The sequence below is a fragment of the Cyprinus carpio genome, chromosome B14, assembly GCF_018340385.1.
Source record: "Cyprinus carpio isolate SPL01 chromosome B14, ASM1834038v1, whole genome shotgun sequence".
NCBI classification, from domain to species: Eukaryota; Metazoa; Chordata; class Actinopteri; order Cypriniformes; family Cyprinidae; genus Cyprinus; species Cyprinus carpio.
Window position 1 is genome coordinate 17,805,601 of NC_056610.1, and position 144,179 is coordinate 17,949,779.

Consider the following 144,179-nt stretch of genomic DNA (forward strand, 5'->3'; position numbering starts at 1 on the left):
AATGCAATCCTGAAGCACTGATTAGACCAATTATATTTATTACATGTTCCACTGTGACTCTACAGCCCCATCAACTGGTCAAAGAAAAGACTAGCGAGATACAACAACAGTTCACATCTTATCCAGCTCATATTATATCCCAAGTAAAATGGTCTGGCCATTAAAAAGCAGGCTATAATTATAATAATAATAATATATATATATATTTCATCTTTGAGCAATAGCACACAAACATAATAGACCATATGATTCCCCCAGAGATACTGATCAACAATAAAACATTTTCAGACCTCAACAATAAAGATATGTATAATAGGCTTCTCAGACTAGTATTCCAGATCTTTCTAACTGATGCTTTAACATCACTGATGTTTAATCTTTATTCCCTCTTGAAATTTTGAAAAAACCTCATCCATGTCAACCAGCTAGATAACATCTGTTTAGTGACATGTGAACATCTGCAGATTTTGATAAAAACAACTTTAAAACTGGTTAGCAAATGGTTAGAATGCAAGTCCAGTTCTATCTCATTGTACTGATAACATATTTCAGATCGCAATAAAGAACTGAAAATAACAGGATTATAACTGATACTGTAAATGGATTATTTACTTTAAAGGTTGTACTTGTTATTATAATATTATAATCAACATAAATATGCCATATACCAAAAAATAAAGTTACCTGTTGCCTTAAATAATCTTCTACATAGTTGAACAAGCATTATTAGGACTCTCTCTCTCCTTAGGCTATTAAATCGAATAAGGACATCAAACATTCTTTTCTTCTCTATACCTGAAAATAAGTGTCTATCAGAAACATGCTTTAGGGAAAAGTTTAATGCAGCTGTTCTGCTGACATTCACAACGTTCTGAGCTGGAAAGACTGAGACAATAATGAGAAAAAAAGTTATGTTAGAGGACAATTTACAGGGAATGGACTTTTCCACTGGAGGAAGCGTATTTATGGATTAGTGATTTTACAATGGTTTGAAGTTAAAAATCTCTTAAAAATTCATTTGTTTATACAACATTTAGAACAATTTAGGAATATGATTCAACTGTTGTGTCTTCAGACAGAAAGACCTTTTCGAAAAAAAAAAGAAGAAAAAAAAAGAAAAAAATTGTTTATCCTGAGATGTTTATCCAGTGTGAGATTTATTTTCTCAGAGAAGACAGCGTATTTTGTATGGATGTTAAAATTCAATCATCCCATGTCCAGCCTCTGTGCTAGGCCCTGGAAGTCTTTCTTTTTTCTTGCTTATGCAGCAGAGATGGATGCATGCTGGTAAACTCAGACCTATAATTCTGGGAGCTCAAGTTTTGCCGGAGGCATTCATTCCACATTAATAGTAGTTGCTGGAAGTTGGGCAGGAATGAACAAAGATATACACCTGAAAAATGAAGCTGCTCCAGGGTTGGCTTCCTGTTTAAAGCAGAAATCACAGTCCCTGACTCAACAGCTGACATGGACAAGACAGGGTGGCTATATATGTGCCATCACTGGTGCAATACCTTCAATGACTGACCTTTAGGTCCTCTAAGAGACTTGAACTGCCTCAGAAGGTTAGACGCTCTTCACTGGATGAATATAAAGCTGCTGCAGGCAGACTTCAACTCTGTGCTCATACTGGACACCTGTGGGAAAATACAAGAGCATGGTTTCTCATAAATAAATGGTTTTGTTTGTCTTCCAGATTAATATAAGATCTTATCTTACAGTTTCTGATGTTAAAAGCTTTCCTTCTCCAACTTAATGTTTTCCATTGTATTTATATATATTGTATTTATATATATGTATATATATATATATATCCCAGTGTTGAATACTGGTTCAGAATCATAGCATGATGTGAAAATAAATAAACACAACTTATCTTACAGTTTCTGATGTTATCCACATCTCCCAGTGTTGAATACTGGTTCAGAATCATAGCATGATGTGAATAGGAATAAATACAAATTTGATATCTCGCATTTTCTAGAGAAACATAGTTTTAAATTATATACACACTTATATATATATATATATATATATATATATATATATATATATATATATATATATACACACTAATATTCCATTTCTTTCTGGTATATTTATATGAAAAATACTATATTTTGACAGACCAAAGACTTTTAATGTGATTTCCATGTAATACCCAAGTAACATAATCTAATTTCAGCTGTACTGTATGTCTCTTTTGAAATGTACAAGATTTGCTTAATTAAGTGCTGACAGCCATGGTAAATGTTGCATAAAGACACTGAGACACTGTATATATTGATGTCAAAATGGCTTTAAATGCACGCTTTTCCCCTGTAAAGCATATTTAATTTCATATTATGCCACATGTTTGTTGTTAAACATCCTAGAATTTGTCATGTTGACACCTATTTTGCCATTTCATGTTCAAGGCATTGCTTCGAATGTTTCTGGCTTGAAAAATAATTCTGACTCTTTAAAATATTACAAAATATTCTGAATGTCATGCATACAGTATATCTTTCTCAAAGCAATCTGAATGTACTTTTTACAATGGACAGTGATTTTTAAGTGACATTTGGTGAACTTAGCCTTCAAAATCCCACCTTTAATCATATATTTAATTGCTATCTGGTTTGATTGCAATTTTCCCCATTCATCAGGTGACCGCTGTGTTAGTTAGTGCCACTTCACCTGGAGTTTTACTCAGCATGAGTTTTGACCGACTCCCATCTTTAAATCACTGTAAAACGAACTTCATGAAATTCAAAATTGTTTTCAAAGTCTGGCATGTTAACAAACACATAATGCCATCTGTTTGACTTTTTGTTTAAAAACATACGGAAGCATGTCTTTGTAGCAACTTGTATATAATAACCTGATTCCAATGCAAGTTATCCCGTGCACTTGCAATCTTATTGCATTTTGGTAAGATTTCAGAGCTATCTTTGCCTTCATTAGAAAATATGTTTGTAATATTTTTGTTTTTTACTCAAATACCTCTCATTAGACCATAAGATAAGAAAAACAGAATTTAATTGATCCCTAAGAGGAAATCAGAATTATTTCACCCTTTAAGACCAAAAAGAACAATGTTATTGTTAACGAAAGTTAAGAAAAACTGTTTCTGTTCATTGGAATAAGGTGATAAAACATAAATAAAAATAAATTAAAGCATAATAGAAAACAAACAAACAATAAAAATGACAAAAGCAAACAAAATCAATAAAAAATAAAACAAAAACTATTAAAAGAAATACTATAATAGTATATATAAATAATAAAGTTGATTTCACACATATATCTTTAGGAGGTATTGTACAAATTTAATGGGTGTGTCATTCTTCATGGCAAAGTGCTCAAATCAGTGTGTTTCTGGATGCATTCTAAAAATGCTTTCTGCATGTTGTTAAGTCCTTTCAGAAGGGACATTCCCATTGCAAACATAAATCTTCTTTTAAATTTGTGTGTCCAAACTCCAAGCATATTAGATTTTAACCATGTTTATAATGTTGTAGGATGTTTGTATATTTCCTCTATTATAAGACAGGTCTTTTTTACTTGTTTGTTTGGTATGCTGGTAAACCCACAGTCATTACATTATTACCATAAAGAAATTGCTGTATTACACTCCTAGAGATTCTGCGTATGTCACTTAAATTAGTAGTATTAGATCTGGCCCTGCTCTCTGTGTATTTAATAACTCTTTCTATTGGCCTTTCAGAGCTGTCCTCCTCTAAGCTCCAGCACAGCCCTCTGCTGCATACAGACTCTTTTATAAGACATTATTGTATGAGGGCAAATCCATGAATAAAATATCCTATAAAACTGTATACTCTTTCTATGAATAATGTAACAGCAAATTCAATATCTTTGCATTCTTTCTCTGGTTAGAGCAACACTTTGTCAAAACCTGCACTGTACTATTGCTGTCATGTTTAGCATAAGAGGGTAGGCCACATAATTGTTCCCCTTTTCATCCTATTTTTGGCAGAGTTTCTGTGGTATATACTACGCTTTATTTTACCAGGTGACTAAATCCCATGTGATGAACAATGTAGGACTCACTATGTAGGAAGAGCTTTTAAAAAGCCAATGGTCTTAAGCTACTGTACATTACAGGTTGGTTTCTAGCTAGTTGGTAGCTGGTAAAGCAACAGTGCTCAACTGCCCACCCACTTTTTCACTTCTTCTTTTTTTTTGACTCTATAATGTAATTTACAGTGCTCTTTTGAAATGATTTGCTGATTCGATTCCTTTGCAGAATCATAAGTAATGTCATTTTTTCCAATAAATAAATAAATAATTCCCCTATGGAGAAAATTAATGTAAATTTTACTCCCCGAATCTGACTATTGCGCTCTACTAGAGGGAAGGATTTCTCCAAAAAATAAATAAATAAATAAAATAATTATAAGAAACAGTCATGAACTAAAAGTCACAAAACTGTAAAAAAAAATAAAAATAATAATATATATATATATATATAATATAAATATATAAATATATATAAATATATATATATAATAAAATAAAGAGTGATGTTTTTGAGTAACTAATTCCTTAAAACACACTTTTCACTCTCATACTAGTTTGTTTAGTGTAAATACATGCATTTCAGGAGATTTATGTCATTTGTTTTCCATATTTTTATCATATTGAATGCTAGGCTAATTTCATTCCTAGCATTTTTATGTGTCCTAAACACAAATAGTGTAATAATTTTTAGTTAAATTTGACAGAATTGCGATGTGATTTAAGAAAAAAAAAAATGGAAATCTGTTACCAAGTGTTTACCTTGATTTTGAATCTTTATTCTTCAGGCGTCAAGTCTCTTCATCTCAAACATGTTTTTCAGTAGCACTGATGTCTCTTTGGTAAGAAATAAACCATTTAAAATGTTTTAGTTTTAACCTCTAGGACATCAAAATGAAAACTCATATGGAATTCAACCCCATTTGTTTTCTGAAAATATTATTTGCTTAACTATTTGTGACTACGCGGTCTCTTTAAATATTCATTAACATCACGTGACAAAACACGGACATTAGTAGGCGCCTAACACAGCACGTGACCAGGATGTTCCGATAATATACTCTGAAGGAAATGTAGGATATATCCATTGAGTATTGAATATGATTCAAAGAGTATTTGTCATCATTTGTTTGCTTCCTCTAAATCAAGCTGCACTGCCCTTGGTGATCAACACTTGGCATTTTAAGGATGCATCTGACGCAGGTGATAGACTAACCATGATTCTACCGTGTATGAGCTCTTAGGAATGACTAGACTTGAAACTTGTGTGGTTTCTCTCTGCAGCCTGGAGCACGCTCCAGAAGGGGGGCTCGGTTCTTGACGCGGTGGAGCGGGGCTGCGCGCGATGTGAGCTCGAGCAGTGTGATGGCAGCGTGGGGTTCGGCGGGAGCCCGGATGAGCGCGGAGAGACGACCCTGGACGCGATGATCATGAATGGGTGGGCATGTATCAGTGTACTTAACCAGTAATAATCCCCAATAATATTAATCACTATACATTAGGTCAAACGTCCAGTTGTACTACTTTAATATATTGCATTACAAAAAAAGAATGTAATTCGGCATAGATTAACACAATTTTAATAAAAAGAAATAATTAAATAACACAAAAAAAAAACACAAATAATAAACAAAAAATTTACAAACAAGAAATACACAAACACTTTAGATTAGGGAACATATATTTAGTGTTAAATAAGAGATATATATATATATATATATATATATATATATATATATATATATATATATATATATATTAATAATAAATAACAAATTGACAAACAAGAAAGACAGTAACACTTTAGATTAGGGAACATATATTTACTGTTAAATAAGAGTCTTCCCTCATAAACTTCTAATTTGCTTCGTATTGATTGTAAGGTTGTTAAAAATAAAACATAATTCAAAATATTAACAAAAACTACAATTATATCTCAGTGATACTAAAATAAGTCTTAAACCCAGTATGTTATTGAAAAATAAAGCTTAATAAATAAGCCTTCCATTGATGTATGGTTTATTAGGATCAAACAATATTTGGCCGAGAATACAACTATTTGAAAATCTGGAATCTGAAGGTGCAACAAAATCAAAATACTGAGAAAATTGCCTTTGAAGTTATCCAAATGATTTCTTATCAATGCATATTACTAATCAAAAATTAAGTTTTGATATATTTATGGTAGGAAATTTACAAAATATCTTCATGGAACATGATCTTTACTTAATATCCTAATGATTTTCGGCATTAAAGGAAAATGTATCATTTTGACCCAAAAAAAGTTTTTTTTTGGCTATTGCTAAAAATATACCTCAGCGACTTAAGACTGGTTTTGTGGTCAGGGGTCACATATATTCCATAGTTAGTTTAATCATAGTTACAGTTTTGTCTTTTCATCAAATTATTTTGGTTGCAAAAAATAATTGATGATGGTACCACAAAAAGCATCCTAGAAAGTTTTAATGTAGACAAAAGCATTTTGCAAATATTATTTGGAATATTAACTAAAAGTGGTTTAGTGTTTACAAATAGTAGATTCTTGTTTACAGTAGAAACAAGGTTCGTACGGGTACTTGAAATCCTTGAAAACATCCATGCATCATCTTATATTGTAAAAGACCTCTCTGTTCCATCCAATATGCTATATGTGACCCTGGACCACAAAACCAGTCATGAGGGTACATTTTTTGAAATTGAGATTTATACATAATCTAAAAGCTTAACAAATAAGCTTCCAATTGATGTATGGTTTGTTAGGATAGGACATTATTTGGCAACTACAACTATTTTAAAATCTGGTATCTGAGGGTGCCAAAAAATAAATAAAAATTGAGAAAATCACTTTTAAAGTTGTCCAAATTATGTTCTTAGCAATGTATATTACTAATCAAAAATTTTATATATTTACAGTAGGAAATTTACAAAATATCTTCATGGAACATGATCTTTACTTAAAGGGTTAGTTCACCCATAAATGAAAATTAGGCTGCGTTATACTCATCCCCGAGGCATCCTTGGTGTATATGACTTTCATGTTTCAGACGAATCCAGTCGGAGTTATATTAAAAATTGTTACAAGCTCTATCATTTCAGTCAGCGGGTGTTGCATTGCTTCAGTCCAAAAGAAGTTAAATGAAAATCGCCCATCCATAAAAAAAAAAGTGTCTCACATGGCTCCGGGGGGTGAACAAAGTCCTCCTGTAGTGAATCGATGCATAACCATATTCAAAACGTAATAATCACTTTAATCTAGCCTAATTTTCATTTTTTGTTAACTAACCCTTTAATATCCTAATGATTTTTTGCATAGAAGAAAAATCTATAATTTTGACCCATACAATGTATTGATGACTATTGCTACAAATATAGCCATGCTACTTATGACTGGTTTTGTGGTCCAGGGTCACAAATAACAGCTTTTACTTTGTTTGCTGTTTGTCCCGTGTTTAGAGACACAATGGAAGTAGGGGCAGTGGCAGACCTACGCAGGGTCAAAAATGCTGTGGGTGTTGCCCGAGCAGTGATGGAACACACAGAGCACACCTTTATAGTGGGCGAATCAGGTAGGAACCGTACACTCAATAACCACTTCATATCCAACCAACCAATCATGTGGCTGCAATGGTCAAGAGGTTCAGTTGTTGTTTACAGTACATCAGATAGGGGAAGAAATGTGATCACAGATGGAGTGATATGAGTTTTAAAAAGGCCTCTTCAACTATTTATTTCTCAAAATTATGAACAGACACTGAAGGCCTGGACAGATTTTATATCAGCTTGAAGTATACAGCACTTTACATTTTGTTATTCCATTTATAATGTTGTGCTGTTCTATTAATTCCATCTGCTCTCCAAATTAAAAGGAATTATAGAGTACTAAAACAGATTTCTTTCTCTGTGCGTGGCTGCTTAACATCCACATTACAATAAAAAAAAGGCTGAGTCAGCCTCCTGCTGCTCCATTTTTTTGCTCTTTCCTGTATCTAATGTTTATTTCAAATCAGCTCTACTAAGAGATTCCTTTTGTTCAAATGTCCCTTGCTATATAAAGTTTAGTAGTACTGAAAAAAAAACCTTTTCTGTCTTCATGCAGCCACAATCTTTGCTGAAAACATGGGCTTCATGTCTGAGGACTTGTCAACTAACAAATCAATAGCTATTTTCTCCCAGTGGTTGCAGCAGAATTGTCAACCCAACTATAGAAAGGTGAGTCCCCTAAAACCAGGAACCTCGGTGTAATCATCACTCCAGGGTTTACCTTTAAAGTTTCTAAGCACCTTTGGCAACTTCAAAGATGGGTTTAGAAGATGATCCGTGGCAGATAAATCGTTTCAATATACTTCAAATGTACCAAACACCACTGAAAGATTTTTTAAAGATATAAATAAAGTTTCAGTCTGTATTATGGTTAGAATCAGAATTCTTGGTGCATTACGAATCGTATAAAGTGCACAATGAGAAGCAGAGAGTCGTGTTTACCTCAATTCATGCAGACTTTGCTGAGAAGTTTTGGAAGGATATCAGTGTAATCACTGACAAGAAAATATGCACCGTGAAATACAATGAATAATGCATAGTGAGATTTATGAAGAATACAGTGGTTGATACCAACATTCTGCTATTGGCACAATCAAAGCCCTATGGAAATATCCGAAACATTCCTCTGAATACATTATTTATTTTTTTGTTTTTTGTTCCCATACTCCGATTTAAACTGTAAACATTGTTGGCCAAGTTAATCAAAACTTAAAAAAATCAGAATCTCTCCCCAGAAAACGTTAAGATGGATAAAGCAAATCAGAGAGCAACATAAAAAATAGATAGCCTTGCTATGTAATTCTAATTCGAAAGCTTTAAAGTTGTAAAAAAAAACAACAACAACTTTGTTCTGTGTCCCAGATCAAAGCGTAAATGAAAGCATAAGTTACGTGTTTATTTTGCATTTTTATTTTACAGAATGTTTTTCCAGACCCTTCCAAATCATGTGGGCCGTACAAGCCCAAAGCCAAGCTGTGGAAACCAAAGAATCCAAAGAGAAATTTTGACCCCAGTTCTCATGACACAATTGGTAACTGTTGTTATTTATTGTAAGGCATTAAATATTTTTAAAATAATAATAATCTGGCCAGACAAAATGATCAGTCTTTAGTCTGTTAGTGCAAATTCATTTTTCTGAATGCAGACCTGGACTTGTCCACAGAGTACCAAACTCATTAGTTTTAATTTGCGTCACAAAAATGAAGTATGATAAATGGGGCGAATGCCTTGAGGACATAATTGAAAACCATTGCTTGATTCAATTCATTGATGCATTTGATCTAAGTGTTACATTCTTACCATAAATTCTCATTAGGAATGATTGCGATTGGTAAGAATGGACAGGTGGCGGCTGCAACGTCCACTAATGGAGCAACACATAAGATACCAGGGTGAGCATGAATGCCTGTCAGTTTAGTATGTCTCAGAATGCATGAGTGTTTAAAACTGAAGAAAAACAGAACCTCAAGAACCTTGTTCACTGAGACTTAGCTTTACTGACAGAAATGCGTTTCCAGTCCCGTCAATAAAGATTTTATGAAGTATATGCATGCTGATCTGTAGCCGTGTAGGTGATTCACCAGTGGCTGGAGCCGGGGCTTATGCCGATAGCACAGCGGGGGGAGCGGCCGCCACAGGGGATGGAGACATCATGATGCGTTTCCTTCCTAGGTAATCACCAGTCTTAAGAGATTGCTTTATATGAACTGCCTTGATAAATTAAATGTGTGATCCTACTGAACCTTCTAATTGAAGGCTTTTATTGATTTTTTTTATATATATGTATATCAAAGTTTTCTAGCTGTTGATTTAATGAGAAATGGAGACCAACCCACTGTTGCCTGCAAGACGGCCATCTCCAGAATCAAGAAGTACTACCCCGATTTCTTTGGAGCAATTATTTGTGCCAATACTACTGGTGGATATGGTGAGAGAATGCTAATATCTAATGTTTGTTTCTTAAAACATTTTGCGTACTCATTCTGAATATGAATAATAATAATAATGGAATTTATTGTCAAAACTCTTTTGTCCAAAGGTGCTGCTTGTAACAAGCGTCCTGGGTTTAGCCAGTTCCCCTTTATGGTGGTTAACCCACAGACAAACCAATCTCAGTTGCAGAAGGTGGACTGCTTTTGAATTACAAGCATTTTGTTTTAGGATTACATATTTTTAAAAGTTTATTAATGGATTATTGATTTGTATATGCCTTGTGATCAGTGTTCACTTAACACTACTTTACAAAAAATAAACTTTTAATATATTTGTAAAAAATCATTTTGAAAGACATTGAGGTCTGAGATGTTTATAACTTGTTTCCACTGAAACCAATGGAAAAGATGGAAATTGGAAATGCTTTATTTCAAAATATACATTTACTTTAATCATAAAGAAGCATACGCATACGTTTTCATCATCTCAACATTAAAAAGGAAGCAATGCTTCAAAAGCATTTAAAGGTTGTCATGTCCAATTCATGGATTCAGCAGCCAGGCAGAATTGAGATGCCAGGGCCGTTCTCAGCCCACTGGAAGAAATTACATTGCTTGCCCATTTTAACTGGGCATGTGTAGAAGTTGCGGCCATTATTCGGCCCCAGTTTCAGCACAGTCTTCATAAGAGTCCGTTTGCCATGATGACACATGGGAAAATGCAGGTCTGCCCACTGTGGCAAAAATCAGAGATGATATGAATACAAACCACCAATTCTGGTTTGAGTTCAAACTTTCAATTTATTTCTAATTGATCTAAACATTGAAATTGTTTTAATTTTACATAGCTTTCAAATTCAAGTTCATGCTTTCTTACCTCAAAGAATTTACACTGAGTCTCTCGTGGAAGGGAGCAGGTGTAGAACTGCCTGCCTTTGTTTTCTCCTTCCTTAGTGACCACCCTCAAGGTGCATGGTCGGTGATGACTTTTGCAGCAGGGGGTTGTGGGTAGGGAAACCAAAAAACTACTTTCAACCCACTCTCAATTATGGTAAGATATGATTCTGTTATTCTAAATCAGCTTTATTTATTTTACATTTTGCCATCAGCTTCATTCAAAATGGTCATTCAACCAAAAATCTACTTTCAATTTACTTTCAATAACATTTTTGCTGATCACAAAAAACAAAAAAAAGATTTTAAAGAATGTTTTTGTTCATACAAAAAAGCAGTGAAACTGACTTTCATTATATGCATAAAAAATTAAAATGAAAGTTAGGTTTGGTATGACCGTGCTATAAATCATACTTGCATGTATTCTTTGTTTATAGAATATATTAATGAATAGAAATATCAGTATTTCACTTATACATCTTGTCACAGGCGAAACTGCACTCGCTCACCTTGAGGATCCCATGTGTGGCATGCTTACTCCAGACAGTCCATTCGTGGTTTTCATTCTCTTGTTAGGCTGACTGTGGTCTGCCTGAGATTGTCTCTTATGAGGCCCATTGCCTTTGAATTGCATCCCACTCACGCCATTACTGGGACTCTTCCACTGCCAGTTGCTGTGCGTGCTCAGACCCCTCATTGTCTCTAGTGTGTGTGCCTGGTTAATGGCGGGACTTGAAGGAGAGTCAGGTTTTGCGCTGAGGCTGGTTAGGACTAGAGTGGTGGTCCCAAATGCAGTCTTACGATTCATCTTTATTTCCTGCAGGGGTTTGCTAAAACTGTTGCAGGGGTAGCGGATCAGGTCTTGACTGAAAGGTGAATGTTCCAGCTTTGTGGGCTCTTTAGGCACTGAGAAAAGATAGTGTGAGTTAGATATGAACTACACTCAAAAATGTTCATTTCTGCACTAATACATGTCCGAAACTTACCTTCCGGTCTAGGGCTCATGCAAGCATCACAATACTTGTTAATTGGTCGATTGATTAAAGTGCAAAGGGAACACGCCCACTCTTCCTCCTCTTGTTTTGCAACATGATCGTTGCTGCTCCTTCCTCCTTGATAAGCCCATCCAATCAGACTATTCCGAGTTGGGAGTTTACTGTGAAATTGAAAAGTCAGTAACTAGACTGGATTTGTGTGTATATGAATTAGTAGCTACGAGAGGCTGTGCAGCTCACCTGATGTTCACTTCACTTGGATCACCTGTTTGACAGCGCTGACAGTAGTATGTCATCCTACCGTTGTCTCCCAGTCGACAGACAGTGACAGTTCCACTGCACTGGCCACAGTTTGGACGTTTATACACCTTGTAATGCTTGTAAAGTGGGGATCCATTCTTTCTACACTGTTTTGAAAAGTATAAATTGAATGCAGATCTGACAGAAAAAGCAAAATTGCAAATTACGGTCTAGAAAAATGCAGAGTATAAAATACCTTATAAAATAGGAGTGTGAAATCTCGTGTCATCTTCACAAGATGGTGAACTTGTTCACTTGTCAACTGCCTGACCTTTAAAAGCGCAGAAGAGTTAATTGAAAAAATAACACTCTAAAAATATTTTAAACAAGGTGTAAAACATCCATTCCGCTGTACCATGTGACAGAGATATTGACTTTTTTGTGTTGGTACTGCACAAAGCAAATTGTACCTTGACAGCCGGGTTAAGGCCACTGTCGAAGAGCGCTTCATTTTTAATTATGTTTCCTACACCAGGTAAGACGGCCTGATCCAACAGAACATCACAGAGCATTCTCTCACTCTCTCTCTTTACAGCTTCCACCGCCTGAGAGAAACTAAACTTGGGTGAACAGATATCGAGAGCCTCCATGGCTTTTACTCTCTGCACACAGTCCTCTGAGAGTCTAGGGGAAGCAAACAGAATTATTATTCCCTGAGGAATCAGAATCTTTGAAGGCTCAGTGTAAAAATGAAAAGAGTCAGGCTGTCTGGATCACGCTAACTTATGATAGTCTGGAATTTAATCCGGCATAGCGAATGCTTCTGAGACAGGGAAGTTGCCTACTTAAGACCTGCACTTGATGAGCTGACCTCTCAGATGTACATTAGGATAAAGTGCTAGACTCGGAAGGACTTTCGATGAAGATGTTATCTAATCCGGGATTAAATTTAATACTTATCCTAGAATGGAATGGAAATTTTATATAACTATAATCCAAACTATTAGAAGAAGTGTTACCTGATTTCTACAGTTGTGTCAAAGAAACAGACAGCATCATTGGTAAGCTGAATAACCAACACTGAGGGTTTTCCTTTCAAATCCTTCCCCAGGGGGTTTATCCTCAAGGAACCATTCATGCCAAAGTGCAATCTAAATCAAAACACATTTAAAGTATAGTTAAAACAATTTACAACTCTTTATACCAATGCATTTCTATGACCTTTTCAGTAATTTGTGATTACTGGAAAAGGATTTTCAGCGATATCTGTGCTGGATGTTCATTTGTATGTCAAGTACTAATCATTTATAGATTTAAACACCACTTTGAAAAGATATTAGCTAGTAACATTTGCCACTTTATCAAAAACAAAAACAAATCACCCATTAAATATTTTAAAGCACAACATATTGGAATATATGGAATATTTCAGCTATATATAAATACAGTGCCCTCCATAAGAATTGCTGAAATATTCCATATATTCCAATATATATATATATTATATATATATATATATATATATATATAGATATATATATATATATATATATATATATATATAAATACAGTGCCCTCCATAAGAATAAAAACAAAAAAGACAAAATTGCTCTGTTTGCTGTGGAGTCAAGAAATCTGTAAATATGATTAAAAGATGAAAATGAGACAAAACTACAGAATGTCACATTTAATTATTAGCTGTTTCAACACACGTTTTACCAAATAAAAAGGACAGCACTTTTAGAGTTCATCCCCCTATCTGATGTGAGCGTAAGTATTGGGACAGCTGCCTCACAGGTCTTTCTAAGTGATCAGCTGTGTCCTGTTGCATTAATTCTTCAGATATTAAAAGCAGGGAATGTGACGTATCTTTTATATTCATTGCTTCTGCATTCTGAGTCTTGCATTCGATGACGACACACACAAACCAGGATGAAGATGAGGGAGCTAACTGAGAAAAGAAAGCAATTTGTATGCTAAATGAAAAGAGGAATCAGTTAAAAACAAAGGGCATGATGGAGAAATCAAGAGTTTGGAAACCACCGGCGACATTGCAAACCAAGCACGACCTGATCGGCTGAGAAAAATAGCAGTAGTTGATGACAGACAAATCATAAAAGCTGTGAAAAAGAACCCGAAAATATGTGTGTAAAATCACCAACAACCTCCAGAAAGCTGAGGTGATGCTCTGACAATCTACTGTCCGCAGGAGACTTTGACACAGAATTACAGCACCAAAATTAGAAAGGTAAGAGTAGAGTTTGCAAAAGCCAGTAGAGTTTTGGAACAGAGTTTTATGAACAAATGAGACAAAGATAAACCTTTATCTAAGTGATGAGAAAGCAAAAGGGGGGAGAAAAAGGGAACTTCAAATGATGCCAAGCATATAACCTCATCTGTAAAGCATGGTGGAGGTGGTGTCATGGCATGGGCATGCATAGCTGTCTCTGGAACAGGCCCTCTCAATTTAATGTATGATGGCAGTAGCAGAATGAATTTGGAAGGGTACAAAACCATCTTGGCTACCAGTCCAGTATTCAAAAAAATGCCACCAAACTCATCAGAAAGTGCTTCATATTGCATCAGGACAATTACCCAAAGCACCCTGCCAGTTCAGTCAAGGAGTTTATCAGGGTAAAGAAATGGAAAGTCTTAGACTGGCCAAATCAATCTCCAGATTTAAATCCGATTGAACATGAATTTCACCAGCTGAAGAGGAGACTAAAGGCAGAAACTCCCCAAAACAAGCAACAGTTGGAACTGGCTGCAATAAAGGTTGGGGAAAGCATTTCAAAGGATGAGCCCAAGAGTCTGGTGATGTCTATGGATCATAGACTCACTGCTCTGATTGCACGCAAGGGATCTGCAACTAAATATTAGCTTTTAATCTTACATCTGTCTTAAGTTCAACTGTCCCAGTACTTAGGCTCACATCAAATAGTGGGATGAACTCTAAAAGTGCTGTCCTTTTTATTTGGTAAAACGTGTGTTGAAACAGCTAATAATTAAATGTGACATTCTGTAGTTTTGTCTCATATTCATCTTTTAATCATATTTGCATATGTCTTGACTCCACAGCAAACAGAGCAATTTTGTCTTCAATGTTTTAATACTTATGGAGGGCAGCGTATATACACACCACTGTTTAAAAGTTTGGGATCAGTAAGATTTATAAGGTTTTTTAATGGAGTCTCTTGTGCTCATCAAAGCTCTATTTATTTGATCAAAAATATTGGAAAAAAAAAATATTATATTGTGAGATATTATTTCAATTTCTAATATTGGTTTCTGTTTTAATACACTTTAAAACATAATTTATTTATGCGATCAAAGCTGAATTTTCAGCATCATTACTCCAGTCTTCAGTGTCACATGATCCTTCAGAAATCATTCTAATATGCTGATTTACTATCAGTGCTGAAAACAGTTGTGCTGGTTCGTGGTTTTTTTTTTTGGAAACTGATTTTTTTTCTGGATTCTTTTATGAATAAAAATGTAAAAAGAACATAATTTATTTAAAATAAAATTAAAAAGAGTCTTTACTTTCACTTTTTATCCATTTAACACATCCTTGCTGAATAAAAGAATTCATTACTTAAAAAAAAAAATTACTGACTCCAAACTTTTGAACGGAAGTGTAAATTGTAACACAAGCTTTCCATTTTGTATAAATGCTGTTTTTTTTTTATTATTTTATTTTATATTCATAAAAGAATCGTGAAGTAAAGTATCACAGGTTTCCAAAAACATGAAGCAGCACAACTGTTTCCAGCATTGATGATAATTCAGCATTTTAGAATGATAACTAAAATACAATGAGACACTGAAGACTAAAGAAACTAAAATTAAAACTCAGCATCACATAAAAAAAATAAATTATAATGTTATATTATATAAAAAAAAAAAAATTATAAATTTGAAATAAAACAGCTAATAATTAAATGTGACATATATATATATTCTGAAATTCACATTTGTACAGCCTTGATGAGCACAAGAAACGTCAGTAAAAAAAAATAAAAAAAATATATTACTGATCCCAAACTTTTAAATGGTTGTAGGCTATATCTATCTATCTATCTATATAATTAAATGTGAAAAATATAAAAATAACATTAAAAAAACATTAAAAAATTTACAAATATTAAACATATATATATATATTCTGAAATTCACATTTGTAAATGTGTAAATATTTTACAAATCTTAATGACATCAATTTAGCATTAAATTTACTTATTTTCTATATTCTCAGTTGCCCTTTAAGATGTCCAAAAATGCATTCATTACAGTCAGCATCGTAATGCAACCATAAATCAGAACATAATTTCATGAATTTGGTGCTTTTCAAATCTAAACAGGGCTCTGGGAAGCAAGCCAGAAAATTTCAATCTGCCTTCATGAGGAAAGAAACTTATATTTGGTCCACAACTTCTAACAAATCGCTCCATAAAATGATCATTTAAAATAGAATGCAAAAATTGCATGTATCAATCTACCCTTATTTAATTATTTTGTAACATTTTTTTTTTCAACAAACCTCAGAGCTCTGAGGCCAAAATACATGAAGAGCTCTTTCCCCAGTGTCTCCACCCCTGTAAACTCACATCCCATAAAGCACTGGAAAGAGCTGCTGGTACTGTCCTCTGACTGAAAAAGAAATAAAACAAGTAAACATTCGTATGTATGTCATTAACGGAGGACTGCTATATCATCAGGTGAGCTGTCATGGACTTACTGATTTGTTGGTTTCATTTCTTCGTATGTCTAAAACTTTTTGTCCTTTTTGAACTCTCGCACGAATCTTTTCTCCATTTAAAGTGCATCCCGGACCCTCGACCATTGCGCCTTGTATTTAACAGTCCGTATATGAGCAAACTACGAACACATCAAGAAGATCGCTAATGTTGTAGGCTACGTTACGCAAATATGGAGCAGAAAGACCCGCCAGATTATTCAAATATGCGCATGCGCCGTCGACGCGTCGGAAGTCGTCACGGTGTAGAAACAAAGTTGCTAAACTTTGATTTGAAAAACTTTGTCTTTTTTTAAATTGTGATTATATTATAATTTAAGTACATTCATGTGCATATATTTGTAGGGCAATATTATGCAAACGATTCCATTGAATAACCTAAATAGCCTGTTTTCCCTGAATAAACTGGTTGACTCAAAAAGATTTCTTATATTCTGGGTAATGTTTATAAAATTACACGGGCTAGTACACAGGCTATATATCTTTCGAACCTTTCTCATATCTTCAATGAATTTACTCAGTCAAGTGTAGATAGAGGTATTACTTTACTTCTTGAGTTGCTGTACATCATTTCAGTCAGTACAACTTTTTGTAGGCTATTCATTTGGGAAAAAAAATAAACATGAAAAGGGTTCAGTATTTTGAATTCAACTGCTTATTTGTGTTCAGGTGAAAACCCCCTTTACTGGCCCCATTGAGAAGGTCCATCAGAGGTAAAAAGTACTCCAGAACTGTGGCCATGCAAATGCCGTTATCCTGTTACCCAACATCATATTGTAGCATAAATTAACTAAATCACATCTATATATATATATATATATATATATCTATATATATATATATATATATATATATATATATATATATCTATTATATATATATATATTCACTGTATGTAGGGATTTATGTTCATTTTAATATACACTACTACCATTTAAAAGTTATTTTGAACAGAAAATAATTATTTTGTTCGGCAGGGATGCATTAAATTGTTCAGACATGACTAAAATATTTTTTTTTTCAAACAAACGCTGTTCTAAGTTTAAAAAATAAATAAATTAAAATATGAATATATAAATAAGAAAAGACTGGAGAAATGGCTGCTGAAAATTCAGCATTGCCATCACACTAATAAATTACATTTTAAAATATATTAAAATAGAAAACAGTTATTTTAAAGTACTATTTAACAAGCTTAGCCAACTGGTTTTACTGTATTTTTGATCAAATAAATGCAGACTTGGTAAACATAAGACAAGTCTTTAAAAGACATACACAAGTACTGTCAGCTGTGTTATAATTATTTACACTAGTCATACTGTATGGGCTACTTGTATAGGCTTTAGTGCAGACTGACAGATGAAGTCACTACCATTGTTTGTCTTTATCATTCCATGGAAATGAAATACAGCATACAGGTGTAAAACAATACAGAATTATAAAACAAACAAATTATATCAAATTCTTATTTGAGCTGCAGTAAGGACCCAAGTGCATGGGGGTGCTGTTTGGGTGGTGTACAGCAGTGCACTCTGCTTATCCTGCCACAAAACATTCTTAACACAGCCATGACAGAGACTACTGAGGAGTACAGGCCATTCGCAGCACAGCTGCCCAATGTTTACCTCACCATCCTGGCCCTCTTCTGCTTCAAACTTTTCATTAGAATTACCCTTAATCTACTCACGCACTTCTACATCATCAAAGGCAACCACAAGGAGGCTGCCCGGATTTCAGCTGAGTTCTATGATAATGGTCAAGGGCATGGTAAGTAGAGCGCGCACTTGGGTGGCAGGAGTGTGGATTTAATTTCCTATTTCCAGCGTTTGCTCTTTATGATGGCCCGTTTGCATGGATATATATGGAACATGGGGGATATTACTATTGCACAATGGTTTCCTGCAGTGTAGCTTTATTTATTTATGATGGCTGTCAGTGCATGTGATGAGGACCACAACAGGGAGTTCAGTTTTACATTATGGTATTTTAGATATGCTTTTCAAACACTAAACAGTTCAGGAAGTGTCATATCTGCATTCCAAACCACATTTTTAACATTCATATTTGAGCTTCAGTACCATACTGTATGATCACATGACCTCAGATCACAAACATGCAACATCAAGCACATGGAAGCCCAGGAATGGCTGCCAGGCTGCTGTTTACAGTGTTGTATAAATAGAATTGAGGCCATGCACCCCCCCTCCCATTTGACTATACAAGAAACACAGTTATCTTCAGTCTATCAAGCGCTTGTGCAGCCAGACACATGTCTGCTGGATTCTGAGCAGTGCAGCCGGGCCGTATAAACAGCAGTGAGGGCTTTTGGTGTAAACAAGTTGTCTCGCAGAGCATCTCAGAAAACTGCTTCTCCAAGTTTAAGATCAGGGAGAGAGGAACAGAGATGGGCGATAGTCACAGGGGATTGCCATAGTCTGGCATTTACTAAGCAACTTAAGTAGGGCAGCATAGATAAAAACAGCAGACAGCTTCAGTGACTCTTTTAAATCATTTTTTGAAGAGAATGATATAAGGAGGAAACATTTTCCTGAAGGGACACAAGCTCTGTCAAAGTGGAAGTCTTGCTGAGCTGGTTAACCAGCCAAGGTTGGTGCTTTGATATGTTTCGTGTGTACGTGGACTGACTTACAATATCCTGAGTGCAAAAGTGAGCTGTGTTCTTGAATTAATTGTTCTTGAATGTGAAGCTAAGAAGGAAAATCGAAAGATACAGATTTGCGAGGCGGTTCAAACTGTATCAACAGAGAGCTGGTTTATGTTTTGGACTTGAAGGATAATATTATACTATATTTGAGTGAGTGATGAAGGGAGGGGACGATGATGACGTGTGGAATGCATCAGCAGTTATTCTGGAAATTTTTGTTTACATAATATATGTATGTGTACTGTGTTTATTTATTATGTATATAATAGTATTTTGAAAATATTTATATGTATAATATAAATGTTTATATTTGTATTATATTTTATTACATTTATATATTTATATTATTATATTTTATATGATATATAAATATATTTAACATACAAACATAGCATATATTTCTTAAATATATACATGCATGTGTTTGTATTTATATATACATAATAAATATACACAGCACACACTCTTATGTAAACAAAAACTTTTATTTTGGATGCAACAAATCATATATATACATAAAATAACAAAATAAGATATAATTATAATAATAAAAAAAAAATACCATATTTCTAGAGAACTGACATAAACATATAACATTATTATTAAAACAATTCAATAAACATATAAAACATTATATCTTTTCTAATAAATTAGAAAATGCAAAATAGAAAGATTTCCACTACACTAAGATTTTGGGGCCTCAATGTGTATATCTGTATACATGTATGTATATGTATATATATATAAGATATTATTCATATTTTAAAATTCCAAAATTTCCTGTTTGGCAAATCAAATCAGTGTTTTTATTCTTCTCCAGGGTCTTGGGCCGACCGCTCTGCTCTTCATGATGCTGCCAGCCAAGGACGACTGCTGGCTCTCAGGACCCTCATTGCACAGGTAGTTTCTCATTTAAATGACCTTTAGTTGAACTGTAATATAAGAAATACGTAATTGTATTAATATGTGTAGTATTTATTTCTTGTAGTCACACGCACTCTACCGGATAAGTAATGTGATACACATTTGGTGTAGAGGTGAACACTGTAATCCATCATGCACGCTAGTGAAAGGCATTGCTGCCACCATCTGGAATAAAAGAATCCTACACATTCTAATGCAATATTAATTTCTCTTAAACTGTCCTCAGGGCCACAGCGTGAATGTGCTGACAATAGACCACGTTAGCCCTCTTCATGAGGCGTGCATAGGGAGCCATGTTGCCTGTGCCAGAGCCCTGATAGATGCTGGAGCCAACGTTAGTCTCTGCAGGGCTGATTGGTAACACTGTCATTTCACAGGTCTTGATAAGCAGGCTAGGCTTGTGTTACTGAATTTAGCATTTTGTAACACAGTGGAAGATTTTTGCTTTATTACACTGAAATATGATGATGATTATGATGATTATATATATTAAATTATGAATTATAGAAATATCTTATTTTTATATATATATATATATTATTATTATTATTATCTTTTCTTTTGTCATTGTTGTATTATATTGTATGCATTAAATCATATTATATTTGTTTTTATCTATCAATAATTATTTAAATGATCAAATATTATTAATTATTAATTCTACACTGAAAAAAAATGGTGTAGATTAGAAACAATGTTCACCCAGAAATTGCTTGTAAATTTCACAATTGATTACAAAGAAATGGCAAGTAACACATTAAATATGTGAACTTTGTGATTTTCTTTTGTAAAACATTTTTGTAAAACTCCAATTATCTTTGTTTTATTTACAACTTTAAAAATGGTATATTTACTTTTTATATTTATATAATCAATATATTATTTATTTTGTCATTATTATAGTGCATAATACGGTATTATATTAGTCTATTGTTTAATTTTATCTATTCAGTTATTAATTCTAGAAAAAATTATATTTTTCTTTTTTAATATAATCACTATATCATTAAATTATACTATATTATAATATAATATAATATAATATTATAATATACATTATATTATATTATATTATATTTTTATTATTGTTTTTTTATATATATTATTATAATATACATTATATTATATTATATTATATTTTTATTATTGTTTTTATATTATTGTTTTTTTTTTTTTTTTTTTTTTGTCTATTCGAATACATGAGTTCAGCAAATCCTTTTGATTTAGTAAACACCAACATGCCATAAAACGGGATAAAACATTTTGTAAACATTTGTGTTCAGCTGTTGAATTTTTCATAGAATTTCATGACACATTCTCTTCTTTTGCCTTGTATTCTATGTCTGTGTGTTCAGGTTAATGTGACAACTGTAGATGGAGTGACTCCATTGTTTAATTCCTGCTCAGCCGGCAGTTTAGAATGTCTAGAGCTGCTTTTGCAGAGTGACGCCAGACCAGAGGCCCTGGCTATATGCCAGCCTTCACCCATCCATGAGGCAGTCATCAGGGGTGGGTATAAGACTGGCATTAGAGTACCATAGTCCTGCACAATTGCGAATTAGCCGACTTGCTAATACACTCTTAAGTTTTTAATATGACATGGCTTTATGGTCTCATTCAAAGGCCACAGCAAGTGTGTGGAGGCTCTGATTGCATGGGGTGTGGATGTGGACTATGAAATCCCTCACATGAGCACTCCTCTCTACAGTGCTTGTCGAAGTCAGGAGTTCCTATGTGCCCGCAAGCTGCTTGATGGAGGTAAACAAGTCAAAATTCACACTACTAACTAACTGTGCAAGTGTAGACAAACAAACAGCAGTTGTATGACAATCAGTTGGACACAACCAGCCTGTAATTACAGTGAGTTTCACAAGTAGGCCTACATAAAAAGTAGATTAGTTTTGAGATGGACAATGCTGAAAGTAATAGTAAGATGGAGTTCATTAAGTGTTGATTCAGTAACTGCTCTGACGGATTCAGTGAGTTCATTCAGTGTCAGATTGATTTATACCAGTTAACGTGAGTGAAAACGGTTCATAAAAGAGTCGACTCAAATTACTTTTTTTTTTTTTCTCATCACATTTTTTTCATATCTCATCACAGAATGCAAATTCACAACTCTGGTTCAATCAATCAAACCAAACTCACCTTTCAGCAAATCCAGTGCAATTCATAGTGCTTTACAGGCATTAATAAGCAACTTACAAAAAATACAAGTGATGAAAATAACACTAAAATAGTTTATAATGTTAGACTGGAATAAAAAAAATGAAATAGGCTATTGATAAAACAAAATGCAATATTCAGAAAATAACCTATCCTGGATTTTCACCATCACAGGTGCAAATGTGCAGAGAGGCACAAATTTGGAGAGTCCTCTTCATGCAGCAGCCCAGAAAGACTGTATAAGCATAGTGAAGCTCCTTCTGGAATTTGGGGCAGATGTAAATGCACGCAGCCTGGAGTATAAGCGGCCCGTGGAGGCTGCTCCTCCAGGGAGCGTTACAGAGGGATTCCTGTTGATTTATGAAGGTGAGTTACATATGCAGCAGCCTGATAGGCTCAAAAGTCTCTAATGTTTTGACTTTTAAATGTTTTACTGCATCGGCTTTTATCAGTATTGTTTCATTTACAGCGACACCCCGTTCTCTGTGTCAACTGTGCCGTCAACAAATCAGGGAGAGTTTGGGACGTTCCCGATTGCACCTTCTACCACACTTGCCCCTCCCTAAAGCCATGAAGAACTTTCTACAATATAGATAATGTCCTTATGTTTGCTTAGTTTTACTGTTTTGACTTATAGCCTAAATAATAAAAGCTGTTTTACTTTTTTCCATTTAATAATAATTGTTTCCTGTGTCTGTTGCCTGATTTAACAAGAATATGCCTGTGATGGTATATAAATAAACTTGTGACTGGTACCCAATTTTGTTTATCTTACAGTAATAAATAAAATATAGGCCTACCCTTACGAAAATTAACCATTGTAATAATGGTTTTACTACAAATTAAACCAAAAAAACTATGGTTACTAAAGTTAAACCATGGTAACCACAAATTAACCATGGTTTTGCTAAAGTAACCATAGTTTAACCATGGTATTTGTAGTAAAACTGCGGTTATACAAATGGTAATCAAATTAAATCAATATGCCAAAAAACATGGTTTCTAAACGTTTACTACAATAAAACCATGGTTAATTTTAGCACTTTAAAGGGAAAATAAACACAAAAAAATAAAAAAAGAAATTTACAGTCGTGGCCAAAAGTTTTGAGAATTACATAAATATTGGAAATTGGAAAAGGTTGCTTCTTAAGTTTTTATAATAGCAATTTGCATATACTCCAGAATGTTATGAAGAGTGATCAGATGAATTGCATAGTCCTTCTTTACCATGAAAAATTAGCTTAATCCCAAAAAAAACCTTTCCACTGCATTTCATTGCTGTCATTAAAGGACCTGATGAGATCATTTCAGTAATCATCTTGTTAACTCAGGTGAGAATGTTGACGAGCACAAGGCTGGAGATCATTATGTCAGGCTGATTGGGTTAGAATGGCAGACTTGACATGTTAAAAGGAGGGTGATGCTTCAAATCATTGTTCTTCCATTGTTAACCATGGTGACCTGCAAAGAAACGCATGCAGCCATCATTGCGTTGCATAAAAATGGCTTCACAGGCAAGGATATTGTGGCTACTAAGATTGCACCTAAATCAACAATTTATAGGTTCATCAAGAACTTCAAGGAAAGAGGTTCAATTCTTGTAAAGAAGGCTTCAGGGCATCCAAGAAAGTCCAGCAAGCGCCAGGATCGTCTCCTAAAGAGGATTCAGCTGTGGGATCGGAGTGCCACCAGTGCAGAGCTTGCTCAGGAATGGCAGCAGGCAGGTGTGAGCGCATCTGCACGCACAGTGAGGCGAAGACTTTTGGAAGATGGCCTGGTGTCAAGAAGGGCAGCAAAGAAGCCACTTCTCTCCAAAAAAAAACATCAGGAACAGATTGATCTTCTGCAGAAAGTATAGTGAATGGACTGCTGAGGACTGGGGCAAAGTCATATTCTCCGATGAAGCCCCTTTCGATTGTTTGGGGGGCATCTGGAAAAAGGCTTGTCCGGAGAAGAAAAGGTCAGCGCTACCATCAGTCCTGTGTCATGCCAACAGTAAAAGCATCCTGACACCATTCATGTGTGGGGTTGCTTCTCATCCAAGGGAGTGGGCTCACTCACAATTCTGCCCAAAAAACACAGCCATGAATAAAGAATGGTACCAAAACACCCTCCAACAGCAACTTCTTCCAACAATCCAACAACAGTTTGGTGAAGAACAATGCATTTTCCAGCACGATGGAGCACCGTGACATAAGGCAAAAGTGATTACTAAGTGGCTCGGGGACCAGAATGTTGAAATTTTGGGTCCATGGCCTGGAAACTCCCCAGATCTTAATCCCATTGAGAACTTGTTGTCAATCCTCAAGAGGTGGGTGGACAAACAAAAACCCACTAATTCTAACAAACTCCAAGAAGTTATTATGAAAGAATGGGTTGCTATCAGTCAGGATTTGGCCCAGAAGTTGATTGAGAGCATGCCCAGTCGAATTGCAGAGGTCCTGAAAAAGATGGGCCAACACTGCAAATACTGACTCTTTGCATAAATGTCATGTGATTGTCGATAAAAGCCTTTGAAACGTATGAAGTGCTTGTAATTATATTTCAGTACATCACAGAAACAACTGAAAGAAAGATCTAAAAGCAGTTTAGCAGCAAACTTTTTGAAAACTAATATCCAAAATAAATAAACAAATACAAACATTTCATGTACCTTTAAAGGGATAGTTCTCCCAAATAAATAAATAAATACATTTTTGTCATGATTTACATCAAGTTGAATGTTGGTAAACAGTTATCATCAGTTGACGGTAGCCTTTGACTTCCATAGTAGCAAAAAAAAGAGTTAACAGTAGCTCAAATGTTCTACAAATGAAACATATCAGCTGTCTCTCATTTTAAGGCTGCATACATTATTTAAGAAAAGTAACAATTATAGTATTTTAAACCTCACAAACGGTCAATTTTATTATGGTTACTTTTCTTAATACGACATCCTTAATGACGTATGCAGCCTTCAAACGACCTCCGGAGGACGCAGCCTCTGCCAGCAGGCGGCAGCAACTCCAGCGCGCGTCGTCAAGCTTGTTTCCATTCTACTTACCTATAGTAAGAAATGGCCTATTCACAGTCCCCTAAGAAGGCTGGTCTACCACGAGAGGTTTTTCGATTTTCTACCTATAGTAAGAAATGGCCTATTCACAGTCCCCTAAGAAGGCTGGTCTATCACGAGGCCTATTCACAGTCCCCTAAGAAGGCGGTCTACCACGAGAGGTTTTGAAATGGCTGCAAAGTCTTGATTTATCGTTTTTCCCAAAAAACGTCCGCAGGTGAGTAGAGAAGATAACATAAATCTCCAAAACTTCAGCCATTTAGGGGATCTCAATATATTTGTACTTGTATAAAAGCTTACAAGTGCTATATAGCTAGTTAGTTTGGGTTTCTAATCAAGTACAATAAATATTAATTTACAATTCCCCAATGAGAACTCTATTTCGCTATTTAGTCAACATCCGTCGATTTTGTTCATTTTTAATACAATTTTAATATCTGGTTTCATGAAAAATATAACAAATGTGCTTCAAAAACATTTTTCAAAAATAAACAACATTCAAAGGCCTTTGAATTACTACTAAATATGAAATGTGCTTACATGCCTTGCTTTCTTTTGACCAAAGAGACCTTTCCAATGGATACCTAGTGGCAGAAATATTTTCCTGGTACTTCCCAAGGGATTTTCATATGCACTCCTATGATAATGGAGCTTCACTGGCTGCCAAACAATCCAACTGGTCCCAGATTGAGAGAGTGAGTTTGATACCAGAAATGATAAAAGTGAAATGAAATAACTGATCATTTATTTTCATGATATGTTTATTGTGCTTTGGTCTATTTTTCTTAAACCATGCCAGTTTAATAAAGATCTAGCTGTTTAATAAATATCTTTTCTGTAAGACACCTTTGGTTATTTAAAAGTTTTTTGAGAAGCAAAAGATCAGTCTGTTGAAAGAGGTCATAGATGGCACAATCCACTGTAAACCTGGAGCTGCGGAGCTTCTCGTGCAAGAGATTTACACCATCCTGACCAACAGAAGGTGAGCTTTCATATTTACTTTCTTTATGCATTTTTCATTCCCATCAGATAATGGAAATCTAATATTAGCCAAATAACCATTTAGGCATTGTTTTCAAATACTCACATTTAGTTTTTCTCCATTCTGGTATATAAAGCCTACTTTTAATTTTTAATTTTCAAAAGACACAATTATGTTTATATGAAAGGGAGGACACGTTTTGCAGGATATGTAGGCCTACTTCCGCTTCATCTGCATGTGCATGCTTTACATGCTTTCATGTGTATAATACAAATATACAAATTGGCTTGCAGCCATGATTTTGTAATGAGCCACATATGCTTCAAAGGTTAAGGACTAATTAATCTCACACCATGTCTACATTTGGCTCGTTTTATGCTTTCTGTAGGATCCAGACCATCCAGAGGGTGGAGCAAGGCTTCACAGATAAGGCTTATCAAGACCAGTTGCCTATGGTGGCTCGAGCCACAGCCTCAGTGGCCATAAAAAGCAACTTGAGTCTCAGTGAGGTTATAGCTGAACCAAACATCATCTCCAACCAGCACAAGGTCCTTGCAATCATACACAGACAAATAGAACAGAGAAGAGAGGAGAGAACACAAGACCCAAGTGAGTAACACACCATGAATCTTTCTATTTGCCCTGAGATTTGTATGTCTTGGGGAAGGATGCTTTACTCTAGAGTATATTTCTTTGACTTCTTGATAGAACGATTCAATGTTAAGCCCACTCTTGGAGAACAGGCTGTCAGATTGCCTCCGTTGTTAGCCTACCAGAGCGAGCCAAACCTGCAGATGAACACCAGTCAAGCAGCTTATTAAGTTCTTGGCTCTACCTTGCCAACAAGCAGATGAGACATATGTAAGCCAACAGTCTAAATATTATCTAAGTTTTAACAAACCGTGTTGTTGTTGTTTTTTTTTTTTCACAGAGCAGTATCACAAAAGCTACTCAAAAATTGCACCTGGCAAGGCTATAAACTACTAAAAAAATTTCTAAGATAAACCCTTAGTGCTACCTACACTGCAATATATTTAAAACTGTTTTGCTTACCTGTTTAAATAAAAGGAACCTACTCAAAAGAATAATACATTAATAAATTACTTGTTCTGATTCAAAACAGCTGAGACAAAAAGGCAAGAGTATTAATGTTACCAAAAAAAATGAATAAAATGATTATGATTAAAATATATTAATGTTACCACTCTACTTGAATAAAATGATTATGATTAAAATAGCTTTTCTGTTGAAAAAAAAAAAAGATATAAAACCTTGCTATCAAGAAATGTCATTAATCTACAAATAATTGATTATCGGTACAGTAGCAACAATATTGCCCGACATGGTTGTTATTGTTAGCTAAAACTATTAAAAATTGATTTTGTTAATTGAAATTAACTGAAAATAAAGCTGAAAGTGAAATGAAATATAAATACTAGATTTAAAAAACTTAGAGATGTTTTTTGAAAATTAGAAATGTTGCCTTAACTAATTGAAATAACTTAAGTTGAAATACTAAAATAACTTAAACTTACTAAAAAAAAAACTAAATCTAAATTGAAACATTAAAAAATGACAGGCACATAACAAAATTACTTCTAAAATTAATCTAAAATAAAAATAAATATAAAAGAACTCATAAAAATGTTAATAAATACTATAATAGCATATAAATAATACTAAAATATACTGCTGCCCAACATGAATCACAAGTGTTGTACAGTGTTGGGCAAGTTACTCTGAAAATCTAATCTGATTACTGATTACTCCTTTTAAAAGTAATCACGTTACTGTTCTGATGACTTTATTTTAAAAGTAATTAGTAATTAGTTACATTACTAGTTACGCTACTTTTTTCTCCATGACAATCCGAGCATACACGCTCCCGATAAATATTTGTTATTAAAGCATAATCATTCACAGAACACTGTTATTTTTAACTAAAGCAAGCATAGGCTGCTGCGTGCATGGTTTGGCAGAATGCCAGCAACGAGCGCTGCATTTAGAATCTCTAAAAGACATCTCAGTTCATCGCAATCTCACAAATCTCTGTTATAACACAATGAATATATGCATAATGAATCTTTCATAATGTCTACAATTCGTGTGTTATAATGAGAGGATTCATTAGATACTGCCCAACACTGCAAGTGTATTATCATTGTTTAACTATATTGTATTTAGGGAATGCTTGTCTTCTTTATGTGCAGGTTCTGTGGCATCTGGCATCAGAAGCAAATGCACTGCGGATATTGGAGGCAAATTATGAGACTGTTTAAGGTAGATGTCTAACAAAGGTCTTCCAAGCACATTTCAAAATGTGGCCCTAGAAATTTAAGCAGAAGATTGATTCACACAATAAATAAAAAAACAGTCTAACAAGCATACATATCAGTGTGCAGTCTGCTTTTGTTGTCCATTTTTGAATAGAACACAGACTAAAAAAAATGTGTGGTGATATTTGAAGTAAAGTTACTAAAAATACTTTTTCTCCTCCTTATGATTTGTTGTTTCTATGACTTTTTATGGGACACTCTTTTTTTTGTATAAAAAGAGCAGACTGGACATTTTCCTAAAAATCTCCTTTTGAGTCCGGTGGACAAAAAATAAATCATGTAGGTTTAGAACATCATCTGAGCTTAAATTCAACATTTATCAAGCCTTTTTTCAGCCTGTTGTTGCATCTCTGTTATCTCTGTATTGAGATAGCTCGGTTTTAGTTGAAAGGCACCGGATGTTCTCTTCTCTGCTCCACCCGAGACCCACTGCAAATTAGATATTCATTTAGCAAACTCACTGTGAGACAGGCAGGATTTAGGCAAGTTGCCCGGGTCCTTTTTTACCCCCTCTGCCTCTTTTACTCTGTTTCTCTCCCCCTTGTACACACACAAACACACAGTGACACACACAGTCCCTTTCAGTTTCACACACAGACAAGCACTCTCACACGCTCAGCACCACTGTCAAACATAAAGAGTGTATCTGCTGTGTTACCATGCATCTTTCAGACTCAATTCATAGCATAAGGTTGCCATGGATATCTAAAGCAAGCTGGTGTGTGGAGATTCTAAAAAATCCACATGGTGATAGAGATTCTGAGAAGAAGTCCACGTATTTAAATTAAACCCAAGTGTTGTTGAGAGATTTTCAAGTCCGTCCTCTATTGTTTCTATTCATAATGATAAGTTTCATTTCAAAAAGTGTAAAATTTAATATGTCATGGAAATGATCTGCCTCATTTATAAAAATATATATATATATATATATTATATATAACGGATTTTTATATAAAAAATGTTTTGAGGTACAAAATGATATATTTCACCTGTAATGCAGTCATTTAAACATTGCATAGTCAGCTGAGATGTTACTGAATATCAGAAGTTGAACTGCACGTATTGTTGATTTTGATCAATATTTCTTAGAATTTTTTATGATACTTTGAATCTAAAAGAGGACAAGTTCAAAATCGAGACATTGACCTAGACTATTTTTTAAAGGTCAATTAAATTAGTGATAGCCATGACATTTACAGGTGCATAGAACAACATTATATAATGTCTCTGCAAAATAAATGTTTTTTTTTTTTTTTTGAGTTTCTGAGACTCTGGTCTCTCTATTGTGTAACTCACTTCTTTAAGTAAATTCACTCGACACTCTTAGTCTGAACTTAGAACTCTTAAAGGGATTTTATTCACCCAGATACCTGAAATTCATGTCTTTGATACTGACTCACCCTCATATGTTTATATTCCAAACCCGTGAGACCTACGTTCATCTTCGAACTGAACACAGTATAAGTATTTAATTACAATTGTAGTAATGTTTTGATTAATCTGTTGGGTTCAATCCATCATGAATGAATGTATGTAAAATGTACTAACTGGATTTACACGTTTCATATTTGAAGGTTGTTATTATTATCAAGAACTTCTTTCAAGTTATGATTTGTGGTTTCTGTCCTCTAGAATTCTTTTTGAAAATTTCATATTATTACACCTTTTGGTCTGAATTGGATTATCAAAAACTATCACAAGCATACTGCTTTTCATCAGTGTGCCTAGAAAATAACTTTTCAGACCACGGGTCTGTTATGACGCTCCCTGTTCACAACACTCCTCCCTATTACATGCTCATGCTGTTTTCTGTAAAAAACAAAAATTAAAAAAAAAACAAATAATAGGCTTTGTGCGGAATAAAATGCCATGAGGTACAAAATCATTAAAATGAAAAACTAATTTAATCTTTAAGAATAGCCCAGATGTTAAAAAAAACAGTTCACCCCAAAATGTAATTTTTTTTCATTAAAAGAGCCATCATTTACAGGTGCATCTCAGTAAATTAGAATGTCATGGAAAAGTTCAAAAAAAGCCAATTTACAGGTAATCTCAGTTACTCAGAACAGTCATGGAAAAGTTCATTTAACTTCTGTGAAAGAGAGAACTGAATTGTGAACACAGAGCCGAGCCAAGTAAATTCAACGAAACATTGACTCTTTGAAACAAGTCTTTGGTTCTTTTAATTGTGATGATTTTGGCTCACATTTAACAAAAAAACACCAATTCAATTCATCTCAACAAATTAGAATACTTCATAAGACCAATGAAAACATTTTTAGTGATTTGTTGGCCTTCTGGAAAGAATGTTCATTTACTGTACATGTACTCAATACTTGGTAGGGGCTCCTTTTGCTTTAATTACTGCCTCGATTCTGCGTGGCGTGGAGGTGATCAGTTTGTGGCACTGCTGAGGTGGTATGGAAGCCCAGGTTTCTTTGACAGTGGCCTTCAGCTCATCTGCATTTTTTGGTCACTTGTTTCTCATTTTTCTCTTGACAATACCCCATAGATTCCCTATGGGGTTCAGGACAGGTCTGGTGAGTTTGCTGGCCAGTCAAACACACAACACCATGGTCATTTAACCAACTTTTGGTGCTTTTGGCATGTGCGCCGGTGCCAAATCCTGCTGGAAAATGAAATCAGCATCTTCTTCAAGCAGCTTGGGTTATGAGCTTCTCCACCCTTCCACCAAAATGTTTGTAAATGGGTGCAGTAACTTTTGGTTTTCAAAAGACTGTGGAAACTTAATACTGGACTTCAAGCAGCTTGGGTTATGAGCTTCTCCACCCTTCCTCCAGACTCTAGGACCTTGGTTTCCAAATGAAATACAAAACTTGCTCTCATCTGAAAAGAGGACTTTGGACCACTGGGAAACAGTCCAGTTCTTCTTCTCCTTAGCCCAGGTAAGATGCCTCTGACGTTGTCTGTGGTCAAAGAGTGGCTTAGCAAGAGGAATACGACAACTGTAGCCAAATTCCTTGACACGTCTGTGTATGGTGGCTCTTGATGCCTTGACCCCAGCCTCAGTCCATTCCTTGTGAAGTTCACTCAAATTCTTGAATTGATTTTGCTTGACAATCCTCATAAGGCTGCGGTAATCTCTCGATTGGTTGGGCATCTTTTTCTTCCACACTTTTTCCTTCCACTCAACTTTCTGTTAACATGCTTGGATACAGCACTCTGTGAACAGCCAGCTTCTTTGGCAATGAATATTTGTGGCTTACCCGCCTTGTGAAGGGTGTCAATATCGTCTTCTAGACAACTTTCAGATCAGCAGTCTTGCCCATGATTGTGTAGCCTAGTGAACCAAACTAAGAGACCATTTTGAAGGCTCAGGAAAACTTTGCAGGTGTTTTGAGTTGATTAACTGATTGGCATGTCACCATATTCTAATTTAATTAGATAGTTAATTTTAAATTTTATCCAAAATCATAACAAAAAAAATAACAAAAAAAACAACAAAATCCTTACACTAATTCAAACTGTGTGCATTTTATAAACACGAGTTGAATTACCGAAATAAAAGAAATTTTCCATGACATTCTAATTTATTGAGATGCACCTGTACTCACCCTTATGACTTTCTTTTGTGGAACACAAAAGATATTTGAAAAAATTATTTTGTATGAACTATTAGTGTATGAAAATAATCCCAAAAAGCATTTTTTGATCACTAGGTGACCAACATTTGTATATGCATTACATCCATCTACTGTATATACAAAGTATATTAGTTTAGATTTGTTCATTAAAGCAGTCAGCGGTCAACTATATTGTTTTAATAAACCAATTTTTTTTTCCATGGCAGCATACCAGTGCTACTTTCATATCTCATATCACTCTGCACTCTCTTGTCATTGGTGCTTTCATGTGACTCAATGTGGTGACATTTTGTTGTAAAAATGGCCATGTTGGACTTCTGTATTAATTTTATAGTGAGCCTTTGAAGAATGGCAAGAAGCTCTATAAAAACAGCACTCCAAACATCAAATAACCTTATAATGAGAAAATGAAAACAGCACTCTGAACAGCAAGGAACTGGAGATAAAAAAGAGGGGGGGTATTGCAGTTATTGAATAAGCTTGTGTTCTTAAGATTGTGGGTTACATTTTAACATCATAGAGAGAGCAGTCAATCCAATTTTGAAATCAAATATTTGCAAATGACAGAAACACCAGCATCTAATGCCTTGGAAATCTGTTTGTTAACCCCCTTCATAAACATAAAATATTCAGATGTTAACCCCCTTTGTAATCATTAATATTTTCATAAGTAACTGTAATTTAATTACACATTTTTCCTCAGTAACTGTAATGGAATACAGTTACATTTACTTTGTAATTAAATTACGTAAACACTTTTCACAAATACAACCAAACAATTACTACAAAAAAAAAAACAACACAGTTACACACAAACACCCAAACACTGTTGATCAATTTAATGAAAGTATTACTTCAAAAACAACAACAAAATATTTAGAATAAAATCTTACTGACCCCAAACTTTTGAACAGTAGTGTTATTAGATTTCGGATTGTTAACATTGTTGCTTGCAGTGTTTTTTTCTACATTTTAATGGACTATATTTCTTTGCAATGGGTTTAGGCATATCTACTGTTTACACTTAGTATTAAGATGTGTTTTTGGTCGATCGTCTTAGAGATGTATTACAGATGAACAAACTCTAAAAAATACATCTTGCATATGTAAATGCAGACATCAAACAGACATCTCTGAGATGTACATGTGCGATTAGGGTGAGTGCCTTACTGTCAGGTGCTGGTGCCACCTTCTGTAGAACTTAATGACACTGGTGCTGGTGTCCTCAAATGTTAGTCTGGAGCCCTACAATGGTTCTCAAAGTCAGCAAAGTCATAACAATGTTAGAAGAATAAATATTTTCACTGCAAAATAATAAGAAATGCAGAGAAAAGCCGCAGTCATTTTAGGCCACAAAAATCAGAAAAAAGTTCTGCGAAATCCTGGATGGACTGGATAATGTAATAATCTTAAATCTATTTATCTAAATCTATATCCATGAATTGTTTTATTAGTTACTGTTCAAAATTCAGATATTCTGTCATTATCATATAATAAACCCCTTCTGGTGTAACATAAGGCCGTAACAGAATGGATAACCCTGTCAAGATTTATTTTGTGCTAGCTTGCATATAAAACATGGTGTTTAATGCTTTGTGCACAATGTGTGCTCAGTGCATACATGTATGTGTGCATGCGCTGCCTCCTGGACAGGCGACATCTAAAGTGTGTTTCCATGGTAACAAGTCAGCTAGAGCTACAATCGAGCGGGCGATGGTATCGCTCACTGCAAGCATTTCAGAATACATGCACACTGGAACACATTTTGTGCGATGCTTTCCATTGCCAACTAACTGCATGTAGACGGCTAGATGCCCTTGTAGAGGCCGCTAAGCCATCTGTTGTGTGTTTTTTCATCTGGGCCTGCAGCGCAAAACAGGGAGGAAGCATGTATTCGAGAGTTAGAGGAGGGGTGTTTGGATTCATGTATTTAATCCAGACAGAAACATGACTAGCCAGAAGGGGGATTGGGTGTTAAAGTATCGCTCATTAACTTTGGATTTCCACTCCAAAACCCACCTCATACTCATTGCCTATGCATCACACATTAACACATGCACATACGAACAGCACACACACTTGGCGGCAAGAGCCAATGTCTCTCTCCCACCACCTTCCCAGAAGAGCAGCATCATCAGGGACCAGGGTGTGGCTGTGTTTGTGCCTGCATAGACTCCATGACATGTGGCAATCACACTGGAGGTCATTTTCCTTCTGTAAATGCCTGATAAATTCATACAGATTCATTTCATTTGCTATAATTAAATTATATGATTAAATAATGTACTGTAAATTGTTTAATAATTTATACACTCGAATGTTATAACTGAATGATAGCAAAGTTATAAATAAATATTATTTAGATAATATTGTTTACTGTGAATTTTAATAAATTTAATATGCATTTACATGTAATTATTATTAAGTATACATACAAATATATTTAATTTACTATCATTCAATTATATTAATTATTGTTATTAAGTAATAATTTATATATAATCTAATATTATATAATTATATAATCAGAGTGTTATTACTATATTATTTAGAAATTATGTAAATATTTCTTTTTGTATATTTAAATTTGATCTGCTATTTTCATGTAATTAAAAATCATTAGATATTATTAGATCATTTTACAGACAGACAGACAGACAGACAGATAGATAGATAGATAGATAGATAGATAGATAGATAGATAGATAGAGATGTCCACAAAATTGCTAAAAATCAGATTTATTTCACACAAAATGTACTCAAATTATTTATTTACAAGTTTTGTTCTGTGACTGTCAATTATTGACAATATAAGATTATTGCATTTTTCAGTCCGTGTCAGTTATGAATGATTGGTAATTTAATAATTTAATATTATATAATTTAATGTTATCAAATGTGTATATTGTTATTACCATATTATTCAGAAATTTTGTAAATATTTCATTTTGTATATTTAAATAAATTTGATCTGCTATGTAAGTAAAAATCATTAAGATATTATTAGACAATTTTACAGATATATGTATTCCAATTTGTATTTACAAGTTGTGTTCAGTGACTGTCAATTATTGACAAAACAAGATTTATGCATTTTTCAGCCAGTGTTAATTACTTTATTTTAAGGTGTCTTGTCACAGTGTTTAAGTACTGAGTAATATTAGTTTACAACATTTACTTACTGTAAGGCTAGGTTTAGGGTTAGTTTCATGTAATTTTACTTCTAACGTGTATCAAGGAGACTGCAAAATAAAGTGTTTTCGTCTGTTCCTTAAACAGTTTTTTTCCAACCCTGTTCTTGGAGGAACACCAACAGTACAGATTTTTGGATGTCTCCTTATCTGATTCATCCGCTTGAGGTCTTGGAGTCCACCATCGAGCTCTCGAGTTGAATCAGGTGGGTTTGAGTTTGAAAACGTGTACTGTTGTTGTGCCTCCAGAAGCAGGGTTGGGAAACACTGTCTTAAACACCCTGTGTGATAACAGAATACAGAATGTCTTGTATCCTATTATATTTAGTGTCAAATGTTAGTCTGCAATTTGGTGTTTTATGTCTGCAGTGATGCTATTCCTGAAATAGAGCCCTACTCAGGGCAGGAATTTTAAACATGGCATGGCAGTATATCAACACATCAGACAAATTGTTATTGTCAGAGGACATGCAGTCATTTGGGGGGTAGAGTTAGGAGCTGTTCATACAGAATGTGCCCTGTGTGAGTGGCCCCTAACACACTTTCAGTAGCAACTAGAAGCTATTCTTGGATTCTAAATAAGAAAGCAGATGAGCCTTCACAATAATTTTAGAACTTAAAACTGCTAGTAGAAAGTAAATCTGTCAGCATTTTGGCCAGGACATGTTGATGTATCTTTCAAATGTCAGCAATTTTTGAAGTAATGGGGCCAGTAAAAACTCAAGTATCTGTTAAACTACATTGCAACACAAATAGTAATTTCTAGATTTCTGGTAAATATCCTTAATGATTCCCTGGCATTGCTCTATTAGAATTTATATATTAGATTTTCTGTTTAGTCCTCCGATTTGAAAATTGATTAAATGGGCATTCCTTCTTTAAGACTTCAGTGTAAATACCCACCGCTATTAAATGTTTAACACATTTGCATGAAAGTATTACTGTACAAGTTAAAAAAAAAAAAAAAAACCCTGCATCGAATTGTGACTGGTTTACCAAAGAATAAAATGTCTTATTATGTAATAAAAAGTAGAAAAAGAGTCATTCTGGCAGCTTGTTTTCAATAAAAGGTGTTTTTGGACTACAGTTTTGAGCTCTGAAACTTACAATATTTAAACTTACATAATTTGGTTTCTCAATTGATGACCCCTTTAAAGTTGTTTAAATACATTGTTAATAATTCATACACTGATGGTGGAGATGAGCTATATAAGCGGGCAATTAGTTGATATGGATACTCATTGTAGACAAACATACTTATAGCATTTTTTTTAATAATCATAGACCTTGTAGCAATGCTTGTAATACAACTCATGATGTAAAATATCAACCACTGTAAGTCTGACAAAGTCTTGGTTACCTTGTATTGTCAAAGACCCTTTCAAGTTAAGTCTGTTCACTCGAGCAGCCATATTTGCATTGCCTACAGGCAGCTATTTTTGACATCCAAGACCAAGTCCCATCTGCTTGAATTAGGATATACTAAAATGCCAAAAATGGGTTGCCACATTCACATTTAAATAACATATTTAATGTGTGTGGGAAGTCGCTACCTATTTACTTTATTGTTGTGATATATTTCTAACTGAAATGGTATATTAAACAGAGGGCAGGTTTTATTTTAGAGTTCCTCCTCTCCATTTCTTGCTCACAGCAAACTAATGGTTTGAATGGATTGGTGGAGGATGTTCTGCCCAAACCACCAAACTGATGTCATCACAGGAGTAATGCCATTCCAGAGTGAAAGCAAATGTTCAAATTTTGATTAAAGATTACCAAGATAAGCATTTTTTTCTGTGGATTAACTTGCATGGATTATTTATCTGCCTCAAGACTAGCAATGTGCTCTAAAAAGTCACTATTGTCAAATCTGAATTCATGCAGCCTTTAAAAAAAGCAAGAAAATCTGACCTGTACTGTCACACAAATGTATTTTTTAATGCTCAAATAGCATAAAATCGTGCATGTCTCAGGACACTGGCTGTTTCTATAACCTGAGCTTAAAGCAACTGTAGTGACACGATGACATTACCAACTGGTGATTGTTTTTTTCATTTAAAAGTTTGGATTTATCCTGCCATTGTGCCTTGCACTTTTTCTCATTTATAGCAATATAAGTGCACCATCCTGGTTTATATAAAGGCTCTGGTATTACAGTCTGTCATTGATTTCTCATTGTACAATTTGGCAAGCAGCAATTGTAAATGACAGAAATCATATAGTAAGCATCAGCCCTAAACGCAAGCTTTTTTTTTGAAGATTCAAATAAGTGATGTAGTCAAGTTAGCTAAAATCATACAATAAAAATGTATATGTTTCTCTAAAAATAGATAAAGCATTAAATAGTCATTTCTAATTTCGTTCCCACTTACCCACATATTAAGTGGCCTTAACTACTATGTACTTGCATCAAAAAATAAGTACAATGTACAATGTATACACAATAAGTGCATTGTACCAAATTATTAATAACTTATTGTGTTCATGTTGTACTGCAAAACACTTTTGCTGCTATTGAGGTGAAATTAATTACAGATGTAATTACATGCAGGTATTCTTAAAATCAAAGCACAATGTAAAAACATTTATGTACACAATAAGTGCATTGTACCAAATTATTCAATTACACAAACACACACAAAGACACACACATCAATCACACAAACAAAAAAAAAAAACTAAATTCAGAGGCCAATATTCAGAGCAAAACTGAACCCAATAATCATTATCATTGGAAATTTTAGCACTTCTGTACTAAATTGCAGGTTGTAACAAAACAATCTGATTAAGTGAGTAAAGCTCACTTAAAACAAACTGCCTTTTATGTTTTTGTCACTCCCATATCACACACACACACACACACACACACACACACATAAAGAATCACATGAGTGCACCATATGATGTTATATACATCACATGCATTCATATTTCATCCATGTTGTACACAGAAGCAGCAAAGCTGAAAAACCTACTCAGGATGTCATCATTATATTTCAGCCCCTTAGATTTATTTTTACAAGTATAGTATGTGTGTTTCTGAAAACTTTGGCAACAATTCTGTAGTAGAGATACCTGTCACATTATGCAATGAAACTTTACTTTGCTTTGTAAATGTCAAAAAGTGCATAGAATTCATATGAAGTCTATGTGTCGCTGATGACCCTAGAATGAGTGTTGAATGTACTGTGACAAGTGATAGCTCCACTAATCGCAAAACTACTTGCCTTCCTATGACACTTGGCCAAAATTATGAGAAATTTGAGTTTGTACACATGAGACATTCAAAAAAGCTACAGTACATTTATGTATGCATGGTTAGATAAATGACTTTCATATCGTTAATAAGCTTGCTAATATTGCAAGGGTTTTGTCTCCATCTTCAGAGTGAAGCTCTGGCCTTTGTTAATATTATTTCAACTTTCACTCCCTGTTCTTTTATATCTCAGATATGCTTCATATACTTCCTCTTCTACACATACACATTCTGCTGATGCTATTTCGAGTAAGGAACTGAAACTAGACAGCTAGACATTTTCACATCTTACTTTAAACCTTATAATCAGGTAACATATAACTCATGAATACAGTACTTTGATTGGATGTCCAGGCTGATAATGTTTGTATAAATATGACCTATCTTCCTAAATAAAGTTAAGAATGTTATGGAAGTGCACCAACTTTATATTTACTGTACCATTTATATAGGGTAATTATCAGATAACACACAAAGAAATTATTTCTTGTTAATGCAGCAGATCTGTAAACAGCATTAACCATCCTTTTAGAGGAGGGGTGTGAAGAGGAGGCTTTTACTGGCTTGGTGCTTGACTCCCCTAAAAACCCACCTCTCTCGGTTCACCAAGTGTGCTGCTCCATGTTTTGGGTGGTTGTGGATTTGTTGTTTTTGTATCCTGCACTTGAGCTTGTGTTACCTTGTATAAACACATATATAGAAATATATAGAGATCTGAATGTCTTAACACTCACTGGTTTGCACAAGCCTGCGCTGAGATGCCACACTCAACCTCCTCACACAAGAGAAGTCAACTGAAAAAAATAAGTGTTGACAGCAGCTCTCCTCTGTGAGAAACAGGGTAGTAGCAGGAGCGGGAAAGGGAGGAGGGAGTGAGAGAGAGAGGGAGAGAGAGAGAGACTTGTGCATTGAGAGCCAGCCTCAGCCTCTATTGTGGTAAGCAGGCAAGGAAAGGCGTTTAAGCAGCGGACTTTAAACCCACAGGCGCAACACTGGTCACCGCTGTAGAGACCCCCGAAATCAGAGGACAAGGCAACATGGAGGAGGACATGGATGAGGGACAGACCCAGAAGGGTAATGAAATGCTTTTTTCTCAATTGTTTTCCAATCCATCTTTCCGAGTGTGTTGTTTACCTTTGTGCCTAATCCCTTACTGCATTTCATTGTCTCTGATCTTGTGGATTATAAAACGAGGTTATGAACACTATCAGAATATAGGTTATTATTTTTTTCCATGCAGGAAGAAGTGTATTCTGACATAATTTCAATTCAAATTTTTTATGAATTCACCTTTGATGTATTTCATGCAAACACTGTGATGCAATTATGCATGATTTTTTTTAGTTTTTGAAATATATGAAAATAACACGGCATGACAGATATGATGCTTACATTCTTAAAAATTTTTTTTTTTTGATTTTTGATAGGTCAATGATTGTAGAGGGGTGTGTGCAGGGGATGAATCCCGTGTGAGCGTGTGTGTGTGTGAACAATCTGATGGGTCTGTCTTTGTTTGCCGCGCATTTCTGTCAGTCTGTCTGAGTTTGGCTGAGACAGACGCGAGAACCATCTTCTGCATGCAGTGGAGATTTAAATAATCGTCCTAATTCAGCCATTGTTTCCCCCTCTTTCATTTTTTGGCTTGGTCTTTCATTTGTGTGCAGGAGCATTTGTTTGCTTTGTGTGAGAAGAAGCTTGCTATTTATAATACCACCATTTGCAGGGGCTGAGGTTTCGAACTCAGGATGGAAATCACTATGTTTTTTTTCTTTGGTGGTCTATAGAGAAATATTTGCAAAAGACTGCATGGCGAGGAGCTGAAAGAAAGAGAATAAAAATAATCGAAATACCAGCCTTCGGAGCTCTCTCTTCCTCCTCCTCTCACTCCATCTATGATAGCTCTCTATATTTCAGTGATTTTCCCCTCCTCCCTTCTAAAGCAGTGTGATGATAGCAGCCATGTCAGGTCTGCTGTGCTTAGACTGTCAGTGGGCTTGTGTGATATTTAACACAATAAATAGGAAAGAATCACTGATTTATGCTCAACCTGCTGGGGTGCTTTGGTGTTTTATTATTGTATTTATTGTTTATTTGATTTGTTGAACCAATAGATCCCATGATTGGATGCATCTAACAATTTGATCAGAAATTCACAAATGCATAAAATCTGTAAACATTAATTAAATTTTTATATATATATATATCTATTTTTTTTAAGTTGTTTTGCATAAAGCTAGATGTTTTGTTTGTTTTGTTTATATAGGAAATGCTTATTGTCCGTAAAGTACACTTGATGAACTTCTTGATAAAAAATGCAAGTCTAGTATAAGATGTATGTCTCATTTGACTTGTTTTTTCTTGAATATTTTCATATGTACATATGTGAGTGAGATTTCCAAATTGATCTGTTGGAATTTGGGAATCCCAAAAAGCGAGACTTAATAAAAACTTTGACTGATGAACATTTATTAGTTTATAAATTCATAAATATTTTAATGTTATTATTGTTGTTGTCGTTGTTGTTAAGAAAAAACAACATTTTTCATCTACATTTATGCATTTGGCAAACCTTTTTGTTCAAAGCAACTCTGCATTTAAGGTTCACTTTTTTTTTAATAATTTTTTATTTTTTATTTTTTTCAAATCCATTACCTTGGCATTGCATTATGCAATTCTGTTTGAGCTACAGGAATACTTTACAATTTATTCAAAACAAAACAAAAGATATAATGCCAAATTCCCTAATTCAGTGCCATTTGACCTAACACATAATACTTACTAATTCTACAATAACTGCAACACATATTTCTTAACTCCAGAAAAGAAAACCATCAATCTCATAATCAGCTGTAGTATTCTCAGACGTGCATTGACCGGTGTGCTGACCCTACCGCTGCACAATAGATGGAGTGGGGAACTAAGCGGCCTCATGGGAGAATGGACATTTCATTACCTCTCATGATTATTGGATTAGAGGACATTAGGCCGTTAACACACACAGATACCATCCCAGTCCTCATCTTTTATTTATGGCTTTTTTTCCTGCAAATTTCTGTCATCGCCACTGTTGACAGAGTTCAGTCTGTTAGACGGGCTCTTATCAGTCCCTATTGACTGTGTAATATCTTCTGCTGATAAGATTCTGATAAGAGACACTCATAAAGTCAGTTTGCAGCATTGTGTGCTGTTATAGAATGATATTGTGTGAGGGAATTTATATGTGTGTAACAATCTAAATATTGATACACGATTTAGCACAGATTGTTGCCCATTACCTCACATGTGTTTTGCCTGACAGTTCAATGCGCCAGTGTCTTCTGCAAATGTCTATGTTCTGACATCAGAAACTGACAGAAACCAGGCATTATTACATTGTTAAAGATTTATTGCATAGTGAGATGTATTGAGTTGATTTTTGATAGTATACCTATACTTTGTTGTATAGTGCATGTAAACACACTCACTTATAAGGGATTTTTATGCACACCATTGCATGTTGTTATGCCTCTTGTACTATTTTTAGCAGCCCAGCATGTAACAAACCCGTTTCATTATTAATATCAAATGTGATTGGCTGATGCATTACGCTAGGATTAATATAATTTGTTTGTATATTCCGTTCAGTCTTGATTCTTTCTCTGAGGTGTGGTGGATCTGTAAAGCAACACATTGTTTTAAACTGCGATGTTGAAATGGAAATCAAAGCATGATTGAATTCTATACCTCAGTGGGATGCAAGTTATCTGGCAATCCCATTTCCTTCCTGTTTTTCATATGCACAACCTTGTGAGATCTAGAGGCAACCCTCTAATCTGGACTCCTATTGTTCCCACACTTCAGTCAAACCTCTCAGGCCCACTGAAATTTCACTATATTGACCTCAAAACTGAATCATGGCTATTTAAAGAAAGTGAATTCTGTGCACTATTGTTCTCCCTATTGTTTTCAACAGGCCAAATGACCATGAGAACAGAGAATGGAACATGAAGCATATTTACAGTGTAGAAAAGTACAACATTTTCTTCACAATTGGTGTATTTATAATCCAGATACAAAGAACAACATACTACCCTCTTAAAAATAAACGCTCAAAAGGGTGTTTTTGCAGTGATACCCTAGAAGAACCATTTTTAGTTAACCAAAGAACCTTTCAGTGCACCATTTTGAAGAACATTTGTGACCCTGGACCACAAAACCAGTCTTAAGTAGCACATTTGTAGAAATAGCCAACAATACATTGTATGGATCAAAATTATAGATTTTTCTTTGTTGCCAAAAATCATTAGGATATTAAGTAAAGATCATGAACATATTTTGTAAATTTCCTACTATAAATATATAAAAATTTAATTTTTGATTAGTAATATGCATGGCTAAGGACTTAATTTGGACAACTTTAAATGCGATTTTCTCAATATTTAGATTTTTCAGATTCCAGATTTTCAAATAGTTGAAAGCTTATTTATTCCACTTTCAATACAAATTAACCGTATCACTGGTTTTGTGGTCCAGGGTCACATTTTAAAAATCTAAAAAACCTTCATCTGCATTTGAAAGGGTGCATGGATGTTCAAGGTGCTTCATGGCACCATAAAGAACTTTTAATTTTAAGAGTGCATGGAGACTAAATGGGTTCCTTTCTGCTGAGAGGAGGTATGGAGGAAATTGTGAGAATCTTCTAGCGGCCACGGCAGCAGCAGCAGGGTTGGATGAAGTCGTGTGGTCTTGGCCGTTGCTGCTGCGTTGGGTGCTGGACTGTGTTTCCCCGCTGTAATACTTGTAAATGTGTCTCCCATTCAGGCCGTTTGCCTCTGAATGTGTTGACACGGCACTGTAAGTGGGTCATGGTGCATGCACAGGCCCGGCCCATTCTTAGGGCCCGCACCTCCATCCCCATGGCAACCCTGCTGGTTGATTAAACATGCGCAGATTCGCGGCGTAGACGTGCGGTGATGTAAACCCGCATGCTTTCAGGGAGGGGCCGGCGATCGAGACACAGCGCCCCTCATGTAGCCACTTGATGTGACTGAGTTCAGTTGAATTTGAATTCTTTTTATCTGGATAGAAAAAACGGCATTTGGGATAATGAAATGCAAATCACTTTAAATTGATGAATTATACAAATCCTATTAAAACAAAGGCCGAAGAGGGCCCGATTGAGCTGGTTATGAATGAAGAGCGTAAAAGTATTTTCATAAAAATAATTTCACTATGTTAACCAACACTTGCATCTGTTTTCCTCTCCATCTGCCTGTCTCTCTGATTCCCACTGTTGCAATCTCTTATCCCTTTACTCTCCCTTTCTCTCTCCCTTCTGTGGTGCGGATTAGCGTTAGCGACTACAGCCTTTTGTTGCACGATCTTTGAGAGGTCTGTGAGAAGGTTTCTGGATATCAGGGTGACCACTGGTTCGCAGTGACCCCACAGTCCCAGGGATTAATTGGAGTTTGGGGGTGGGGTGAGGCGGGAGTGGCACTGGGGCTGTCAGACTGACAGATGGGTGTTGGGGCTGGGTGGGGTGATTGAGGGACATGGGGGAGGTGTGGGAGCAACAGGGTGGGAGCAGCGATTGCTTTATTATTAGAGGACCCTCTGGGATAGTGCTTTTGTTTATGTTGTTAGGGTTAGGCCTGTCTTTTGTGTAGTTTAACATCTGAAAACAATATCCAAAGCCAGTGTTATTTTAGTAATTTTATATATTGTTATAGTTAATATATTATTATTATTATTATTATTATTATTATTATTATAGTTAGTTAATATATTATTAATAATCAAAATTGTGTTTTATTTTTATTTTTATTTCATTTTAATTTTAGTGCAAGTTTGAATCTTTGTGTTATGTGAAATTTTTTTTAAACGTTTAATTTAAGTTTTAATACACACACACACACACACACACACACACACACACACTTATCTGTCTGTCTATCTATCTATCTATCTATCTATCTATCTATCTATCTATCTATCTATCTATCTATCTATCTATCTATCTATAAATAACGTTTAAAAATTGTGTGTGTGTAATAAAATAAAATTTTGGTTAATGATTTTTATAAGTTTTATATCAAGTTTTTGTAACCAATAACAACTTTGCCAAATGCATTAATTTCAATAATTTTGTTTAGTTTAATTATTTAATAGATTAATTTATGAAATGTCAGACTGGCTCCTCAAACTTTTAATCTTAAACTGTGTATGTAATGGTTAAATTAAGCATATCAGTGAAACTGAAGATTTTATCCAATAATAAAGGATGCTAATAAAAAAAATATGAATGTAATATATTAATTTGGGTGCATACTCTTATTCAGAATAATATTTATTGGAAAATACTTGCAAAGTCTTAGCTAGTATTGTTATAAAAAACAAAAGGAGTTCATGTTTTCTCAAAAAATGTGCTGTGTCTTTTGAGCCAGTATTGGCAGGAGAACATTAGCCATTAATGTTCAAGAATGTTTGGACTGATTTGAATGGTTTAGTTTAGTATCTTGAATTGAAATTTGGTTTCTTTCATAACAGAGAGTTGCATTGGTATGGTAAACCATTTCTGGCTTTGGCTGCACTATATAAGAGCATGAGATTGCAATATTTTGTCTGCATGTGATCTGTTGTGAATCTTGCCAGCAAGGCTATCCTGTGAGAATTTGTATTGTAAATAAGATTCAGTGCTCTGTATTAACAAAGTGTGCGAGTTGCATTCATTTCTAATGCCATTTCATGGTCTAACACCCTTGAGTGATGAATTTAAGGCTACATTATAAAGTAATGCAATTTGTTGTGGATTCAGAACATGTGATTACTCTCAGGCAACCAGGAGTCAAGCAGTGGTTACCACGGTGCAGAGAATCTCATAACAGGATCAAAGGGGCTAGCAGTATTGTGTAAATACAAATACTATTATTAATTATAAGAAAACACATCTAAGTAATACTTGAAATGAAAGAATTTTTTTTATATTTAATATGACATTAAATGTTTAAAATGCAATTTTTTTCTTAGACAACTAAAATGCAAAATGCAAAATTTTATATCTAGATATAATATATATATATATATATATATATATATATAATATATATATATATATATATAATATATATATATATAATATGAAAGTGACGTGACATACAGCCAAGTATGGTGACCCATACTCAGAATTCGTGCTTTACATTTAACTCATCCAAAGTGCGCACACACACAGCAGTGAACACACACCCGGAGCAGTGGGCAGCCATTTATGCTGCGGCGCCCGGGTAGCTGTTGGGGGTTCGATGCCTTGCACCTCAGTCGTGGTATTGCGGGCCCGAGACTCAAACCCAAAAGTGACTTCCGTCTTGTTTCTCCAGCAGGACAAGGCATCACAATATAATAGTATATATGTATGCTGAACATTGCAAACCTATAGATCTATCAAGTACTACAAAGAATCAGATCCTGTCTATATTCTCACTCCTTGCAATCCAAAGCCATTGCTATGGCAACGGGTTGATCCCTTGCCAAAGCCACTGTAAAGCCAGGTCTGAGGTTCATTACAGCATCATTACCATAGCAGTGTTTGACAGTATTCAATAATTCACATTCAAAGGCCTGAAATGGGAGCAATAGCCCCATCAAACCATGCTCGTAACTCTTCGCAGTGTAAATCATGCAAGTTCTTGCACTCGTTTTATAAAAACTGGCAAACAAACACTGAGTAGGAACATATGTGAGCTGAAATCAAAGATTATTCTTCCTGTGGAAGTACAAATGCCAAAATTCCCACACTACAGAAAATGCAGTTTGGAACGATTATGTAGAATGCTACTGTGAAAAACAAAACAATTAATTAACTGTAGAAATGCTGTTATGTAAAAAAAAAAAAAAAAAAAGACATGCATGTAAAAATGCATGCAAATTTACTGTAAAATATAGTAATTATAGTGCATTTTTTATGAGTATAAAATAGAAACAATTAAAAAATAAATTAATCATATATATATACATATACACACATAGATTTAATATTACTTTTTGGTTAAAAATGTTAATTATTAAATAATGTAATTCTATATTCAGAATCAGATATATCAAATATATGTTATATTATTGTTTAATATGACTATTTATAAAATAAGGCTAACATTTTTATTTTTATTTATCTCATAATGTTGAAATATTTTCACTGTATTTTTACAGTCAATTCAAAGATGACATATCATGAAAATCTGTCTTTTTCCAAGTGCTATAATCGGGTCCCTATGCATCTACCAACCCCCCCCCCCCCCAAAAAAAACATGAAAAAGAACAGCCCACTTATTTTTTGGTAAACCTTTTCCTGCAAGCTTGTGAAAAAAATTAGTTGCTCAGATTTCACTCCCCCCGTGAGGTAGAAAGGGGATCTTATTATAACATTATGACCCCTAAAACGGAACCTAAAACTTAACCTAACATTTCCACCCACATCGCGTTGTCACTTGTGTTTTCATAAGTGACAACGATGTACCAGTTCTAACGCCTTGGCCAAAGTTCGAGAAAAGCATGAAATCTCTTCTGCCTTTGGCTTGTGTGTATAAACTTGTGTATTTGACAGTTTAAGTGCAATACGACATGAAAGAGAACGTAGTTTACTCACATGCCGTGTGACAGCCGCACATGCTTTGGAAGTTTAAACTAATATGGTTTAAAACTCATGATTTCAGCGCGATAGACATGATAATCAAAACCAAACAGATTTTTTTTGGTATCTGAGTATCTGAGGTACGAGCTGTAAAGGCACAGCCCTATTCTGGAAAACGGGGCGAGGAGCAGCAGCTAAAATAAGCATTTTCAAAATTTTATAATAAATAATCTGTGGGGTGTTTTGAGCTGAAACTTCACAGACACATTCTGGGGACACCTGAGACTTATATTACATATTGTTAAAAGGGGCATAATAGGTCTCCTTTAAGGAAACTACAGCCTTCAGTTTTTTTTTTAATCATAAAACATTTTTAACAGATAAGTGAGTACAAAGTTGCTATTAAAATGGATCATGCACTTAAAAAGACATAATGAAATGCAATAAACTTAACTGCAAGTTTGTTTTCAAACATAATCCACTTGTCTCATCTTTTGCAGAGATGTGAAATCTAAACATAAAGTAACTTTTGGAATGAAACATGAAAGCAATCATTTGGAAAACCTTAATTGGAATGACTAAGTGTCAAAGTCCATCCTCGCATCCTACAATCCATTTTGTTATTCATGAATCATACTGTTATGATTCACTCTGATATATGATGCCAAGGGGAGAATTTAAAATAGTCTACCACAGGGACAATTTTGCACATCATTGGAGAGTAACAAACACACACACACACACACACACAAAAGAGAGAGCGAGAGAGAGGGAGAATCAACTGGACCTCACTGGACCCTCAGACTGAATGGACTGAGGATTTACTTCCAAGCGTCTGGGTACTTGTTAGTCTTGTCAGGCAGCTAGATGCTAAGAAGAGCACAGAAGACTACTTACACTAGCTTTGCTTTCTGTGCAAGAATACTGCTCTGTTAAATGACAGAAAACTGTGGAAATTAAACTTAATGAATGCAAAAAAATACCTAAACCACAAAACCAAATATGATCAATAGATCAAACACAGACACATCTTGATTAAAAAGCATCTTGTTTTCCCCAGCCAAAGCTTTCAGATGAATAACATGAGCTCTTTTTTCTTCCCCCTCTCAGGATGTATGGAGTGTTGTCTGAAATGTCTAGGAGGAATCCCTTATCCATCCCTGATTGCCACCATCCTGCTGTATGCTGGAGTGGCGCTCTTCTGTGGATGTGGACATGAAGCTCTTTCTGGAACGGTCACCATCCTCCAGAACTACTTTGAGGTTATCAGGGGACCTGGAGATGGTCTGGATGTGTTTACAATGTAAGTGTCTGCTGCATATTGAAACTCCCATTTCTCACTGTAGATTTTCATATATATATAAATATTAAATACAGTACCAATTATATACATGTTATATACTGTACAATATATACATTTTGTATATAGTGTTTTTTTATAATTTGCATGCAGCAAAAATATCTAAATATTTTTAAAACAAGACAGATTTATTAGCGACGAAAAATTGCACAAAAATAAATAATAAAATAAACAAAAAATAAATAAAATTGCAAGTAACTGGCAGTGTTCTCATGTTTTAAGCATATGGGAGAATGAGAAAACAGACACTTTTTACAATAAATAGAAGTGCCCCCCCCCCAGTAGTTACTATATACATCAGGTTGTTATGTATGCATGTAAATTAATACAATCTAATTATTATGGTTTTATAACAATGACCCTTTTTAAGAGTTAGTCCTACAATTCATAAAGTAGGAGTAAAATGAGCATGTGAATGGGTTAAATGCTAATATAAACACATCATTTTGAGCTTTTTCACTCCATCAGTACAATAGAAATATAAAAATAGTAGCATAGTAGTCCCGTTTTTACCTGATTCAACTGTTATTCGTTTTATTCGTGTTTCGTTTTTAATTACCTAGTGGCTCGTTGTAACCACAGAATTGTTGGTACCTTTGGTAAATATGATCACAGAAGGCTGTGAAAATAAATCTCCATTATTAATCCTTTTGATCTTTTATTTATTTTTTTTAAATCACAGAAATCTAACCTTTCATTGGATAATTTAAAATGGGGGGGGGGGGGGGGGGGGTTATCATTATGAAATAAAGGTTTTTTTTTTTTGTTTTTTTTTTTTCAAATACATGTTGGATACAATTACTGGCACCCCTGGAAATTCTTATGAGTAAAATATATCTGAAATATATTCCCATTCATGTTAATAATTTTGAGCACACCAGGGTGATTGAGAACATGAAATTATCCAGCCATGCCCTTCTGTTTTACAGAAATATAAATAGGAGGGAAAACAAAGGCCAAATTCCCTTAATCATCCATCACAATGAGAAAAACCAAAGAATACATTTCTGCAGCAAAAGATTATTGAGCTTCACAAATTAGTGAAGTGGCTTTAAGAAAAGAGCTAGAACAGTGAAAATTCCCATTTCCTCCATCAGGGCAAAAATTAAGGGACTGGCTTCTATGGTCAGATGTAACTACAAAATTAGTTTTTTAGCAGCAAACACTCAAGATGGGATCGGTGAACACAGAGATGAAAATACCCCGTGTCTACAATGAAATATACTGCTGTATTTTTGATTATGTGGGCCTATATTTCTGCTGGAGGTCCTGAACATCTTGTTTAGATACATGGCATCATTGATTCTATCAAATACTAACAGATAAAAAAAGTGGCTGACTCTGTTAGAAATCTTATAATGGGCCATGTTTGGATCTTCCAAACAGACAATAATCCAAAAACAAACCTTAAAAAAACAACACAAAAAATGGGTCAATGGGCACAAAACCAAGCTTCTGCTATGGTCATTCCAGCCCTCTGACCTGAACCCTATAGAAAATGAGTGTGGTGAACTGAAGAGAAGAAGAACCGTCATGGAGCTGGGTATCTAAAGGATCTGGAGTGATTCTGGATGAAGGAAGGTCTCTGATCTCTTGTCAGGTGTTCTCTAACCTCATCAGGCATTATAGGAGAAAACTCCTATACTATTTTGGCAAATGGAGTTTTCAAAAAGTATTGAATTAAAGGGTACTGTTAATTGTGTCCAATGTGTATAAGAGAAAAACATTCATTTCATAATGATACCCCCCCCCCCATTTTAAATTCTTATTCTCCAATGAAAGGTTAGATTTTTGTGATTTTTCTTAAATAATATATCAAGAAGGATTAACAATGCAGATTTACTTCCACAGCCTTCTTCGATCATATTTACCAAGGGTGCCAACAATTCTGACCACATGTGTGTGTGTGTATATATATATATATATATATATATATATATATATATATATATATATATATATATATATATATATATATATATACTTTTTTTTTCTTTTTTAAGGATTTTTAAATATTTTACTGGAAAACTTCAGAAGATTGTTTTTGCAGTGTATTTAAATAATTAAAGAATGTGTATATATATATATATATATATATATATATATATATATATATATATAATATATATATATATAAATATACAGACTCATATAATTACTGGCTTGATTTCCTCCGTTCCCACAGCATTGACATTATCAAGTATGTGATCTATGGCATTGCTTCTGCATTCTTCGTGTATGGCATTCTTCTGATGGTCGAAGGCTTCTTTACAAGTGGGGCCATCAAGGACCTGTATGGAGACTTCAAGATCACCACCTGTGGACGCTGCGTCAGTGCATGGGTGAGAAATCACCGGGGAAGCTTCATGCATTGTAATTTAGAAAAGGGCAACGGCAAAGCCACTAAGAGTAACTGCCGCACATAAATATGGCATCCGTTTTATAGGCTATAAAAGATTACAGTACATATTGAACTCTGCAAGTTATTCTCCTCTCATTTGTGCAAAATGAAAAATGAAATACATTGTGGTTGCAATTATTGTAATGAATTTATAATGCTTATAATTTTGCCTTTTATTTATTTAATTCTATATAGTTTTATTCTCAATGAATTTCTAATTTAGTGCTTGATTTGACATTTGGATATTAATCTTAAACTGTCTTTCTCTTTAGTTCATCATGCTGACGTACATCTTCATGTTGGCTTGGCTGGGTGTGACAGCATTCACCTCTTTGCCAGTCTTCATGTATTTCAACATCTGGACCATTTGCCAAAACACGACCGTTCTGGAGGGAGCAAGTTTATGTCTTGACCCGCGCCAGTTTGGTATGTTTTACAATCTGTGGGTTTTAGTCCCAGATGTTTAGGTGTGGTTAACTGTGCAAAGAAATACGTTTCAATGATAATTTGTTTTTGTTGCTGTAATTTTGTTTTTTCTTGCTGGTAGTTATCCACAGTGTTGGAAAGGTTACTTTGGAAATGTTATAGGTTATAGATTACACGTCACCCTATTCAAAATGTAATAAGTAGTCTAACTATTTCACTTACTTTATTAAAGTAATGTAACTGATTACATTTGATTTATTTATTTATTTATTTTTAAATTTAACTAACAAATGTTTCCAACTGTTTATCATTTTTAAATATTTAAACCAGGCATGGTTAACCTTACAGTAGGACTCAACACTGATTACTGTCAGACATCCCTAATTACTTGAATTAAGATTATAATAATTTAATTTTAAAGCACAGCCACCACAAAATAAGACTTTCACACCTCTTTTTACTTTAAGATCACTCTGATTTTTGATTTTTAAATTTCCAGCAATATAACTAAAATATTCAGATGTAGCCCACTCTGTAATCGTTAACATTTTCATGAGCAACTGTAATTTAACTGCACGCTTTTTCTTATTAACTGTTATGGATTACAGTTACATTTATTTTGTAATTAAATTACGTTATGCTGTTTCATGTAACTAGTTACTCCCCAACATATTAAAAAGTGTAATATTCATTTCTATAACCTCATATACCCTAAAAACATTTATTTTAGGTGTTGTGCCCATTGGTGAGGAGAAGACGGTATGTGTAGGATCAGAAAAATTCTACAAAATGTGTGAATCAAATGAGGTGAGTAAACATCTGTGTGAAGTAGACAGGTACACTAAAGTCCAACAATTTCAAATGATTGTATAGATTATTTCCACAGTGAAAACCAATCCAAGGCTCATTTCTCTCTCAATATTTTTTCCTAAGCTGGATATGACTTTCCACCTGTTTGTGTGTGCGTTGGCTGGGGCTGGAGCAGCAGTCATTGCCATGGTGAGTTTGAACTAACAAAATACAATTTTACTTAGTTCAGACAATGCATCTTAGAGAAGAGGTTTCACATATGGGTTCAGTGCTGTCTAAAAAATGCATTAAACAAAAGAAAAAAAAAAGATATTTAGCTAAATGTTGTTAATTTGTACTACCTCAAGGTAAAACGTACTGTAAAATAAAGTCAAATCTAAATCACTCTATATCGCAATCATGAATACATTAATGGTGAAGTGTGCATCATAACAAAATTTGTAAATACTATAAAAAACAACTCTTAGTTTAACATAATATTAAACTTGCTATATTATATTATATTATATTATATTATATTATATTATATTATATTATATTATATTATATTATATTATATTATATTATATTATAAGCTGTCCTAAGCTAGTAAAAAAAAATAGTATACAAATTGTCATACGAACACATTTGAATTTCCCTCTTTTAAACCATCAACAATGTGTTGTTTGGGTGATGATAATGCTGACAGAATTAATGACATCACCTGCTTCAGCTCCTTTATGTGAGTCTAAACTGGAACGGGATAAAGTCATGAATCACTGTCACTGTATTCCTAGGGCATTCTGGGAAAAAAAAAAACTATTTGAGCATTGGGGGCGTTGTCAGCTCTCTCTTATTGGCTTTTCTTTGTTGTTATTTAACATCCTCCTTGTATCTTTGTGGCTGTTTTCATTTTCCTCTCTCTCTCTCTCTCTCTCTCTCTCTCTCTCTCTCTCTCTCTCACTCTCTCTCACACACACACACACACACACACACACACACACACACACACACACATACATGGAGAGACGCTGAGCATGTCGTTTTGTTGTCATGGAAACTGGGAGAAGAAAGGCCCTAGAGCTTGTAGCAAGCAGCACTCAGTAATTTGCGAGGAACCATTTTCTGAAAAAGAGAATGTGGTTGTTAGTCTGGGATGATGTAGCAAATTATAGAAAGAGCTTTTCTGTCCACTGCTGTGGAAAGAGCAAATTTAACTGATTGTTAAACACAATGCGTCCTCACACTCTCTGGGAGGGGTAATAATAACCAAGCTTTTCTTTTGTCAGAATGAGAAAATCAGGGTGTGGCCCTATTCAAATGAGCATGCATAATGTCAGTCTGATTTGCATAATGATGCACTGAAGTAAACAATATATGGTGTGCTCTGATGCAGTACAATAATTCACGCATAACCTATTTTTTATATGTATATAATTTAGATAAAATCAAGACTACAGCTGCTTATTCTTCCACACAAGTTGATTTCATGTAGTGTGAGATAACCCTTTATACATCGTTTATGTTCACAAATGTAAAACCTTTGCTAGGTTGCATAATAGAAACTAGGGCCTTCATCAAGGCATTTTGGTGCATATTTGAAGTAGACTGTAGAATTTCCTTCTAAGCAAGGCGGGCTGCCAGCACGTATGAGAGGAGTCTGGCTGCTTTACAATGCTGCCTCCTGCTGGTGTCACTGCTAATTTTAGAGTGACAAACATGCGTCATCACAGTCTGCTGTCAACTTACAGATCTTTCTTTCTTATTCTAAATTAATTAACATAAATTGTACTGTATATATACTCACAAACATTACTAGTCAGAAGTTTGAATTAAGTTTTTTTTAAGTCTCTTATGCTCAAGGCTGCATTTATTTGATCATAAATCTAGAATAAAAGGTAATAAAAACAGTAGTATTTTTTAATATACAAAAATATTGAGCTGAAAAAACTTTCAACATTAATAGGATGAGAACAACTTCTTGAGCAGCAAATCAGCATAATAGAATGATTTCTGAAAATTGCATGTTAAGTGTATATTAAAATAGTCCGTGTGTGTGTGTGTGTGTGTGTGACCCTGGACCACAAAATCAGTCATAAGTAATACGGGTATATTTGTAGCAATAGCCAACAATACATTGTATGTGTCAAAATTATTGTTTTTTCTAAATATATATATATTCAAAATAAAGAACATGCATTAAAACGTAAAAACAATAGTAAATTCTTCTCTAAATTCAATATATATCCATATATATATATATATATTATATATATATATATATATATATATATATATATATATATTCAAAATAAATAACATGCATTAAAACGTAAAAACAACAGTAAATTCTTCTCTAAATTTAATCTGACCATGTAAATTTCATGTAAATGACCATGTCAAATAATACTATTCCAAAATGATATTTGAATGATAAATATATATTTAAAAAATAATAATTGTATAAGATTTCTAAGTGTATGTGTGTTATCTAAGAACAATTGTATCAGAATAATATAAATGCATACTTTTAGTTGACTCTCTCTATTGCCATTATTTAATATTGTATGGTGTTGCTTTAGATCCACTACCTGATGGTGCTGTCTGCCAACTGGGCCTATGTGAAGGATGCATGTAAAATGCAGAAATACGAGGACTGCAAGTCCAAGGAGGAGCAGGAGCTGCATGACATCCACTCTACACGCTCCAAGGAACGGCTCAATGCCTACACATAAGACAGGAAGCAGCAATGAGGGCGAGAGGACCCTCAGTGCTTTCACTTCCTGTTGAAGGGAGTTTTGGCACTAGTGCAGTCCAGGTGGTGTGTCGTATGACCAACCCCATGGCCAACCCATTACCTCTCGCACAAACATTATTATTATTATTATTATTATTATTATTATTATTATTATTATTATTATTAGTGCTAGCTAGCAGTAGTGTTGTAGTTTATTTCACTTTATTGTATTTCATAATATAATATACTTTTAAAACACATTTTTCAAAAATAATGACTTAAAATTTTAAAACACATTTTAGTATTAATACATGAATCATTCTTATGTAGAGGGTCGGTTATTGGGGTGAAAAAAAGCACATTTTCATGTGTGTCTGTCTCTTAAGGTCTCATTATTAAGGACTTAAAACATGAAAAAAAAAATTGGTAAAAAAAAAAAACTTTCTCTTTCTTTATATCCTTCTTTTTTTAATCATCAGAAGGTATGAAGCCCGATACCAGCAGATGGCTTGCTCATTCTGCATTATTTTGGTAAAAGAAAACTCAAAAACTGAGACAGAAAAGACAAAAAACAAAATTAAGATATAACAGATGTACCATAAAGTGTTTATTTATTATTTTTCTACAGATGTCATTGCATAGCTTATCAAGATGATTACAAAAATTACAAAATGGTTATTATTTGCTTGCTGTGCCAGTCCAGTTTTCAAGCATCGTGCCAGTAGATGGCGTTATAACTTCTCTGAGAGGGAGAGGAACTTTCTGACCACTTCAAAGTGGACATGAAGCATTTAAATCTTACTACAGTGTCAACAACCCCCCCTTCAGCAACAATGCAACTCTCCCTTTACTGGAAGCAAGCAACACATGCACAAGCCTACAGTGTTTTCACCCCCTCTTTTTTATTTTCCTACACAAACAGATATAGACACAGTTAAGCCGACACGGTTTTTATTTGACGTTTTTGATTTTTAGCTTTTTGTACATAGCCATTCTGTAAATGTATGTACTGTACGTTAGCACTTAAACTTCAGGTGAATTCGTATTAGATTGAAAAACACATTCCATAACAGGATAGGGTGGGTGGAGGGAGGGAGGGCGTTCTTCTAAAAATCCAAAAAAAAAGATGGAGGAGAAGCAAAAACCAGGCAACACGGTAATGTTTGGTGACAGATCACTTTCTTTCGGTGGGCTTTTTCTTTCCAAAGGGGGATATCACGACGAAAACAAATATTTAAAGAGCTTTTATTATCTTGATGACAGTTACTTGTTGTCTTGCTAACAAGTCATTATTATATTGGACGATGGAAATGTCTTCTCATTCTTTTAATGCCTGGCAAGTCATGTTCTGTCAGTGTTTCTAAGAGCTAGTTTCGTGCACTTATTTGACCATATTGTGAGCTCTTTCTCGGTGTAAGTGCATTGGGGTCCCGGCTGCAAAGTCACACCCCTGTAATGTTAGGTAAAGACTGTGAACCTAAGTGTTATTTGTGGCATGGTCATGCATTCAATGGTAATCGTTTTTACTGGATCAAAAAATAATGATGATAATAATAATAAAAAAAACAAAAACAAAAAACAAAAAACAAAAAAAACAACAACAAGAAAAACAGTTTTCATTTCATCTTTTTATGAGTTTGTTATATGCAACTGTCTTGCAGGGTCATCCCCTTCCTCATAATGTGCAGTAATTTGAATCCTATGCTGAATAGGCTACATTGCGCTGAAACTCCTACTCTTCTATGGTAGTGTTTGATTTGTGCCTGTTTACTTTGTGGTGATCTCTGACTCCTGAGTCCTCCTCTCACCTTTCTATTACTATTGCTTGTTGAGCCCCAACTTAATGCTTTCTCTGAACCCTCACCTCTCTCTCTCTCTCTCTCTCTCTCTCTCTCTCTCTCTCTCTCTCTCTCTCTCTGACTCTCTCTTACTCTTACTCTGGCTCACTCTCTCTGTCCTCGTATACTAGTCTTTTGTACTCTCACTAAAGAATGCTTAGTAGCAAGCTGTACCATTAATTTGTTTTGTACATAAATGTGCCAACCGCTTGACAGTGGCTTTTCTGATCTGTAGGGACAAACTGCTTGCATAAATAAACTACACTGGTGTACTTGTTAATAAATACGGTTGTTGTTGTTCTTAATGGTCTGTGTATCATGTTGGAGTTATTCACTTAACACACACTCTAAAACTTTACTTTGGATTACTTTTATGTGGTAAGACCTAAATTAATTGAATTTTATCTGACTAAAGAGGATACACAAAGTAATTTGTAAAGGTCAAATTTAGAAAACAGTATTTTCAGTTGGTTGTATATGATGTTTCAAATTACTGTGTGTTTATATATGACTCTAAAGCTTTAGATATGTATTTTCATGAACTCTGTTGTTCAACATAGTAACAAATAAAAGTTTCAGTGGTATGTACTACAACTATTAGGCCTAACATATCAAATATTTAGGACACCGAAGTTCAAAAGCTCACCAAGGCTGCAATTACTTGATGAAAAATACAGTAATATTGTAAAATATTATTACAATTTAAAAGAACTGTTTTCTGTATTCATTTTAAAATGTAATTTATTTCTGTGATGGCAAAATTAAATTTTCCGCAGCCATAAATCCAGTCTTCAGTGTCATTTTTAAATCATTTAATGCTTTTGAAAAAAATGTCAAAAATAAAAAAATCTTACTGACCCCAAACTTTTGAAAAGCATCATTTCTAAAGCTCTGTTATTTTCACTCAAACCACATGGAGGCAGGCTACAAAAGGACATCTCTCTAGTCTTAGCCCACTGTTTATAACTTGATAAAGGCCTTATAATTTTAAGGTCTTATAATTTTTTTTTCATATGGTTTCAGAGGAGTTATTACAAGGTATTGATGTTATGTTCAATAAACCTTTTTTTATAGACATAAAAACATTTTTAGAAATCTCAACCTACTAAAAATGAAATTTCAAAATAAAGTTTCAAAAGTTTTGCTAAAACTAAAAAGAAGAAAAACGAAATAATAATAAGCTATAATAAAAACTATAGTAACATAATAATAAAGCGCAATTGCTGCCTTTGAGAAAAATCATTGGTGCCAGCAATTCACTGCATTTTTTGAACACTTATTATTTATTTACTAATGAAGAATATATATATATATATATATATAAAAGAATAAATTCCACAAAACTGAGCAGGAAGTATTGCAACAAGGTAAATGCATGCAAACCAGATGTTGTTATAACATAAGGATGGACATACTTCATAATGATGTTTTTAATTAAGCATGTTTTCTCTTGATACTCACACTTGCCTACATAAACACACCCTTGGCAATTAAATCTGTTTATTTTTTTATGTACCTTAATGAAGCTTGTATTCATACTCTGTCAGTTGTCAGTATGTTTTTGTCTCAGTATTTTCTGAAGCCAAATCTCTCAGACTCAGACAGAAGAGTTTGGCCTGTCTGCGGCCTGCCCAGCCTGCTCTCAGTAAATCATGACCTGTACTTCAGCTTACACACAGGTGTCATCTAGCCTCCATGCACGCAAACACTTCACAGCCAAAATCAGTTTATACACTAGGTGAAGGATGGAAAAGTGTCTGCGAGCGATCACGTGAAGAGCCGCCTTGTAGTTCTAGCCAATTAGCGTGTGCCTGCAGGGCTTATCCTCCTCCTCGAACTCAGTCACACACACTAACGCACTCATACACACAAATAACACACTTGCACACACTTCCCATCCCACTCTGTTTAACTTTAGTAACCTACTCAGCCTTGAGAAATCCTCTTTCTAATCTGGGTTCTCCCCGCCCATCCCAATCCTCCCGCTCTTCTCGGCTCTCACCTGCTAGCATGCTGAACAAGATGTGGACTGTGAGGCACTTTTCTTGCTTTTATTGGTTTTCCTTGAGGACTGATAAAGGAGTTTTTGTCCACTGATGGTCAAGTGGGATCTGATGTGTGTGAGTGTGTGTCCGTGCTGGTCATCTGACTGAAGGATGTATCGTCTGCTGGTGGCCCAGGTTCTACTGGGCTGCTGGATTGTGGCACAACCCTTCTGTCCTTCCCAGTGCACCTGTGTGTACCACGGGCGCAGCGATGGCACTGGTAGTAGGTAAGGAAATTGTTTCACTATAGTAGTAGTAATAATAATAATAATAATAATAATAGAGTTTCATATAATTGTCATTTTTGGTGTGTAAAAACTGGCATGATTTAGGTTTATAGTATGATTTTTGGAATAACAACAGTGAAGTAAAAGTAGACAGACATGGGAACATATTAAACTGGAATAATAATAATAATAATAATAATAATAATAATAATAAAATAGTAATTTTGCATTTGGAGAAGTCGTAATTTATATTTTAACCACAGACAAATATTCATGCATGTATAAATGTAAGTTTATTATTTGACAGAGGAAAATAGAATAAATATATATACAATGGAATAACTTAAAAAATTCAGCAATATAACAATAAAATAAAATAATACAATATAATACAGATACAATAAAAATCGTCCAATATAAAATATAATTTTTCATGAATCTGAATCAAAATAGGCAAGATTTTTTTTTCAACAAGGATAGACACATTTCATACTTATGTTTTTAATGGTATATATCAATTTAAACACAGGCCTACATAAACATGTTATCTCGTTTTTTTACAGATTAGCACTGAAGTGAAATCTGTTTTTTTTTTCTAATGTTGTCTTCCTTAAGCAGTTTGGATTAAAAATAATAATACTAATCAATAAAACTTAAGATTTAGAAAAATTAACATTTAAATACAGTTTAGTATTAAAATGTATAAAGTAAAGTTTCATTCAATTACAGTTTAGTATGTAAATGTATATAGGCCTATTTATATTATTCTAATTCTAAATATACTTTTTAATAAATAAACTGGATTTCAAGTATGCTAATAAGTCATTCACTTGAAAAAAAAAAAAAGATTTTAAACTATCACGTGGGTTATTAGCTTGTGTTTATCTGAGGGGCTTAGCCGTAGAGGAACCCATTTTGAATCATAGGCTGCTGGTGTAACATAAAGGGTAATTATACAGAATCAGAGAAGTGCAATTGTAAATTACATGAATCTAAAAAAATTCTTTCTTTAAGAGGCTTATATTCTATAGGCCTGGGGTTCTCAATTCTAGCTCCTCCTCCAACCCTAATCAAACACACATGAACAAGCTAATCAAGGTATTCAGAAGATCTAGGATGTTACAGGCAGGTGAGTTTGATCAAGGTTGGAGCTAAACCCTGCAGGTAACTGGACCTCGAGGACCAGAGTTAAGAACCTCTGTTATAGGTTAATAAAATCCACAATGAACATCACCACACATATGCTCATATTGGTCAAAGTGATTAACCTCTGCTATAAAAATCTGCCCCAGGTCTGTTCTATGCAATGACCCTGACATGTCAGATATTCCGGTCAACGTCCCTGTGGACACGGTGAAGCTGCGGGTGGAGAAGACAGCTGTGCGTCGAGTGCCCACCGAGGCCTTCTATTACCTGTCCGAGTTACGCTACCTGTGGATAACATACAATTCAATCACGTCTGTGGATACTGGCAGTTTCTACAATCTGAAAGTTCTTCATGAGCTACGGATGGATGGGAATATGATCGCTACCTTTCCCTGGGAGTCTCTGAAAGAGATGCCCAGTCTCAGGACCTTGGACCTGCACAACAACCGCTTGACTAGTATTCCTGTGGAGGCAGCACCTTACTTGGTTAACATCACCTACCTAGACATTTCTAGTAACAAGCTAACTACCCTTCCTTCTGACCTGGTGGACATCTGGCCTCCATTTTCAGGCATCCTGCCCAGTGCCAATGCATCACAAAAGATTGTTCTTGGTGGGTAAAAATGATGATGGCGCATCTTAAGTATGCATTATGATGTTGAATATGCATTATGACAAGAGTTTTTAAACATTTTTCTTTTAGAGGGTTACCATGCAGCAAAATAAACCCAGTATTTGAGGAGGATTCACATTAGCATTCATAATAAGTTGTATGAGCTTTCCCCTGAGAAAAAGTTGTGGACTTAATTGTATTAAATGTGTACTTGTAGTGTACTTCATACCTTAAAAGTATATTTTTAACTGTACTTGTGGATAACAATATTAATGAAATAGGCCACTTAACTGTACTTAAAAAATCATTTAAAGGACATTTTAAATTATTATGTTTTATAATCTTTTGTCATGCTGATTCTGATATGTTTACTTTTTTATGTGTATTGTGTCAAGGTACTGAAGCACGTGTAAAATACTGAATTATAATTAACTGTAGTGTATTATTCAGTATTACATTTAAAGTTAATATTTGTAAATGTACAAAATGTCAACATTACTAAATTAATTGTTTTTAATATAAATGAAACTATAAAATACATTTTCATTTCAAATGAAAATACATACGATCAAGTGTACAAAAACATTTTGAAGTATATATATATTTTTATATATATTTTATTTTGTAGAGTATATGCTGAAGTGTACTTCTTTTTCACAAGGGTTGGCTCACTAAAATGCAAAGAATCTGGGTGGAGACATATGAAATACCAAGTAAACAGCTTCAACAATATCCTTCTCTTCACCATGTCTTTTTATAGTCCATGTATGATCTTTAAATATCTAAAACTAGGCTGTGTCTTCATGGGCTCTCCCAAGTTAAGTACAAGCTAATCTTCTAATGGGACTTCCAACTGTGTGGAAGGCTCTGAGATTTGAATTTCTTTGAAGTGCTCATCTGGGAAGAGCATGATTCATATATTTGCTCAGTGACATCTAAAAAACAGATCCCAGCTGAAGAGAAAGTTATAATAGTTTGATAGATTCATGTGTGTTTGACATAATGGATATAACATTCAAGACTACACTTGTATGGCATCTAGTCAAAGTATAAAATGGTATATCAAATGGTAAAAAAAAAATTGTCAAATGTGTTTTCATTAGAGCTCATGTTAATTGCGTTTTAGTCTACAACAACACTGATCACGGTTGGCCAGTGCACATGGATCATTTAAAATGATCAAACAAGTGGATTTTTCAGTGATTCTTTCTGTATGTTACATTGTTACACCAGTAACAATGTCATTTGAATCATTTATTCAATGCAACATTCAGGAAGTGACTGTTCTTATTAGTGAGTCATTGAATCAGTCACTTAGCTGATTCGTAGTAGATTCGTAACAGTGAATTCGGAACAGCATACTAGTATACTACTCCTACTATTTTTTTGCAAAACATTTATATGACAGAAACTGTATTAGTATTATGCCAGAATGCTGCTCCCAATTCAGTCTCTGACTTAATTAGTAAGTCACTGAATTATCCAATCAGCTCACTTGTTCAAGAATGCCACTACAAGTATTAAGCTTGGAGATTTGTGAAGGTTTAATTAGAATTGTTTTCTTTGGAATGTAATTGGCAATATTGTGTTTAAAATGTTACTTGATATAAAATGTACATTAATTGAACTGTTCAAAAGCAAAATCTGAGTCTCAGTACAACATCACTTTTGCTTGTATATTGCTTAAAGGGGTCATCCGATGCTACATGCACTTTTACAAGTTGTTTGAACTGAAATGTGTGTTGGCAGTGTGTGTTAACAACCAACCTATAATGATAAAAATCCACCCAGTGTTTATTTTTTTTATTAAGCTAATAAAAATGTTTACCCTTTTCTCAAATCGAGCCGATCTCAGATGTCACACAGACAGGCCCCTCCCACGATAGTTTGATTGACAGTAGCGTTTCAGCACAGATTGGACTGGTGTCTTACTTTGGACCTGTCCTGAGTGAGCTGTCATCAGTCCACCATTGTTTTACCGCCAGAGAAAATAAAGACAACAAAGACACCTAGGTGTTCTGTTTGTTGGATGTAACAATGAACACAGCAGTCGTCATTTACTCACGACATCTGAGGTGCTGAAGATGTAGTGGATTACGTTTGTTTCTGAAGGGAATGCGCCTCCGATTTACCTAAATGCATTTATGTTCGTGCTAATCATTCGTGATCCAGCTTCACCTACAGAAGAAGTGAGTATAAGGTTCTTTTATAAATCTTTTTGCAAATCACCTTTCCTAATAATGTGCTAATTAGCAAGTTTCACGATGAATGCAGCTAAAGTAAACAGTCCCTCAGAGAGCAGCTCAGAAGAGGGGACGGGGTCAGCAGAGCTCATTAACATTTAAAGGAAGATGCTACAAAATGTCTTGCTCTGAAAAGAGCTATTTCTGACAGGGTAAAAAAAGGTATTTTTTACACTACCACTGAGAAATTTTAACCACACTATGTTACAGACTTTTCATTAAGACCCTAAAGATTCATATCAACTTGTGGAAAATGGACATCGGATGACCCCTTGAAATGCAACTGCATATTCTGTAGCCTACTTTCACCAGGTGCCATACAAGTTTAAAACTGAGCACAAAAGCACAATATGACCAGGATTTACCCTGTATCATCAGAATATTAGCCGTTGTCACCATCCAGCTGTTGAATTGTATCAGTGGATCGTCTTATTCCCTGTTTACAGTCAACCGATCTTCATCCTGCCATAGACAGAATTATGGGCACACTGTGGTGTTAATGTCCAACACCTGATGCATGCCAGCCAGACAAGACATCCTGGCTTCAAGATTTACAACTTTCTGATTTGATGGGAGTAAGCTGCTGTTTTATTATAGTAGTTGAATAATAAATCTGTAGTCTTTATTTCAGTATGTTGAGATGTTCAGTAAGTGAAGTAATGTTTCTACATTCTGTTTCTGCATTTGGCAGATCCCTTTATCCAAAGTATCTTACATTTTATTGAAGGTATACATTATTTATTAGTTTATGCATTCCATTTCTATTCTTTCAATTCAAACATGCAAATCAAACATGACTTTGCTAGTAATATCCTCTGTGTTTGAGGTAAACTTTTGCGAATACATGTATACATGGGTTGTGCAATTCGAACTGAAGCAAAACAGGATCATTCAAATTTGAATGTAAGGAACTAGAATTCACTTTACAGTCTTGTTTGAAAAAAAGTGTTAAAAGCTTGGAGTTTGAAGGTTTGTAGACCTTTCTACATAACGTATTGCTTTCATAAACATATTCTAAGCAAATATTTCAATATTTGCAGGTTTACAGGACAACCCCTGGTACTGTGACTGTCGGATTTCCAAGCTCATTGAGTTGTCTAAGATGGCCAGCATACCTGTGGTGTTGATGGATCAGGTTCTGACATGCAGTGGACCAGAGAACTTAGCTGGTGTTCTGTTCCAGCGGGCTGAACTTGATCAGTGCAGCAAGCCATCAGTCATGACTTCAGCAACTAAGATCACTTCACCACTGGGCAGCAATGTGCTTTTGCGGTGTGACGCCACTGGTTTCCCTACTCCCACCCTTCTCTGGACCAGAGCTGATGGGACGACGCTCAACGTCACAGGTATGAGTGTCACAAAGTGCTAATGTGTGCATCAGATTACAGCATTAATTTTTTTTGTCTTCACCTAAAATCACACCATGCGTAATTAAATTTTTGAAGGATTAAAAAGATTTTTAATCGCATATAGTCCAGTTAGCAAGTATACATGCTAGATGAAGCCAACTTTTAAAGTGCAAACAAGGACTGAAATATTAAAAATTATAGTACTGATATTGGATATTTAATTGTTCATGTACTGCATGATTAACAGTTATAGTATTGATATTGGATATTTAATTGTTCATGTTTGTTCAAGATTTTACATTTTAATTACTCAAAGTTAAAAACACTGACGATTTTTTAACACTGTTAAATGCCATTTTAAACAAATCTGATGAATGCCCATTTTATACTGTACGTTATAATTGTGTGATGCTTAAATACATTTGTAACATTTAAAATGATTGATTTTAGTTTTAAGTGTTTTATTTTTAATTTAGACAAAAAAATATATAATATATTTAAAGGAACAGTTCGCCCAAAAATGACAATTTTCTCATCATTTACTCACCCTCATGTTGTTCCAAACCTGTATGATTTTTTATTTTTATTTTTTTTTAAACACAAAAGAAGATTTTTTGAAGAACCAGACAGTTGTCGGTCCCCATTAACTTCCATATTAGGGAAATAAATACTATGTAAGAAAAAATAAAGGGGACCATCAACTATTTGATTACCAGCATTCTTTAAAATATCTTCTTTTTTGTTCAACATAAGAAAGAAACTCATACAGGTTTGGAATGACATGAGGGTGAGTAAATGATGAGAAAATTTACATTTTTGGGGCGAACTATCCCTTTAATGTCAGCCAATTTTAGTGACTGGCCAAAAAATAATTATCAGTAAACTGTCCAGAACTTTATATTGTGCATCCCTAATTTAACCCACAAATGGTCCTCATTTCCTGTTTACACTTATGGTCAATATGACCCCAAAATTGATAGAGTAATTATAAAAAAAATAAATTTTTAATCATGGAAATAATATATCTTTTCTTTTTTTCTTCTTTCTTTTTAAACTACACCATTAGCTTGCATGTGAATATAACATGTGTTTTGGGAGATATGAAGTACTTTTGTACCTATTTACTGTACCACAAAATTCCCAAAATACACCATTAGAATACAACATAATAAAAAAAAAATTACTTGTTCTAAAACTTAATCTAAATATAAATACTTATATAGATACTGAACTAGTAGATAGGTGTAGAATTCTGCCATCTGCTTGTTAGAGAAAAACTTGTAGAAATTACAGTTTTTGAAAAAGAAGTGTAATGACCATATATATCCAGCAGAGGCTCATAGAGATCCATTCATTTTTCTGGAAGTGCTTTTTTTTGTAAATCTTTTTTGTAAATATATATTGAAACATTATAAAATACATTAAAAACAGTATTTTTCTCAAAGTTTAGAATTTGTTTTTGTTGTTTGCTTTTGCATTTGTGCTCTAGTATCAGGCCTTAATTTTGTGTATATTTTCAGATTCATGCAGGATTTTTTGATTTTATTTGCCAATTTCTATAAAAAGTTATCTCTGTTGCAGTCATGTGTGTGTGTGTGTGCGTGTGCACGTGAGTGAGCATGTCTTTTCTACATTGCATTAGTGCTCTTGTACCAGGCCTTCATTTCTGTGTGGAAATTTTCAGATTTATGCCAGTTTTTTTTTTTTTTTTGACAAATTTAAAAAAAAAATAAGATTTTTTAAATATAAATTTTTTTTTTTTTCATTTCTCATTCATTTAAGTGTGGGGTCATATTGACCCCAAAGACCAGATTTGTGAAAAAAAAATTACACGCCTTCAGAACAACCGAATCAAGCCCATTTCTTTTTCTTTTTAATGTAAATATATATAAAAAACTGTAGAAAAGTCACAAAAACTTATTCCACTGAGGTGAAGGGAACTATTTTATTTTCTAACTAAGAAAAAGTTGATTGAGGTCATATAGACCCCAAGGACCGATTTTAATATTACATATTATGTATAATATAAATAATATATAAACATTATTTTTAAATGATCAGTAGCATCTATATATATATAGTTTGTTGGCTATAACATGAAAATAATTATTGTCTTTTTGGTGTCAGGCAAAATTTAACTGCTGGTTCATCCCTAATAATTCCTAATAATGCAAATAAATGCATCCTTGGTGAGCATAAGAGATTTCTTTTAAAAACATAAAAAAAAAGAATTGCAACATCGCTTTCATGAATGCAGAGTTTTAAAATTGTTCATCCCTAATGTAAACATACTTAGTACAATATCTAAAGCATATTTTAACCTTTTTCTTACAAATTCTAAGTTATTGCTTACCATTATATATCTCTGTAGTTGTGCAGGAATCTCCAGGCGAGGGGGTCCGGTGGTCCATCCTCAGTTTGCACAGTATCGTGTTTAAGGATGCAGGCGATTACCGCTGCAAGGCCAAAAACTTCGCAGGAAATGCAGAGGCATACATCACCCTGTCTGTGGATGGGGTGCAGGCCTCAACGCTGTCCCCACCGGTAAACATAACCAAGTGGCCTGACGATCAACCCGTGACTTCTTTTGCTGGGACTAAGATGCCACTGTATACTACCTTAAGCCCTGCTCTCACAACCAGAGCCGCCATGACCACAGTTCCACCACCGACAACCAGGAAGAGTCCGGGACCAGGTGGAGGAATTCAGAGGTCTCCACCGGCTGGAGACAAGCCAGCTACGATCCAGCAAAGCAAGGGCGGTAAAGGTTCACTGCAGAGTGAAAAGTCCAAAAAGAAAGCTGATCTCAAAGACATTGAGGTAGTGGAGGAGACAAGTGACACCGCGGTCTTACTATGGAGAGCTGAAGGTTTGCCAAGCGACTCGCCCGTAACAGTGTTCTACTTTCCATATGATGCGAAAGACGATAAGGAGACGGTCGATACAGAAGTTGGTCAAGGGAAGCTGCTCTTGGAGTATCTGATGCCTAACCAGGTCTACACGGTGTGTTTGGTTACTAAGGATTCGGTGGCTGGGAAAGAGCAATGTGTGGATTTCACTACTCTGGATAACGGTGTAGAAGTTGGGCAGAACAAAATCCTGATGATCGCCAGTGGGATCGCATGCGCAGTCGCGGTGCCTCTCATTGTGGTGTTGCTCTACAAGATCGTATGTCTCTGCTGTAAAGGAAACAGTAGCAGGAACAATGGACCAGACGATGACCTTTCAAAAGAGATGTACGTAAAGTTCGAGACGCTCACTATGAAACAAAGGACCTTGAACGGCCAGGCCAATGATCTTTGGGCACGAAGGCAGACTCAGGAGTCAGAGAGGATGCTCCTGTGCTCACGGTCAAGCATTGACTCTCAAATGACATACAAGAGTGACAGCTCTAGATCCGAGTATCTGTGCTAATGTATAGCATATCGGCTTTGTGTGTTACTTGGTATTACTTGGTATTAGACAAGCTGTGGCAACATCAGTTTTAAAAGATTAGCTCTTAATACGTTGTCAAACTCATTGCCTTACAAGACTTATCTTGACCCACAAACTGTATTATTGCCCATTTTTCGAAAGCCATATTCTTCACCCAGTCACACACAATTCTGTATTTGTTTGTTGTTGTTGTTGTTTTTATGAAATACAGTGTACATAAATGTAAACGTGCATTTTTGTGTAGCCTACTTCAATATATGATGAAGTAGCGTTACCTATTATAAGTCATGGAAATTTTAATTAAACCTTTCTACTGCCTAAATAAAGAATTAAATTTTTTCCTCAGCAGGAACCATTGATATTTTTGTGCTATGTGCTGCAACAGAAAAGTTAACACGCCAAATTTACGATAGGCACCAGCTTCTCTTACGTTTGGTTTAAATTTACATTATGTCAGAAAAGGATCAAACCAAGCAAAACAGTTTCTTTGTTACAATATCATATAATAACATTTCTGAGATGATGTGTGGGAGTATGAATGATTATGCAACATGTGCATTTGATGTTTCAGTCCTCTTCTTATTTTTATGTCTTTTCTATCTTTCTACCTCTCTATCTTTTGTTTAATTGTACATTTATATGCAATGTTTGTGTAAATGTATGTTTATGTGTTGTAAATCCTTTATGTGTGCCATGCATGCCACTTAAATGTTCATATTCGCATTTTCTTCTATTAGAATGTATAAACATTAGTGTCATTTGCAATTCAAGATATAGCATGAGCATAATTTAGAATTTTCTATAAATTAAAGAATCCTGAAAAAACTGATCACAACTTCCACAGAAAAATATTAAACTATACAACAGTAATTTAATTACTACATTAATGTATGTTTCTAGAGCTCCAAATCAGCATATTTGAATGATTTCTGGAGGATCATGTGACATTGAAGACTGGAGTAATGGCTGCTGAAAATTCGGCTTTGCCATCACAGGAATAAATGACATAATTTTTAATTGTAATAATACAATATTACTGGTTTTACTGTTTTGATAAAATAAAAGCAGCCTTGGTGAGCATAAGAATGTTCTTGCAAAAAATTCTTACAAGTCACAAATGCTACAAATGCTAGCATAAATTCATTATTACATAGAGTGGTCTTTAGCGATCTGAAAAGCATTATAGCATCATTAGTTATCTTTTGTTCAGTACAAGTTTATAAAGTTTACATGTCAGTTGAATTAGTTATTGAATTCTGTCCAGTGTGACGTCATAGCGGGTCCTGTGAGTGTGTATCAGAGCGGACATTGTGCTGCATTTCCTACCCTGCTTAAGCAGAAGAACAGGGAAGCTGTTGTCCCTGTACCTGCCACATTTTTCCCAGAGTAGTGCCTCTAATTTCTGTGACAATATGACAGTCATTCTTATAATAAGATTGCGTGTATGCGGGGCAAATAGGAAACGGGTGAAGCATTTACAAGCCCCGTCCACATCGCTAGCCCTGGTGATTCTTCACTCTGAGGGCCAGACAGAGCCTATGCAGACACAACAACACTGGTTTAATGGTTTGTGTGTGAGTGAGGAAGCATCCCATTACTCATGAGCAGCACAAAAAGGTGTGACCACTCCTACTAAATCACATGCATAGACTGGGAAAGGCCAGGAGGTGAACTCAGGGTGACTTGTGTTATTCTTTTAAGTTTTTGTGTTTCTCAGGCTCAGGCTCAGAGTCTTACACCAGGGAAAACCCTCTTCTGAGCCCTTGCTGGTCTCACCATGTGTCAAATTTACCATGGGACTGTCAGGAATTTCATACTTTGCTTCCAAAACAGTTAGAGAGCAGGAGGACCGGAGAGATTGAGACTCTGTGTGTATATCTGTGCCTGACACAAACCTGGCCGTCCTACAGGACTCTCACTTTCAACCTGCTTTGTGCGTAAAGGACACCTCTGGGATACAGATGCACTTTTAGGAGACTTTTCAGCCAGGTTCTCATTTAGTTGGAGCTGGTTGGCTGGTTGTGTAAGATGTGGGGGGTTACAGCTGCATGGTGTGGTGCTGTGATCGGGGAAATACCTAAGAGGAGAGGCCTGTAGAAACTGAGATAAGATTATGTTCTTGAGGACGATAGCAGCTACCTTTCATTTGTGGTTTTGGATGGTGCGTATAGGCCCTGCCGAAGCTTCAGGCCATGTGGAAGGAGCATTATGCTGGGGTGGACGACCCTGGGCTGCTGGAAACTTCAGCTGTGTGGGTAAGTCCATATGCTCATTGAAGTTTTGTTCTTGAGATGTTTCAATCAAACATTGGAGATTAATTTTATTTTTTTATTTTATTTTATTATTCATTTGTTTTTTGCTAGTATCATTAACCAAAACTTTGAGGTTATGTGTTAAGGGATTCTTGTGTATGAAAAAAACATAAACTTTCAAAAGGAGAACTTATTACAGAAATAATATACTTTAAGATTATGTACAGTATATATACAATATATATATATATATATATATATATATATATATATATATATATATATATATATATATATTATATCTTTTAATCATTTCTAAATTGAGCTTTTAGTCAATTTTGAGGCTTATTGGTAATGTTCGCCAACCAGTTTTGTTGTATGAAAAAAAAAAAAGCTCCATAAACACTAAAGTAACTTTGTGTTCCACAATAAAAAGAATGTACAGGAATGAACCACATGAGCTGAGTTAGTAATGACTTGCAATGAATGGGTGACCTGTTGCTTTAATATTTAATATGACGGTCATTATATGTCTATGAAGAAATAAAATCTTATTTAGAAACAAAAAAGGTTAATGAAGCAATAAATTCTTTTAAATAAAAGTCTTTTTGGACCCATTGCTTTAGAGCCCCAGTGAGAAAGAAACTTGACCCTCCTTTTATGAATCATAATATTTATCCTTATTAGCGTAATTCAAAATATCTTGTTAAATACATTTTAAATCAGAGTACATCTTAAATATGAAGAAAAACTCCCTTTAATAAAAAAAACATAGCTAAACATAGCTGCCATATTGATGGATTAGTTATTTGTTGCTTGATAGACTTTAACTAGAACATCAGAATTCATCCTCATCTAGCTTGCAAACTATTTATTGATAAATACTAACAATAACAATATATTCAACATTTTCCGTTATTTGGCTCTGCACATCCTAGCAACATGTCTGTGTGTTTTTGCAATCCATTCAGTCCTCCACCATGGTGTGTGTTGCTAAGAGACAGTTGCTTTATTTCTACAGGCATCTGTGAGATCGATGTGTGAACCTCTCCCTATTAAAGCATGAAAAGACCTGTTGCTTAGCAACATTAATTCACATTCTGAATGACATTAATGATTATAGGTGCTAACATGGATAGGGAAGAAAGAGAAAATAATTGGCAATTTTATGAACATAGAAAGAATGTATTTGTTAGCCGACAGGCCTCATTTATCAAATAGCTTTAGTTTGGGTTTCAGGGAGGTTTCATGTTAAAGTCTTTGCAGACCGCAGTTTCAGCTCATCAACTTGTGAGACAAAGTTAATTTTAAACATTTAATCCTTCATTTAAATATTTAATCCTACTTTGATAAGAGCTGAATTTCTGTTGACTGCATGTGTCTGTATTTATAAAGACTCACAATATTATGTAAACAAATAAACTTTATGATGTTTATGACTCTTGACTCTACAACCTTTATTGCACTCAGTCTGTAACAGAACACATCATCTTTACAAACTGAGTTACAATAGTATAATAAATAATACATACTCATTACAACAGAAAGCAAAAAACAAACAAACAAGTAAAACAAGAATATATATATATATTTTTTTTTTATTTTTATTTATTTTGTCCAATTATATACTTAAATCTGAACAACGTTGCTACCAACCAATCGGATCCCTGACCATAAACCAAACCCCGCCCCAAAAATCAGAAGGCTGTGATTGGTTGATAGAAACGGCGTTCAGGAAAAACAAAACCTGTAAGCATGTCCTGCTTGAATGTAAAACATGTTTTTACCGTTATGGTCAAAATATTTCTTATAAGTCACTATAATTTAACATTGTAGATATATTGTTTGTTGCCATGCAGTTTAATTCTAAGAATGGATTTAGTAGCCTATTAGTTAGATTTGAAGAGCGTTTTGCACATAAACTTGTTAAAATTGTTACTTACTGAACTTCAAATTAGGATTAGATTAGAAGTGATGCCAACGTTTAATGCATTCAGTTTGTGTCATTTTGATCAGTTTTCTCAGGTTTCCCTATTTGTCTCTTTAAAGATCCTGAACCTTATCTGTTACTTGGCCTTGGAAACAGCATTCAGAGAATGAACCTTGATGGGGACCAGAGAAGGATCGTGTCTAGGGTGGGAAGGTCCATCTTGTTGGATTTCCATTTTAGTGAGGGGACGATGTTTTGGGCTGACACGCATGCAGGACATATCAGCAGGGCAGGACTGGATGGAACACGCAGACAGGTAATACTGAAGCCCCATTAATGTTATTGTTGTTTATTTTATTTTTTGTTATTTTTAATATGCATGTAAGTATCTATATTTATATATAAGTTTAGCTGAAAGTTATTTATATGTCCTGTAAATATGTAATTTTAGTTTTGAATGCCATCAGTGATCGTTTGAATCCTGTTCCAAGTCTCTTAATGCAGTTTTGGTTCATTCTTTCAGAAGCTTCTCTCATCAGTGAAAGGAATCACGGGTCTTGCTGTGGACTGGATTGAAAACACAGTTCTCTGGAGCAATGCAGAAAGAGGAACGATACAGAGAATGGACACAGATGGGAGAAACAAAAAGATTGTCCTAAGAGACCTGTCTCAGCTAAGAAGTGTTGTTGTTGATCCAAATGAGAGGTAAAAATGAGTAAAACTAATATATGAGTAAATGAGTAAAAAAAATAGTCATTCAAGATAGGAAAAATGCAATTTATCAAAACTGGTCAAAATTTAGGTTGGTCTCTTTTTTAAAGAAGTCTCTTCTGCTCACCAAGCCTGCATTTATTTGATCCAAAGTACAGCAAAAACAATAGAATTTTGAAATATTTTTACTATTTAAAATAATGGGTTTCTATTTGAATATATTTTAAAATGTAATTTATTCCTGTGATTTAAAAGCTGAATTTTCAGCAGTCATTAGATTTACTCCAGTCTTCAGTGTCACATGATCCTTTGGAAATCATTCTAATATTCTGATTTGCCATTCAAAAACATGTATTATTATTATTATTATTATTATTATTATTATTATTATTATTATGTTGAAAACAGCTGAGTAGTTTTTTCATTCTTCTATTAATAAAAAAATTTTCAGAAGAACAGCATTTATCTGAAATAGAAATTATAAATGTCTTTATCATCACTTTTGATAATTTTTTAAGCATCCTCGCTAAATTAAAGTATTTATTTCTATAACCCCCACACCCCTAGCTTTTGAATGGTATCATGTTACAAAAGCTTTTTATTTATGCTGATCTTTGGGTCTTTCTGTCCATCAAAGAATCCTGGAAAAAAAAACTACTGTTTTAAATATTGATGATAATAATAATAAAAAATGTTTCTTGAACAGCAAATCAGCATATTAGAATGATTTCTGAAGGATCATGTGACACTGAAGACTGCAGTAATGACTGCTGAAAATGTGGCTTTGATCACAGGGATAAATTGCATTTTGAAATATTTTAAAATAGAAAGCAGTTATTTTAAAGGCAAAAAAAACAAATAATCACAATATTACTGTTTTTGCTGAATTTTGAATGAAATGAATGCAGGCTTGGTGAGAAGAAGAGAATTCTTTAAAAAACATAAAACATTTCTTACAGTTCAAAAACTGGTAGTGTACTGTATATATAATTGAACAATAAAATAAGCAATAAATAGACCTACATAAAAGAGCTAAAACTTCAGTGGCAATAAATAAGAAGTTGTGAGCATATTGAGACATGACCTGTGGAGCAATAGGTCAGAGCTGTTACCCACAACAACATGTTTTACATTTTTTACTCTGTTCTCTCAGCAGTGTGCTTGTTGACTGTAGGGGAGAACGAAGATGACTAAAGGCTTGGTCATTTGCACAGTTCTTCTCATGACTGTGTTGCTCAAATCCTAGTTTGCTCGCTAGCTATAAATGCTGCAGCACTCAGACGGTCACATTCTTTGAAACATGGCTGGCACATAGGTGCAGATCTAACAGTCTCAAACAGCACACTGGCCTTACCTTTCTGCTAAAGGACTGGTCTGTGAAGAGATAATCAAGCAACCATTTTGGTTCCAATACAAATATCTCAACATTAATAGATATTCATTGGGGGAGCTGAAAAGAAAATCATTTCAGTTGTTTTCCAGTGAACTTTTATATTAACGCAGAATTAATGATTTCATTTGTATATTAAAATTTAAAAAGAAAACATTTCTGGCTGATATGGCAATAATTATTTTCATGTTATAGCCAGTGAATGAAAATGACTTATATTAAAGGTGCTGTATGTAAGTTTTTCACTCTACTAAAGCATAAAAATACCATAATATGTTTGCAGATATTTAAGAAACATGCTAAGTTAATGTACTTGTTATCTGAGAAACAATGCTACAGTCAGTTATTCTCCTTTAAAAATGTTTGTTCCGGGCCGGAATGTCGGTCTCTGTTTTGGTTTGTGAAACCTGCCCACTGCCAGTTTTTTTCGGCACCCCGGTTTGCCAGTTAGCGGAAAACACAGCATATTTAATTTCATTCATCATCAAGTGCGCTTGCTCCTGTTGGTGTCGTCAATCTGGCAACCTGCGTGTGTGTCAAGTCTGAGGAGGAGGGGCCGGGTGAAAAACACGCTCTCCAATATTTTGAATTTTTATTGCAATATTTAGTTCAACCACTCGGTGTCAATCCTACATACAGCACCTTTAAAATCCTGTACTGTTTTAGAGAGAGATGTATAAGAATGCTATCACAACATTTTTCTAGATATATTTTCTGGCTGTCAGATGGGTTAACTCCCAGTCTCCAGCGTTCAGACATGAATGGTGGGAAGAGGGCAACAGTGCTGAAAGCTGCAAACAGACTGAAGGTTCTGGCTATAGACCACCGGGACAGGAGACTCTTCTGGGTTCAGCAGGGCCAAGGAGTGCACACTGCTATAGGATCCTCCAACTATGATGGCAACATTATTAACGTCTTTAATCAGCCCTTCAGGTAAAAATCTTCTAATGTTAAAATATAAGATTTAATTAAGGTGATTACTGTTTCATATATTAAAGTAGTAGTTAATACGTCCTCCCTGCCCTACTTCTAGATCACAGTCTCTCAGGATGACGATTTTTCTCGATTATGTGTACCTAACGGATTCAAAAAGAATAACACGAGTAAATAAGTACACAGGGGGCCGAGGAGAGAATGTCAGTTCCAAAAGGATGGCGCACCCCCCTGCTGATGTCAAAGTGGTACATCCCATCAATCAGCCAGTAGAGGAAATTCCAACTCCATTCACTCCAGGTTGGTAATGAAATAATTATACATCATCTTAATTGCTTTATAAAATCGTGGAGTATTTGCTTTCAAAATATCTAACCAAAACATGTTTAAATAGTTATTATAATTATTTATAACCATTATTTCATTGTTCCAGTTACTCCACTCTTCTATTTGTAATCATAAACTGTGTCAAACTTGGTGATTATAAGTAGTGTTGGGTTTTAAAAGTAATACATTACAATATTGCAGTTTTAATTGCATTACTTAGTTACTTTCCATGGAAAGTAACGCATAATGTTACTTTTGCATTACTTTTTGTTACCTGATCTGGGCTTGCTTATTTATTTTTAATAACAAAAATTCCAAAAGTTATATTTTGGGCAACTTTAAAGCCCCTTTCACACCAAAAATGAAATGAAAAAGCCTCAGGCTGAAGGAAGTGCCTCTGTACCTCACTCGCAATTTCTCTCAACACACAGACAGGAGAAAGGTGTTTGTGAACTAATATAAAAACAAATCAACTGCTGTTACTTATTTGAAAAAGTAGCTCAGATATTTTCTGATAATGCATTACTTTACTAGTTACTTATAAAAGTATTCTTATTATGTAACTTATAATGTGTTACCCCCAACACTGAGTGTAAGTTCTTACAATTATCCTAAACGTCACATAGAGAGCAAATTTATTACATATTGGTGGTTTGTGCTTGGAAGGAAATGCCGTTTGTTCATGTGCAGGCTGTAATGTACACACAGGAGAGTGTGTGAAAGTGTGTTCCAGTCACAGTGACACTGGTCTGTGCCAATGCAGGGACGGTTTTTCCCTCAGTAAACAAGGCAACTACTGTGAAGGTACAGCCTCCATTTCCTTTGTGAAACACAGTAACTTCTAAAACACACAATAGCATTTGTGGAGAAATCCACCACTTTCTTCTTTTGTTCAAAACTCTCTTCTTCTCTTTCAGATATCAATGAATGTGCCCTTTGGAATCATGGCTGTTCACTGGGATGTGAGAACGTTCCGGGCTCATACTTCTGCACCTGCCCTAAGGGTTACCTGTTACTGTCCGATTTGAAGACCTGCCAAGGTAGGACTGGAAAATGGGGGAGGGATTATGAAACACTGGCTCTAATAGCACTCATATCAATGAGCTGGAATTCATGGGTCAGGGACAGAGTGCAAAAGAGAATTTAAAAAAGAAAAAGGACTGGAACGAGATAGAGAGCATCAATAATAAACTTGACATCTAGTGCTCAGAACCGTACAGCGCAGCGCTGTAAGATTATGAGGTGACATCAGTAATAAGGAGTGAAATTTTATCAGTAATAAGGAACTCATATATTTAGTCAGCAGCTTTGCCTGGCTAAGCAGGTCAAGACAAAACGAACCACCACAGTGAGCCAGATTTTGCGAACCCTGTATGCAGAATTCAGAAAACTCCAAAAGATAGTAATTAAAAAACACTCGCACCTGCGGACGCTCATATGCACCTGCAGTCAAGTTGCTTAGATGGGGAAATTATAATTAAAAAACATAATTTATGGAATAGATTTTAATTTATTGTGAATAATTAGAATAAAAGTACATTGAACTTTTGAATGCAGAAAAAAATATGTAAATGAATGCAAAAAAAGAAAAAGAGATGAAAATGAGATGTCAAATTATCCTCTCTTAACTCGGAGCATCATATGCTTTTACTCATTCTGACCAAGGGACCCCTTCCGCACTTTCACCTTTGTGGGTGGGATTATGGGATTGTAGAGGGTGTCCCGTTGAGCTCGTTTCCCACCATATGGCTTCTTCAAAACCTATCGTCGTTACTGTTGTCAGAACCATTCCCACTCTGGAATAAAAATATCTTATTTTTTGGAGTTACGGGGTTTTAAATCTTTATTTATATTTGTTTTAACTAGTGTAATCACTTATTGTAACGGCAGGCCTTTTTTATATGTATTGATTGTTAACCTGAATAAAACGAAATCTTCCAAACATTCTTAATTGTTTCAGGACTGGTGTTTTGCAAATATAGGATGATTGGATTTGGGATTATTAGGTGTCAGAATGAGGACTGTCTGATAGGTACAGTGCCACAAGGTCTGTTGGTTCAGAGAGAGGTTGGTGGAAACTTTGAGGTGAGAATTGATCATCTGAGGACAGGGGTTTTGGAAATGAAAGATTGAGGGCGTAAGCTTTAGACTTGTTTGTGTTGTCTTGTCAGACTGTACAGCCAACCACACGTCACTCCATTTCCCCAGATGACCACGCTTTAATGATTAGTTTGAGGACAGTATTCAAAGTGCCAATGGAATTAAAATGCCAGGGTTGTGAACAGGTCATTTTTAACCCTCACAGTGTTGAGATTAACCTTATTCTTACATTTAGGGCTCGAGTGTGTTAAATAAGTTTGAATTCTAAATTAATTTCCCTTCAAATAATATAAATACCTAATTAAAACCCAGAAGAATGATAACCAGTATCCATTCTAGTAACACTGTTTTTGTTGTTTTGTTGCTTAATATTTACTAGTTCTTCAGGCAGTGTAGCAAAATATACAGTAAAAGAAATTTGTGGATGTTATTCTGATGATTATGTTATTCTAACTTAAAATATATATTTTTGTTCAAATCTTCAAATTCCAAAATATTGAGTTCTTCAAAGGGCAAAAAACACATTATTTAAAATATTTTTTTGGTAAATGCAAAATGTGTTTAAAAATATATTTTGGACAATTTAAATATATTGTTAAAATATATTAGTATTTTAAAAAGTGTAAATGTACTAAGAATGTGTTTATGTAAATATATTTTAGTACATACATTATATCTTTTAACAATATCTATTAAAAAGTGTGTGTGTCTATATATATATATATATATATATATATATATATATAAACAGTTATATGTGTGTTGTGTGTGTGTGTGTGTGTGTGTATATGTGTGTGTATATATATATATTTTAATAAGTGTCTTTTGCTCATAAAGGCTGCATTTATTTGATCAAAAATATAGAAAAAACTATATTTATTTCCAACGATGGTAATAAATTAGCATATTAAATGATTTCTGAAGTATCATGTTACACTGAAGACTGGAGTAATGATGCTGAAAAATCAGATTTGCATCACATAAATAAATTATATTTTAAAGTATATTAAACATCATATATATATTCAATAAAATCAATAAAATGAATTGATAAGTTGCATGAATTAATGAATATGTGCAGCCTTAATGAGCAGAAGAGAATATATATATATATATATATATATATATATTCTATAAAATCAATAAAATGAATTGATAAGTTGCATGAATATATATATTCAATAAAATCAATAAAATGAATTGATAAGTTGAATGAATTAATGAATTTATTTTGTTGCAGTAAAACACTGTTGTAAATGGCAGAATTTTAACTGGCCTACATTTGTCTACAGAGCCTAAACCATGTATGGAGAATGGCACAGTTTGTGATCATGCATGTGTGCACACTGCAGAAGGAGATGTGTGTGTGTGTCCAGAGGGATCTGTACTAAATTCTGATGGCCGTTCGTGCACAGGTGTGTGTTTTTTATTGAATCAAAGTACATTAAAAGCCAGATTATGGATGTATTTATGCCTGTGGCTGTTTTCTTCTCCATTGTCTCTATGTTTCAGGCTGTTTGTCTGCAGATCGAGGGGGCTGCAGTCAGATGTGTGTGACTTTATATCCAGGCAGGTGGGTTTGTGAGTGCCAGCCTGGATACCAGCTCCAGCCTGATGGAAAACACTGTGCTGCCGCAGGCAAGGCCTACAAACTTTCTTTATATTCTACATTCTGCCAGGGTGCCTGTCTGTCTCCCGCATCTTGTCTCCTAGAAGTATTTGGTCAAGCATAAGTGCATTTGCTTCCAATGACCTTGTGCATCTGGAATCTCCTGGAATCTCTGTTTTATTTCAAGCAGGACCTCCAGTGTACCTGTTGTTTGCCAATACAGTGGATATAAGAAAGATTAATGCAGATGGCAAAAAGAGCAAAACACTACTGCAGGAACCGAGAGGCGGTATCATAGCTTTGGACTATGATCCAGTGCAGAAGCAGGTAAAAGATCACACACATGCCCGAAGATTGCTCAGCTGAGAGGCCACTACATTTATGATGTGTTTACAACTGCCCTCTAGTGGACATGAGATGTAAATGCCAGATGATGTAAGCCGGAAACAGAAATGAAGTTCAGGGATCACGTTGAGAATATTTAAAGATGTATTTACTGCCATCTTGTGGCCACAGAATTTAAATGCAAGAGGACGCATTTCTGTTTTCTGTGTTTTTTTTCTTCTACTGCTTACAAACAAAATCTTCCCTTGTCATACAATTTCTGAAACCTGACACTCAAACACCAGAACCATACACCAAATCTGCAAAACCCTTCACTAATTCTTGGCTTTTGACTTTCAATTTTAAATTTCATAAAATGCTTCTTGCAAAACACAACACACAACTCACTATGGAACACACACAAATCTAACAGGAATTAATATTATGGCAGAGGTGTTTGCAAATGTTTGCTTTTGAGATGTGTTTGTGATTTTTTTAAATTAAGTGCTTCATTTTGCAAGAGATGTGAGGCATTTTGCATTTTGGGAGTGCAATTCTTGGATTTGAATTTAAAAAACAAAAAAAAAAAGCAAAGAAAATAAAATTAATCAAATCAAAAAGAAAAAAATTGTAATTGTTTTTTTAAATTTTTTTTCTTTTTTTTTTACAAATCATACATTCAGGGCCATTTTCCAACATGTATATGTATATAAATTACATTAAAGTTAAACATTAAAGTAATTAATAAATTAGTAAATAAATAAATAAGACAAAATACTGTACATTTATTCTTTGTAAAAAATGTATCTTAACCTTAATATATTTACTTTTAAAACAGTGGTTGCCAGTAGAATAAATTTAATGGGATTGAGCTCATAATTTCCAACCAGTCTTTACAAATCAGAACAAATTTTTATTTATTTATTTAACATTTTTCTCTGATATTTACTTACATGTTTTATTTTTCCTTGAAATGTCATATAAAAGTAGTCATTAGGTTTTGTTGGTTTATTTAGGTGTATTTTGCAGATAAAAGCCTGAAGCGTATTGAGAGGGCTTCACTGGATGGAGGTTTCAGGGAGATGCTGTTTTCCACTGGACTCGACTCACCCGAGGGTCTGGCTGTGGACTGGGTCCATCGCAAACTCTACTGGACTGATAGAGGGTAGGATACAGACAAATACAAACACACTTCCCCAGATGTATACCTATATTCTTAACTGACTTTACCATTCTGACTTTACTTGGGAAGTCGTGGGCCTAATGGTTAGAGAGTCAGACTCCCAATCGAAGGGTTGTGAGTTCGAGTCTCGGGCCGGCAGGAATTGTGGGTGGGGGGGTGCATGTACAGTTCTCTCTCCACCTTCAATACCATGACTTAGGTGCCCTTGAGCAAGGCATCGAACCCCCAACTGCTCCCCGGGCGCCGCAGCATAAAATGGCTGCCCACTGCTCCGGGGTGTGTGTTCACTGCTCTGTGTTGTGTGCACTTCGGATGGGTTAAATGCAGAGCACAAATTCGGAGTATGGGTCACCATACTTGGCTGAATGTTAAATTACACCGACAGAGAAATCTTCATTCTGTGTTTCAGATTATCCTCTATTTCCCGCAGTGGTTTAAATGGCATGGACAGAGAAATCTTTATAGATGAAGACATCCAGAAACCCAGAGGCATTGCCCTACATCCTCAGGCACATACTGTAATAACCACCACCTCAAAACAAAAAAATCAACACTATTAACAACATGTCATTCCAAGGCAAGCAGCTCTATGAATAAACATAGATTTTGACATAGAACTTCTCGTCTGTGTGTCTGGAGGAAGGTATATTGGACAGACATGGGCAGCCGTCCTGCAGTGGAGCGCTCAGGTCTGAACAAAGACGTGCGTGAAGTTGTGGTCAGCACCGGTCTGGTGTCTCCTAGTGGTCTAGCTGTGGATCACGGCTCCCAGCGTCTGTACTGGTGTGACTTGAGCAGAGGTGTGATTGAGTCGGCCAACCTGGACGGTTCTGATCGCCGTATGCTGTGCGAGAACCAAGTAGGTGAGGCTCCTCTGCCAAAAACACACACACCTTCACTACACAAACAAATACTGTATGTACTATATATGCAAGGAATGCAAACTACACTTTGTGGCAAATAATATTTATGCTGGTTTATGAAAAACAAAACTGTGTATGTACTATTTTTTCTGTTTTGCTTTGGCTCAGGTCGGCCTTTTGATGTTGCAGTGTTTGAGAATGTGCTCTGGGTCAGTGACTGGGAGGGTCACCTGCTCTACCGGATAGACATGAGAACTGGACGAAACCCTGAGCATCTCCGTGACATCTCTATCAAACCAGCTGCTCTAGTTGTTGTTCATCCTTTTGTCAAACCAGGTATGGATGCTCTGCCTTATTAATGGACTATCTGCTTTGAGCTTTACCACTAGTTTTTATAATGTGTAAAAGGGCATAAGAAAATGATGGTTGTTGCAATATAGTTTTATAAAGTTTAATTTTTTTATGGTTTTTAGAAGAGAGCTTGCATTTATTTGATGAAGAATAATTATTTAAAAAATGCAGTTAAACAGTGATATTGTGAAATACTATTACTATTTAAAATAACTCTTTTTATTTTAATATGTTTTCAAATGTAATGTATTCCTGTGGTGACAAAGCTGAATTTTCAGCATCATTACTCCAGTCTTCAGTGTCACATGATTCTTCGGAAATCATTCTAATATGCTGATTTGCTCAAGACACATTTCTGGGATTATCAGTGTTGACAAGTTGTTCTGCTTGATATTTTTGTGGAAACTAATGCTTTTTTCAGGATTTTTTAATGAATAGAAAGATCAAAAGAACAGCATTTATTTGAAATCTTTTTTAACATAAAAGTCTTTACAGTCACTTTTTATTCATTTAATCACATTTGGAATAATTCTTAACTTTTATTTCTAACATGAAAAATTGTCAGTTTAACAATGACAACAATGGCAACATCCACTCAAACCTAAGTGATGTTATTTAAAATTCACCCTATTTTCACTAAACTGTGAAACATTTAATGAGCTATATGATTCCTATCTTTAAAAGAGTTCAATATTTATTTCAATATAGTAGGACAAACTGCATAACAGGAATGATCTTATGCAATGCATGTTTTCTGCTCTCTAGGAGCAAATGTTTGTCTTCATGAAAATGGAGGATGTGCCCAAATGTGTGAGAGCAGACTGGGATTGGCTCATAGCTGATGGAAAAGACTGTCTGCCAATTAATTCATCATTCACTGGTCAGTATAATGAGAATAAAAATAAACAAAAAAAAAAATGTATTTCTCCACACAGAACCAGATGATCCTATAAAGTCAAATTAAACCATTAAAGCAATCTGAAAATCAACTTTTTGCATAATCATGTTAAAAATAGCTGTATTTCTCCACACAGAACCAGATGATGGTGAATCAAGTGATCGTTTGAGAAATAAAACACTGAATGATGAGAGCACACCACTGGCCATGCTTTACACAGAGAGGATGGTTTCAGGTAGAAAAATATCAGCAACAATCACATTCATCATTTTTTGTGAACACAAAATTCTGTAACTGACCAGCCAGAATCAAGTATTCCAGAGCTGAAGAGATAACTTGAGACTCATGTGATCTCATTTAGACCAGAATGACTGCTACTCTCTCAGATGTGATGTGAACGCTCAGTGTATGCAGAAGGAAGGCCGAGCCATGTGTCAGTGTGTGACAGGTTTTGCTGGAGATGGGGAGCTGTGTGTGGGTAAGTGTGTGTACGTCTGTGTGTGTTTGCGCTTCAAGTCAGATGATTTTGATTTAGTATAGACTGATGCAGCTGGATTGTGATGTATGTGTGAAACTGAATTTGAGTGTATGGATATTGATGTGTGTGTTGTGCAGTATGTGCCTGTTATTGGGTGTATTGATCAGTCTTTATGTAAATTTGGGTTTGTCTACATGAGCGCATACAGTATTGACAATATATGTGTGTGTGTTTGCACAGACGTTGATGAATGCAAAGCAGGCCTGGCAGATTGTAGTGTGTCTGAGGCTGAGTGTGTGAACACAGCAGGTGGATATTTCTGCCAATGCAAGACTGGATTCACTGGAGATGGTCAACACTGTATGGGTATGACAAAATATTTACACATTTATATATAATCATTTCAAAAACATTAAATAAAATCACTATGGTGACTTGGAATGTTTCATTCTGCTTTTAATTTGTTTGCAACTATTTTGTTTGACACTATAAAACTGCTGAGAGTTATTGACAATATTGTGTCTAAAATGTAAATGACTTAATATTAACTTGTTTACCAAACTGCTATGTATAAGCAGTGTTTACATTAGTCTGACTGTCAGTTATAGGAATATAAATTTGTGATATGAACTGCTGTTCAAATGTTTAGGGTCAGTAAGATTTTTTTAAAGGAATTAATACTTTTATTCAGCATCCATTAAATTGAACAAAAGTGACAGTACAGACATAAATACTTTTTTTTTTTTTTACTTAATATTTATAAAAGAATCTTGAAAAAGAAATTCAACATTGATAATAAGAAATGTTTTTTGAGCAACAAATCAGTATAGAAAAATTTCTGAAGGTTCATGTGACAGAAAACTAATAGCTGCTGAAAATTCATAAATAATAATTTAAAAATATTAATATTATTTCTATTAAAATAGAAAGCAGTTCTTGAAATTGTACTAGTATTGCACAATATATATATTTTAATAATCAAATAAATGCAGCGTTGGTGAGCATAAGAGAATTCTTTCAGAAATGTAAAAAATCGTACATCATAAATACTGTATGAGACTTACAAATAATTAAAAAGCGTACATTATAAACATTTTCCCATTATTTTCAATGCATATTTCCAGTGTGTGTGTGTGTCTATCTTTACAGATATAGATGAGTGTCGATTAGATATGCATGGCTGCGATGTAAACGCTGAGTGTTTGAATGCAGTAGGAAAATATCAGTGCATATGTCGACCTGGGTTCACAGGCACAGGATTAAGCTGTCATGGTAAGATTCACCTTTTTATTGTTTTAACTGAAACAGTGTATTTTAAAAATCCTGTATTGTACAGTTGTCTATGTGCATATTATGTGCCATAATCGTTTGAGACCATGAGCAGTCAGGACCTGCTAATCTGAGTTTGTGCAAAAGGGTAATGCACTGACATTCAGCAGAAATGCATGATGCAACATAACAGTGACCTCATTTTCATGCTGTTTCTTGTTGCAGAGGAGTTAAAGAGCGCCTCCTCTTGGCCGAGTACAGGAAGTCCACTTGATGTCACATCGCCATGGCAACACAATGATGCTGTGCAGAGCTGCCCCTCTACACACGACTCATACTGTCTGTATGACGGAGTGTGCTTCTATTTCCCTGAGATGGAGTCTTATGCCTGCAAGCAAGTGTTTGCTTACATAGCTTTTGTCATGTGGAAGCTTCAACCTGACTTTTATAATTCTCATAATCCCTGTTTTTGCATATACCACAATTTCCTTTGAGCGTCAAACATAAACTGATTTTTACAATGAGGCTTTAGTTAATGAGCAGTAGATGGCAGTCTTGTACTAAAAATCATATGGCTTTTTAACTAAACATTTGCCCTTGACAAAAAAGGCACACGTTAAGCATATTCAGTAGATCATTTTATTCTAATATTTATATAATAATGAATATTGTTTTTAATGATACTCTGTGTGTGTTTGTGCTGTAGCTGTGTGTTAGGTTACATGGGGGAGCGCTGTCAGTTCAGTGATCTTGAATGGTGGGAGTTGCAGCAGGCTGAAGAGGAGAAGAGGAGGAATATGGCTATAGCAATGTGTATTGTGCTTCTCATCACTCTTCTCTCCATCGCTGCCTGCATCACCTACTGCTGCGGGTGAGAGTGATGCAGGCAAAGCTGGCAGGGGTCAGAGATACACGTTAATAACACACATACTCATTTCTGTTGCTCTGGAGGCATGGAGGCAATAGATTTTTAAAGAAAAAATAATGAATAATCTAGATTATTATAGATTTTTGTAAATTAATATCTACAATACATGACCAACAGTATGTGGACAGCTCAAAAAATGCACATTAATAACTTACTTGTTTCTGTCACTCTGGAGGCAATAGATTTTCAAAGAATAAATAATGAATAATCTAAATTATTATAGGTTTTTGTAAATTAATATTATCTACTCTACATGACCAACAGTATGTGGACCCTGCTAATTTTAGTAATTTTTTAGAAATGGATGTTACTTACTTATTTCTGTTACTCTGGAGTCATGGAGGCAAAATGAAATAATGAATAAAATGTAACTCATAACTGGAAAAGTTAAGAGTTTGTTAAGAAATCATTTCAGTGTTGGCTTGACAAAGCCTTATTCGAATGTTGAAAAAAAAATGTTGGTAATGTAAAAAATGCAGTAAAGGTTTAAAAATGATAGGTTATAAGATATTTCTTATGACAAAGACAAGGAGATAGATAGATAGATAGATAGATAGATAGATAGATAGATAGATAGATAGAGACAGAGCTGTTTGAAATGCCCTTTATTAACATTTAATCTACACATTTTAGCATATTTAATTTATTAAGATAAACATTTTCCCAGAATGCATCGTTACTTTTTTTTATTTGCTATTCAGTAAATTCTTCATCCTGTCATATCAATTCAAAATGACCTTCCTGAACGTATTTCTCAATACAGTTTAATTCAAGACTTGAAAAGGGGCCAGAATTTTACACAACCCTGCCATAGTGTATCATAGGCAAGAAAAAAATCAAACTGAAAAAGGTACAAAAGCAGAGCTTCTGCCACAATTTGTCTTAATGCCTCCGATTTGTAGTGGATCCAAGAAACAAGATGAAAATAGAGGCTGTGACAAAAAAATGGCTCCAAAACAGCCTCTTTCCATTTCATCGAAAGCCTCTAATGGTTTGATTTCTGCCGGTCTGGGTTCATTTCCCTGCTTTACCAGGTGAACAGCGTGTAAAAGTGGCATTAAATTGTTTATTAGGAGAGGAGGCTGCGGATTTAAAGATGTTTTCATTCCCTTGAGCATGTGTCAGAAGTCTTTAAACACACACACACACACACACACACACACACACACAGACACACACACAGCTGGGTGATATTTTCCTCACCCTGGTTAAGTGTCTAATTCTCTGTGCCTGTGTTTAGTGACACTGACCCGTGTGTGTGTGGTGTTTTGTTATACTCCTAAAGCAGCATACTTATGTCTGGTTCCTCTGGCCCCTGCACCTCAATGCAGCAGCCACACGCTTTCAATTACATGCTTGGTTTAGCTTGTACTACAGCAATTACATATCAAAATAGGTCATTCCTACTCCCCAAAATGGACCCAGTGATCTATAACCTTATTTAAAAGCTACGCGGGTGGCAATTTTTCTGTCTAAAATTGCATTTTTCACTTGGTTACTCATGTTTCCGTTTTATTTTTCTTCATTTTTCTATCTATATCAACTTATCACACACTTTCAATCTCACACTCATACACACAAACACAATACTGGTTTGGTTTATCCCAAAGCCTATTATTGCCCCAGGTGTAGGGGTGAGACACACATATCCAATACACATGTTTGTAATAATGCTACTTATCATACCTTCACGTCTCACTGCAGGTCTCCATATTTCATTCTCACTCAACAGGATCCGGAGATTGGTTTTGCCCTCGGTGTCAGTTAGCAGGGTGCCAATCCATGAACAGAAAAAAATCAAAACGCCTCAGATTACTATTTACATAGATATGAGGGTTATGTGACTGTAATACATTTCATAGGAGCCAGTTCAATGAATTTGACATTTAGCCTTTCAGAAACAAACAAACAAAATATATGTATTCAAAGGTCATTGAATCTACACACTTCATAACTAAAGCAGACAATGTCACAAGCTCAGTCTCCATAAAACAAGGAATGAAATGAAAAGATACATCATATGCCAAACTTTACATTGGGAAAACTGACATTACAAACTGCTCAATAGGTTTATTTTCATACACTGATTACAGTGAGTATATTATGAATTCAAAGTGATAAATATGATTTCTTTTGGTCATTATCAGGTCTAAAAGACATTTTGGAACATGTCCCTCAGAGGATGATGTGGGTGACATAAGCATGAGTGAGGACAGTATGACCGAGACAACAACAGCCGCTCCACAGGTAAGGTGTTTATTCTTAATGTGAGTTTTTGAATTTTCTGTAAGCTATTTTTTTTTTTTGATAATATTGTTTATTTACACATTGTGTATAAGCAGGTCTATGTGATTTTGGATGCTTCTCCCTGTGGTGATGAAAAGGTCCTTCATGTTATAGGGTGTCCCAGAACAACAACAGTATGCCCTTCCTGCTCTTCAAACGCCAGTAAAAATCTCCTTTTCTATTTTCTCCCAGATAGATAGATAGATAGATAGATAGATAGATAGATAGATAGATAGAACAAATCTCATTAGTCATTAGGCCATCAGCTTTCTGTGTTCTTATATATTGTGTTTTTTATAAACTAGGAGACAGTTTTGCTTTAGAAGAGGCTGGAAAGCTACACAGAGACAACTGTGGTCAGGATGTTGCCAGCTACTGTGTATCCTGCAATATGAAGACCTCTGATAATCTCATCACTTTAGAAGACCCAGGCAACACCCCACTGATTCATCAGACGATAGTCTTCATTGGAGACTGACCCATGAACTGATCATGTGAATATGTTCGATTTTAAAGTCATTGCCCTTTAGTGTTACAGTACAGCCAACTGGCAAAGTACATTAAAAAAAAAAGTTGTTTGAACAAGATTTCACATTCAAGTTGCACCAGTTTTTTGTCAACAGATTTCATACAAAAGTAGGTTTCTACCTAGTCACTATTTGTTGAAGTAAGGAGATTTGCACATCCCTCAAAAGGTTTTATGCAATACATAAGAGCTATAGAATGTGTTGAGATCATTAATGAAGGTCATCTAAAGCGAGTCTTGTTTTTCTGCTTTTAACATTGCTGTTTATTGTCACTTATGAGCCATTAGACATAGAATCCAGTTGCATAGCTCTGTAAATAGTAAAGATACTTCTTTTTCCTGAGTAGGATCTTATATTGAACTTTGTATTATAGTTATGAGAAAACATTCATTGTTTTAATAATGAAGCACAGTTGGTTTGAGGTAGTGAAGAGACAGTGGAAAGACACATCCTGCTTTGTGAGCAGAAAATAACATGTACTTGGCCTATTTTGCTTCAGGTGGTATAAGAGTAACATTTCAGTGGCATATCTGAACCTGCTAACATCAACATTGGTCTCACAAAGAGATTACTATATAAAACACATCCTACTTGCAACTATTAAAAAAACCTCAGGTACCAAAACATTATTAAATGGATTACATTTGGTATAAAAAAGATATAAACCAAGATCGAAATACAATATTTAAATGAATTAAGGTTTCAGATTAGTGAATGAATCATGCTTTAATTTTTCAAGAACAGGAAAATTCAGTAGGTCAGATTCCTCTCTGCCACTCCTCAGTGAAATGTCTCACAGATATTCTAAGACGTAATGGGAAAATAAAAGCAGCGAGCTATATCTTTATATTCATCTAACTAACAGCCAATGTATATGCTGGGATTACAAGGTTTTAACCTACATCTGCTATTTTGAACCAAAAGCCCAGAACAAGCACGCTGAAGGACAATGTAATAAATTTGCCTTTTGTTCTCTCTTAATTTTTTCAGCTTCTTTTTGTGATGTTGTATATGCATATTTATAACCTAACTGTAAAATATAGACATCTCAAAATAAAACAAGATAATCTGAAGCTCATTGTGCATCATGTCCTAAGCCTCATTTGCACTAAACAGCAAAAAAAATAAAATAAAATATATATATATATATATAAAGCTACACAACTTTCAGATGATGATATATATATATATACATACATATAATACCAAACTTCCCACAAATATTATCTTGTGCTACACAACTTTCAGATGATGATTATAAAATCTTCAATTCAGATTATAATACATATGTAATCTTAAAATGAATCTTAGTTTATTAAAAAGTATTGGCAGCTTACATGTGATGAGTTCTTCTATTGGCTACAGCTACTTTATTGGTGTAGTGGTTCAATGCTTGTCTTTTTGCAGATAATAAAAATCTATGAATAAAACAAATGGTCATGTGATGAGTTTAAACACATTAGCACTTATTTCTTTTCTTGTTTTATTTTAGAAATGATATTGTAAATATATTGGTACAGACTATTGTTTCAGGACAAATGTACAGGAATAAATCTCTAGATCTCTGGAATCTCTAGATACAGTGAAGAGTTTGTTGTAGATTTGTATTTATATATTTACTATTGCATTTATTTAATTAGTAGACACATTCAAATGCACTTACAAATGAGAAAACGAGGAGAAGCAATTAGATGGTGAACACAATATATATACCTTATTACATTTCTGTTCTATAGCAGATGTATTTATGTGGAAAAGAATGAAGTATCAGCAACATCTGACCTCTTGACTGAGGTCAACTATCTATTAGCTAGCTTTTTGTTTGGAGGGAAGAACAACCCACACACTCAGCACACACTCTCTCTCTTTTAATCTTTTTTTGCCATCACTGGCTCACATGTCTATTGATTTTCAGAGAAGGTCCACTTATCTATATATTGCTCCCTGATTCGATGAACACTGGAGTCCAGGTTGCACTCCAAACTGGGGGAATGGAGCTTGTAATAAAGATGAAATTGGACCTACGTCAGTTTCTGTGATAATACTTCTCAGAAAAGCCAAGAGACCCCAAAATGAGTGGACATGTTTTCTTTAACGTCTCAGCATTTTGCCATCTACAGTTTTCAATGGTCACAGCACACAAATACCATTTTGGGTCATATTTCTTTTAATATTCTCTCTATTCTCTCTCAATATATGATCTTTATATATTTCATGTTCATAAAGAACCGGTAACATAGTTGAAAATGTCACCATTTTGACTAAACATGTATTTGAATTGAAATCATGAAAATGTTACAAACCATAACAATATGCCCAACAAAAACATTTTCTTAATTAAAAGAAAACTTAAATTTTGGGGATGGATAAATAAATAAATTAGGACACCCTGAATTCCATGCTTTTCTGTATAAGGACATAAAAATAAAATTTGGAAAATAAAACCTACAATGTGACAATGTTAGGACAATGTGACAATGTTAGGACACCTTATGATTCAATTGCCTGTAGATCCACTTTTAGCAGAAATTACTTAAAGTAATCATTTTCTGTATGCCTTTATCAGTCTCTTACATCTTTCTGGAGAAATTCTGGCATAGACCCCTCTTCTTTACAACATTGCTCCAGTTTATTGATTATTTATTGATTATTATGCACATCTCTCACCACAGCATGTCAGTCAGGATGTCCAGGTCTGGACTTTGACTGGTCTATTGCAACCCCTTGATTCTTTTCTTTCCAGCCGTTCTGTTGTAGATTTGCTGATGTGCTTGGGATCACTGTCCTGTTGCATGACCCAATATTGGCTAAGCTTTAGCTGTTGCATGGATGTCCTCACATTTGACTCTAGAATACTTTGGTATACAGAAGAGGTCATGGTCTATTCAATGACTGTGAGGTGCCCAGGTCCTGTGGCTACAAGCCCAAAATGATCAGCCCTCCACCAGCATGTTTTAAGACCTGCCCAGGACAAGATAACAATTTAATAGGGTACAGATACAGAATGCACTCAATAGGGTGTCTTAACCTTTTCATACGACTGTATATATATATATATATATGTATATATATATATTATATATATATATATATATATGTGTGTGTGTGTGTGTGTGTGTGTGTGTGTGTGTGTGTGTGTGTGTGTGTGTGTGTGTGTGTGTGTGTGTGTGAAATATATTTAGATTTTAAAAATACATTTATTACAGATAATATTTACTTATCTTTTTTAAATATTTTTTGTTTATCATTTTGAACTCAAGAACCACTTATTTGAAAAAATGACGCTTGAAAAAAAAAGGAATCTAAGGGACATCAAGGAAATTTAAATAAACTAAATTATATACTACTGGATGAAATATGGGGAAAAACATGTATAATTATCTCTAATATCTATCTATCTATAAGTATCTACAATTATTATCAGTGGACATGAAATGTACATGACTCGCATTACCATAACACAACAATGCATTTCTTACATTTTTTGAGTGAGCTATCCCTCCTAATATTACAATTTCAGTGTGTCCTGGAAAGAACCGTGCTTTCCCACTTTTTCCAACTGACAAAATGTGAATTAGGATCTGAAACAATCTGGCCACACTCCCTCTCTCAGCTGTAGGGAATTAGAATGGGGGGATCAACGGATGAGAGAGCTAATCCACCTGAGAGTGGAAGAGAAAGATAGCGAGAGAGAGAGGGAAAGAGGAAAAGTGTGTGAACAAAGGTGTTTGCGGTTGGCCTGCGACAACGGATCAGTGTCTCGCTTTCAGCATTTTTCCATCCCATCAGACAGGGGAGCAGTTGGTCTGTGGAGATTCCAAAAGGTGCACAGATGAGGAGACTAAATAAGGCATTAGATGCCCACTCAAAGGCTTTGTTGTTGATCCTCCAGGTCAGCGCAGCGCCCTTGTGGCCTGTGACCTGCCCAGAGCCATGCTGCTTTGCTAGGCTTTGAGTAGATTTAGTGCAAGGGATAATGCATGAATTTGGGCACAGGCACATGTGCTTAAGGCTCAATTCTATCGACGAGAATGCTTGTCAGTCCCCTAATAGAGCTGTAAGACAGACGTGAGCTGGGGACTCTGAGAGAGTGCCATGTTGTGTTTGAGCTCATTTAGGATCTATGACTAATGCAGTATATAGGCTAGATGTAGTCTAAAAACATAAGGTTATTATCACAAATTTACTATACCAACTTAAAAAGTGTGCTTTGTAATGTTTTTATTATTATACATATGCACATTTTTCAGTTACTGACACGTTTGGTGAAATACGATAATTGCAGTTCAGTTCAGATTAATTTATTCAATTACAAAAGCGTTCAATATTGCATACTGGACGTTTCATATAGCATATTTTATGTAAAATCAAGTTGGCACAACCTTTAACCACTTTTTAATTTCTTAACATGTCTGCGCCCATAGGGGCGACAAGTTCTATGTAAAATAAAACTTTAAGACTTTTTTCAGAAGAACTATGCATTACTGTAGCAAGATTGAGGCCACCTTGGAAATGGAGATAAAAAATCCATCAATTGAAAAATCTTAAACATTCAACCCCATACAATCTTTCAACCAAAAATTCTTATAGATTGCAGTCCATATGCACCATTAATATACTTACAGATTCACTTGCTGCATTTGTATCTTGCATCCACAACCATTATTTCCACCAAAAAAGCACTGCAATGAAAAAATACTTTCAGAACACATTTGTTTCTGTAGTAATTTCTCTCCATCTGTATCACCTGTCCAGTAGGGGGCGATGTCAAACAGCATTGGTCAAGTGGTGGCGTGAGTTAGCGTTTGCAGGTGTTAACAGTCCTTTGAGCATCGAGGAACATGTGGAACAGGTAAGCTATGAAACACGTGCTTGTTTGGTGCTCTTATCGTTTCCTCCCAGGTTTTCAATGAAGTGACTCACTAAAAGAAGTTCTCTAGGCTTGCTTTTGATAATGATCAAAGTTTTTGTGACTGAGATTGTTTAAAGTTGCTGTTAGCTGGCAGGTTTTATTTGTTGCTTGTGCAGTTTCTTTATAATGATGATGATGATTTGTTTTTGTGTTGCGTTTGGTTGATCCTACTTTTTATTAGGTTTGAAAGATCTAAGTATTTTAGCATTGTAACAAGGAAGTATGAATATGAGGTTATGAAATGGTCGTTTCAGAACATTCTTGCATTTTGGTTTCCTTGTGAATTTAGCATTCTTGCATTTTGGACATTTGTATTTGAGTTATTGCATCTCTTGGAAATTACATTTAATATTGCATTTTGCACATTTGTATTTGAGTTATTGCATCTCTTGGAAATGGCCTTTTATTGGGACACATATACACAGAATTTTTTTTCTTTGAGATATGGTTGATTATAGTTATTATTCTTACTGTTGTTGTTAATATTTAGTATGTTGTGCACTCAGTGTATGCTACATTTGCCAAAAACAATCCCATAATGCGGTGGGCTTAAAATGACCTCACATTTCCAGTGACATTTAACCCAACATAATATTAAGGGGGATTTTTTTGTTTTGTTTTTTTAATCATCATATTTGATCAGGCTCCTGGATGCAAAATCAAAAATACTCCATATTTTGAAAATTTCTGAATGGATGTCACTAAACATAATTAAACATGATGGTTGTGTGACAATGTAGCATACTACTTTTTTTTTATTATTGTTTTTTTTTATAGTTTGCTGTTTCACTTACTATTTTTGGTAGGCTGTATAAAGTGCACACTATTTAGTAAGTAGTTGGCTAGTATTCCATCCTGAACTTACATAGTGTGTGCCCTTTTTAAAGTATATGAGATTAGCTAGTCTTTCATTTGTATTTATATGCAAGCATTTTCAACTTTGCAGATTTTGTATTTTCTTTAATTGCAGTTGCTTTTTTGATTTGAATTATGCACAAATGTCTGGAAGCAGTACAGTTTTAAACCCGTACCAGTCCTGACTGACATGCTACACAGTCTGTGGAGTCTTTGACCTTTCAAAATGATAACTGATATTTTGTGAGCTAGACAGAACATGGCACCTAAGGTTTTTTTGGCATTCTCCATAGGGCAGTGAGTGAGTCAAATCAACTTTATTGCCATACACGTGACTGCAATGCAAAGATGAGAATGAAATCTATATTCTGGATGTCACAAGTGAAATATCTCAGTTGACAATGACACTAGATCTAGGTATTGCATAAGAATATGTAATATATGTACTTTCTTGTATTTTCCTAATTTCAAATGATTTACGAGGGATAGTTTCACCCCAAAATGAAAATTATGTCATTAATGACTCACCCTCATGTCGTTCCAAACCCGTGAGACCTGCGTTCATCTTCGGAACACAGTATAAGATATTTTAGATTTAGTCCGAGAGCTTTCTGTTCCTCCATTGAGAATGTATGTACGGTATATTGTCCACATCCAGAAAAAGGTAATAAAAACATCTTCAAAGTAGTCCATGTGACATCAGAGGGTCCGTTAGAATTTTTTGAAGCATCGAAAATACATTTTGGTCCAAAAATATCAAAAACTACGACTTTATTCAGCATTGACTTCTCTCCCGAGTCTGTTTATGAGCGCGTTCACAACACTGCAGTTTAGTGATATCCGGTTCGCGAACGAATCACTCGATGTAACCGGATCTTCTGAACCAGTTCACCAAATCGAACTGAATCGTTTGAAACGGTTCGTGTCAACAATAAGCATTAATCCACAAATGACTTAAGCACGAAACCCATTTCATTCAGTTTCAGTATGTTGAAAATACATCCAAATCAAACTATTAAGTAATTAACGTATTTTCCTAATTTCAAATGATTTACGAAACCCATTTCATTCAGTTTCAGTATGTTGAAATGATTTCCAAATCTAACTTCCTCTGCACTAATGCACTCTGTTTTAAGCACTTAGTTGATCAGAATACCCTTATTGTGTCTGTGTCACTAAAATGGTTATTTGGGACTTTTTTTGCATACTGTAGCTGTGACTTGTATAAGGTGGATGCCTTTGTTTTATTGGTTACTATTTTTGTTTGGCATTTTGTTTTGTTCATTTAAAATGCCAAATGTCTGAGACAAAGTCTTTAAGCTTTTAAGCTGATACGTGCCTGAGATACGTATGCAACATTATGTTTAATGTTATACATCTGTTTTTTTTTTTTTTAAAGCATTTTAAGACTTAGTATTCCTGTATGTTTGCAGAGGCCCTTTAGTGAGTCACCTGGTTGAGAACCAATGTCTAAGAATAATGCAAAAGATTTGTAATGGCAAAAAGCAACTATATCAAATAAAATAATCAAGGTATTAACATATACTTTTATCCAATGTATGTTGTGTTCATGTGTCTAAAAGATCACCTCTGCCCTGCTGGTAGGAATTTCATGGACATCCAGAGTTACGCATAACAGTGAAATAAAATCTTAATAGCTCTGTATAATATAATGCTAATAAGGTTTTGTGGTCTGTTTGGAGATACAAGCTTTTAGAGGTTAAGTAGTGGAAAAACTCAACTAACTCATTTCAAATCTAATGCCTACAAACTTTGATCCATATTATCCAGTGCTAACAACAGGCATTTTTTCATTGCACTCTATCTCCTGTAGTTACATCATCGAAAGATTTCCAGTCAAATATGGCGTTATGTGACGTGTGTGTGTGTGTATATATATATATATATATATATATATATATATATGTCAAATTTCAACTGGCCTATCAACTGTCACCTGATCAGTGCAATTTCATAGTACTTTTGGACTGTTGCCATATGGTTTAAAATCTCTGTTGGCATAATTTCTGTCACTCTTTTACTGCTCCAACCCAGTAGACACACATAACATGCTGCTTAGTATGGCTTTAGAAACCAGGGCAGTCTGAACTTATGTCTTATGTCATTGTGACTGAGGCAGTAGTGCTCCCATCTGGCATGTTGCTGAGCCTGTTCACAGCAAGAGTGACAGTTCAGATCTCCTTCCTGCAGAGTCGAGAGCAAAATATGTACCAGAAAGTATCTCTCACACAGTCCTACCAGGGTAAACAAGGAGAAATCGAATGAAAAAACACAGACACGTGATTATTTCAGCACTCTTGGCTCTTTGTTAAAATCGTCTATAGATGCTTTACATGTAGACAGTGCAAATGCACAAGAGCACAATGGACACCATTCAGTGACAGAGATTATTCTGATTTGTTACAGTGATATAGACTTTATGTTTAAGTATGCTTGACTTCATGATCCTTTAGGCAGGGCTAGACTCTCTGTGTCGTTGTCCTTTGGAATGGATTGTGATAATGATGACCTTAAGCCATGAGAAGAAGACCAGGCCTTTCAGAGGTCAGAACAAATGCAGATTCAGAGAGGTCTGATGATTCATACTCCACAAGGGCCTCCGGTGTTTTAATGATCATTTGGCCCCAGTGTCCTCTCAAAATGGCCTTGATTGGTCTTATTGTCCCCTTTCATTTATTTTGTAATTTTTTTTGTAGTTTACTTGTGTGGTTGCTTGTGTATGAGTAATCCAGTGGCATTAACATTTCAGGCCTATTTGACTACTTTGTCTATTTTGCCTTTTTGTTTAGTTTTCTTTTTTTTCTAAAATGATATGAACATCAAATGGAAAACTCTAAGACCTGAGAGAATTTTGGTGCTGCGATGCTGAACACAGAACACACTGTGGCATTTTTTAGCTCAACATTTACCAGTCTTCCATTGACATGGCTTTCGTACAAAAGTACCGTACACAATCTATCTAATCAATAAAAATAACGGTAACATTTAATGTTTAGACATAACCACACAAATATTAATTTTATCCATATACTGTAAGTTCCTTTTTCAAATTATCCCATTCCATTTTGATGACTTCTTAATTCTGGTTTAAATTATTTTGCATCCCTTTTTTTAAATCTATACACTTTTTTTTTTTTTTTTTTTTTTTTTTTTAATACAGAGAATTGTATTGGGCACATAAACATTACATAAAGACACATATTTTTTTTTTTTGTTCAACTGATATAATCGTAATGATTTCTCAGTACAGCTCAATAGAGCTTCCCTAGTGGCGGGGAGGTTTATCTCTATACGTTAGTAGTACAGTATGCACAAGCTTTGATAGTAGCCCCTCATGGTCTTTGCTTCTTTCTTCTGCAAGTTCATAAGCCCCAACTGTAAAGACTCAACCATCCACTACCAATCATTGGTCCATTTAGTTTTCCCCACCTCTCCTTGATTTAATTTTTTAAAATCATTTTCTTGATTTATTGGCTTTTCTTTGCTGCGTTGGATTTGGTCTTGGTGATGTAGGCTTCGAAGAAGAACTGGCAGAAGAGCACAAAGTAGCTGAGGTACATGAGGGACGACCACACAATGTTCTGCACATGGGATGGGCACTCTTGGCCTTGCTGCATCCACGAATACACCAGGTAGTTGACCACACAGCCCATCACCATCTGGGTGATCTGTGTCAAGGTGATGAACATGGCGAACTTGCGAGAGATTTTGAAGCCGGCGGCCCGAAGAGCATAGTAAGAATACATTACGGCATGCACTAGATAGTTCATGGTCATGAACCAGCCCCCGCCAGCCACCATGTCCTTGTAGGAGTACCAGGAGTAGAGCAAAACTGTGATGTGATGATACCAGTGCAGGAAAATCAGCTTTTGCTTCCGTAAGACGATGAATAGTGTGTCTCCTGGAAGGATAAGAGCAAGAGACTGATTGTGAGAGAGATGTAGGTAGAGAATAGAGAGAGTAAAAGATTTCGTAATTGTTTGGTGAATAAACGCTGGTTGCTATGGCTGTCTCGACATTCTTGATATGCTATCTTGTTTTTCTTTAGGTTTTAAAAAAAATGTGAAATTATTGTACTATTGATTTAGTGAGTAAAGATTAAGGTATGAAGTTAAACTTGCATGTTCTAGACCTTGAATATTTGAATATCTAATCAGGGCAAGGTTGACCAATGCAGTCAGGAGACAAAACTAGATTTATTTGGCTAAATGTAACAAGGTCAAACAGTGTAGACATTTAAAGTTTTTAAGCTTCAATATAAGTTATTACTGTTGTTGTAAGTAAACAACTGTTAGTGAAGCCCCACTAGCCCAGCTAATGATGTTGTGTAGCATTGAAAAAATGCAGGATAGAAACAGCAAGATGAGCATTCTTAAAATGTGCATAAAAATGTATGCATTCTATTAAGACAGATCATTTATTTATTTGTATTAGATAAGGAAACATGCATAAACTATGATGGAAACACAATTACTGAATAAAGTCAATAAATCCTAAAAAACAAAACAGAATAGAAATCTTTTGTAACATTATTAAAGTCTTCAATGTCACTTTTAATGCATCCTAAGTAACAGTAATAAAAATATTATTTAAAATTAACTTGTTCACTTTAAATTGTCCATAAATTAATATGAGAGGGCAAAAACAGCTGGTTAAAAGTCTATGTATGTTGCTATGTCTCCTGCTGTATATTAGTGAACAGGACATCATGACCCTTTATGCTTGGCCTGTGCCTAGGAGGGTCCTCATGTTGTCTCAGTGTTGTCTTTTTGTCGCTACAATAGGCCTGGTAGCCTACTAACCGGCAGGACATGACAAACACAATAGGACCAGGCAGGCGGAAAATAGATCCACTATCCTAGATTTCTAGACTTGGGGTTATGCTGCAGGGTTCATGCTAACAAATTCTGTTATGCTTTCACAACCAATTATATTCATGCAGATGAACACTAGGCTTTTCAGTAGTGCTTTGTCACTGGAGCAAGCTACATAGAAGAGGCAGAACGTATTCAACCGAACTGGATTTTTTTCTGTGTTAAAGGATTACAGTTGTTTTAAATGGAGTTGAGGATTTGGGTAATGTGGTTACAACTGTTTATACTTTCCAGTGGTCATATATAAACATAAACAGTTGTTTTAATTACCCACATTACCAAAATAGAGAAAAAAAACAAATACAAATAATAGATAATATAGATAAAGCATTCCTAAAAAAATGGTCTACATATTAATTTTAAGAGATCACATGCTTTTATACAAGAAGTAGGTGTAAATTTGTATCTGCATGTATATTATGAGTGTACAATATGACTTGGAGTGCTCATCTTTAAGTATGCTTGTCGGGAGTAAAGAACATGAAAATTAGATTTTTTTCATTTTATATGCTATACTGTATATAACACTGTGCCTGTGCTGTGATGCAGAAATTTGATAGCAGTTTCATGTTTTCAGGTTGATGATACTAGTTTTGTGGTATTTATACCTTTATAAAAAAAAATGTATGCATGTACTGGTAATAAAATTCTTTAAAGTTATAACCAATAACAAATTTTGTGGCAGATATAAAAATGAACTAAAAATGCATCACTTTAAATGCTGCAAGTGAATAGGCATCATAATTTTATGTATGCAGTATGAAAAATGTATGTTCATTTTGAGATTTTGTAAAGACTTCATGTAGCAGTATTATGACATTTTTAATGATAAACTCGTAGTTGGAAAAAATAGCAAAATTAAATATTCAAAAAAAATTGACAAATTTTGTAAGAAAAAAATATTGAGAGGTACGATACCAATATATTTTGCATTTCTACTTGCAAACAAATATATAAATTAGCTTAATTCTTAATCTATGAAACTGAAATAAAATTGGACTTATAGACATATAATCTCACCTAGTTCAGGTGCCTTGCTGAGGACAAAAGCATAGGCCCAGAACTTGCTGACTGGTCCGTTATAGAAACTCTGATCGCACACTGACTGCTTTAGGCCTTTGGTCATCAAGATGTTCATCATGTAGCCTCCAGTTCTGATGGCACCAAATATACTAAAGAAGGATGTGCAACAAAACAAAAAGAGACACTTTAAATCAGATACAAAGTGGTATATGCTTTATTTAACTATTAGGACTCATAGCATTACTACAAAGGCTAACGATGCTTTCTTTTTTTTTTGGTGTGCTTATTTATTGACACTTTACATTGTGTGGCTGGGCAGTTACAAACCACTAAGTTCCAAGTAGAAAGGTGGTGATACAGACTACAGTCACTATAGTGCTTATCTCCACACATAGAAGAGTGAGATTCTGTCTCACCACCTTTCTACAGTCACTATAGTGCTTATCTCCACACATAAAAGAGTGAGATATGTTATATCGTTAAGTTAGATGATATGTTAAGGTGCAAGCTCAAAATGAAATTATATATGCAGGTCTCTTATGTACCATATATGCAGGTCTTTATGATGTAACTTGGAACGAGGAAGTGGCTTGTTTTTCTGGCTATAATGCACACCATTAATCTGCTAAAACATGAAACAATTTATAAATGCACAGTATTCACTACAGTGTATTGTAATGTGCAAAACGGCATCACTTTAAATACAAAGTGCACATCACAGAAATGTGAAGTGTCTTTTCATTCTGACTGATTTAAAGGTGGTGTGTGTGTTTTTTTCTTTTCTTTTCAAAAACGCTTTAGAAAACCGAGTCGGGCCGAGTACCAAACTTGTAGCAAATCAGCAGTAAGGGGCCTTCCAGCGCTGGAGAGAACTCAAGGAGCGGGAAGGCCTGTGATCGGATGGCGAGGTTGCTTTGTTTCTTCTTGATAGGTGAGTAACGTTGGTTTTGCTTTGTTTCACAGAATTAATATATGCTGGCTTTTGCTTGATTATGCTCGTGTGTCATGTTCACTTGTTTGTTCATCTGCAATCGTATTGTCGTTTCCTTCATCTATGATAAAGACACATTCATTTCCACACCATATAAGCCTAGAGCGTCTAAACTTCCTCCACGGTCTATTTCAAGCGTCAGCTCCCAAAGTGTGTACGAAAAGTAAGATATGTTTAATACAGCAGATAGTAATAAAACACATTCCGCCATAATTGTTGCCTGGGTTGCATACGTATGTGTGGGGCGAAGCTATCAAAATAGGGGCGTGTTTGTTTTGGTGATTTGAAATATCAACATTGACTACCAGAAATCACTTACCCCACCTTTAAGTATTTTAAACTATAATCGGTTAGCAAACTGGTTTTATCTTGCACTGCCATTGCATTATCACATCTGATTTAATGCGCCGTAAAAGCTTCAGAAATAGGCCTACCTCTATGAATAATGGCCTGCAAGGGTTATTACTTTACATATTGTTAATTTACATGTTACATTTTAATTTCCATCACTTATAGCACTGCAATGTGTTAAGTAAGCAAATATGTTTTAGCATTAACAGGTGCTGTAGGCAAATTGATAGATGCATGTAACTAGGGCTGTGACGATAACCGCATTACCGCGGAAAAGAGATGCCGACCACGGTGTTAACTGCACTTTTTTTGCAAGGTATTTGCAGGAGGAAGCTAGAGGTCTGCATTGATTCAGTAACGGTGGGACATGATCAGATTTCTTGCGACGTGGGATTAAATTCCCCCCAAAAAAATGATCGCAGTCTGTGATTCTGGTGTAATTTGAACGCGAGTGGGTGGTCTAACAATATCCCATTACCGACGTCCTTTAAGAACAGCATATCTGTGCTTTACTCACTCTTATATCAACCACCGATACAACCTGCCCTCGGGATTGTTATGCATGCACTGTACACATGGATCAGTTCTTTCTGCGTCATGTATTTTATTTGCGGGGTCTATGCACGCAGCATGTGCATAACGGTCCTCAGAGCAGGCTAACCGGTGGTAAATATTCGGCACTCAGAACAGGCAGGTTGTTGATGAGTGACAGCAGAGTAAGGATGGAAAATTTCAAAGTATGGATGTGCTGTCCTTGAAGGACATTCAACTTGGACTGGAAAATGGTCAGTTTACTGCTATGAAGCCCACGTCAGGCAAGTTTGACTCAGGGCATTCTTCTCAGGGATGTGTGATAAATCGCCAAACCACGTGATTTGTTGCTTCTTCACCACGGTAAGAAAAAATCCCATACTGTCACAGCCCTACATGTAACACCCATAGACACACCCTTAAACATTTGCATGCATGATCTATGACCCATTTACCTATAGACATATTTACCTGAAGGCTGCAAGTGTTAAAGACCAGAGTACTAAAGGTTTCCTCAATTCAAACTTCTCCCTTTGTTTCATTACATGCCGCCCACCAAGTATGCAGGCAGCGTAGAGTGCAGAGAAGAGGAAAGACTTCTTCCTGTAAGGAATGAGATGGCAAAAACATTAATAAAGTCCAAAGAAAAGTTCACGTCAACCTTTAGCGTGACCATCTGCTCACAGCATATTTTTAGTCATTTTGTTGAATTTACAATTTTATATAAGTGACTGAGGTTTCAATTTGAAGCATATTCCAAGTTAGACTACATCATTATTTTTTTTAATATATAAAAAAATCTGCTGCTCAAGAATCATTTCCTGTTTTAAACATTAATATTAATATTTTTGTGGAAACACTGATATATTTTTCAAGATTCTTTGATGAATAGAAGGTTCAAAAGGGCAAATTTTATTTTAAATAAAAATATTTTGTAACACTTTAAATGTCTTTTTTTAATCCGTATTCTATTCTAACAGAAAAGCAAGCACAGCATTTTCATTTTCCTGATTTATGCCATGTTTTGTATGGAAACACGCATCCCCCTTACAACAGAGTCAAATTTGCAGACTTTGCATGCGGTGAAACAACCACCTGCAAACTGGTCCAGTGACTATTCTGACTATATTATACTGCAGTTATGTAGCGGTTAGAAAAGCACCAGCAAAGCCAGAGCTTTTTCCAGCTCGCAATTCCGGTCTTAAAAATGTGCATATTGGTTTATAGTGTGTACTCTGTTAAAAAAAAAAAAAAAAAAAAGGATGCGTAAAGATTTTTAGATATATACACCTCAGAATGAAATCCATTTGGTTTAGCAGCTTTGTCCAAATGCATCAAACATTACATAAATACGCCATTGTTTCTTAAATCTTATATTTATCACTTATCTGTTGCCAAAATGAAATAAACTGTTGTTGGAGCTTTTCATCACAAACAGCTTATTGGGCTTATTTTGACAGCTTGTGATGCTTTTAGGATCTCATAATATCTGGCAGCGCTGTATTGCATTTATCTGATAGCTGGAAATATTCAACGTGCAGTCTAATTCAATTTTGAGGGCATTCTGATCGGAATTGAAAGAGTTCATTCTGGTTTCCTGAGAAACCATTTGGAAATCACTGCATAAAGTATGTCTATTAAACACATAATGACACAATTATGCTCAAGGGTACTAATATTTAAAACCTAACATTGTCACAATGTCAAAATAGTAATAACAATAATTCAGTACACCAACATGAGAGAAATTTCATGGTTCTACTCATTTTGATACCATGTTCACGAATTAAACTATAACAAATAAAACAGTGGAATGTATTAATAAATTAACAAGCAAAAACAAAATCACAGTTATTTTTAGGTACTACATTTTAACATATAATCAAGTAAACATTATCAAACAAAACAAATGATTCATTATATAGTCTATATGTAATAATACCCAATTGATGCTGTCAGAGTTCGGCCAAAATCAGGGCTTTAAATAAAGTGAATTGAAGTGTTTCACATCCTTATTCAAACAAAAACTTTAATTAATAATGACAGCAATTTTTTTTTCGGTAAATTGAAGAAGTCAACCAGATGGGAGCTTTGCCAGTCCAACATCCAGCTGTCATTATGAGCCAAAACTGGGGCATGTCTCTCCCTGCCAGTATCATTTCCAGTATGATGTGTTCTCTCTTTCCAAGAACTACAGTCAAACCGGTGAACGAGGAGCCCCAGAGGTTCTTCTGGGTTTTAATTACCCTATTTGCATATGGGTAAAGTCTTAGACAATTCCTCTATTCAACAGAATTCAAATAATACATAGACTTAAATCAAAAATTCATGCAGTAGAAGTAGTGCTAAGTATCTCTTTATATTTAGCTATTTGTTTGGGTCGTTGTTTTGTTATACATGACCTCTATAGGCTTTGTGTGAAGAAGAGTAGGGTGTAGGTTTTGAAAGAACGCTAAGCATCATTTTTATTTTTCTGCCTACTGGATGTGAGAAACACTGACCTCACTCTGCTCAGAACAGTGAGTCCATTCTGTGCATACAGCCCCCACTTGAACCTTGACTTGTCATTGCATTGTTCTTTGTGTACAAAGGGAGGCTGCAGCAGTATTCACATATTTTATTGGACCAATTTATCAGTGTTATTGGATGACTGAACTCTTGTTTCTGGTTACAAATCAGTTAAATGCACTGGGTGTGATTGCTTTCACTAACAGACACATTTTCTTCACAGTGCCAGCTAGCAGGAAGCTTGTACTTGAGAAAACAGCTGGCAGCAAGATGCTGCTAATGGTAATCCAACTTCTGTGTGTTTGTATGTCATTATGTATCATGCCAGAACCAAATGTTTGACGCAGCTAGGGCTGGGTATTTTTATTTATTTTTATATAATCAAGAAATATAGACAATTATTTTAACCACAACAAAATAATCTTAAATATATTTTCCGTATTCAATAAAACAAAATAATCTTAAATATATTTTCCATATTCAATAAATTGACCACCCCTAGATGCAGAAAAGAAGAGAAGAAACTGCCAGTTTGGAACATGCAAGGTAAATAATTTTAAAAAGCTTGATGTTCAGATGGGTTTTTGAGCTGTGCTGCAGTGAATGACAAAGCAGCATCGCTCCCTTTTCATTAGCGCCTTATCTGGAGACATGTTTTGGGGAGAATTTCAAATATCCTGCTAGAGGAGTGATTCAGTAAGTAGAATACGCCACTCAGATGCAGTAAAGCCCTGTCTTATACCATCCAATGTACTGACCATCCAATGGCGATGCAAGAGAATATTCCCATCTGGCCTTGTTACTATGTCAATAAAGCACAGAGCTACCAGAGCTTTCGTATAATGCAACAAAAATGATCCAGAAAAAGGCAGTAAGACAGAAAAGCAACAAATATTTTATATAAACCTTACAGATTCAGGTCCTGCGTCATCAACTTTCAATAAGTAGGTCTATGTATTGCAAGACCATCAAGTCCTTGACTTCTTCATCTGCGTTTTTGTCTATGCTCTCATTTTTTTTCCCCAGCTGACAGCATTAAACCTGTAGTGGACAAAGACTGATGGTGAAGCTACTTGCAAGGGCTCACATCTGGCCAAAGCCATTTAGGCTAGAAGTGCTTCCCAAAGAGATGCTAAATAAATGGATTTTGCAGCCTAATCGCAGTTTTAGACTAATGACGGTAGCAGGATCTGTTCTGCTAGATTCAGTGATATTTAACCGAACGCAGCACAATGTTGGAAAAGTGCAGGATGGTAGAATTAACTGAACAAGCACAGAAAAGGGTTTCTGTCAGAGCAAAACCTTGACGTGAACATGCAAAAGCAATCCTTTTTTAATTCCATGTTAAAGGAATAGTTCTGCCATTAATGAAAATATGCTGAGAATTTACTCACCCTTGTGCCTTCCAATATGTAGATGAGTTTGTTTCTTCATCGAAACAGAATTGGAGAAATTTAGCATTACCTCACTTGTTCACCAATGGATCCTCTGCAGTGAATGGGTGCCGTCAGAATGAGAGTCCAAACAGCTGATAAAAACATCATAATAATTCACAATTAATCCACACGACTAAAGTCCACACTACTGACCATCAATTAACTGCTTGTAAAGCGAGAAGCTGCATGTTTATAATAATAATTTATAATAATTTTAGCCATAATTCTGGCTAAAATACAAGCTCTCTATTCATAATATTGTTTTCTCCAATGAAAAAGTCGACTTGTTTGAATCAGGAGAGAAATATCCACTGATCAATCACCGTTTACAAGTGAAAACAGTTCTAAACAAACATGTTGGTGGATTTTGGTGTGGGAAGACAACAAGGGATGGACTTTTTTCACTGGAGGAAGCGTTATTTGGAAATGCTTATGGACTGGTCTTTTAGCCAGAAGGAACAGTTCAAATTTAAAACACTATAAAGATTGTTTCTTACATGCAGCTTTAAACTTCACAAGATGTTAACTAATGGACTGGAGTAGCATGGGTTATTGTGATGTTTAGACTCTCATTCTGACGGCACCCATTCACTGCAGAGGATCCAATGATGAGCAAGTGATGTAATGATAAATTTCTCCAAATCTGTTCGATGAAGAAACAACCTCATCTACATCTTGAATGGACTGAAAACAACTGTACTGACAATGTACCGAAGAGTACATTTTCACAATTTTCTTTTATTTTTCTTTTATTTTATTTTTTTAATTTTACTACATTTAGCTGAAAAATATATATGTATATGTTATGACCCTGTCTTTCCCTTCTTTACCTGATGGTGGCAGGATAACCATCATCATCATCATTATTGTCATGTGATGTCAGTGTTAATTGGATAACTCATGGGTGGAGAGTATAAATGTTTGGCTGAACTGCCCAACAGTACTTCCTATGGGAGAACCCAGTTCTTCCGAGGAGTCATTTGCTCCCACTTGTTGGTTATTATTTGTCAACATTTCTTGCCCAATGGATTATTTTCTTTTGTTTATTTAAATCCCTAGACATTGTGTTATATTTCTGAAACAGGTTATTTTATATTGAATAAATAATCTTTCAAGTCAAACAATTCGTTTGTATGTGTGAACCTCTTTATGTGACAGTTGGGAACGAGCTGGCCGTGACAGTATATTTAAATGATTCTTTTTCTAGCTAAACAGTTTCTGGCTAACACTTCTGATTGCTGTTGCATTTAAGATCTGAGTGCGATTACATGGCTAAGTCTAAACAAACTGATGGCTGATGTTATAATTTGTGACATGTGGGAAGGGCTTTAGCCAGAGGTATTTGTTTTTCTCTACCACCCTCTCCAAACATCAAATGCAATCTCTTCTTTGGGGCAACTCACATGGAAAATAGAAACAAGGTGACTGCTCTTTCAGAGGTCAAATTTTGAAATAAATTTTTTGTCAAGTGCCTCTGGTTGTGGTAGGTGGCAAAGGCTTTAAGTTTTTTTTTTTCTTTAAAGGCTTTTAAGACCTTTTAGACGTGTCAGTTGAAAGATGCAGGAAAAGCAAATCTTATTTATAAATATAATCTCTCAAGGCCAGTGGCGTGGTGTAGTAAAGTGACTGTCTGGATTCATAAGATTGTATTGAGTAACATTTATTGCAGGGACAACGATTTGTGGTGCCAGGAAACTCTACTATGTGTCTCTATTGTGTAAACCTGGCAGTCTGTGTGGAAATCAGTCCACTTTTATTTATCCACAATATTTCTGTGCCTCCTGTCTACTTGTGTCTTTATTTTGAGAGACAGACTCTTACAATGAGAGCTCATTAAAGAAACTTTTGGGCAGTGTAGTATAGTGAGGATAGAGGATAAAAATACACCCAGATTAGAGATGAACCATGGCTGTCTTCACAACCGGAGGCTAATTCTCTCTGGTCAAACGTAGCACATTGCATAAGCTATGGCAGCTCTGTCTTATTGATCTTCACTGAGAATTGTTTTGCCAATCAAAAAACAAATATTAGCAACCCACATAAAAAAAAGTAAAATAAAATATGCAAGTTTCCGTTCTGTATTCTATATAACCATTGAAACCTATTAACTGATAACTTGATAATAAAATTTATTCTTATTTTAACAGATAATATAAATGAAAAATGTACATTTCTAATTAATGTATTTATTTATTTAAAATGGCGAGAACATATGCCAATATGGCTGTCTGTCTAGCAGGTATGACTCAGCACTGTCAAATATTAGTGAACTAATTTTTAGTAAAGTCATGTTTTACATAACACGTACATGTACACACAATTATTGCTACATGTGCTGAATATGTGATGAATATATAGTGAAATTTTTTAAAACATATTTTCATGAGTATTGCAACAATTTATTCATATACTCAATATAGTTGTATATTTACTCTTATTTATTCATTTAAAAGATCTGGAAACTCTGTAGTCTGTGTTGAAGCACCTGTGCTTGCCTAGTATAAATAATTCAAGAATTGTTTATCAAAGCTGACATTCTGTTTTCCTAATCATCAGGAAGATGTACGAAAGGATCCTGTGGTGTTGCAGTCATTCATCACAGAGCAGAACGTGGGATTATTAAAGCAGAGACATGCGCTCGCAGTTGCTTTTTAAATGAGGACAGGGAGGGGTTGTGAAAAATGCTTTTCAAGCAAATGTTTAGTTTTTATGCATTAGCCTTGAATGCAAAGGAGGCAATGTGAATTACCAGGATGATCTATATAGTCTTAAAAATGCTGAGTAACGGTACAGCTAATTGGTATTTAACCCCTTTGTTCATCCCCTCACTCAGCTGAATGACCATTGGCAAAGACTTTGGTTGTTAGATATCTAAGATTTTAACACACTGATCTTTATGGAGCTTCTACAAGATACTATAGAAATATACAGGATTTTAAATTACATTACAAAGGGAGGGCATGCATTTTGTAGATTGGATAATTACATATTCAGTTACACCAGTAGGAAGTGCATATAAAGACAAAAGCATTAAACTCATTTAGAAGAAGAAAAAAAAACAGTTGTAGCTACGAGATGAATCAAATTAAAAAACAACAAGATAACAAAAAAAAACAAAATTTATTTGTATTTAGCCTTCACACAAACAAGAAATGTGAAATCACCATCAAATAAACAAAGACTCTCGGACTCACCTTATTAATATTAATATCTTTAACTTTAAACTATAACATGGGCTGATTGTTCTTATAGATTGAAACAAAAGTGCTTCAGCCAGGATAAAGAATATGAAAAGTGCTGCAGAAAAAAAGAGTGAGTAACAACAAAAACATGTTGCTGGAGATGGGCTTATTGAAAATGCAAATTGATTCTCTGCCAGCAGGAGGCACTTTTGAAGCAGTAGAAACAGCGGTTTCCCCAGTAACGGCTGTACACAAAGCACCACTATGCTCATGCATGCTGCTCTATCATATATATCTATCATCTATCATAGGGCCCTGTGAAATCCATTTTATTTATTTTTTCTAAAAAAAATTCCATTTTAATTTTTCTGGACTCCTTTTTTTATAGTTGAATTGTATTTTATTAATCAAAAACCATAATAAATTAAATTCATGTTGTGTATTTAAATTTTCTGGTTATCAATGAAGGCATAAAACATTAATTTAATTTATCTTTTAATTAATGAAAATTTACCAAATTTTATTTTTGGCAAATCAAGATTTACTGTTAAAATTAAATTTAGCAAATTAGTAAATTGTGCGCACAATTTATAAATGGAGGGAACAAAATTGTAAATTGTGCAAAATAGTAATCGTGTGCACATTTTAGTAGCTACATCGAGGGAATTAATTAGTAAATTGTGCGCACAATTTATTAATTTTTTCTTGCATGTCATATGTGGGGCTCCGTACGATTAAAACGAATCATTTAAACGGTTGATTCATTCAGGAACAAAACACCATCATGTTGCTCAGAGGCAAAAATCAGTGCTGTGGCTGTGTTTGGAATCATTTTTGTTAGCGAAATGGAGCAAAAAATGGTAATATGTTTCTTAATAAACTTCCTGTTTATTGAGCTGTTGTAAAAACTTGATATAACATTTGTAATCTCTCTTCGTGTGAAATTGATTAACTATATTAAGTGATATAAAATAAATAAATTTTCTGCCATCGTTAAAACAACAATTAAGATATTATCGCAGACAATATATAACACACAACCCTGCTGAGGCATCTCAGCAGCTTCTGTTACTGGAAAAATGGGCAACTCAACCGGTGCGACAAAAAAAAAAAAAAAAATAGAAGAAAAATTGCTCCGGTGCGAGAAAAAATAGAAAAAAAAAAGATGAAAACTAAGCTTGTGCATCACTTTCAGATACATTTATAATCCTGTGAAACGTTTTTGGCTGTTGACGTTAATAACGTGTTTTAATGTCGGTAATAATTTCACCACCACCAACGCATCTAATATTCTTTCTGAGTTTCCATGTTCCCTCATGAAAATTTGCCAAATCATGGTTCGTGTAACAACAAAAAAACAAGAATTAACCAAGCCATAGTAACATCAAATAAAAAATTACAATGAAACATCAAATAATAATATACAAATAATTGTTAGGCCCAAGGAATATATTATAGTAATGTAGCCTTTAAAATGACTTAAAATGCATTATATAAAAACAATATATATATATATATTGGTTAGGCCTATATAAACAGACTTAAGCAGTAGCCAACAGTAGCCTTTAAAATGACTTAAAATGCATTATATAAAAACAATGAGGCAATAATGACTGGCTAATTAATAATTATATGGTTTCATTGAATAACACTGTTAAAATACATAATGTAATACAGAATAAACAATTTATGTACTTTACATGTTATTACAAATGCCTGCAAGGGAAGCAAAAGGGCTATTTTTTATTTTGTTTTGTCTTACAGTGATAGTTCACTAAAAAATGGAAAAGTTGTCATCATTTACTACTCTTATATTGTTATGACTTTATTCTGTAGAAAACAAAAGGAGGGGCCAGGCAGAATGACAGTTATTCATTATCACTGCAATTTTTTTTTCTTTTCCATTTAATGAAAGTGAATGGTGACTGAATTTGTCAGTCTGCCTGAAATCATTTTTGATGTTCCATGGAAGGTGATAAGTGTTGGAAAGTGTATGGAAAATGATTTGAGTGTAAATAATGACTAATAAAGATTTGCAGTGTTTGGGTTAACTATGCCTTTAAATCTGGATTTCAGTGTTGTAAACAGTTAAATACACAAGCAAAAGACACTCATAAGTGTTCAAAAACAGGCTGAAACAGCCTTATCAACAAAACTGAATTATTAAACCTCAAACATACGGTACGTTCAAGACAGTAGATGTTTCTCCTCACGGGAGGACACAAGATGATAGATGTGATGCAAGCAACCCCGAGAAGTCAGCCAATGAAGACGAAACGTGATTGGTCAAATTTGTGTCAGCAGACATCAACAACCGCATCCCATTGGCTAGTTGCTATGCATTCTACACCAGCCTCACTTCTGTCTCCAAACGCGCTACATAATTACAAAAGCGTGAAATTGATCCGTAGCGAGTAATCGTGTTGACGTTACCATGTGTCAGATACTTTAAACTAGCGCTACAGTTTCCAAGCAGGAAAACATGGCAAATGCACAAAACCAGCGATGATTTCTGCCATTAACTACAGAATAATGCACATGCACTTAGCTATGTATAGATAGATTTTTATAAAGGCCATACACAGTCTTCATATGCAGCAAATGTAATAACGCCTTGCTTGCATGTCTCTGATTCCATTTGATTACCTGTTTTATGGCGTTCACATTTTTGCTACAGAGATTGTGGGCTAGGCTAGGATTTAAGCTAGTGATGGGGAAGTCCGACTCATTCCCGCGAATCGGTTCTTTTGAACGATTCATTAAAAAAAACGGTTCAAAATGAATATTTTACGTCATGGCGTGATTGTCACCAAGTAGTCCCTAACAAACCGGCGTAGCCTACCCTACTCTAACGTTTCAATAAAAACGTAGGCTATCCGTGTTTATATATTACTGTATTACGTTTTTAATTGGGCCTATGTTTTATTAATAAGAGCCTTTATGCTAAATGTCTGATGTGTGTGTGTGTAACTGTCACAAAATCAAGTAACACACAGTCCGATTCGTGAGCATCTGCTTGCTGTACCTTGTCGTCCTATTAGTCAAACAATTCACCCAAGTCAGTGAGCAAAGCTTTTTAAACCAGCTTTGTGAATCGGTTCAACCGATTTACAAAAAATATACTAAAAAATCAGTCCGATTCGTGAGCAAAGCTTTTTAAACCAGCTTTGTGAATCGGTTCAACCGATTTATTGAAAAGATCCGACTCTAAAAGAACGAATCTTTCCCGAATCGGACATCGCTACTTTGGGCAAGCGCAATTTAAGCCTGGATACACCGCTTTGAAACACGTTCAGTTTTGTTTATGAAAAAATCTGTTTGTTTTTTTTTCGAATAAAGATAAAAATAAAGAAGCCGTGCGGAATCGTGGAGGATGATGAAAGTTCCATATGTCACGAGGGACATAAGCAGAGCATCACCTTGAATAGGCTTTGAATCTGATTAAGTCAGAGTGCAGCGATCTTCAAATATTGCACCGCTCATGACTTGTAGATCATTTGTGTTATTAAATAGAACGCAATGCTGAAACAACATCGTTGAGTCTCGAGGGGGGGATTCACACTGTGCATCGTGGTCTGGATGCTACCTGCCAGTGACTTTCAAGGTTTTTAAGCGTTCGGCTTACTGCATTGTTCAGATGTTTAATATGCTAGCCAGTCAGTGCAAAACAAGTGAACACGCTATCTGATGAACGGCTTTGTCGGCATCATAGCTGTGATTGATTATTATGGACCATCTTATTTATCATGCATCAGAGCTACTGTACCAGTTCTCCTGCATCCATCGAATGGCTTCATCTTCATTGAATTGCCTCTCGAATTCGTATTCTTGCAAAGCCAGCACCGACATGGTCTCTCGTCCTTTAAACGCTTACTGTAGAACGTTAGGCTTTCTTTGGCGACTAAATGAGCTCAGTTTGGAAGATTTCCTAGCTTTGTCTCGCAGGCTCAGCTCCAGCCTTGCCCTCGCATCGCTCTTGCCACCCCCAGCACACCGTTGAGTTGTTCTCGAATGTCAGCCTATTTGACTCTCAGCCCGTGCCGGCGGCATACGCCCTCCTCTCTTCTGAGGAAGAGGAGCGCAGCGCGCGGTCCTAATGCCGCAGACCTGATGCATCCTCCTGAGCTGTCGTCATCCCAGACTGCGGTGACCTTTGGCATACATTCATAAACGATGCGTTTTTCAGCGTTTTCGGTCGATGTTCAGACTGGGCAGTCTTTATTTGTGAAAATAAATCAGCAGATTAACAACTGACCGAAACCCATCCATCATCCGCAGGGGTTTCTAACAGACTCTTAGGGCAGTTCTTATATTTTCTCTAACATTTAATTTATGATTTAAAATGTGTTACCTCCTATTATGTTTGACAACTAACTAATGTAGCACCATTAAAATATTTAATATGTGACCCTGAACCACAAAACTCCTCATAAGGGTATTTAAAAAAAAAAAAAAAATAGATTTATACATCATCTGAATGTTGAATAGCTTAGATAAGAGTTCCAATGATGTAGGCCTGTGGGTTGTTAGGATAGGACAATATTTGGCTGAGATTTTTGAAAATCTGGAATCTGTGGGTGCCAAAAAATCAAAATAGCCCATTCAGAAAATCGCCTTTTAAAGTTGTCCAAATTAAGTTCTTAGCAATGCATATTACTAAGTTTCGATATATTTACGGTAGGGAAGTCGTGGCCTAATGGCGATTTTTTGCACAAAAGTAAAATTAATAAATATCCTTTGCGATTTTTGGCATAAAAGTAAAATTGATCATTTGGACCCATATTGGCTATTGCTACAAAAATACTTGTGCAACTTATGGTTTTGTGGTCCAGGGTCACATATATAAGTAATATATAAATAAAAATATATACTTAGATGTTTATTTCTATTTTTAAAGAAAACCTGTTAGTTAAACAAATAGTGTAAAAATATTTAAAAAATAGTATCCTTCGAGGAACAAAGTTCAAAAGAACAGCATTAATTTGAAACAAAATCTAACATTATAAATGTCTTTACAGTAACTTTTATCTATTTAATTTTAACCCTCCCCCCCTCCACCCCCAGATTATCATTCACAAAACAATATCTGATGTTGTCGGATGCTTGTTCTTTTTGCCAAAAAACATAATTATGCTTCAGTTGAGCCAACACCTGGAGGTGATTTCTTTGTCTGCTGTGGCTTGGAAGAAAATCCACAGAAATTAACTGGTTTCTTGGATATGCATATGGGCGTGGCATATACCATCCAGAGGTGTGTCACCCAAATCAGTAAGGTTAAATTACACATTTAATTGCTGATAATCTCCAGTTATTGTAAATATCATAGCAACACAATAACAAGGGAGGATAGAGATATTCACAACTTTTTTTTTTTTTTGAGAAATACACCACAACAAATAGTTACTGTGCACAGTGAAACAGTACACAGGCCCTTTATCTCTGATGCCATTACTGCTGTGGATTCGTAATTTTCCCCATATGAATTCACATGCTCCAGTGTCTTAGTCAACAGCTCCTACCTGTCCTTCATTTACTTCCTTAAGGCCCCTCTAAGGAGCTCCAGCAACTATGAGCTTATTTCAGCTCTGGGGACAGTAGTTGTATTGATTCTAGGGAACACAATTGATTCAGCTAAGTCAAGTCACCTTTATACAACAGATAGTGTTTCAAAGCAGCTCACTCAGAATACATGATGCAAACTTCAAAAATAAGGCAAATACAAATTCTGCTATGAAGCAAGGCAAAGACAATAGTGCCATTATTCAGATCCAGTCAGTTATATGTTGGTTTAGTTCAGTTCAATAACTAAAGTTCATTTCAGTGATAATAAGCAGCTCTTCTGAAGACAAGTGTCGTTATTCAACTCCAGTCAGTTCAATAATGATTCAGTTCATTGTTGATGTTGCAAAACTAGGAATATCATGTGCTCTATACAGGTGAAGAAGCTTGATAGCAAGTTCAGCAAACAGACTTGGAGGGAAATCGCAAAATAAAAATGTGCATTAAAAATGCTTTTAGGATAGTCAGAGGGTGTGACTAAGCGAGAGAATGTGAGTCATAGTGGAGAGAGGAAGTTAGTAAATTACAGGTATCCAGATGTATTATATTGGGTATTATCAGATGTCATATTTCTATTGTGATATCAATTTATCTGTCAAAAAGTGCTGCTATTATACCTTTACTTTTGTCATTTGTGTTTTTGCTCTCATGAAGAATGAAGGTATAATGATCGGTGATGTATAATTAGAGTAAAACTAAAAGTCCAAACTGATCAAATAACACTGGTCTGGTGAAAGATTTTAAACGTATTGGTATGATGTAAACAGAAAGTGATTTCTATCAGAAAAGTATAAAGTTCAGGCTGATATGTTTGATGTAAAAATTGCTCAGTTCATTTTCTCATACCGTCCATGGAGCCAAATCATGGTTGACTGTGGAGTTTTTTTCCCCTTAAAAAAAAACAAAAAAAACAACAGACATATCCAATCCTCATTTGTCATTCTCAGATTAAACATGTCAGATCCTGTAGGTAGTTGAAAAAGAGCTTGTTTGATATTGAGCCAGTGCTGTTGTATACTGTGTTGTGTGTGTTAATCATCTAAGTTGTTCTGTAAAGATTAATGGTTACTTGTCATTTAACAGATGCATTTACTACAGTAAAGGCAGAGATATTGAATTATGGTGTGATTATTTCAGAGATGCAATGTGCAGCTATGAAGCATAGTAATGTGCTGATATGACACATTCTGTGGTTCACAAGTCACCTGTCTGAATGTGAACTTTCAACCTTTAAATTAGCAATCATGGTCCAATATTAATATTTAATATAATGTACAGTACAATATAATATAATATAAATTTAATATAATAAAGTGTTGGGCCTAATGTCTCTGATATGGTATGATAGAGCATCACAACAAATTTGGAACTTAGTAAATTATTATTATTTTGAAATTAATGTTATACTTTACATTTTTTAGGCAAAACCTGTTTATCTTATTTTGTTATTATTGTGCACAATTCATTTGTACAACACACTTTTGTCTTCTTCCTACTTAATGTTGCACCATCTAGTGGTCACGTACTGAAACATCTGTTCTGTGATGGAATTTGTTTTTGAATAAAAAATGTCCAAACTGAAACATATTTTTAAATAAATGAATAATAATAATATTACTATTTTATCTGCATTATATACTGATCTTGATGCACCTATTAATGTGTAAATAACCATATTACCAATGATTACTGTTTACATTTTTTATGCAGTGATCTACATTTTTTTTTTTTTTATGTTGGTTCATTGCTCTTAAAAACAACTCGTTCGCCAATTATCACCATGTGCTTTACAGAAAGCAGTTGTGACTGCTTGAACAAATTGTGTACACATCCTGAGGAACTGGGTGCGGTTAGGATGCAAAGGACTAGGCCTATTATAATGTTAATGAGTATTACCTTTGTTAAAAATTTCTTTGTTTCTTAAATAAGGATAGGTATGTTTGACATGAAGTGGTTGAATGCTCTCAAGTATGGGTCTGTACTTTTAATTTTATTAGTTGTACTGCCCCCTGTTGGGCGTGAGGGTGTGTAACACTTGTATTACAAACGTTTGAAATTATGCTTCAGGCATTTAGGTTTTGGTTAGGTGTGGTGGAGTTTTACACCATTACATTCACATCCTCTTGTTAAATCAGACTGGCATTGATAGCTAGTATTGTTTCTTTATAAGCAGATTTTCCAGCAAAATCCGTAATGAAATCACAGCAGGTCACAGCAGCCCGCCTTATGTCATCTCAAAGGAAACACTGCACCTGCTGCAGTAAGAAGTTGGAAAGTCAGTTAAAAAGCTGTATACTCCAGCTAATCAAGCCACAGAGACACTGTGAGGCAGAGCTGATTGACGGACACAAAATAATCTGCTTCACTACTAAACTCTCTGCCCTGTATGCGTATTGCACTTCTGCATCTACAGATCCATTAATGTCGATCAGCTCACGTCATCTTTTCACTGAGATTAGCAGGATTTTGGAGCACAAACTGTGGCACGTAATGAGGGGGATGTTTGAAAAAGAATTGCAGCAGATTGCTTTCACTGGTTTATTAGGCAGCCTGCAGGTTCAAACATGTCTCCCCTTATGAAAGATTAAAACGTCAGATGAAGGCTGCAGCGTATGCATTAACATCTTCCAGGTTCGCAGAACATTGTGCATCTGAGCTTGCTGCTTTAAGTTCTGCAGAGCGTGATTTGTTTATAATAACTGCCATATTGAATATTTTCTCATGCGGTTGACATAGTATTTTTTAAGCACCTAGTCAGTATGTTGTGTAATAACAGTGTTGATATGGTTGTCTTGCTCTAGGCTTAATGCTCTTGACCTTTTCACCTTTGATGTGTTAAGGCTGAAAGGGGTGGTTGATTGCGACTTCACTTTTTTTACGTTAGTTCGTGTGTACTGTTGCTCTTTTAGAATAAAAAAAAAAACCAAAAATACAAAAATCAAAAATCAAAACAAAAAGAAAAAACATCTTCTAAAAAAATTCCAGCAGTAGGTCTGGTAGAGACTACAACAAGTTACTTCCCAGGTTCATGACGTAACAAACTCAGATAAACCCCGCCCACAAAGCCAGAGCTTTCCCTATCCTTTTTCCCCCTCGTCTCAAGAAATATCTGCGTCCACACGTAACCACAAAACCGACACAAAATGATGCAGTATATATGCCAGACCAGTATGTAGTATGGCGCTGTAATTCTGCCACAGAGATACACTAAAAGTGGAGAAGAAGACTTGGACTATGCGCATAAACCTTGTGCGTTGTATACAAACAAACATGGAACAATACATTTATTAATCTTTGTTAATGTTAGTTAATAAAAAGACAATTGTTCCATGTTTTTTCATGTTTTTTTGCTGTTACCTGACATAGCGGTGTCCGACTAGGGGCGAGTTGTTGGCTGATGACGTCATCGTTTCAGAAAATATACGGATTCGCTGTCCACTTGAAAACGCAAGGGTGGCGTTTTGAGATTGATTCACTCTGGGGCCCGGTTTCAAAACATATCTGTTTCACTCTCCCAAACACCGGATGATCTGGATCCGTGTGGACGAAATGCCTATACCATACAAAATTTATGCGTATACAGCTAAACGTGTCATTTAGACGCGCACTAGAGGCGGTTTAGCCAATCACCACACACTGGGCTAGCTAACCAATCAGAGCCCATCGCCTATTTCTGAGGGGCAGGGCTTCACAAAAGCAGGAAATGATCAGCGATTTTCTCAGAGAAGGGACAGAGCTGTGTTGAATAAAGGTAAATTGTGTGAAAAATAATAATTTTAATGAAGCATTAACATGTTAGACTGCACCCAATAAATACAATCAAGCCTAGAAAAAAAAACAGTGAACCACCCCTTTAAGCGAATGATGATGTCATTTTTGTGAAAGGTGATGAGGTTGAGAGAGTTGGAGTTTTTTGTTACTGTTAACACTGAGCTTCACAAAGCTGTCATTCATTCTCTTCTTACCTTTCACTTAATTCTTTAGGCACTGCAGGCACACACACAATTTAACACCGGTTGCAGGTCTTATACATTACTTGTCAACTTTTTTATGTGTATGCAGCTGCTTTTCAAAAGTTTGCATAGCAAGTGCAGAATTGACAGAACAATAGGGAAGAGTGTATCTTCTGGGCCTGTGTGGAGCTCTGATCTAATTTAGGGTGTGTGCTTCCTAACATAACTAGTTCCTTTTGAATTGTTTACGAGAAAACGACCAACAGGTTTTCGGTTATTAATTTTTTTTCTCTCTCTCTCTCTCCCTCCCTCTCTCTCCCTCTCTCTCTCTCTCTCTCTCTCTCTCTCTCTCTTTCTCGATCTCATTCTTAGATATTGCCATTTCTTAGATATTGATTTGTGTAATTTGTCCTAATGTGTTATTTTAAAGATTAGCATTATTTGTTTCAAGTTTTTTTTTTTCTGTTATTTTAAAGCTTTAGCTTTTTTATTTATATTTTTATTATAATATTTAGCTTTTTTCATGTTTTTATTAACCACAAACTTGGTTATCTTTTGCGTTAAGCTCATCAGTGTTGTTTTATCGGTGGCTATTTCTTAACAGAATTACTTTTTTTTTTTTTTATCAACATTTAATTCTTTTTAAAATTTTTTCTATTTCTTACATTTATTTTCAGACTTTTGTTGTTTTATTGGTGGCTATTGCTTACATTTATTTTCAGACTTTTGCACATATCAACATGCTTTACATCCTCACAATATTACTGGAACACAATCACAGCTGTTATTTTGGGAAAATATTTTGTATCTCTCTGCATCCAAAATTAAAAGCTTCTCGCAGTCTGGACAGCTTATAGGATTTATTTAAGCATTGCATTACATCATCGGTTCTCCGTTACTCGCTTCCCACTTCAAAACAATAGAGAAATGTTGCGGTTGGGCCTCTTCACTGATACTATCTTTGTTAATTCCACACACATCCGTGCATCTGTGATTTCTCGGTACTCGCTGTGTGGAATTCCTAATCGATTTTCGAGTCAAAACATTTAAGATGTTTCTTTTTAATATAAGTTGAGAAAGCAGGAAGTGTCTGAGTCATGGAAGTTTACTCCATGTCTGATCGTTCACACGCTCCCACACTAGCACACGCCTGCGGCCAGAGAAGCCGTCCCAGCGTCACACTCAGCTCATCAAAGGCAGGGCTGTGTCAGACACACACACCCGAATACACAGAAAAGAACACTCAAGCATGTCAAAGGATAGGATATACACACGGATACACACAAGCTCTGGCACATCCTAAGAAAGGTAGACGCACACTTTGACCAACGAAACACAAGCATATCAGATGAAAGGGTATAGTCCTGCATGTTAGCAATATGCCAACACGTTTTCCAGACACAAAAAGAACAGAGATATGCGCACAAAGACCGTATGAGAGAGAAGAGGCACAGGTACAGACACATAGTTGCCCTATAGAAAGCATATAATCATGACTTATTTTTTTTTCAAAGAATGGTCTGAGCTTAAAGGGGTAGTTCACTCAAAAAAAAAAAGAGTTATTTATCCACCCTCATGTTGTTTCAAACCTGTTGGAGAGTTTGTATTCATCTGAAAACAAAAGGAGGTATTTTGAAATCTCTCTCTGTGTCTTTCTCCTCTCTTCACACAATGAAAGACAGTGGGGTCCAATAACAGCTGAAACTTTCCTTAAACTGCCTTCTTTTGTGAACCACAGAAGAAATAAAATGACATTATAGGGTGAGTAAATGACAAACTTTTCATTTTTGGGTGAACTATACCTTTAACTAAAGGCAGTGACACATGTGAAGTCACACCACCACACCCATAATCTTCACATACATTCTCTCCAACAATTCAAGCTCACCCCATCTTATGTTTGCTCACTCTTTAAAAAACCTCCAGCTCAGTCATGGGTCCTGCACATGTAATGACTGGAGGATCTACAGAGTCATTCTGGGTCAGTACCAGCTGGCCTGTGCACATTTTCCCCAAATGCATTAGCATGATTTAATAGACAACAGAGAGATGCATTTTAGAACCTACTGAATGAGGCATCCTACTCTTAAATAACTTTGTTATTCTTGTGCAAGAGAGTAGCTTTACTTGACCAGTATGAGTTTCCAATGGCTGGTGCTAATACTGGTATCTAGAGAAAGCATGGTGGCTAATAGCCGATATAATGCTGTTATAGGCCTATAATTTAAATGTTTTATGGAATAAAAAAAAGAGAGAAAAGGAAATGGAAAGTTCATTGAATGACATGGCTGTCAGTGGATTTTGGAACTGACACTTAACCTTTACATTAATTAGCCATGTGGACACCTGTTTTTGGATGGTGCCAATAATCATCTCAAAATAGCCAAATGTCAGCTGATTAACTGGCCTGTCCAACATTGTTCTATTTCTTCTATGGAAATAAGTTTGTAATTGTTATAATGCTGATTTGTCATGGGATATTACAATATAATATTGTGGGAAAAAGATAAATATGAAGTAAATATTTTCTTACTTGATGTGCAAATATAAAAATGGTGGTATTCTTTTAAATTCTGAATGTGTTGCAGGTCAGTCGGTGTTTTTTTTCGTGGATAACGATGTAAGCGTGAGAATGTGCGAGGTCATCTCACTCTGACCTTGCGCTTAAATCGCTTCAATCTGATTGGACAGTCTGTGCTTTTGCCAAGAAGGGGTGGTTACAACATAGCAGTTCAGTTCATCAATATGTAGACTAGGCTACTCATGCAGCGACGACGGCAGCGAACATAAAAAAAACTGGCTTGTTGACCAGTAATATCTGGGCAAAACATGCAGGCTCATTTTGAAAATACGAGCAAATTTTAACATATTTACCCTATCCAACAACCTAATATGTGCATAAATTGGCATGTTTGTAATTTTCTAAACAGATTTTACGAGGCCTATGCGGATATTTTAACATTTGCTTCACCAACATGTTATATTAAATATGGCTATTTAATTTTCAAAAGGAAAATAATTGTTGCTAATATTAGGTAAACATTTCAGTTTTTCCATCCATTCACACTTACGACTGTAGATTAGAATTTAAATTGAGACTTATTACACCTTGCCGGATTTCAGAAGGTATGAGGGATTTAACGAAATTTGTGAAGGCAGTTAAAATTAGTTTTGGTGTTATTTGGTGCAGCTGTTAGATATATATCAAAATTAAATACTGCAGAATGTTTTCCCTAAATATCTACTGCAAACTCAATATGAAATATGCATTTAAAACTATAGGCCTACCACTGACTTAGAGATTGCAGGCTATTTAACTTTTTTTTTTTTTTTTTTGTAAAGGCTGTAACACAAAAATGCAAATAAGAGACCATTGCATTTTGTTTGAATAACAAAATTACCCATTATAATGGCGGTAGTCAGTAAATACAAAGTCTATCGTACAGAATACTAGTCTATCGGGTGGAATATTTGGGTACAGCTGCCGCTGAAGAAGGTGTTTGGTTCCGCTATAAATATTTTTGAATGGCCTACATTCCAAAAGACAACGAGATGAAGAGTTAGGCCTACGGTAATTTTCAAAAGAAAAAATGTAGGAATTATGTTAAATTATTTCAAATTTAAACATAGCGTAGGCTACTTTCAGCTTCAACATTATAATGCCAAATCAACAGATTAACAACTCTGCCAGTGCCATTTAAGATAACAAACAATTCAAGATGCGATCAAAGAAATATTCCGAGTCAGGGAATTGGTCATTAAATAGCCTATTTTAAAATACATTTTCCCAAAGAGAAACGACGAAAGTTGTCCAAGTAGCGTATTTTGTGTCGGCACATAAAATAACCTATAGAGCACAGCAAGACTGTTGCACTGTGCAGGGTAGCCAACAAAACGCAAGTTACATATGAATGCAAACTTTTGGCGTTTTCTTTTCCTCATGCAAGGACATGTTTGTATTTTTCTGCTGATAATGCGCATTAAAATGCCTTACCTTTATGCAGTCTTCTAGTGAATAGAGGGAACAGCTTCCTCGGCTGTGTTTAGGCCGACTGAAGGGTTCCTCTCTGGATCTGCTCTGTATTGCTCCCGTGGGCCCCCCGCTCACAGTGTTTATTGAGATGTGTATTGGGACCCCCAGACCGTCATGTTGCTGAGAATGAATAATTTAGGCCGGGTTAGATTGAGAGCTCTTCACTGAGAGAATCAGGAATGTGTACACCTGAAAATGGGTGATTTATGATCTGTAGATTTTAGACAAGCGTTTGTTGTTTTAACGTAGACGCTTTAAATTAGCATAGGCTTTTACTTTTCATTCAACTACAATATTATTTTCAATATCTTTAATTGTAGCATTCAGTTTTTACAATTTCCTCCACCCCACCCTTGTTCTGTCCGCCTCATTAATCATCACTATATGAGAGCATTCATGTTAAACCGTTCGCTTGTGTTCAGTCAAAGTAAATGTTCAGTCATTGTGATCTGTGCGCGCTGTGACATGACTTTCGTGGATAGAAACACACTCTCACACACACGCCTGTCTGTTGCATACCTCTCTTTGTTTTGATTGCTCTTCTATAAATGAGATTGTCTGTGCTATAGATGTCTTTTATCGGCTATACATGCATCAGTGCAGTTAATGATGGACAACAGACAAGGCCTAACAATAGTAACAGTGTAAATATTTCCCGAGAAAGAGAATAAGTGCTTATTAAATTGGAATGAAATAACCTCGCGAGTCAGTTATATTGTATTAGGGGCCCGAGAAATCTTCCTTAATCCTATTTCCACTCTTTAGCATATTTATTGTAAAGCATTTTCTATACAGTAATTTGACGCTGCGGGCTTTTCTTTGTTTACAAACAGCCAGTCAATTGACACTCAGTGTCGCGATTACTTCTAATTATATGCGCCAAGCTACTGTGAGTCTGATAAAAAAAAAATGCATAGTTTTGTTTGCGCAGTGGGATGGCACTTTATATGTTATTATAAGTTATCCATAATTCATATGAGATATGAGCCTTGTTTTCGACTTAATCACGATCCGATGAGATTAATACTGGACCATCGTGTATCACATAATATTTTATTAATTAATTTTATTAATTTTTAAAGGAGTTCAGCTGGCAGATGGCTCAGTGATGTGTGGTCCAGCCTTTCCCGATCTTATTGCAATGTTATTTCAAGCATCGGTGGTCACTGGAGGCCCAACCTCCAGTCAGTCTTGTATATTCGACTCCTAATCTGCTCTGGACATCTCGCCCTCTTCACCGGACTTCTCATGTCACGTTGATGTGTATTAGATATGTTTCCTTCCCTCTCTCTCTATAAACCTTAGAATGCCACAAAGCAACAAAAGTCTGTTACATACATGAGCGTGCAATAATTGTGAAAAAAGCGTTTTGAAATGGTTTAGAACAATATATTTACTTCCATTAAATAAAACACAATAGTTTATTTTTGGGATGTTGAGAAACGAAACAAAAATTCCGTACCAAATATTATACACAGAGCAAAAACCAAGTTCATTTCGCAGAAACATTTGCGTATTATTACCCAGGGTTGCTATTCTAGATCTATATTCACACAGACATTTAATAATAAATTTATAATATCACACACGACTTGGTGCGTTTAGTATGTACATTCCCTTGATCGCAAGCAAGACATGATTCCTGTACGTTTTCCACATGCTGTGTTAAACTGAATTCTCGAAAATGCTTAAGAGTTAGAGCTTTCGCCTCTACAAATTGGAGATGATATTAAGATATATGTATAGCCTATATACAACCGTTCAGTCAATTATTGTCCAAAAGTTGAAACGTCAAAATAAATGAGTTTTTTTTTCTTTTTCTTTTTTTTTTTATTCTGGTATCCTAAACTCTTCACTGGCTAGTGTGCACTTGCTAGTGTAGAGAACAAATCTTATTGGAAATGGCGCGTTTTCCTTCCATTCCCGTTTGACATTCCATCACAGGATTGGACGCGTTTCAGTGGTTAATTCTTCTAGTGCCCTTGAAACAAAAAGTGTAGTCTCTCGTTCCTGGGATTCGGGATTGTAAATTCTACAATCGTCTCTTACACCGGTCTATCCACTGCGTACTGGCAAGCGCTGAGATTGGAGGCCGGATTCTGCACGCTCGCGTATCCAAAACTCGAGTGCTGCTTGGCTTTCAGTCTCAGACTGGCAAGACTGGAGTTACAAGTGTCCCGGTAGACATACGGAGGTGTCGGTGGGGCGTAAGGGCACGCCGACGTTGGAACCCCCGAATTTAGAGAGGGGGTGCTGAGGTTATTCAAGTTATTGAGGCTGTTTAAGCTTGATCCGGGCACGCCGGTGACAGCAGACGGAACCATACTGGAGGACATGCTCATTGAAGAGATGGAGTTAGGTGGGGAGAACATGGTCTGAGAAGACAGCGGATTGACGTTCATGGAATTGAAAAAGGGGAAGCTTTTGGTAGACAGAGAGGCCGACGTGAGCCCCTTTGCAGCCCAGTTGTTGTACGTGTAGCTGGGATACATGTCATCGTAGGGCTGCATAAGTCCGTTGAATTGAGGGCCGAAACCGTTTTTACACAGCTCTGCCTGTTGGTTCCTCTCCCTTTTTCTCCATTTTGCCCGTCGATTCTTGAACCACACCTGCAACAAATGCAGAAAATAATTTCGATTTCTTATTAGACTACATAATTAATTATTTTCTGACACAATGGGAACAATTAAACCGACGATTATAAGTTTTCAGAATTGCTGTCACGACGGGCTACTGCTCGGTTTGTTTTTGGTAGATAAATGATATGGGTGGTGGTGTCAAACTCAGTTAGCATCCCTAATTAAATCGCTTTTTATCAGTCACCCGGAATCTTGTCTGATCCCGGGAATCCCAATACACATCCAGTCTTATAGCGGTCAGTGGGCCGCCCGACGCTTCAAATGTGTATTCTCCCTAAGCAGGCGGAGACACACTAACCTTAAGTAGGCTATATACAACAAGAGACTGACAATCACAAAATACAAGCTTTACACCTCTTTAAAGGCGACTGCGTGACTCCATTAAGGTCTGTCATCGTTTGGGCGTCACTTGTGTTGATTGCAAACAATTTGACTCACCCATAAGTAGCCTCTAACCAAACAGTGACAGATTTATATTTAAATGATTACATAAAGTCATATTTAGCAGCATGTAACCCAAATTAACACAGCGCGATTTTAGATAGTAGCCTATAGGCTAGCATGTAGAATCCCTATAATAATAGGTAGCCTAAATATAAGAGTCTTCCTAAACAAAATAGTTTAAATAAATAGCCTACTATAACTTTAAAACAATACTAACAAGTTAATTATAATTAGATTATTATATAATGAATAATAATCATTAATTTGTAATAATTTTTAAGTAGGCATATTGTACACATTTTACACACTTCTTTTAGGCTACTTTTTATTAATATTTAAAATATAGAATTTAAACATTGAATTGTGGATTTGTTTTCAAAATAAATAGGGCTTTATATATTATTACATTGTCATTTCATTTATCAAACTTACTCTGACTCTGGCCTCTGTTAAATTAGTCCAAACAGCGATCTCCTCTCTGGTGGACATGTCCGGATAGCGATTCCGCTGAAAAGTGGCCTCCAGTTCCTGGAGCTGTTGGCTAGTAAAATGCGTTCGCTGCCGCCTCTGTCTCTTCTTTTTCGATGGGTCATCAGTCGAATCTTCGTTTTTACTCTGTCCCTTCTCTTTCTCTGCAATGCAAAGTAATTCAGTATTTTAAAATAGGCTAAATGTTTAATCCAAGAGGAACAATTTTTACGCTTTAGGCTCTGTTTTGACATATTGGAGAAGTCTGTGTGGGGGTGATAAATCTAATTCCGTTTTATTGAATTGAAAATATTTGACATCATAGTAACAAGTAGGTTCCCTGGTAACAACGTAACGGGCTAAATTAATAAATGATGTTCTTGAACTAAATTTCTTATGAACCGCTAATGTTCAACAATAATTTCTTGCAAAGCTAATAATAGCTACCTGTAAAAATCCAAGCGCAAATGTTCTAAAATCAAGGTTTAAAAAATATTTTACCCACAATGAACGCATCACGTCTTTCTCATCATAAGAAAAAAAAAAAGCATTAGCGGTAGAGACTGTTTGCATTATTCCATTCAAAACGCAATGCCGCAGTGTAAACATTTGTGAGAAGCCCACATTTTCACACACAATTTAAGTAAATAAAGCTCTGTCAAAGGCATGACTTATGTAGACTATACTTCAATTGCCCTATGAATCAACTAACTGCCAGCTCCATGTCTTTATATATTTGCATGCCTCACACTGTAACCTACTGTTTTCAAACTGAGGGAGAAATTTTAAACGGGTTCTTTTCATAGGCAGTACACCTAATGATAACTGACACCAAACCCGAAAACACTCCAGTTAAATATCACTTCAGAGGACCAGGGCTTACCTACGGACTCTGGACTAGAGGTGTCTGAAACCGTGTGAACCTCCAGCCTGTGCTTGGAGTCCACAGACCGCTGGAGCGGTTGCAGACTAGAGGCCATCGTAAGCGGCGTGTGTTTGCTCCCGGTTATGTGGTGAGTGTGCTGATGGTGGTCCAAACTCAGCGGATCCTTCATAGAGGTCATGGATAACACACGCGATTTGCGGACGGTTCGCAAGCAGATATAACTTCCTCAGCGAAGGTCACAAATAATGTATAGAAAAAATAAATAAATAAAATAAATAAATGAATGTCCAGTAGTGAAGTATCGGCAAGCGTCGGCAGTGCTCCTTTCTCACTTAAACCACTCAAAGCGACACTCCTCAAACGGCTGGTATCGTAATAAAATAAAACCAGTGCTGAAGAAAGTTAAAGTTTTTTTTTTTTTTTCGTTTCTACTCGGTAAAAGATATCTCGGTTTCAGCCGAGAGCTACAAGGAGAGCCAGAGTGACAGGGACAGGTATGTGATATTATATCCACTTGCATACACACACACTCTCCTGCACATCACAGCGCTCGCTCTTCATTTCAGCTGTCCTTCTCTCCGTCCAACCGAGCTGCTCTGGGCGTCCTGACGTCACATAGACTCCGCCCACAATCTGACGGAACATTACAGCCTATACTTCACAGATTTTATAGCCAACCGACTAAAAAACGGCCCAAAGAAATGAGAAAATGCAGTCTTTTTTCCCTTTAAAGAGCATGTAAATAAAGAGAGGCTGTGCGTTCACCAGTGGCTTCAGAGAAAGCAAAATGGGTTAAAAAAAATTCTCATAGCCTAGCACACCTGAACTTTTTTTTCTTTTCTTTTTTTCTGTACAGGTATTATAAAAACATCGTTTTATTATCATTTTAACTCAAACACAGATTTCTGTCAAAGTAAAATAAGCTCAGCAAATGGCACAACTAAAAATTAAAAAGTATAATGACGCTCTCTAAGATGCTCATTTCTGAATGAAAGTTCCGCTTTTGTCAAGTTAATTGGATGATTCTTCGCAATAATGAATTGACGGTATCAAAGACCGCGTTACAAATTCATTTGTAACAAATAGGCTCAGTCTTAGACTGTTAGGTAATGCATTCCTATTAATAAATAAAATCTCTAACTGTAGGCCTATAGAAGAAACAGGAGAAAAAAAATCAGAAAAATATTTATTTTTGAGTTTATTCCTGCTCACAATAGTTTTACAATTTAATTTAGGGACTGAAAGCACTTTGGCGAGGTACATTTGTGCGCCTCGTGCCCGTGATTATTTCGGGGGAGAGAGCACCCACTTTGCTTTTCTGAGTATGCTACATTTAATCTGATGAGGCGCTTATTTGCTTAAGAATTTTAAATGGGCATCTTTAATGACTTCAAGCTCCTTCACGTTGTTGTCTCAAATTCCTTCAAAACATTGCAAAAAATTACATACGTTTAATAACTGCATTGTTGTTTTTAAATAAAAACTATTTATTAGCCCTAATCAATTTTAAATAAAACTATTAATAATTTATTAAATATAATTTAAATTTAATTAAAAGATTATTAACATAATAATAACATCATAAAATAACTGGGGAAAAATGCTTTAGTTGGATTTCTTTTAGAGTTATGATGATATTTTAGTTGTCATTCAGATAAAAAATATCACAGTATAATATATAAAAAAGAAACTAACAAAAGAAGAAGTGGGCAACCCGAATTCATTGTTGGAAGCAGCTGATTGCAGCTAACTCAATAAGTGAGAAATTAGTGTAACTAAATGAGCTAACAAACTCTTTTTTCTTTGCTTCCCTGCTTGTCCTGAGAAATCACCTGAAATGTCAAACACACTAAGGGGGGAAAAAAAACACGGAGAAAAGAGAAAAGGCAGCCAGGTGCTTATGAAAGTGACCCGACCATCTCCATCTCTGACTTTGATTCAGCTCACGCTTTTGCACTGGATATTAATCTATGGCATATAATATAAGATCCTGGAACCGACAAATCTTGTATGCACAGGTCATTTTGTATGAGATTGTGACCTCGCGTTCAATGCATTTGCGCCCAGAAACGGCACGATATTAAAGATCTGTTTTCGGTCATACTTGCCATTCAATTTTAATTTATTCATTTTTAAAATAAAACATATATGAATATATATTAAATATACAAACAATTAAATTAATGTCATGATTATTCTAGACCTCAGACAGACTAAAATGTAATATATGTTACGCGCAGAAATATTAATTGTGCGCATCAAAATTCCATATAGGCAAGAGTCGCAGAGCTCGATTCTTGTTAAACGCACTGATAGATGTGGAATAGATTATTGCTCTGTATTTATTTTGGACCCTCAAAATGCTTCAGAGCGCTCTCACTGCCTGCTGTGGATTATTGGCCATGGCGCACCACCGAGCCATTAATTACCAATTCAGTCAATATAAGGGAGACGACAAAGCCTTTCCATAGGATTAAGACGACATTAGATTCTTCCATTAGTATATTCCTTCTCACGAGGAGGCTTTCATTACACATTTACTTTTCCCCAGAGTCTATCTAACAAGCGCTGCATATATTACTGCAGAGGAGACGAGATTGTCGGTAATCAAGTCGCTCCAATGTCTTTTCCCTCTTACGTTGCTGTTTGCATTTTATGCTCACTTTTTCCTTTTATCTCTTATATACTATAAACTATCTGTATCAGTTCATAGCCAATATTAAATCACAATGGGAAATGGGATATAATGAATAACGGACTAATGCGGCTAAATAAGTGTTGTGATTTGTTCTTAGTTTGCTTTAATTAGCTTAATGAAGATGCCAGATGATTTAGAGACCGGCCACACATTCTTGTAGCCTGCACAGTTTTTCCCTTACATTTTTAATTTAGTCTTTTTACGTTTCTGTTAAAATTGTCCTTGTGCGCCAAATTATAATTTAGCCTAGTGGAGAAAATTATTTTTATATTTTTGTGCTTAATTTACCTTCTACAGTCTATCATATTGAATTATAATGTAAACTATATCTCATTTGTATTATTTTAATTGGCACGTTTTCACATCTTTTCATTGAGGACGCACGTGATCACTTACCCACTGATAGGCTACATTTCATCACCAGGCATTTTAAAGTATCGAATCAGTATTTTATTTGAACAAATTCAAGATATTTTAGAGATCATAAACCTCTAAAATCACACAGACTTTGCTTTAAAACTCTAAATTCCTCTAAATGAGTTGCTACGGGGTATCATAAAGTCATTCTTGCATCCATGTATGATCCTGTCTTACCACCAGATGTCCATCTTTGACTATAAACGTCTAATGGTTCCGCTTTCCTTATAACCAGTTATACATCAAACACCAAAGGTAGTTTACAAACGCCTTACTTTTACATAGACCAGTTTTTCTAGCTGCGATTAGTATTGTATGTAGGCCTGACAACGTTGAGATGTTTGATTAAACCAGCCAAGGACATTAATGAATCCAGATCTTCTCTGGAGATTTAACAAGGAGGGGGGCTTGTCATTCACCAAGATCTTCTTACCTAATTGAGCACACGTTGATGCAAGTTTGCGGCAGTGGGAGTCCATTTGTTAGATTATACGTTGAGCACCTGTGAAAAAAGAGAAATGTTTATTATATTTTATTAAAGTGTTTATATTATATGTGTAGGCCAACTTCTGTTTGAGAATGTTGAGTTGGCCGTTTTCACACATGACCGAATGGGCCACTCAGTGATGCTATATTTCAAACCCATTGTCATATATTGAATAGTTCCTGTCTGTAATGGGATGTGCACATTCCTCATCATTTGTTTTGAAATCCCTTAGCGCTTGCTCGAGTCCTTCCTAATTAAGACTCGTGTCTCCAAACGCACACGAAAACAACGCACAAAGAGGAGAGACCATGCACCGCGTGTGTGTCAGTGAGAGAAAGAGAGCATTTTGAGCGCTAGAAGTTGAGTGATTCCGCGGTAAAATCAGGGGATTAGTGTCTGATTGAGATGTCTGTCGGTTGGATATTACAAAATTCATTATCGCAGCTCTATACTAACCCGATATGAAGTAACACAGATGGGCCTTTATTAGCCCAGGCTTCAGCTGTTTGCTTATGATAATTTCAGTCGGAAATTTGCATGCAATCCTGCTGTTAACCGTTTTCCCTCTCCATTTTCTCTCTCCGAATGCAACGCTTTACTTTAGCCCTCCCCTTATATCACCTGCCTGGCATCTGTGCCTTTAGTCAAAGGCTTGAGACTCTGGAAATTAAATTTGTGTGCGTTTCTTTGTATATGTGTGCCGCGTAATATGCAATTCGTGTGAGGGTGTAAGTCATTCATCTAAATACGATTTTGAGATGCTAGTATAAAGTTATGAAAATATTTGAATTAATTGTCTAAATTATCTACCAAACAAAGTAGGCCTTGAAATGGCTAATTAAAGTCGTGTCTTTCGTTATTCTGAGCGCGTTCATGGCATCCCTTCCGTTTTGATTTGGACTACTTATATTGGTAAGTTTGTTATTATAATTGCTATTGTTGTTATTATTATTATTATTATTATTATAGTTTTTTTTATTGTTTTACGCGAATTTAATACAAATGTCATGCCAAATATTTACTCTTACAAGGTACTTTTTCAAACAGGAAAAGGTAAGAAACAAAACACTACACATGTCATAAGTGCATAAGATTATAACTTGGACTACATCAATGCAAGTACATCAACAGATGAAAATATGTATGTACAAAACCTGTTTAGATTTTTGTAATATATTAGTTAGTACTTATATTTAGTATTTTTAGTCTATTTATAATTTAGTCTACACAACAGCAAAACATATTATTATATTATTATTATTTTCTTTATTTTAAACCGGTAACATTGTTTTAACATAATAGTAAGGATAGTGATATGATGTTCTCAGAGTCTTGCGGGCCTAAACAATTTATTAATAAAGTGATTTACTTCAGTGTTGCTTGTGTGTGTGAATCTTTTTTTCAGCTAAATTTAATTTAACCTGATTTATTGGTATATAAACGAATAAAATGAAACAACTGTATTAGTTTACAAAATTTTAACTACAAGACAAGCGCGCCTTATCTTCAAAAATAACTGGTTACCTTGCATTTGCATAAATGTAAATTTAGATCATATGTAATTATTATTATTCAAAATCATTTTATCATATCATTCAATAATTAAATCTTAATTTAATTGCCCGTTTCATCGCAAATTTTAAAACAAAAAATATTATTTTAGGAATGTTGCTACGAGTATTTAAAAAAGCACTTTAAAACAGTATTTAAAAGGTTGAATGCTAATTGTGAAAGCAAATTTCGTTAGCACAATTTATTTCTGCTTATGCTAACCAGTAATATATATTTTAATGTAATTTACACGCTGTAACTATAATGTTGTCCTAGTCCCGTTTGTCTCACTCACATTGTTAACGATATATTATAATAAACTGCAAAGTCAAGGTGAGACCTGCCAGAACATCACTTATCAAGTCTCTCCATCTAACTGCACTAAAGCTGAAGATCACCCGTGGCTGGCAACCCAGAGGTGGAACGAATTCCTTCACTTGCATTATCTCACATTCAAGATAGGGTGTCATGTGCACTTACCAGTGGTTGTTGAAAAGCGGCGCTTTACAGCCTTGCCAGTCTTGATTTTCTTTTTCTTTTTTAAAAAAAGATAAATTCCACACCTCTGAACAAGTTTATCTGTGCCCTTGATGTTGTCCGGGTGCATAAACTGTTGCTACCAGGTCCCAAACGAGCGTAACCTCTTCTTCCTCAATGGAAACGATTAGGGATATATCTGGGTTCTTTTAAAGAACGCGAAAACAGGCATAAGTTACCTTCAAACCAGAGTGTCTAAACTACAAACTCCTAAGTTTCTTTAGTTACTCATATTTTCTGCAGAGGCTCCACGACTGCAACTTTTTCCGCAGAAAGACGCAGAGAGTGGTGCATTTCCCCCTCTCACGAGCTTTGACTGTCAGCGCGTGGGCGTGAGTGAGAGTTTGTGTGTATAAGCGCGTGCGTGTGCATGCGTGCCACAGTGGGTGTGTTTGTATGCACAACCAACACGTCGAGTGTGTGTGAACGGTGAACTTTGTGATGCGAAACGGTAGGCTAAATTAGACAACAAATTAGCCATTAAAACACGGTAATACGTTAATTCAACCAGCAAATTTAACCCGACGAACACGAATACACTCGTGGCTGAATGTGGATCAAATTAAGGTATTTTATTTATTTAGCTGCAACTGAAACGGCCACTATCATATAATTTAAGTTAATTTCTTCTTATGTTATTAAATAGCAGAAATACCAACTGACATAAAAAAAATCCAAAAATGAAACGTGTTGAAATGAACATGTAGGTTAAAATAATTTAAAGCTTCATTTTTTTGTCTTGCTATAAAGGTCTATTTTTACATTTATATATTATTTTATTGTTTATATCGAATTCTATTTTAAAACTATAGCTACCAGAATGGAACAAGGCTTATTATTAGGGTATTTTGATTATTGTATGGAGTCCATAATATACTAACACAGGTAGTCTGGACGGTCTGACTTAGTTTTCATCCAAAACTGAAAAGGTCTAGGCCTATTTGCAGAATGCGATGGTGATCATCGGCTAACAACAAACTGAGCAGTTTTAATTTGATTTCCTAATTTGATTTGATTTTTATAATAGGCTAATACATTTTAACTGAAAACATTGCTATAATTAAAAACACTAACTTCTGCTGAAAAGTGTGTGTGCTTAGACTGTGTCGGTCAGGAATGAAGTGAACAGCTGGCTTGGATGCAAATGATCTTTAAAGATCCGCGTGCACCGGACTGATTTCCATCCGCATCTCACGCGAGCAAGGCAGACCGGACGGATGTTTCACGCGCCTAATCCGTTTTTTACATTGTGGGTCATACACCCATTAAGCAAGTAATTAATGCGCTCGGCCATGGGGGAATTCCCCAGCCTGTGTTGGAATACCCCACTCTCTCTGTCACAGCATTAATAGGCCTGGGAGCCTAAAATGACATGCATGTTTATCTATAATTCTGCACGCCGATTGTTGTTATTATCTACTGCAATTACCTGATACAAATATATCAAACAAAAACTAACTCAATGTGCATCTTTTTGTTGTTGCAAATAAATAACCCGATCTCATCGCCATCCACATGCACCATCCTCCGTGTGCGAAGTGTAGGCTATATAAATTGTTGCTTCAAAATACTAAAGTGTTTCTTTTCCATTTTTTTTTTCTGTAATTGTTTGAATACGAATTCATAAGTATTAATCAACCACAGTCCTCGTTTCCAAATCTGCCTCTTTTTAGTTTCCTATTATAACCAAGATGGTTCCACAAATACCTTGTATTCCCTTCTTTATAAAATCATCTATGTAGTGATAAAAAAAATCACAAATTTTGATGATTATATAGATAAGTAATTAAATCAAGAACTTTTTAATCGTCGAAGAACAATATAGCCTGCAGCTTATACAGACAAAATAATTTACAGGATTCCAAACCTAGCCTGCGTTAAAGTACAATTGAAGAAGCCTTATGTATTTCTAGAGTGAATGTCAATCACGTCCGTCTCATCCCAACAGCGGTTCTGTGGGAGAGACGCGTCCTTGCATCGCTCTTACCTTCATCAGGCAGCAGCTGGAGCCTTTGCTTTCTCACGCTGAAAAAGCCTGCAAAGGAATGTCTAAAGTTCAGAAAAAGGGGTCGCTCGAAGATCTTCATGCCTCGGGGGCAGACCGGCGGCTTCTTTTCATTTCTGCCTCGTTATCGATTCGCTGTTGTCATCTTTGGCGTCGTAGAAGGACACTTGAAAGAATATCGTACAGGGCTCTGATGTGTGGGCTGAAATGACCCGAGCAAAACTCTGTTCAAAGACTTTACAACCACATAAACCTTTCCACGATAAGACAGTGATGTGTTGTGTACATGCTCATATACAATAAATAAATAACATGAAATGCATAGAAATATGTCTAGATATCAAGTTCAATGTAAAGGTGATCTATTGAATGTAGTTAATTGCCTAATAGATTATATACTTCAGACAGTTAAATTAAATGACAATCTGAAACCTATTAGTCAGTATTTTATGGATAAAATTGGATCAGTAAATGTATTGCAGTGCATAAAACTGTTTTCAAATTTTGTTATAGGATCGGTTTACATGGATAATTTATCTTTGGAGAGCTCACAGTATTTTGTATCAGTTATTGTTTATTTTAGTTATAATATAAAATGGCTGACAGATTATTTCTCATGCCCCTGTAAAACAATTATTTTATCTAAAATGAAAATGTCTTTGTTTTCAACACATTTCTTGGTACAGTGCAATGATTTGACTATATTGGCAAAAGACAGAAGGTGCGAAAGATCTATTTCTATCACAGTTTAGACCCTCTGACATGCTGGGTAATTGCTTCAGCATAACAAATAATTTTGGCTTTTGTTCAGTTTGGATTCATTAAGGGTGAACCAAGTTTCACATGTGGAATCAATTAAATATGACTTAGTTTGTCAGGCTGTGGGCACAGGAAATAATTGTATGTTTCATTATGATGCCATTCAACACACAAGAAGCTCTGTTTGCTCAACCAGAACTGCTATAGTTTGACAGATTATTGATGTAACCCAGATTATAATCACAGCTGCTTCACAGATTATATTCAAACAATTACTACAAACATTTTCTATCAAGACACTACTATTATACATCCAGTGTTGCTTGTCAAAGTAGTGCACACAAAGCCACAAACCATTAAACAAATAAGTTTATGTACTGCTAATATGTTAGACCAGTAGGATTACCATGAAAGCAACGCTTATCTCACGACCAATTCGTACGTATTTTACGAGGGTGGGCTAATTCGTACGAATTTGTACGACCTCACTCGTACGATTTCGTACGATTTGGCTAGACCCACTGACGGGGGTAGGGTTAGGGGGGCGGGGGTTTGGTTTAGGTGCGAAGCCTCTGTTTGCTCACAAATTCATAGTTTGACAGAATGTCCAACTCGTTAAAATACGTACGATGCTGACAAAAAATCGTATGAATTTGTACGAGTGTGGTCGTACGAATTCGTACGAATTAGTCACCTCGTGCAAATAACTTTATTGTGGGTTTAACTTCTTTACCATTAGACCAGTAGGATTACCATGAAAGCAGACTTTATTGTGGGTTTAACTTCTTTACCATGACTACTGTTAGTTAGAAAGAAGGAGTGCCTAAAAGAAGACAATGTGAATTTCCATTTGCCAGGTTGATTTGTAAGATTAGCTAATATGCTCAAGAGCCCTTCATTAGCCGTATGGCTGTTTTAAAGACAGTTCTTTGAATGACTAGGGTTTCAAAACTAGCGTCCAGACCGTGAGAATTTTCTGGAACACATACAATGCCATCGCATACATATGCACTGTGGTTAACATTTACTGTCATGACCAGGCCTGTGAAGGACAAATATGGCAAGCAGTAGGAGTCAGTACCTACACACACACATGCCACACTCAACCCAGCAACGCAGTAGTATATATTTAAAAAACACTCAACTGTTTGTCTTGGGCCGATATGCTATTAACATCTCATTTACCATGGTAGCAAAAACTTTCACTGATGTAATGTGGTTTTGAATGTTAAATGATTTAATATCTTTTAGTTTAGTGCAGTGGATAAGGCAGCATTACTTCAGGTTAAACTAGACTTCCAGTTTTTATTACTTCACAGTCTACAAACCATACATTATACAAAATATTAAAAAAGGATGGAATTTATATAAAATATATTTTCTATAATAATTTCAAAGTTCTCTATAATTATATATGACAAGTTGCTTATGTAGGCTATCTTTTTTTGAAATAGGAATTGAAAATTTAAATGTGAGCAGCACACAGTGTTAATTACCGATGCAGGGGGACCAATAAACAGCTGGAGTGAGCGAGGGAGAGTGGTTAGCTGCGGTGATGCCCCTGGGTTGCCGGAGGGAAAATTGTCCAAGAATGAAATGGATGTAATGAGACAAACATGATGGACGCCAGCACCCGGTCATCAGCAGAAGAGATCAGATGGTTACTGAACCATTGACAACAACTGCTCAGGTGCATCAAACCTCTACTAGAGTCAGCTTAGTGTTTAATTAGTCCACTGTGACTGAGAGAGAGGGCGGACAGAGAGAGGCGTAAAGTGAAAAGGAAAGGTCATGTTATCAATACAGACAATGCAAACATCTTTTGTGCTTTTACATTGATGCTGAGAATATTATGTGTTACGTTCATCCTGGTGCCTCCAGAGGTACTTTGGGACACACAAACCAGCTCAGGTTTACTATTTGGTTGTGCGTTAATCCTCGGGTGAGACATAGTGTGAGTGTTTGTGTATGAAGGGTAGAGAGACAGTCTCTTTTTGTGGGGGGTTGCTTAATCCAGTCCCTATGTGAAACTGTTGACATTTGTGCCTTTTTTTTCCTTCATTATGTGCCTGTGCCTGTTTTCTGCTGGATTAGCCCCAAATCTCCTATGCAACACATTCAGCATGCCACTACTTTAACTTCATCAATAATGGATGAAGACATTGTAATCGGAAATCATCAAAGAAAGTGTGAGGGGGGGACAGTCGCTCTCCGACGGTGCAGTTTTTGTTTTAGGTCTACCTCTAAATTGACGATAGCGACTACAATCATTTCTTTGGGCTGAGTAGTTTTTGCCGATCGATAGTTGCAATATGGCAGTGGAAGTGGCTGTGGACAGTGTAGTGGGTGGGAGACTGGATGGGGGTGTTCATATGTGTGTTCATGTTTGTCAGAGTGTGTATCTTGCCTGTGTGTGCTGTACTGTTTCTCATTGATTGTGTTTACTCAAGCTTCTCATTGCTGCTTATTACTGGAGACAGGGAGACACGCCCTGCCCTGATGCGAGGATAAAGGAGATTAACACACACACACACACACACACACACACACACACACACACACACACACACACACACACACACACACTGATGGATCAGTCTTTACTCTGAAATAATGACACATTCGTGATTTATGTCCTTTCTCTAAGATTTTTGTTTTGTTAAATGTTTGCCAATGTCACAGAAACACAACAGTTCAAGTTTTAATAAATGCCCCAAAAGCTGGGTAAAGTGGCTGGTGTGACGTTCATTAGATATCGTTTTTGGTCTGTTTGACTGAATGAGTTGAATGGTTTATTTTAGCCTTTATTTTTGACGTAACAAAATATACATTTCTTTCCATTATGAAGATTGATGATTCTGTTTCATATACTGTCGTAAGACAAGCGGTTTAATAGCCTGTGTTGATGTGTATGTGTCATCATGTAATCATAAGAGCGCCAACATCCACAATTTTTGCTAATTTAAATTTTACTCACAGTAACTAAATAATTCTTCTGTTTTGTAAATGGGAGCACTAAAGTTGGAAACAGAGTGAAAAAAAAAAATCTTAAGATGTTAGTTCTCCATTTTGGATCTAGTTTCCACAGACCTTTGGATAAACTCCTTGAGATGTATTTCAGGTAGTGAGGGTCGTAAGTTGAAATAATTTGGGGAATTTAAGACACTGATAATGTTACATCTGGAGTTCAGTGCCTGAAATACAGCAATATATTAAAATATCTTTTAATGGTTAGAAGATATGGTTGAATGGTTGAAGAGTTCGATTTTGTACACTACTTTATAAAAGTTTGGAGTTAGATTTTAAAGAAATTCAAACTTTTGAGTAAGGATGTATTAATCAAAAATTTATTTAATTGATCAAAAGTGACACAAAAGACATTTATAAAGTCTGGAAAAAGTGTATCAGTTTCCACAAAATATTAAGCAGCACAACTGCTTTCAACCTTGTAATAAGATAAGCTATGATAAGATATTACAATAATAATAAATGTTTCTTCAGCACCATATCATCATATTAGAATGAGTTGTAATATTTCACAATATTACAGTTTTTACTGTAATTTTGAACAAAAATGCATCATTGGTGAGCATAAGAAATTTTAATCAATCAATCAATCAATCAATAAATCAATCAATCAATCAATCAATCAATCAATCAATCAATCACAGCCCTAAACATTTAAATGGTAGCGTAAGATCTAAAGTTATTTAGCCTTATCTCATTTGTGATAGAAAAGGAGAATGATTTTTTTTGTTGTTGTTTTATATAGGTTAAAGATAGTCTGTGAATAGCTTGCAGATGCTCTGATCTAGTGACACATACAATAATACACAAATCGCATAAACAGCATACAGAAATATGCAGTTTAGCACACTTTGCAATATCCTTTTAATAATATACATGCTACTAATTTACCAAACCCAAATTTGATCAAGCCTGTGCTATAATCTCTGGACAAGGGCCCATATGTATGAAGTATCTCAGAGTAAGACACTGTAACTCTAAGACGCTTAGTACAAATAAGCATCGGTCGCTAAGATTAGATGAGGTTGTGATGATTCCACAAGGCTCCTGTACCTCAGCCATCAAAGCCACTTTACTGTGGATCAAAGCCTTTGTGCTGGTGTATGGGTGCGTGTGTTGTGTGTGTGAGAGAGAGCTAAAGTCCCGTTCATTTCAGCAGAGGCCAGGGTTAAGCATCATTCAGACTTTAATCTAGCATGGCCTGCTCCTCTGAGCCTGTTCATTGTTGGTATGATGTTTCACTCACAAGCATCACTGCAATGCGTTTGAAGTATCGGACCCACTTATGTGCTTATAGTTGAATTGTTTTTGACTTTGCTTAATGGTAGAAGGATGTTTCAATAACATTGGTTATGCGTATGCATATTTGAACCAGAACTATTTAGTGCTACTAGGCACAACATATGAGCAAAAGAGCAAAATCACTGCACGTTTATCTCATGATCTTTTCATCTTTATCAGCCTTTAGATAACTGCACTGTGACCAGCATCGAAACCCACAGAACCACTGTAAATATCCAAACCTAAGAAGTTTTTCTTGGCACATAAGCAGGGTGCTGCTCGCTAAAGACTGTATTTATGTTTGGTAGCATGTTCCTGTCTAAGTTTAAGATTACACCTGATTATCCATGTCAGTGTATTGCATTGCAACAGAACAAAACACTGAAAGCTTGTGAATACTTCTTTGCTTCACTATAAAATCAGTATATTATCAAAGATGATGAAAGAAGACTGGCTTACCTTGCAAGTCTAAAGCATTTTAGAGCATTTCATATAGGCTTCCCCAAGTAATTTTCATTACCATAAAGGGCAACCATCAAAGATCTAAAAATGTTGCAGTCACACCAGTGTCATTTAATGTGCGGCAAATGCATTGAAAGTTTATAGCCATAATTCATGGAGGGCGACAGGCATCATAAATTCCATTCTGACTGTCTGTGATTTGTTGAGTGCTACATAGTTCTGAATAAATGCCTAATGGGCCGAGCTTAAGCGTTATCATAATTTACTTTGATGGCAGGTGCTGACCTCGTAAATTCTACTTAAAATAAAATGTTTCCAAAGGGTCTTGATGGCACCTTGCTCTCCCGCATGGCAAGTAACCCCTGGTATGTACCAAATGCAGCCAAACATCAAGGGGGCTTTCCGAAGTTGGAACACAAACTCTCCCCCCGAGTTTATCTGTAAGAGTAAGTTTTCAGTTTTTATTTTTTAACTCTGAGGTATTTCTTTAAGTTATGTTATGTGGAAACAGCAATGGCGTGTGTTATATTTAAATGCTCACTTCTACTAAACAGGTTGTGGACGTTTGTACTGTCGTACCGTATTGTCTAATTATATTATTCCAAATTATATATACAGTAGATTAAAAGAAAAAGTTATATTATATCATTCTTGATCTTTCAAAGCAATAATGGGACATTCTGTGAATAAAAATTTGCTCAGTTCAAAGCCACATCTGCCTTTCGCTAAGTGCACTGAAGAACTTTGCCAAGCATAGCTTCTCTCTTATTGGTGTGTAGCAATACAATGCTCAAGGCTACTTTGAGTGTTCAGTCTGCTCCCTGTGTGTGGCAATAACTAAATGCGAGTTGTCATGCCACTACTTGGCTAACAGGAAGAGTTCTGCTTCTGTCCAAGCGCCCCTTCAAAGATGACAGATGTAATTCAAGGTGTATGGAACCCCACATACCAAACGAGTCTTTTTGTCTGTGGTGCTAAAGTTACAAGGACAAAATTGTGTGCCCCCAACATCACACATGTGCTTACACACCAGTGATTTGCCAAAGGGCATTTAGACTTATCACCTTCTCAAAGGCTCTCGAAAGCTTCACACGTGTAGTTGCTGTAGCCAAAATTCAACTTCATCAAATTAGGCATGAATCCTCTCTGTTTTAGGTCCATCTGTGTAGAAAATGACTTCATTTCGCATGTCTGGAAGAGGGTGAAAAGTTTTGGCTTTGACCACAGTCACCCCCAGTGGGGCTTTCTCTTGTGTCCGTTCTCTTATGTGATGAATATGTACCCTGACAAGAAAGAAATTTAATTATTGTCATTATTTGTTCTTATTGCCTCGCATTCCTGTGGCATGAGTCTGTACCGCAGACAGGTCTTTGAAATCACCTTGTGTATCTTGATAGAGTTATCTGGACTCTGACAATGAGGGGTATTTGAGAGGAGGACACTCTGTAATATTTCTGGCCTCGTCTTGCTGTACTTACATTGCAGATGAATAGCTCTTGCATGATTTTAAGAGGGGGAAAAAGTCTGATTTTCACCCTAACCCAACCTTAGGCTTGTAACCTAAATGGCTGTCCGATTTTTTTTTTTTTTCTGTTTCTCAGTGTACATGAGAATGAGAATGAATCACACTTTACATTACAAATCATATAACATGTAATTGGATCATTTATCTCCCCTGTGTATGGCGTAAAATATTTGTATAAGAGTGTCTATAATGATAAACAAGGAAAGATTTCTTTTTTTTTGCCAAGTCTTTAGAAATGTAATCATTCTGTTCAAATGGTTTTGAAAAAGTCATACCATTATACTATTTTCAAGAAAAAAAATTAAATAATGACATGGTAAAATGTCATGTTGTGTAACTGTCAAGTAAAAATGGCGTCCTTACATCTTAGATAATTAATAGATATATGTACATGTCTTAAAAATAATTAAAAATAAATAAATAAATAAATATATTTTATAAGGCTTTTATATATATTTTTTTAATTATTAATTCAAATATATGAAGTTGCACCATATGACATTTTACAACTTGTTATCTGATAATTTAGGAAACTTTTTGACACCAACACAGTTATGAAGGTCTTCAGATATGCTATGATATTTTGTAAAAGGAATGGCTTTTTTTTTCATATTTTTTTTTTTTCAATAAATTAACAGGTAAAAATGAGCTTCATGTCACTGACATACACTGATGTTACCCCAGGCCTCATGAACCTGGTTATGTGGCATATACGTGAAAATCCTTCAGCTTGTGGTGGGCTTGGCTGTGCTGCTGGACGCTGGATGACCCCTGACCCCTCTCTCAAGGGTTGATTACTGAAGGATGGAGGCCAGTTGTGGCACCAGCAGGGTCACTTTGGAGCCCTGAACCAGCTGCCTCAGCACAATCCCAGCCAGAAATAAAGCCAATCGATCCAACGTTCTCCATCCCTCATTATAACATACAGTATATACATCACTGAAAGAGACCATTGTCCTCCAGCCAAGCAGGTGAAGTTGATTGATGGCTAATACTGAGATTGAGATCCAAAAAAGTGTAAAAATGGAATCAGATATATCTGACCAAACAAACCTTAATTTTGTGATTGTCTGCTTTGATACCTTGGTGTTTTTCTTCCTGAAGTTTCACGGTTTATATTTTTGCTTTGTTTTTCCAAGCCTTGTTTTCTTCTTTCCCTTCATAATCTGCCCATACTGAGTTCCCCCGCTGACCCAAAGAACATGCCGGGCAGTAATGGCGCCATGGCAACACGCTGATGACTTGGGGGGGCTAGACTGGCACCTGTTGGACCCGATGTCTTCCTCCATTTCCCTTGCTCTCTCATGCAACGCACTCCTTTCAAAGCGCTTTACAAGGTGCAAAGAGCCTGAACCACAACAATTGAAATCTGAGATGAACGGTCAGCTGCAGTCATCAATCATCTTTCAATCAATCATTGTCAGCCCTGCTGCTACGAAAGCCCTGCCGGCCAGCCGATGGCACCTTGAGGACTAGAACATGCTGTATTCTAATATCTTTTCTCAAATGGCAAGATGATAGCTGTTTTTCTTGTTTGGAGCAAATTCAGATCTGAAGATATTGGTCTAGACTACCTATGTAACCGTGTGCTAAAGAGTAACAAGATGAGTTCTTGCTTGAAAGAATGTAAAATGATGCATGGTTATTTTCCTGTATGCTCTTGTCTTGGGCTAATAGTTAGACTGAAGGATTTAACATCTCTTGATTGGAAATTTTTGGTGCTTCATCATGTCCGCAACACCAAAATATGTATCTCAAGGAGGAGTAGGCAAACAGTCTGTGACCTCAGTCTTTCAAGAGGGTGGAATCCCTAATGACAATGAGTCTGAGCATCTGAGTAGGAGTGATCCATAGAAAGTGGCTTTAATTCCAACACCTTGATCTAAAATCATGTCTAAGAATGTCTGAACCTGATGCGTTGAAGGCTTGTGTGCTCAGTTTAATTTGTACTGTGGATGGTGATTGTAAGAGATCTCTGTGCCTGCCGACAAGCAGATACTTTTGAAAAGGACACCGCATGAAATGAACAGTAATCCTCGGAGCTGAAAAAATCGTCTGCACAGCAAATGGGAATTCCATCAGAAATTTCAGGATCATTTATTATTTATTGTGTCCCTGTGATGACTTGAGTATAGGTGAT

At 35.4% G+C, this 144,179-nt stretch overlaps 9 protein-coding genes across 14 annotated transcripts; 6 read left to right on the forward strand and 3 right to left on the reverse strand.

The window, feature by feature from the left end:
* The first annotated feature begins 5,029 nt into the window (after window positions 1–5,029).
* Window positions 5,030–10,338, forward strand: aga (aspartylglucosaminidase). Its single transcript, XM_042738287.1, has 9 exons — window positions 5,030–5,223; window positions 5,305–5,458; window positions 7,474–7,586; window positions 8,117–8,229; window positions 8,980–9,091; window positions 9,377–9,452; window positions 9,625–9,732; window positions 9,855–9,988; window positions 10,100–10,338. Exons 1-9 carry the CDS (start codon window positions 5,121–5,123, stop codon window positions 10,198–10,200), a joined length of 1,014 nt encoding a protein of 337 aa, XP_042594221.1. The 5' UTR covers window positions 5,030–5,120; the 3' UTR covers window positions 10,201–10,338.
* Window positions 10,339–10,403: 65 nt separating this feature from the next.
* Window positions 10,404–17,106, reverse strand: neil3 (nei-like DNA glycosylase 3). The gene is made up of 10 exons (XM_042738293.1): window positions 16,860–17,106; window positions 16,662–16,771; window positions 13,141–13,272; window positions 12,592–12,805; window positions 12,378–12,452; window positions 12,122–12,288; window positions 11,873–12,042; window positions 11,396–11,792; window positions 10,870–11,020; window positions 10,404–10,726 (listed from the first exon to the last, which is right to left on the reverse strand). Exons 1-10 carry the CDS (start codon window positions 16,962–16,964, stop codon window positions 10,544–10,546), a joined length of 1,704 nt encoding a protein of 567 aa, XP_042594227.1. The 5' UTR covers window positions 16,965–17,106; the 3' UTR covers window positions 10,404–10,543.
* An 895-nt stretch (window positions 17,107–18,001) lies between these two features.
* Window positions 18,002–23,307, forward strand: LOC109076946 (ankyrin repeat and SOCS box protein 5-like). Of its 2 annotated transcripts, XM_042738288.1 has the most exons (7): window positions 18,002–18,644; window positions 20,363–20,442; window positions 20,693–20,800; window positions 21,822–21,975; window positions 22,090–22,224; window positions 22,807–22,998; window positions 23,102–23,307. In XM_042738288.1, exons 1-7 carry the CDS (start codon window positions 18,446–18,448, stop codon window positions 23,227–23,229), a joined length of 996 nt encoding a protein of 331 aa, XP_042594222.1. In that variant the 5' UTR covers window positions 18,002–18,445; the 3' UTR covers window positions 23,230–23,307. The 2 variants fall into 2 exon arrangements, with proteins under 2 accessions (XP_042594222.1, XP_042594224.1); XM_042738290.1 differs by lacking the exon at window positions 20,693–20,800.
* Window positions 23,308–25,655: 2,348 nt separating this feature from the next.
* On the forward strand, window positions 25,656–29,800 carry LOC109076947 (spermatogenesis-associated protein 4-like). 2 transcript variants are annotated; one of them, XM_042738292.1, is made up of 7 exons: window positions 25,656–25,732; window positions 25,846–25,901; window positions 26,250–26,379; window positions 26,560–26,666; window positions 27,055–27,275; window positions 27,375–27,527; window positions 28,877–29,800. In XM_042738292.1, the coding sequence occupies exons 1-6, from the start codon at window positions 25,688–25,690 to the stop codon at window positions 27,485–27,487; spliced, it is 672 nt and encodes a 223-aa protein (XP_042594226.1). In that variant the 5' UTR covers window positions 25,656–25,687; the 3' UTR covers window positions 27,488–27,527; window positions 28,877–29,800. The 2 variants fall into 2 exon arrangements, with proteins under 2 accessions (XP_042594226.1, XP_042594225.1); XM_042738291.1 differs by having other exon boundaries at window positions 26,548–26,666; window positions 28,877–29,798.
* Window positions 29,801–39,750: 9,950 nt separating this feature from the next.
* On the forward strand, window positions 39,751–55,586 carry gpm6aa (glycoprotein M6Aa). The gene is made up of 7 exons (XM_042738294.1): window positions 39,751–40,128; window positions 48,767–48,959; window positions 51,202–51,358; window positions 51,690–51,843; window positions 52,574–52,650; window positions 52,777–52,842; window positions 55,215–55,586. Exons 1-7 carry the CDS (start codon window positions 40,092–40,094, stop codon window positions 55,365–55,367), a joined length of 837 nt encoding a protein of 278 aa, XP_042594228.1. The 5' UTR covers window positions 39,751–40,091; the 3' UTR covers window positions 55,368–55,586.
* Window positions 55,587–58,561: 2,975 nt separating this feature from the next.
* Window positions 58,562–69,192, forward strand: lrit3a (info leucine-rich repeat, immunoglobulin-like and transmembrane domains 3a). Of its 2 annotated transcripts, none has more exons than XM_042738295.1 (4): window positions 58,562–59,479; window positions 60,772–61,238; window positions 64,522–64,827; window positions 67,202–69,192. In XM_042738295.1, the coding sequence occupies exons 1-4, from the start codon at window positions 59,364–59,366 to the stop codon at window positions 68,242–68,244; spliced, it is 1,932 nt and encodes a 643-aa protein (XP_042594229.1). In that variant the 5' UTR covers window positions 58,562–59,363; the 3' UTR covers window positions 68,245–69,192. The 2 variants fall into 2 exon arrangements, with proteins under 2 accessions (XP_042594229.1, XP_042594230.1); XM_042738296.1 differs by lacking the exon at window positions 58,562–59,479 and adding an exon at window positions 60,294–60,686.
* Window positions 69,193–69,811: 619 nt separating this feature from the next.
* Window positions 69,812–89,698, forward strand: egf (epidermal growth factor). The gene is given in 25 exon segments (XM_042738297.1): window positions 69,812–70,520; window positions 72,567–72,763; window positions 72,971–73,152; window positions 75,254–75,481; window positions 75,582–75,781; window positions 76,499–76,612; window positions 76,726–76,848; window positions 79,201–79,323; window positions 79,421–79,546; window positions 79,708–79,844; window positions 80,858–81,006; window positions 81,434–81,538; window positions 81,664–81,887; window positions 82,056–82,223; window positions 83,004–83,073; window positions 83,075–83,118; window positions 83,273–83,371; window positions 83,498–83,614; window positions 83,855–83,980; window positions 84,764–84,886; window positions 85,109–85,277; window positions 85,590–85,754; window positions 87,959–88,058; window positions 88,154–88,259; window positions 88,403–89,698. Coding segments are annotated over 25 exon segments (3,510 nt in total). The 5' UTR covers window positions 69,812–70,378; the 3' UTR covers window positions 88,576–89,698.
* Window positions 89,699–96,695: 6,997 nt separating this feature from the next.
* On the reverse strand, window positions 96,696–113,395 carry elovl6 (ELOVL fatty acid elongase 6). The gene is made up of 4 exons (XM_019102448.2): window positions 113,075–113,395; window positions 102,654–102,785; window positions 100,307–100,458; window positions 96,696–98,313 (listed from the first exon to the last, which is right to left on the reverse strand). The coding sequence occupies exons 1-4, from the start codon at window positions 113,155–113,157 to the stop codon at window positions 97,880–97,882; spliced, it is 801 nt and encodes a 266-aa protein (XP_018957993.1). The 5' UTR covers window positions 113,158–113,395; the 3' UTR covers window positions 96,696–97,879.
* Window positions 113,396–124,255: 10,860 nt separating this feature from the next.
* Window positions 124,256–135,006, reverse strand: LOC109088267 (pituitary homeobox 2-like). Of its 3 annotated transcripts, none has more exons than XM_042738299.1 (4): window positions 134,968–135,006; window positions 130,839–130,907; window positions 126,369–126,568; window positions 124,256–125,462 (listed from the first exon to the last, which is right to left on the reverse strand). In XM_042738299.1, the coding sequence occupies exons 2-4, from the start codon at window positions 130,882–130,884 to the stop codon at window positions 124,899–124,901; spliced, it is 810 nt and encodes a 269-aa protein (XP_042594233.1). In that variant the 5' UTR covers window positions 130,885–130,907; window positions 134,968–135,006; the 3' UTR covers window positions 124,256–124,898. The 3 variants fall into 3 exon arrangements, with proteins under 3 accessions (XP_042594233.1, XP_042594232.1, XP_018957985.2); XM_042738298.1 differs by lacking the exon at window positions 134,968–135,006 and adding an exon at window positions 132,924–133,310; XM_019102440.2 differs by lacking the exons at window positions 130,839–130,907; window positions 134,968–135,006 and adding an exon at window positions 127,288–127,949.
* Window positions 135,007–144,179: the final 9,173 nt, after the last annotated feature.

What these genes read in the sequence shown, in the direction of transcription:
- neil3 (XM_042738293.1), bottom strand. Translation starts at nt 16,964, where the DNA reads ATGGTCGAGGGTCCGGGATGCACTTTAAATGGAGAAAAGATTCGTGCG. An exon ending in GACACAACTGTAGAAATCAG is followed by an intron (nt 12,806 to 13,140) that starts GTAACACTTCTT and finishes TGCTTCCCCTAG; the next exon opens with ACTCTCAGAGGACTGTGTGC. An exon ending in CATGAGCCCTAGACCGGAAG is followed by an intron (nt 11,793 to 11,872) that starts GTAAGTTTCGGA and finishes ATCTTTTCTCAG; the next exon opens with TGCCTAAAGAGCCCACAAAG.
- LOC109076947 (XM_042738291.1), top strand. Translation starts at nt 25,688, where the DNA reads ATGGCCTATTCACAGTCCCCTAAGAAGGCTGGTCTACCACGAGAG. An exon ending in ACTGGTCCCAGATTGAGAGA is followed by an intron (nt 26,380 to 26,547) that starts GTGAGTTTGATA and finishes GTTATTTAAAAG; the next exon opens with TTTTTTGAGAAGCAAAAGAT. An exon ending in GGAGAGAACACAAGACCCAA is followed by an intron (nt 27,276 to 27,374) that starts GTGAGTAACACA and finishes ACTTCTTGATAG; the next exon opens with AACGATTCAATGTTAAGCCC.
- LOC109076946 (XM_042738288.1), top strand. Translation starts at nt 18,446, where the DNA reads ATGACAGAGACTACTGAGGAGTACAGGCCATTCGCAGCACAGCTGCCC. An exon ending in TCAGGACCCTCATTGCACAG is followed by an intron (nt 20,443 to 20,692) that starts GTAGTTTCTCAT and finishes AACTGTCCTCAG; the next exon opens with GGCCACAGCGTGAATGTGCT. An exon ending in TGATAGATGCTGGAGCCAAC is followed by an intron (nt 20,801 to 21,821) that starts GTTAGTCTCTGC and finishes CTGTGTGTTCAG; the next exon opens with GTTAATGTGACAACTGTAGA.
- gpm6aa (XM_042738294.1), top strand. Translation starts at nt 40,092, where the DNA reads ATGGAGGAGGACATGGATGAGGGACAGACCCAGAAGG. An exon ending in TGAGGGACAGACCCAGAAGG is followed by an intron (nt 40,129 to 48,766) that starts GTAATGAAATGC and finishes TCCCCCTCTCAG; the next exon opens with GATGTATGGAGTGTTGTCTG. An exon ending in GACGCTGCGTCAGTGCATGG is followed by an intron (nt 51,359 to 51,689) that starts GTGAGAAATCAC and finishes CTTTCTCTTTAG; the next exon opens with TTCATCATGCTGACGTACAT.
- lrit3a (XM_042738295.1), top strand. Translation starts at nt 59,364, where the DNA reads ATGTATCGTCTGCTGGTGGCCCAGGTTCTACTGGGCTGCTGGATTGTG. An exon ending in AGCGATGGCACTGGTAGTAG is followed by an intron (nt 59,480 to 60,771) that starts GTAAGGAAATTG and finishes AATCTGCCCCAG; the next exon opens with GTCTGTTCTATGCAATGACC. An exon ending in GACGACGCTCAACGTCACAG is followed by an intron (nt 64,828 to 67,201) that starts GTATGAGTGTCA and finishes ATATCTCTGTAG; the next exon opens with TTGTGCAGGAATCTCCAGGC.
- LOC109088267 (XM_019102440.2), bottom strand. Translation starts at nt 127,468, where the DNA reads ATGACCTCTATGAAGGATCCGCTGAGTTTGGACCACCATCAGCACACT. An exon ending in CTCTAGTCCAGAGTCCGTAG is followed by an intron (nt 126,569 to 127,287) that starts GTAAGCCCTGGT and finishes TTTGCATTGCAG; the next exon opens with AGAAAGAGAAGGGACAGAGT. An exon ending in TAACAGAGGCCAGAGTCAGA is followed by an intron (nt 125,463 to 126,368) that starts GTAAGTTTGATA and finishes CATTTGTTGCAG; the next exon opens with GTGTGGTTCAAGAATCGACG.
- aga (XM_042738287.1), top strand. Translation starts at nt 5,121, where the DNA reads ATGATTCAAAGAGTATTTGTCATCATTTGTTTGCTTCCTCTAAATCAA. An exon ending in ATGATGCGTTTCCTTCCTAG is followed by an intron (nt 9,733 to 9,854) that starts GTAATCACCAGT and finishes TGTATATCAAAG; the next exon opens with TTTTCTAGCTGTTGATTTAA. An exon ending in CAATACTACTGGTGGATATG is followed by an intron (nt 9,989 to 10,099) that starts GTGAGAGAATGC and finishes TTTTGTCCAAAG; the next exon opens with GTGCTGCTTGTAACAAGCGT.
- elovl6 (XM_019102448.2), bottom strand. Translation starts at nt 113,157, where the DNA reads ATGTCGGTGCTGGCTTTGCAAGAATACGAATTCGAGAGGCAATTCAAT. An exon ending in CGATGGATGCAGGAGAACTG is followed by an intron (nt 102,786 to 113,074) that starts GTACAGTAGCTC and finishes CATTCCTTACAG; the next exon opens with GAAGAAGTCTTTCCTCTTCT. An exon ending in CAGCAAGGCACCTGAACTAG is followed by an intron (nt 98,314 to 100,306) that starts GTGAGATTATAT and finishes TTATCCTTCCAG; the next exon opens with GAGACACACTATTCATCGTC.